Source organism: Aulostomus chinensis, chromosome 3 (assembly GCF_037954235.1).
Source record: "Aulostomus chinensis isolate RoL2024-O1b breed Wild chromosome 3, RoL_Achi_v1.0, whole genome shotgun sequence".
Classification (NCBI taxonomy): domain Eukaryota; kingdom Metazoa; phylum Chordata; class Actinopteri; order Syngnathiformes; family Aulostomidae; genus Aulostomus; species Aulostomus chinensis.
Genome location: NC_141322.1, coordinates 18,129,259 through 18,262,722, shown reverse-complemented (window position 1 = coordinate 18,262,722; position 133,464 = coordinate 18,129,259). Strand labels below are relative to the sequence as shown.

Here is a 133,464-nt window from a genome sequence, read left to right as displayed (position 1 = left end):
TATAATGATGGGGAGCATGTAAGGTAATTGTTAGAGACTGCCGATGAGAGGCAGTTATGACATCTTCAGGGATGCGCTGCTGCGCTGCAATGTGAAGCCAAAGAAAACAGAGAGCTTCGGCCTTATTTGCCACCGGCTGCCTGCAAGCTTCAGTGGGGATTACTGCGCTCATTTGGGTTTGATACGCAAGGCCTTTGACAATACTATGACACATCCAGTATAATCATAACTTCTCCTTGGAGAGTGTGGACAATATGCAATGTTTCATCATGGCTTTGTAGAGCGCAGAGAGAGTTAGTTATTCTAAGAGAGGTCTAAATGAGTCTGGCAGCCAACCATAATTCATGTTTGAGCACCTGCTGGGCGTGAGAGAAAGGGAGGAAAGATGAAAAGAGATGGCACAGCTCACATTAATACAGACCCCTCTCTCTCTCCCTCCTCACACTGGTGTGATAGACATGGGGATGTGAGCTGTACACTCAAATATAATAGATCCACCTGGCAGCATTTGTGGAAACGAGGCGAACCCTTTTATAAATCTGTGCATAGAAATGGTCTTTCCACGTACTAAGACTGTTCTGTGCACTCCGATATCTGCAGGATTTGATCAGTAAATTTTTTTTTTTTCCTCTGGGTAATTAACTTCACTAGAATAATTGTGATTACGTTGTGATGAGGTGGGTTTATCATCTCTTGTATGATACTGAAATGGTGCTCTCTAGATGAATCAGTCACATTATTGATTATGAGCTTAGAAATCTGATAATGTTGCTAATATTCTTTACCCAATCTGTAACATAATTTTACATTTTTATTTTCTTCTTATTTCAGTAATTTCATTCATTTTTCTCTTAAAATGTGACCAAAACTAATTAACTACACATGATGTGTCACAACAGAACAAAAGCTCAAACTGACTTCCTAATTAATGACCACAACTTCTGGTGATTAACCAGCTGAGGTAGATGGGAATACTTGCACTCGATGTCTCCCATTTATCAGGCAGGGTGCATTTTTTTGGTACCTATTTTATCTTATAGTGCAAGCCATCCAAATTAAATTAATCTTGAAGATTTATCAAACCAGCAGCCAAATCCAGTTTGTGATGTGTGGGTTGCTCAAGCAGCTCCGTGGAGAGTTGGCTTGAATTGTGGCACGTGGTGTGAAGTCGTGGTGCAAAGGCTCTAATTTTTTACAACTGTCTGGGGGCTTTGGCAAAATATATTAGTAGTAGGTGGTTTATACTAAATCACCGTTGATTCCTCACTATGCTTTACCTCTTGTACTTGTTTTTTATCATTTGTTTAATTTTTGGAGCTATTAGCATACTTTTACTGTCCTTGAAACTCCAGTGGTTTATAACTGAGGTTACTGAGGCAGTGTATGAGAGATATTTATATTTTATATCCCTTTATTTAATAGCTTTATTGGTTTGGCCTCTGTAACCCAAGTGAATATTTCGAGGGTCCTTGTGTGTGTATATTTCATGGCATTCAAGATGTCACACGACATTAAGCGTCAAAAGATTCCTCCTGGTTTTATACTTGGCATAGATAAAACACGTGCTTTTAATTAGAGTAGATAATTCATGTCTCGACTATTTTTAAGAGTATTTGAAAGAGGCTCTATTGGAACTACAAGGAAATGGTGGTGGCTGTAGATATTTCACACCCTAGTGTGAATTGCTCCAGTGGATTTCTTGTGTGCCAGCACGTCAACTCCTCTTGTAAACGACTGTTCATTTGACCTGGACTGTGTTGAGACAACACTGAGCTGCCAGTGCTGTTGGAAGGCCACTGCGAGGCACCCTCTGTATTTCTCACACTTGTGTGAGGGAACAGATGAGACTTTAGCCTGAAGGAACCTCTCCCCTGGCACCACAACACCGGTTTCTTTATCTGATATATTGAACCTGTTGTTGTCGTTGTCCTGTCTGCAGCTATCTAAACGACTTGGAGAGGATAGCCAAGCCAGACTACATCCCCACACAGCAAGATGTGCTGCGAACCCGAGTCAAGACCACCGGTATCGTGGAAACACATTTCACCTTCAAAGACCTGCATTTCAAGTAAGACTTACCCTTTGATAGATTTAACCGGGATCATTTGTTTAAAATTCTTAAAGTTGTATTCATGTCATATTCAGTTTCACCTTTTCAATATCAAAGAGAGTCATTAATTCACCCCACAGATGAACTTTTCCCTGTACCATTCTGGAACAGTGATTAAAAAATATATTTAACCACCTCAAATTGAATGTAGACCATTCCAAAGATCAAATGTTGACTGTCGCTAATATTCAGTATTCATGATTATATAATATATATATATATATATATATAATCAAAGTACTATTTAGCCCAAAAAGTATTTTTTTAATGATAGAATGATAGGTATCTAGAGTTAATAAACAGGTTTTTTTTCATTTCTCTGTGAAGCCAGGAAGAAGGAAGAACCAGCAACATATATATTAAAAAAAGATTGATTCATTTACAAACTCTAATTTTTCTCGTGGTTTCCTGGAGGACTTTTCTCATGTATACAGTATAACATGAATTTCAGAATAACTCATATCAAAAATGGATTTTGACATCAAAGCTTACTCAAAGAATTTCTGTGTTATTTAAAGATAATAACTCTGAAGATAAACTCCATATAGAAGCATTGGAAATACATCCATCCATCCATTCATCCATCCATCCATTTTCTTCCGCTTATCCTGTTTAGGGTCGGGGGAGGGGGGTGCTGGAGTCTATCCTGGTGGCTTTTTGGCTTTTGGGCGAGAGGCGGGGTTCACCCTGGACAGGTCACCAGTCCATCACAGGGCCAACACATAGAGACAGACAACCATTCACACTCACAGTCACACCTACGGTCAATTTAGAGTATCAATCAGCCTCGTCCTCTCTTGATGTCTTTGGACTGTGGGAGGAAGCTGGAGTACCAGAGAGAACCCACACAGGAACAGGGAGAACATGCAGACTCCACACAGGAAGATCCCGTGTTGGAGACGGGGCTTGAACCCGGAACCTTCTTGAGGTGACAGTGCCAGCCACTGCACCAATGTGCTTCCCACTGGAAATACATATCTTGTTAATTAATGAGCTGTTAAAAGCAACTGATGAGTCATATCATGTTTCCTCCGGTTGTAAGGAAAGTCTGTAATATTCACAGAAAGGAACAAATTTGTGTTACAGTTTGTGGAGCTGCTGACGCTAACTTTCTAGTTACGGCCTCTGCTCTGTAAACGTCTGTATTCCAAATAGTTCTTTCAACTCCCACTACTCTTATTCATGGGAACCCCGGACGTATTGCTCATACACACAAAACCAGCCGGGGAATCATCAGCATGTTTACCTCCTCCCCAGATAATCATACACACATCGTGTGGGATTTATTCTGAGCAGAATTTCACATATAACAACAATGATCAGGAAAGTGAGCCAGTTTCTCATAATAATGGTTTATTTCTTCAGATATATACAGATAGCAATCATCCTTTAACCCCCCCCACACACACACACACACACACTATGTGCGAGTGTTAGTCACTGTTAAAGGTTGTGAAACACCAGAATACATGTGTGTACTGGCCAACAAGGAGGTAGGAAAGCTTTGACCTCGGAAGCTGGTTGGAATATCCCAGAGTAGAATGTTTTACAGAGCTCTGAGAAGTAGATGTGACGTCACTTGGCATGGCAGCGCTGGTGCTAAGAAGATGAGACAAGGACAAAGTCTGAGCCTAAACCAGTCTGGGCCTAAACCAGTCCCTTGTCCATTTAGGATGTTTCAGTATATGTGATTATGATATCAGATGATATGCTCCACTTTTTCTTTTGATAAATGTGTCTCCATCTTTTGGGCTACGCAACAACAAAAAATCCCCCCAGCATGATACTGTATCAGTATTCCAGCCCCTAGTATGAACACGCAAACACAAATCAAAAATCCTCCTCTCCTCCAGATGTATCTACATGACTGGTTTCCCCCCCGCCTCCACACACCCACCACTTTTTCAGTAATAAGATCAACTGTTATGTTGGACAACAGCAGAGCAGAACCTGCAGCTTTGAGAGCCAAAAAGAAGAAAAAAAAGTTTTAGTGGACTCTGGTTTTAAAGACTAATCAGGGATAAGATAAACAAGTATGATGTACATGCTTCTAAACTAGCCAGCAAGTACACAGTGAGTTGTATTTTTAGTAAATAATGAGGAGTATCAAAATGTGTATTTCATCATATCTCATAGGATTGTAATATATTATCATAAAATCTTATTGTGATATGTTGTTGATAGTTTTTGTGTAGCTAATGTAATGTCAGCATTCTGGTTAGCTACTTAGCGTCACCTCCCCGTCACTGTAATACTGTACAAGGTTGTTTGTCACCGGGTTGCTCACTGACAGCAGAAGTAGAGCAGAAATCCTGGGGTCATCCATGCTGCTTCTTCCCCTCATGCTAACACTCTTTCGCTTGGATGTGGGATTTTCAGAAGAGAAATTTTACAATTCCCAGCTCCCAGAATGCACCATCAAATACCAGAGAAAGCTTTTAGTCAGGCTTCACTTCAGCTCTTGCATTTGTGTTTGTTATATTTATGTCTCACATCTCTGTCTTGATCTATTTTATTTGTTAATGAAAGACATAAACCAAATCCCACCAGTGAGCATTTCTCTGGAGCTGGTCTCTGCACAGCTATGATCTAAAGTATGGAGTTTATGTAAACTACACAGGAAATGAGCTCATTGGAAGGTAAACTGTCTCAAGTATGTCACTGTTACAATGAGCTTTGCTTACTCAGCCTAAACCTGCAGAACCAGTCAAATTTCTGTCCTAATAAACAAAGTAATGCAAGTAAAAGCTGTTCAGCTTTAATCATGAAAACCACTGAGATGTTACAGTTGGTCTTTTTCTCCACTGTACTTTAGCTGCTAGCTGAAAGTCGAGTCATGCACTCTGCAGATGAGCATCCTCTCTCCTCCATCTAGGAGCCCTCTACCTTCATGAATAAGTCAAGTAGAGGCTCAGTGAAAAACGTGCTGCCGCCATGCCACAACCTGTTTTTAAGGTTGGAGATGACAAGGCCTGTGCTGTGAACACACGGCCCTGAAGAAAGGACAAGATGAATTCAGTGCATGCAGATCGAGTGAGGGAGAGAGAAAGAGAGAGAGAGTGAAAGTATGCATGTCTCCAGGGGGAGACCTTGAAGCTGTTTTGCTTCCCTGTCAGTTTGAAAAAGTCTAGCTGCTCCTGTGCTGCTTATGCCATCCGCTCTTTGAATGAAACAGCAAGTCTACGCTGTGTGTCCACGCAGGATGTTTGATGTTGGAGGTCAGAGGTCAGAAAGGAAGAAGTGGATCCACTGTTTTGAGGGAGTTACAGCCATCATCTTCTGTGTGGCCATGAGCGCCTATGACCTGGTCCTGGCTGAGGATGAAGAGATGGTGAGTTCACATCAGTTTACACTTTTAGAAAGGACAAAAAAAAAAATCCCTCCGCATTCATTCCAGAGTAGAGCCCATTCCCAGGATTGACACAGGAGGGAGGTTGCTGTTTCAGTGAACTCATTTCCTTTATGTGCCCTAGTTGTGCTCTCTAATAATCTCTTTATCTGCACGTGTGCCTGTCCCACCCAGAACCGGATGCATGAGAGCATGAAGCTCTTCGATTCCATCTGCAACAACAAGTGGTTCACAGAGACGTCCATCATCCTGTTCCTCAACAAGAAGGACCTGTTTGAGGAGAAGATCGCTCACAGCCCTCTGACCATCTGTTTCCCTGAGTACACTGGTACCACTAGATTCTGAAATATTCTCACAAGTTTCAGTGAAATGCAATTTGTTCTCGTTTTCTGTTAAAAGAACACACCGACTTTTCCGAAATTCTGTTATTTGTGAAAGACGGGAAGTAGGAGACTAACTTAACACTGGTTAGCTTAGCACAGTGAATGGTAGTGGATAGCGTTAGCCAGCATCCCTCAAAAGTCATGGAATTCACTTCTCTCCCTCTCCCTCTCCCTCTCCCTCTCCCTCTCTCAGGCCCTAACAAGTACGAGGAGGCCCAGGCTTACATCCAGACCAAATTCGAGGATTTGAACAAGAAGAAGGACACCAAGGAAATCTACACCCACTTCACCTGCGCCACCGACACCAAGAACGTGCAGTTTGTGTTTGACGCTGTCACCGATGTCATCATCAAGAACAACCTGAAGGACTGCGGTCTCTTCTAAACAAGTGAGAACATGTTAAGGTGAACTGAGAGGACAAACAGCTTGTGACACAGCAATAAGTCTCTCTGCAATGTCTGATTCAGGTGTGTGTGTGTGTGTGTGTGTGTGTGTGTGTGTGTGTGTGTGTGTGTGTGTGTGTGTGTGTGTGTGTGTTTTTAGATTACTTGAACAGCTCTGACGACCATTTAGACGGGGAACATACACACATGAATGACTGCACTGGCCAACCACGATTCCTGCTTCAATCTGCTTTTTATAAAGACACCTAAGAGACTGAGAATCCGACGAGCCTTGCAGAATTTCAGCGATTGCAGATCGAGTTGCTTGTATTGTTTAAACGCTGGGCTATGACCACAAAAATCAACATTTATTATTGTGTTTTTGTTCTTTTTTTTTCTTCTTTTTTTTCAAGTACTAGAGGAGGCGAAGGAAAACTTTTTTATATAAATGCTTTCATTTCACTTTTAGAAAGTCTGATGTGCAAATTATTAAACTTTTAATCACATGAAGCTTATTTTTAAGAGATGAAGCACAGGCATGGAGTTAAAAACATGATTTCTTAAGTCCTTTTTTTGTTGGTTTGTTTGTTTTTTTTAAATAATGTTTACATAGGTTCATCATTCATAGCCAAACAGTTTATTGTTCTGCATGACTCAAACATGGCAATTATTAGCTCTGTAACCCTGCACAAATTATCTAACATTCCTACAAAAGAAAAAGAAAAAAAGAAAAAAAAAGAAATATATAAGAATAGCTTCACATGCAGGCGCAACAGCCGACAGAATTCTAACTGTTATTCAATGTGTACCTAACATCCTATCACTTTTTATAGTACCATTTCCCTGTCTGTTGCAGTGTGTGTGCCTTGACTTCTGTTTACAGCCTAGATAATGCTTTTCAGTACCCTTGACCTACTGTGCGCCTATATTTTCCGCCCCATTTTTTTCCTGCCTTTGCGTCTATGAATATATAGTGATTATTAATGAGAGACGAAAAATTTAATTCAGAAAAAAGGGTTAGTGTTTTTTTTTTTTGGTAAATATTAAAATGCTTTAAAAGTCATTTATGATTTAATTTAAATAAAAGTAGAGATCACTCGACTCTTGCACATTGTTTCGCCTCTCTGTTTTGTTTGTGTGTGTTTTTTTTATCTCCTTGTATTTCTTATGAAATTGCAGCTTCACCTGATTGCGAAAGGGGAGGACTCCAATGTGAGTAAGTCAAAGGGAGGATGATGCTGTTTATCTTTTGGCTGTGAGAACTTCACTGTCTCCATGTTTGCTCTCAGGTGTAACACAGAAAGCACCTCTGAAATAGATCGATCTATAGATAGATAGATTGATAGATGCAGAGAAATTTCCACATGTGCAGTATTTATGTTTCTGCTGACAGGACCAGTCCAATACCCACATTTTCTACCAGGAGATGGGCTTAAGAGCAGCTGAGGGCGCACCCTTGTGGACAGTTGATGATATGACAGGGTTTTTTTTCCCTTTCTTTTCCTTCATTTTATTCAGCTTAGTTTTGCTTGTTTCTTCTCAGTAAATCAATAGTCTTCGCATTGCACTCAAACACATTGCGCTCTACACACTAACAACTTTAACCCTGTGTACACCAGACTGACAACAAACTCAGGAACTGAGGAAACCCGATGTACAAAGTAGTAACTCTGGAGGCTGACAAGTCATGTGAGTGCAGTTTATTCATTTAAACACATCAAAGAGGAGTAATCAGATAAAATAATTGAGAAGATAAAGGCTAAGAGACTATAATCCAAAAAAAAAATAACATGAACAATGGTAAAAGATATCAGAGCGATTCAAGTCAGAAATTAAAGGGAGCGTGTTAAAAGGAGGGGAAATAGTTTACGAATATCTGCTAATTTTAATAACATTTGTGATTAAATTACTACCTGGTAAGTACGCAACCATGTACTGAGGAGAGAGAGCGAGGTGTTGGCTGGTTGTTCAGGTGCAAACTGCAGTTCGTCATAAGTCTGAGGATATTTGCGCAGAAGCGTTTGCGTGTGTCTTGACGGCATGAATGCAATACCACCTTTATTTACATACAATATGTAAGTTTGTTTAATTGTGACATCTGCTGAAATGTTTTGAATATATATGAAGGTGAAATCAAGGTTTATTTGCTTAGAAAATGTGCAGACTCAGATTATTCGACTGAATTTGCCGTCCTCTCTCTTTCTCTGTGCTTTCTCTAGGGGGCGCTGTGGTTCTACATCTTCAAGAGCAGATGTTCCACTCTGATTCAGCATCTTAGGCACAGAACACGTTCGCTTAAAAACCCCAAATGTATAACATTTCAGCTTTGAACGGCGAGGTATGGAAAGCTTCAATTTACTCTTTTAGCCAACTTTGGTGTGGACAAACTTTCACTTAAACGTTTTGGCAATGCACCGAAGCCACAACATGACCAGAATAAATATATATAAAACTGAACAATGTTCCCACAAAGCCAGAGGAAAGACTCCAGATGAGGACGGTGCACAAATCTGCTGTGGGGATGTAGGGGAGGGTTTGGTACTTCATCTTTTGACAGCTGTGATATGGAAATGATGCCTGGACATCAGCAGAGTTCTTAAATCCTCAGAATTTCTAAACAAATGCTAAACAACTCATCTGAATAAACTGTGTTCAAGTACCAATTCAATCCGTGTACGTTGACAAATCTACCACAGAGGTGAGGTCCAGATGTGATCAAGTTAAAAAGGTCAAAGGTTGTGTTGAAACATTTCACTCACCTCCCAGATGTGGATGCGGCTCAACTCAGCAGGTTTGTACAGGTCAGAAGTACCTGTATGCTAATGATAACAGGCCATGTAATCTGGATCACTTTAGTGATGCAGCTCCTCGGATTAGCATCAACATGTTTTCTCTGAATAGCGTGAACGTCGGGGGCCCAACGATCGTCAGGACCTCGGGCCCAGTCAGCAATTAAGGTGCAGATTGTTGCATTTGCATTCAGGCATTTGTTTACCGTCCTGGAGAAGTTACAATGAGCTGCTTTAAGTCCTGCAGCAGCGGCCAAAAGATGTTTAGGAGTTCTTGAAATAAATAATCATGCAAAGGGAAGAGAAAGAATTTCAAAACCTGTATTTAAATTAAATTCATATCTCCAACACTGACAGTGTTTGAAAAGAGCTTAAACCCATGGGCATGTAATCCAGGAACTGATGTTTTTTCTTTTTTTTTCCAATAAAACACAGACTCCTGCTTCTCTTTTTGGATTTCTTTTTGTTTTGAAGATCCCCGACCTCAATAGTTCAACCTGTAGTTTAGCTTGGACATCTGCTGAATGACCTAATTAAACTCACACTGAGAAATACTGGTAATACCTGCAGCCATTAGGGTTTCATTCTTCTTTTTTTTTTAAAACAGGAGGATTAAAGTGAACTATTCTGCCTTCGTTATAAACTGATTTTCTGCATGTGAGAAAGTTAATCAAATGAATTGTGATCTTTAAACCCAGTTCAACCAAACCCAGAAGTCACTTCTCCATCTCCTGTCTGCCGCTGAAGTGAAGAAATGCCACTTGCTGATGAACCGTTTTCCTCTTTTCCTTTTTTTTTTTTAAAAGCAAAGCAAAGCAAAGGCACGTTCATCTATTTGAACACTAAACTGTATCAGAGTTACAACTGTGTGTGTTGTGCTCTTGCAGCAGTCCTGTGAACACACGCACATACACGCTGATGTGGGTTTGAGCCTCCTGCTCTCTGATTGGCTCATTCAGACGCAGGCGGCTGTAAAAAGACGCGGAGGGCTTGAAGAGATTTCACTCAGCAGCACATCTGCCGTCACAAACGCAGCTGGAGCGCGACCACACACACGCACACGCACTCATACACCTCTGTACCGATCAGCCAAACCAGTCGAACCGTCTATGGCTCACGTAGTTTCAGTTTGGCGGTAGAAGTGAGTTTCTGACGTCCCGTCGTGTTGCTGCTTGCATGTTGCGCTCCCGCTCTCCAGCGGCCCCGTCATTTCTTGGAGGAGTTGGACTTTAACAGATGAGAGGAAACGACATGGTGAGTATTTAAGGTTTGTTATTGGCTCTGCGATGAAGGAAAGTAGCTTCAGTCAAATTAGAAAAGATCGTCCAACTTGTAAAGAAGACATCTGCAGTACAACAGAGGCGCTATTTTGTTGGACTGAACCATCTTTTATTGTCGTTTCAACAGCAAGTATTCGGTCACTGATAAAGAAGTATTTGTAGTCTGTCAGTCTTCTGCTGCATCGGTTGTTTTTCAAGCTCTTGCAACATCTAGCAGAGTTATGATGAGGACAGAAGGGTGTGCATAAGGTCCGGCACCCGGGGTCAGACTGCTAAATGGACAGTAGGTCCACAGAGGAGAGAGGTCACCCGGGCTCAGGGAGGTCACAGGGGTTCAGAGGGGTCAGCTTGCTTACATGAGGAGAGGAAGCGGATGGATGTGACCTCCAACAATCTCCATCCACTGCTTTTTTCTCTCACACAACGTTCAAGCTGCAGCCTGTTTGAGTTTGAGAGCGGCCCACTTCTGCTCACTGGCCGGTGCTGACCAATCAGCACCGCCGGCTGTACAGGAAACAGGAGTATTCTATGGTTAGCGTGCCACTGGTGAATTTCATAGGCAGCCTTAAAGAGACAGGACCCCTGTATCTGAATCCAGCTTCTCCTTTGATACCCTGCAGCTGTTTTTACTTTGGCCCTGGCGCCTGTCGGTAAATTGTCGAAGACAGAAATTAGTCCATATCTGGCTGTGATAACATCAGCCTGGCTTTTCACTTGAATCTCCCCCAAGTCACAGAAAACAGGGCGTTGACCCATTGTGTTGCAGCAGAATGTCGAAAAGTTCTGCTAAATTGTCCTTCAGAATGGCATCAGGAGAGAGGAAGTGCTTTCACCAGCTGAAACTCGACACCAAAACAGAACCAGCGAGCCCAAGCGTGCCCGTGAAGCCGCTGCACTTCGTCTCTGCAGTGGTTTATTAGGAAGCCGCTCTAACTCTCCTCTTTGTCTCCTCAGCTTTGTCTACGTGACTCGGGCGAATGCTTACGAGACCAGATGCAGTATATGATGAGGTCACTGCAAGACCTTAAACAGCTGCGGAAAGCCTGTCCTGCAGCCAGACGCCCCCTCACTCCCATCAACACTCAGCTCCCAGCATTAGTGCGCCACTCTGCAGTAGCACGTGCTTGTCAGCAGCGAGCGTTACAGCGAGAACAGCGCACACGCCTTCGGATGTCCAGTGCCAGCACGGCAAGTACCTACGACTCGGCCTGCTGCCTGGCGAGTCCTCTAGAGGAGGAGGAGGAGGATGACTCGAGCAGTCGACTGGGCCTGAGCCTCCGACTGGGCTCCCCCAGCAGTCTGGAGTTTGACTCAGGCTACTCAGAGGCGTCGTGGCAGGATGAAAGGGTGGTTCTGAGGAGGACCAGGAATGTGAGGGTGTCATCCTCAGCCTGCCTCCGTACAAACAGAGCAGCCAGCGGACGTGTTCGACCCAAATCTACCTCTGACGCCTGTCTAGAGAGATGGACATCATTCGAGGTCAGCGACCCGGAGGACTGGACAAACTCTTTACTGACTAGAGGACGCAACCGGCAACCTCTGGTTCTGGGTGACAACAGCTTTGCCGACCTGGTTCAGAACTGGATGGACTTGCCAGATTGCCCCGAGCCTCCTGAGCTGAAGCCAAGTTCAAGACGTAGACTGGGGAGAGGTTTCTTTGTCAACATGAGACGGAAACTCGCCGGCTTTTCAAAAAGCGTAGAGGAGCGAGTGAAGATGAGATCCACAGACTCCTCTCAGGTTAACAGAACCATCAATGCTCCCAAACGTCTGTCCTGTCCCGTCATCCCATCGCAGACCAAAGCCCCCTTTTTCCACCAGTCCCACTCCGGCATCAATGAGCTGGACTCAGACTTCTATCAGTTTGCAGCTCTCATGAAATCAGGCAGCCGGCAGCCGATCATCTGCAAAGATATCATCGGCTACATCTGACTCACCCCAGAGCAGATAACTCCTCAGAGTCACTTTATTTTTACATGACTGTTTTTTACTCACTGTTTCAATGCTGATAGAAATAAACGTGTCCTCATTATTTAAAATCTCGATTCCCGCATGATCTTTCATGGCCGTAAGAGCGAATTCCCAGAAATCATCCAAAGCAGCTCGTAACCATGAACATGTGAACTCGATTAGCGGCGGTTCCACTCAGGCAGGACTCGCTGAAGGAATCCCTGCAGTCACATTTGTTATGATTCGAGATGTTGTACTGTGACTTTGCTTGAGTGTAAATGTTTTATAATAATAAAAAGTATCACCTAAAGACTGCTGTTAGCTCAGATTTGGAAGCTTTTCCTGGACTTATAAGGGTCAATTATACATTTAGGAGCTGGGTAGAGGACCAAGTTCTTCTCAGGCTTTTTGACTGGATGACTAAACTGTTTACGAGCCAGAAAACCTGTATCAATATCGCGGTGAGGTCATTCCCCATGTGTGCGCCGCGCAGAGACGAGATAGAAAGCAGCTGGTTACAGATGGAACGAAGGTTAACTCACCTAATCAGCCTCGTTTAACCTTTTACAGATTGGAGCCGATCGTGCGCGCGCACAAGCCTGAACGACGCCGTGAAATGTGAGGAAAACATAACAGATTCACAGATAAGCTAATGGTCACTCAGCTTTCTTCATCAGTTCACTGGATAAATTGCAGCAGATAAAGATTAAGTTGTTGCTCCCATGCTCCCGCGCTGTTATTGAGGCCATGAGGGGTTCTTTCTCTCTTACCGGGTGCCGTTTGTCTTGTCGTGTTTGTTAAGGTGGAATGTCACTGTCGGACTCATAAGCTCTTATCAGGGGGAAAGTGTGTGACAATTAATGAGGGAGAGCAGAATAAATCACCCCCAAACACACACACACACACACAGCTGAGTGAGAATGATGGAATGGAGGAGATAAAGGAAGTCATGGATCAAATAAGTCATCTCCAACATCAGATCCTGGTCCACCACCAGAGGCTAAGCTATATTCAACACCAATAATCATGATACAAAAAACACAAATCAAATCAAAATAAAGAATAGTTTTAAAAAAAAAATAGACCTGTGAGGCGCAGATGTCATTGTGTTCAGGGACTTTTACTGCAAGGCCCAAAGTTTTTAATCTCATTATTTCCATAAGAAAATGGTGGAGTGGAATACTTTCATGACCAGTGTCGTATTTCTACCCAAGGAAACCCACTGTACACTAGTAAAAACATGAAGTTATCTGTTCTTTACTTGAGTCTTTGCTTCAAGTATTTTTTGGGGGTACATTTACTGCGCTCCATTTCAAAAGGATATACTTCTTAACTCCACTCCACTTATCTGAAGGGCGGCATCGTTGCTTTGAGGAGAAATATTTAGCATAGAAAACAGCAAAACCTCATGAAGATGGTGTACTTTTTCAGTTTGAAGCTCACAACTTCAGGACAAAGGGTTGGGTTTAGGGACTGCAGGGTTCATCATAACCACACAAAGACTGCATGTTTCTAAACATGGAAATACATTCTGAAAAATGGGTACTTTTACTTTTGATGCTTCTCTAAACTCAATAGCAAATGCGTCTCTCCTTTTATTAGGTAGAATGCTGAACTGGACAGGTTACTGAGTATTTCTACCAATGCTTAACTGAAGGAACTTGCGTACTTGTAGCCCCACTGACTCAAAGGTGTAATCAGAGTATCAAGACTTTATGTGAGTTGCAGCCCAGCCTGCCTGATCCAGAGTCAGTCCATGATAATGTCCTCCTGGCAGCAGTATCTTGATGATTTACCAATGGGTCACTACGCACTTGTTGAACTGTCAGTTGGCAGCAAAGTTCCCTTTTTTTCTTTATGGCTCCAACCGGCGTTTCTCAGTGGTTACGGTGGCGGCGGTCCACAGTTACGTTTGGATTCACTCTCCTCTCATGAGGTCCACAAGAATGTCTTTTTAAAATTTTTTTTTTTTTTTTAATGAGAGTCAAGCTTGTGTTCGACGCTACGCTTCCATCTAGGCAGCATCCGTGAATCTACTATTCTGTTTTGATGAAGCGAGCAGCTGCTGGAGGCTCAGAGGTGACGCTGCTCCACAAACACTGGCAGTAACGATGTGCGTGCGTGCGTGCGTGTGTGTGTGTGTGTGTGTGTGTGTGCGTGCATGTGTGTGTTTGTGAAATACTCCAACAATGGCTGATGACTTGATAGTTCAAGTCCAGGGTGGCCTCGTCTAACGTCACACGCAACAGAAAGGACTGGCTCGTTAAAAAGGTGCTGGGTACTTGTTGGGTCCTCTCTGATTGTTGTGAGCTTGAGCTCACCTCACTAATCCACCACCTCTTTTAAACAGCCCTTTTCAAGAGGGGGGGGGGTTAATATTTGGGGAAACAAAATCTCATTAGAACTGCTCCAAGTGCATTAATATTAGGATTTCAAGCTTTATTTTGACAGAGAAGAGCACAGACAGTTTTTTTTTCCACGCTCTCCCTGCCTGAATATGGAATATACTAAAAAAAAAATCAAAGTGATCAAATTTGCAGCATGAAATAAAAGACAACGTTGAAGGACGTTCATCATCTGCCTGTTCAACAGCACAGGGGCTAAACTGTTCTTCACCTGAGGGCCTTCACAATCTGACCTACATCTGAACCGTGACTGCGATAAGAAAGTCAAAGTTGGAATTATTTCCCTACAGCTAAAAAAGGTTTTGGTTGAAAAAAAACCTTTGAGAACATAATCAAATGTTTTCGGGGGAACATATTCTCATAATACTTTATAAAGACGGCAAAGATCTTTTTGTTCATTTTGAACTGAAGTTCGATGAAGATGGAGGAGACAGAGAAAGAGACATGAGGCGGTCGAGTTTTGATGCAGCGTTTTAATGAAAAGTAATGAAACCTGACTAGAATCGGGTGATGCGACATCGATTCTGTCTCAAAGGGCTGCTGCCATGTAGCTGGATTATTTCTCCGCTTCATTCAGTTCTATAAATCGGTTTGATTGAAACTGAACTCGGGCCAATAATCCACCTCACTGCACACGCGGATGAATTCGTGTTTATGTGAAACATGAAATGTGCGGAGGATAAAGAGCTTCCGCTCTCTCTCCCCATCTCAGTGTTTTTGGTTCAAATGAAGCTACGTGATACCTGCTGAGCGGTAGAAAACAGAGGCGTATCTGCAAGCCTCAGTGATGCGTTTAAATGTCTTGTGATGATCTTTTGGGCTTTGTGTAAAGAAGAAGGGAGCTTCTGTGTGTGTGACGTCCACGAGCACCACAGAGGCTGCTGACTCTGATTACGTAGCTACACCATTGATTCAATGGAACAAAACCGGGAAATTAGAGGTAAATGACATCATGCAGTTTAGCATCATGTGATTCCTCAGGTTTTCATTCAGGAGTGAAGAAGCTGGAGGTCAATGATGAGAGCCAGGACCAGAGGAACATCACGATAAATCAGTAAATATCAGGCTTGTGTTTCACTAAACGCTCTCTGTCACAGAAGCAGAGATTAAAAGTTGGACAAACAGTGTCAATTTAGCTCACACACACACACACACACACACACACACACACACACACACACACACACACACACACACACACACACACACTCCCCCCTGTTAACCGTATCGAGGGGCAGGAAGTGAAATGTGGGGGTTGTTTAGCCTGCAGTCTGACAAGAATGAATGTGATTAATGTTATTTAGATTTATTTTGTGAGCAGTGAAATGTCTGGCTAAACGAAGCCATTTAATCCCGCTTCTCGTGAGATTCTGCTCTCTGTCACCATGCTAACCCTGAACCCCCACGCCTCTTCTCATACGCCGTCCATGACCATTCTCACTGATGCTTGTATGGGCCTTATTTCTATTAATATTTTTTTCTGCAAGCACCTCCATCCAAAATCCATCCATATTTCAAGTGCATGACAACACTGGACGGGGGGTGGGGTGGGGGGTGTCAGTGAATCATCACACACCATCACACACCCAGCTGCTTTCTTCTTCCTCTGCTCACTGAAAACCAGCTCAAGAGGTTCATGGGAATCACAACAGAGGACATGACACGGCAAACCTCCCACGAGACCTTGGTTCTGGTTCTCATGGCCAAACAGGGCCTCTGAGGTCACAACTACCTTCCTCTAGTGATGACAACCCTCAGCTTTACTAGCACCCCCCTCCCCACCCCCAGCCCTGTAGCATAAACCCCTGATAATGATCTTTAGTAAGAGTTTAATGCTGTATCAGCACGTGAGATCTCACCATCGTCACTTTACTCATACCCCGCCTCACGCCCAAAAGCCGCTGGGATAGGCTCCAGCCCCCCCCCCCCCCCAACCCTTGACAGGATAAGCAGAAGAAAATGGATGGATGGATGGAAGATGGATGGATGGATGGATGGATGGACTTTGCTTATAATCACAGGGAAAAGGCAGCTTAGTATTGAGTGCATTTGTAACACTGCAGAAATTTGCTGATGGATAACATACTGTATGTGCAGCCGCCTTTTATCCTGAAGCTGATTTCTCTAACATTTAGACATCGGAAGATTTCAAAACATCCACCTTCTCTGGACTACAGCGCTATTATCATGCATTTATTCTATGTGGAAACGCGACCTGCCTGAGCTCGTGTCGCTCCATGTCTTATTTCAGTATTTGGCTCAGTGACTCGACCGCAGGCCAGCATGTTCACATAGCAGAGCAGAGCCAGCAGCCTGCCTCTGACGTGACATCTCCGTGGAAAAACTGAGAAAACACCACAGTCAAAAGAATGGAGGAAAAAAACAAACAATAGTTTCTCTGGAGGCATTTTTTTTTTCTTCGTCTGGTTTTGGAATTTCAGGACACCCATAAGAACAGCAATTTCCCTCTCTTTGTCTAAAAAAGATAGAGCCCATGGGGTCCGTTCAAAGCAGACAACTCGTATGTTTTGGTTTACAAGGATAAAGAAAACACATCTAATCATATTGTTCTCTCTGTTATGTCCATATTTAGAACTGGGAAGGATTTTTATAAAATGTTTACGTTAAAATACCACCAGACATCATTCCAAACAAAGCATTCGCAAGATGCCAAAACCACATATGGTGACAAACGCTGCGTTCCTTCATGCCTTGACTGTTAATGCAAGTGAGAGTCCATTCACAGCCACATACTCCAGTGTGTAGTTGCCAAGCAAGGCTTCACCTCCACTGAAGTCAAGCACACAAATATTACCTCTCTCACTCGCAAAAACATTGTCTCATGGTGTAAATGTGATACAACACAAGCACGCACGCGCACACACACACACACAAGCGCTCTGAAGAACTCAGGCAATGATAAGTTTCTTGAAAACATTAAAAAAACAAACTAACACACACACACACATAATGAATGCTCCAAACGTCCTCTAAAACGGCCTTTGGCCTCTAATAGTGAAGTAGCTCTCCTCTCTGCTCCATTATTCTCAGCTGAGCGTCGTTCATGTGACTGACCTTCCAATCACTGGAGAGCCACGTAACCTCTTAGTTGCCCAAATATCACAGACACAGGATGCATCATTGACTCCAGTAGTGTGTGTGTGTGTGTGTGTGTGTGTGTGTGTGTGTGTGTGTGTGTGTGTGTGTGTGTGTGTGTGTGTGTGTGTGTGTGTGTGTGTGTGTGTGTGTACGGGGAGGGTCTTAACCGACTCGTGGTTGGATCAACGTGAGGTGAACAGAGATAAGAGCCTGGAGACTGGACACATCACTCATGTAGTGGGAGGACGAAGGAGCAAAGTCCAAGTTTCAAGTCTTTTTTGGGGGGAAGTTCTGAGTTAAGTCTGAAGTCTTTGGCTCTCTGCACTCTTGGCTTTAAAATCCATCAATATCCTGATCACAAGTGGACAGCTCACACTTGGCTGTAAAATGCATCTCCACCCGTGTCTCCTTTCCTGCTCTGTATGCAAATCAGCACCTACTTCCCTTTCAGTGTTTAAAATCAAGGCTTCTACCTGCGACAGTTTGTATTTGTTACAACACACGTGAGTATGTTGCTCACTTCCAGATAGTTTTATTTGTTGCTGTGAATCAGTAATTAGAAGCAGAAGAGAGAAATCATCAGTCCAGACCAGGTCTGTTCCTCAGCATGTTCCTGACAAACCAAACCATCAAAGATGTTTGATTCAGCCCTCATAGTGATAATCATCATCGTCGTCATCATCATAATACATCTCTGTGGCCCTCTTGGCATCAGACGTTGTGATCGGATCGCTCACGATGGATCTCAGCGTTTGATCTGCACGGGGCCTCTGATCACAAGCTGATGTCAAGTCTCTCAATATTTTGAACCAACCTTCTCCCAGTGTAGTGGGAGCCCCGGTCCTGGTCACTGTGCGTCCCTCTTGCCTGTCAGGGAAAGGGTTACTGCCGCCTATCCCCTCATCACATCGACCACAGCTAGTTGAGCTCATGTTAATAGGTAGGAAACGTTAACGCTAACTAACATTCCCAAGAGACGCATCTTTTCAGATCAGTTCTCGGGTGCTGATCCAGTCTGAAGGGGTTCATCTAGTGTCCTTTATTTTGGCATCACTTATTGCTGCTATTTTGTCAGCGCCTCATGTGAAGTTTTTACCCAAAGAGGATAAAAAGAGACAAGTATGCTGATGAGGCTGATGCTCACCATGAGTTTGTTGCTCATTGATTGGCAGCGTTGTCAGAGGCTTGCTTGATCACGATTAGCCCCCAAAATAAATAATTGTGATAAAATAAACTAAAATTGCGTTGTGAATGATTACATACTCAGTAGATGAATTATACATGCCGGTGGGAATTCACGTTGGCCCTGTAGATCTGGTTTTCTGGCACTACAAGTCCAGAGCTCCTCTGGAGTGGCCTTGGCCACCCCCAAGCCTCCCCAAATATAAAAGTCCTCCTCTCTGCTTGAATCCGATTAGAGGTAATAAACCAGAGGATGGAAAAGACACAAATAGTGAAAAAGCAACATTTTCAGGAGGAAGTCTATTATGAGATTTCGAGCCTGAGAGCTGCCCAGTCACACAATCAGTCATTCTGGTGGGCAGGAAGCTGAGGTCAGAGGAGTGACCTTGATAAGTCGTCTTCCTGTGGAGCTCCACAGCATGGCTGAGCCAGTAGCTGTCCCTCCGCCGCCTCAGACACACAACCCTCACTAGATGCTCACACAATAGAGTCCTTCTCTGCTCAGAAATGAGCCACACTGACAGAAGGCAGACTTTGTGCGCTCTCAAAGATCTCTGTCTCCTGCTTCCTCCCACCCTCTTTCCTCTGACATTTCTACTTCCTGCTGACATCCCTTCATTTCATCTTCTCTACCATCTGATGTCTTCTCCTTCCACTGCCACAGAGACCATCTGCATCATCATTTGCATTTCAGTGCTGTCCACCCAGAATAGACCCCCACAGTTATTTGTCAGTAAGGATGTGTACTATTTGTTTGCGCAGACTTTGCTTTACTGCACCAAGCTGTGCTCCCTGGCTGTGTCTGGCTATGGATAATTTGTTATGATGGCTGAACTTCTTTAGCCACCTCTTGTCTTGATAAATGCCAGAGCTGGCTAAGTGTAAATAGAAATTCTGGGGCCATGCACACAGATTATAACCCCAATGATACCCCACTGGTTGTGTGTTTACCTTTGCAGAGATTTATTATTTCTAATACAGAAACTGCAGCATGGTTCTAGAAAATGAACCCCACTGTTCACCCCATTTTGAACCATCTTGGACCAACATGGCTTCAATTCAGAAATCTTTATTAAAAGCAGATGTTCGAAGAGGATGGTGTCTTATAGAGATGATAAAATATGAGGAAGCCTCATCGGAACAAGAAAAGAAAGTTGAAATCATGTGCCAGGGAGAATCAGATCGGGCGCACGGCCATGTGGTCCACAGAGGCTGAAGTTATATTTCATGAGACACACCAGATTCCTCTTTTCTCCAAATCATTTACGATGTAATTATTGCCAAAAGATTGGAAAATGTCAATTACTCTCATTCCAAGCAAGAAAATCCCACCATGTAACATCAAGCTCTCCCTGTGCTGCAGTATGCAGTCAGAGGTAAAGTAGAAGCTCCAGGCTGGCAGCGAGGCGCGTCCTCCTCGTGGCCCCTGTGTCAACACGGCCCAGTGGAGGTGGGCTACTGCAGGCTCCAGATGGCCGTCCGCAGCACCTGGACTCCTGTTGATTTTAAGCAAAGCTGTCAGTCCTAATGCAGTTCGCATGACTGAGCGACCGCCGCCACACCGCTGATGGAGTCAAATATTAAGCTTAGGAGTTGTCAACCCCCCCCCCCCAGCTGACTCGCACCATACACTGCTCACATTGTCCTGGTCAAATAGAGTTTTAGGCCTGTTAACGTGGGCTCAGTAAATCTAGTAAAATAAGCTGTGAGTGTACGTGTACGACTGCATAGCTCACTGGTCAAGAACGAGGAGTTTTTCATCAGAAAATATTCAAAGAAAAGCACTTCAGATGCACTTCAGATGCTCTGAAATATAAAACAAGTATTAACCCTAGAACACTGATGTCGGGTGCTTTTCACCCACACGATTCTTGTCATGTTTTATAAGGTTTTATTTTTTCATTTTATGTGACATTGCACTTTGGGAAATTAAAGAAGAGCACTTCAGTTTAGCATACGGTGTTGTACTTTAACATATTTTGATGAAAACTATATTTTACCAGGAATATTATATCAGGTAAAATATACCTGACGTTAGTGACGTGTTACTCATTTGAACTTTAGCGTTCTGGGGTCAATCTAAGGGTCTTCATGATCTTTCTGGGGATTTCACCCATAAAACAACGCCCTTATCAGCAAATGGAGACTGCACAAGGTGAAGGTTCCGCTGACATAAATTGAAAGGAAATATTTCGTTCTGAGTTACTTCAAAACCTGTAAACCTCTATATTACTTTTGAATTCATGAAGCATTTTCAGGACAGCTGGTTTATTTTGGCTGGATTGTTAAGAGTGAAAGTTTTTCATGATGTTCAGTTTTTTTTCCGGAGGATGAAATACTTGCTATAAGTTGCAAATGCAAGATATGGAAGCAATAATATGGGAAAGAAGGAAATCCGATGATGTCAATATATAAGAGAATATCTGAGCAAAGAGGTGAGTTGGGTCCCACATGGGAGTTTGGCATGGAGGGTTGGTGTTTGTGTGTGTGTGTGTGTGTGTGTGTGTGTGTGTGTGTGTGTGTGTGTGTGTGTGTGTGTGTGTGTGTGTGTGTGTGTGTGTGTGTGTGTAAAACTCTTTTGGTTGTGATTCAAAACAGCATTTCCAGATGTAACTGAACAAAAGTGCTTAATTGAGCACAAATATGTGTTTGGTTGGGTGGCATGCAGAGGTTTGAGCCAAAAGCTCAGTTACAGTTACTTGGCGAAAATAAGTATTCAAACAGAGGTAAAATCTTAAATTCAAATACTTGAGGTAGTTTGAAAAAGCCTTCATTGAAAAATTATTTAAACAGCAAGTAAGTCAAGATGTTATAATTAAAAAAAAAAAAAACAGAATAGACCAATGTTACCGGTGGTCATCGTCAGTAAAGTGAGCAAACATCAGATTTTTTTTCCTGAAGCTGTGTTTTTATACAGGCTGAATCCCTTCAGTGACATCATGAGCTAACACATCAATATCATAGTCTATGAAGAAAACCAAAATAGATTTCCATGATGTTTGCATGTTCTCCCCGTGCCTGCGTGGGTTCTCTCTGGTACTCCGGCTTCCTCCCACTGTCCAAAGACATGCAAGTTGGGGACGAGGCTGATTGATACTCTAAATTGACCGTAGGTGTGGCTGTGAGTGTGAATGGTTGTTCGTCTCTATGTGTTGGCCCTGCGATGGACTGGCGACCTGTCCAGGGTGAACCCCGCCTCTCGCCCGTTGACGCTGGGATAGGCTCCAGCCCCCCGGCGACCCTTAATGTGTAGGAATAAGCGGAAGATGACGATGGATGGATGGATGGATGGATGGATGGTTTCCATGATGGGGAAAACATTCAGTAACAATGACTAGTATTATAATAACAAACCAATGAAAGCTGATTGTTGCAGTGATCATGAGATATTTTATATTTCAAGGCTGCATGTGGTTATTATCATTAACCACAAGTGTGTAGAAGCAGATCCACACACACAAGCAGCACTAAATGTTGTCGGCGGTGACCAGTTTCACAGTTTGATGACAAGAATTTCGAGCTTTAACTCTGTTTTTTATGACCAGGTGGAATCAGATAACTGGAGTCAACCGTCCGTGACAGGGTTAAACAGGTTGGGTGACATTCGGTGGCAAATTTGTAGATCAGTCATGATGTGTCCTAACGATTACTCTGACTGAGTGGCTGCGCCGACGCCACACACCGCTGATATTCCCAAACAGCACAATCATTCCCTCCAGCTTGAGTCATGTGTTTGTGTAACGGGACAGACAACAGCTGTAAGGTACATTTATCCATTCCACCCCGCCCCCCCCCCCATCAATATCTGTCATTTATCAGTTGCACCCTGTTATTGGAACTCAAGCGATGAGGTGTTTGCTTGAAGACGAACAACCTTCTGAAAACCAGCCGTCCCTCATCTACCTGCCAGCACACCTCATGTCCCCAACAAGAATCTGAAAAGCAGGATAATAGAAGATTGGATTTGGATGATGAGTCAGGCAGCGCCAAGGCAGCGCAATCACGCCGTAGACCTGCAGAACCGGACCGGTGACGTGGGCAACCTGCAGACAGGATCCAGCGTGGGAAAAATATTACCGACTGTCACGTCAGTCCTTTATTCATCATATCAGTGAAATCCTTTTCAGGAGGGAAATGAATCAGACTGAAGCAGATGAGCGCCGCAATATCGTCTTTGATACAATCTGAAACTCGTCACCAATATTCCTCTTCAACATCATCATACTCCAATAACATGGAGCAACATAGGGAAAACATTTGTTGACCGGTTAAAGAAGAATGCAGACCATGTTTCAAAATCACTATGAGCTGAGTAGAGCTGCAAGACTACTGGATTATTAAATACATTCAAAGAAATGTACCACGAATCCCTTAATGCAGAGTTAATCGGGTAATCAGTTATTTTGATAATCAAAGTAATTGTTACAGTTTCATCTTCATCACCTTTTTTGAATTTTCTTTCAAATTTTCATGGATTCATGACAATCTCTTATGATCATCAACTAAATTCCTTTGTTGGACAGCTCTGAGACACTTCCACGCCCCCATTTTGTGAGTGAGTGAATGAGATGATATTGTTCAGCACTGTGAGTTAAGAAAAAAATGCTCCATATAAATGGAATCCATTTACTATTTACCAGTAATCTTCAGATCAATCCACAGATGCTGCTTTGTTTTCCTATTTTGACTTACAAAACCTAAATTCTCCCAAAAACGAACAAATATGCAGATTCTTAAACACAGAATTCAAAATTGAAAAATCCCAAACTAGTAGCATCATTTGGCCTAAACTAGCACGTGTAACCCTGATGTGAGCTCGTGTTCAACAGCCCTGCGATGTCGACCGGTTTATGATGCGCTGCCATGGTGACCCCTGGCACCGGCGCGGCTGTGTAGCTGCAGGGCCCAGCTCTGCCACCACTGCTACATCTGACAACACAGACTGACCACTGTGTTGCTAATGACTCCACTGTTGAGCTCTGTCACCTCTGCGGCCTCTTGTGACTCGTCACCACCCAGCCCAAGCCCATCAACACGCCCCCAACTCACTCACACACACACACACACACACACACACACACACACACACACACACACACACTCCTTCGTCATGCATGTCTTTGACTTGACAGGGAGCTGAAACTGCTGATCCATTGCAAAGATCCCTGGCTGACAGCAGATACGGGACACTTGATGGAGTCTTGAGGTCTATTCAGCACTATCAGCTTCAGTAGCAGCCCCCCCCCATCCCCCTTATCAGCTATTTTAATTACATAAATGCCTCACGATCTAATTAGGGAGTTCATTTCTATTCAGCTCCTGTTATCTGTGCTGCTTTCGCGGCTTCTGTGTATTCAGTAGTAACACATTCAACCATCATACTGGAGCAAATGAACCCTTGATAGAACTCCTGTTTGCACAGCGACCGGCGCTGCTCCTGGGCCACGTGTTTCACTACGAGGCTGAATTATGCCAGTTGTTTTAATATTTTCAGCCATTTAAACCTGCAAACCTACTAAGAGGGGAACCTTTCAGCATAATGCATTTGATGTTTAAACTGAAACTATGAACAAATTGTGAACCCTCAAACAAAACAGCACAACAACCCAAAATTTCAAGGGATACAGGAACATTTCAGGACAACGTACCGACATCTCACATTTAAAAATGTAGGGGCGGAAACTCTGGTTAGCTTGAATGAATCTGAAAGTGAGAAATTTATCAGAGAGAGAGACTACAATGACCTACCTCAAATTAGGAAAGTAAAAATGTTAACTCTAATTGTAAAATGTTAAATCTAAATGTTAAATGTTCAATCTAGTTAGCTCAAAACGAAATTATATATTCAGATTTAACATTTAGTGTTAGGGTTAACATTTAACATGGAGGTTTAACATTTCATACTCAGATGTCGTATCAAGATTTAGATTCAGCATTAGAGTTTAGATATATCTATATCTAGATTTCCATCCATCCATCCATCCATCCATCCATCCATCCATCCATCCATCTTTGGATTGCGGGGGGGCTGGAGCCTATCCCAGCAGCTTTCGGATGAGAGGTGGGGTTCACCCTGGACAGGTCACCAGTCCATCACAGGGCCAACACATAGAGACAGACAACCATTCACACTCACAGTCACACCTACAGTCAATTTAGATTTAACACTTAATTTTATTTCTAACATATCAAACAATATTGAAATATATGTCAGTTTGACAAGTATTATCAAGTTTTGTTTTTTTTTTAAAATATTTGACACCCCATACTGTTCATCTTCTAATGCACTGTAACCATAGCAACAGGGAAGCGGTCAACCCCATTTATAATTTACAGGACCCTTTAACACCTAACAATTCAGTAAATGATTGTTTGATGAAGCCTATTTTATATCCCATCATGGAAGTTTCCAGCATGTCGACCGAGGTGACAGGACGTGTTGTTTAGTCAGCAGCATGTGAGCGCTTCATCAGTCTCACCACAGCTGTGAGCCCACGGCTGTTAATTGACTTCAGTCCAATTATGAGAGCTGCAGCTGGGGAAAGATGTCCTCATCTGACGCAGACAACTTTATTAACACGAATGATTGAATTTATACAGAGTGTCACACACTCCAAGGCCAATTAAATGACAACGCATATACGTGAACAGTTATTAAAATTTAATGGAGTGGTAAGAAAAAAAACAAAACAAAACAGTAAAATGGTGTCGAATTAAGATGTATGAAAGAAAGGGTATAAGAATACGTCAAAACTTTTGGTATCCACGCAGAATAATATAAAAAATTCAACGTCTACTATCCATTCTTGAACTTTTAACATGGAAAACCCCAAAACAACAACTAAAAACATTTCCCACAACAGTTAACATCCCCTACGGAAAAAAATGAAAACCAGCCTTCTGTCATATTCCATCTCTCCGCATACATTTGATTCAGATAGTTTTGATTGCATGAAAAAACACTGTTTGGCTTGTGGGCAGGTGTGTGTGTGTGTGTGTGTGTGTGTGTGTGTGTGTGTGTGTGTGTGTGTGTGTGTGAGTGTGTGTCTGACAGTGTGTTATCAGTTTTGTGAGCTTTTTCTACATTAATAGAGGAAAATGAATGGACAGGTTCATTTATTTCTCCTCCCGTGTGCTCAGCTCATTTTGCTCTCTCTTCTATTTCTCTATTTCTTGTCTTCTCCCATCGTTTCATGGATCATCTACAACAGTCGAGATCAAGACGAACTCTTTGGAATGAACCAATTGCAGGTTCTCTGGTCTGGACCGTGATTTGAGGCACCATTTACACCTGCGACTATGGTTGAGTTGCTTTGATTAGCAGATTTGATGCTGCAACCACTTCCATTACTGCTCTGCTTCATCCCCTTCATTAACTTAAATCCAGCTGTAAGATGAAGCGCTCACATCACTTGCACTCAAAACCAACATGCCTTTGACAAGAAGCGATAATATCATCGTCACCCTGGTGAAAAAGTCTAAAAAGGTTGACGTGAACAACCTTTTGACAAAATCTGAAGCCAGAGCCAGCAACAAAGCTCTTTCAGGTCCCATCACGTGACTTCAACAGACTGTCCTTCTGGTTCGTTTGACCTCTGGGCTTCTCTTACTCGCCACAAACACAAAGCTGCACACACACACTCACACACACACACACACACACTCACACACACACACACACACACACACACACACACACACACACACACACACACACACACACACACACACACACACACACACTGAAATAACTCCAAATGGTCTGTAACAGCTAAATTACATGGCCGATGTATGGCTATCCTTAGACTGCTGGGAGTGGTGTGGGGACGCTCCATTCACAAAGCTGATGATGTATTTCAGTCCCAGTAACAAAGTACTGTAGCACTTCAACCAATTTTTGACAAAGATGTTGGCTCAGCTAAGATCTTGGATGTTGTAGCTTTTTCCTGGTATGAGTTCAGTTCATTCAGTCCTGCCAAATGTGAAATGTTGAGGCATCATATTACAGTCTTGTGGTGTTTCCCAGATCTCGTCATGACTCATCAGATTTAAAATGTCATAACTTCATTACTTTATCAGTATAAACGCTCACAAAAAACATATAAATGATCAGAGATGAAGAGATTTGGGAGTTTTACATTTACAGCCCTCACATGAGCTCTCCAGTTCTGATGTACAGTACCCAGAATTCCTCAGAAGGCAGATGTGGTCAAATTGAAGCCATTGTAGGAATGTTGTATATCTGGACAGATCCTTTCATTTTGGCGGAGTGCTTTATGGCGGGTGGTGACTTCTAAAACCTCATCCACGAGTTCATCACTCTGTCACGGAGTTGCTTCAGTGACAAACTGCACTTTGTTAGGTGAAACATCTGGTTTGGGGGTGATGGTCTTTGGTCTTTAACGGTCTCTGCGAGAGGCCACATCAGTGGCAGGGATGATAAATCTGACCTATGAGAAAGAGAGAGAGAGAGCCAATAAAGTTCTCAGCAGGGGCTTCACGTTGCAGGCTACAGGAAGTGTGGCTCCTCTCGACCCCTGACCCCTGAGGTGATGTGTGCCCTTCAGTCTGCTCTCTGTGGTGAGTCCTCTGTTGCCCATATTCTGTACAGTACTGTCAGCCGGCTGCACCGTCGCAGGGAGCTGATGGATTACTGGACTGACGGCCAGGACTTGATGAAATATCCAACACAACACTATTTGAGTTAAGTCATATCTTTGAAGTTTAGGTGTTGACTTTTATCAGCTAACAATATCCACTCCATATGATGAAATGTGCAAAAAAATAAACGCCGACATCATCAGAAACAAGTCAAATGGGTCGTGCAATTAAAAAAAAAAGGGTGACGACACAAATATTTGGAAATTAAGTAAAAATCAAACGAATCAGTTAAGCTAGATTCTAATGCAGACATTCTCTAAATGTCAAAACACAGTAAACAGCTCTTTTTCTGGGTCAGTTTTGACCCAGTCGACTTGCCGTATTTATGGGCCATCATTTCAGTTTAGTCATTTCACAACCACACTCTCACTTATAACTCCAAATAAAGAGCAGAAGTGAACAGGTTGGCGGTATCGAGTTGAAAAAGTCCAATTGCGTTGTCGTACTCCTCTTTCCCACCTCACATTACCAGCAAACATGAAAACAGGGAAAGTTTGTGCTTATTTGTGAGACCTGAAATGTCATTTTCTTGAAGTTAGTGTTGTAGTGACAGTTACTGCTTCAAATGTGAGCAGAGTCCAACCCTTGTCTGATGCAGCCATAGATAAAGCAAACTAAATCTACAATATGGTCAGTTTGTGACTTTTTGTGGTTGGATTTTCTTGGGAACAGAAAAAAACCCTGGTGCCTGCCAGTAAACAGGTCAGCCTTGGTCGCATCATTCTGAGAATTAGTTTTACAACATTGTGGCTCTAAACTAGCTGACAGTTGTACACAGGAAACGTGTCTCAATTAGAGCTGAGCAGATGTCCCGGTAGCTGCATAGCTGCAAGATCAATAGTCGGTCGTGTGGCCCGGCGCTTTACAACACAGCCTCTGCAGACGGTGGGGCTTTTAGCTGCTAATAAGTTCAGAGTGAGAAGTGTGGCAGCACTAAGAAGACAAGTACAAAGAGACTCTCACAAAGACAAAGGGATCCATTACTGCGACACGGCGCCTGCAGCCACTGACCTCCTGGACCTTGAGAGCCACCCATCCAGGGGTGGTGGTCGTGGGTTAGGGTGGGGGTGGGGAGTCACTGTCCACTCGTCTGAATGAGATTCTGCAACCAAACATCTCAGTCTATATAAGGACAGAGCTGTTGAGTTTTAACAACGCAGTTAATTTCTGCTGGTGTTCCCTATGAGCGGACGTTTACAGGAACTTGTCCAAACAAGAAAGAGAGAGAGAGAGAGAGAGAGAGAGAGAAAGAGAGAGAGAGAGAGAGAGAGAGAGAGAGGGAGAGAGAGAGAGAGAAGGAAGGTTTCAGCTCACTACTATCCACTACCATATTTGGACACAGGACAAGCTGATGTGTGTGTCTCCTGCTATTTATGACAATGTAAACTTGAGCATTGTGTCTGATTTATCTATCTTGAAGGGGGGGGGGGGGGTCAAATCAAGGTATGCACATATTACTTTTCAACATGCATACATTCACACACACACACACACGCACACACACACACACACACACACACTATTTTGCAGTATACTTTTGTTCTCTTCTATTCAGGGCTGTATTTTTTTCTGGTTGTGGACATTAAATAATGATAATTATTGTAAACAGCCTGTATTGTTACCATTGTTTCCCTCAAACTGTGCAAGTTTAGCATCTCATTACAGTTCAGTCAGATAGGATCATTTTCTAATTTCTCGTTAAAGCCCCTTTCACACTGCACCAAAAACGCGGGTCAACACAGGTTTTTGGGCACTCTGAAAGGGTTGACTCAGCATTTCAACCTGCGTCAACCATCTCCCCAAGCGACCCGGGTGTTTAGTGGCTCGGCTCGCCTGCAGTGTGAAAAAGGCAACCCGGGTTGTCTCAGAGGCGGCACAGTGGTGCAGTGGTCAGCACTGTCGCCTCACAGCAAGAAGGTTCCGGGTTCGAGTCCAGGCTCAAGCATGGGATCTTTCTGTGTGAGTCTGCATGTTCTCCCTGTACCTGTGTGGGTTCTCTCTGGTACTCTGGCTTCCTCCCACAGTCCAAAGACATGCAATTGGGGACGAGGCTGATTGATACTCTAAATTGGCCTAGCGATGGACTGGCAACCTGTCCAGGGTGTACCCTGTGCCCGTAGCCGCTGGGATAGACTCCAGCCCCCCCTTGACCCTTAACAGGAATAAGCAGAAGACAATGAATGGATGGATGGATGGATGGGTCATCTCAGGTTTCACGCAACCTTCCAGTCGCATCCTTATTTTGTCTGTGTGCTGCCTGTCAAGCTTTGCCTGTAGCTTCTTTAACTCCCATCCAAACTCACCAAAAACTCCATTCTCCTTCGCTGCATTAGCACTCGGACATTTTCCAATCTGCGCCGAGTTTGTATGCTTTGCAAAAGAGACAACATTGCAATGCACGTAACGACAACACTAACGTTCGACTCTGTGACGTCAGCGTCGTTTGTTTACCTCTCAGTGTTCCGGCGCACATTTATGTGTAATGATGATGTTGCCAGGCATGCATCCCTCACAGCGGAAGTTCAGACCCAGGTCTTCTAGAAACTTGAATGCGCCCTAATACCGAGCAAACGCGGGTCCAAAAAGCCGCATTGACACACGTTGTTCAGTGTGAAAAAGGTATTAGATGGTGAAGCTGACAATTCTCTCTGAATGTCTTCATGTCAGCTACAATATCGTACACACTAAGTATTTCAAGTGTATAAAGAAAACACTGTAGACCCAAAACTACTGCCAGAAGCTCTGAAAATAAAAGACACAGCCCTGCCACAGATTAGAGCTCACAGTTCACTATGATGAAGGATCGGTGATTCAGAAACTTAACTGGTCCTGAACCAGGTCTGCTACCGCAGGGTACAGAGGGGGTTCTCAGGTTAAGGGGTACAGTGGGGGGTTGGCCACTTCCCAGCAACATTGTTTGTTGAGAATCTGAAAGGTGCATGAAAAGCATCTTCCCTGAAACTGCTTAGTTTGCTTCTTTCTTTTTTTAAGGAGACTGTGAAGCGATTGTAAAGTAATCAGGAATCTCATCATCAATCATCAATGACTGAGCGGCTCAACAGGGGGAAGAAAGACATCCAACATATTTGTTTTTACAGAGAGGCTCCCTTTAAAACCTAGATTAGCACCATGACCGGGGGAGCGAGGCGGCTGTGCTGAAGTACTTTTTTTTAAATGCAATGAACCATTTGCGGAGGAATCAGATGTTGTCCGGCTGCGAAGAACCAAAGATTCTAATTTTGTTGAGTGTTTCACAGCGGGACTATGCCAATACACCCCCCTCCACTGACCCATCTCCTGTTTCAGGTTTTCATGTGGTCCCCACACCTCATGGTGCTGGATGTAATCACCCTCACACAGCAGGCTCTGGCCAATCTAGATAATTGGCACCAGACTACAAACTATTGAAGAGGAGTTGAGCAAAACGATTGCCCACTCTACCATTGGTATGTGTCAACAGTTGAGGCAGAGACAATGCAACTGCATCCATTAAATCAGAGCAGACACACATGTAGCTGTAATCTCTCATAGAGTGTGAGATGGTTGGTAGCTGTTGAGGAAGAACTGACATGATTCAGCAACAGCATCCCACTCCAGCGTGAAACGAGATCTTCAGTCCAGCATTTTATGGGGGTTTGCTTCTATGCTGAGACTCTGATTAGATCAGAGTCTCTGACAGTTTCAGGGGAGAAGATCATAAGTTTTCAAACGGAAATCACGGTTTGGTTTGAGATGTGGTTAAGGATACAGTAGTTTAAGATTTTTACAGTTTTTCCTACTTTTCCACGAGTCAGATACAGTTTTCATTTATTTAGGTACTCTGAGGGGATGTAAAAAATAACCAATTACTGGTGCCGCTGTTGCCACTGATGATTAGACAGAACAAAAACATTCCAACTCTCAATTCTAATTTTAAAACAGCAATATTTTGCCTGCTTGCCTTAATGACCTGGTCAAGAACGAATAATTCATGGAGAACACTGCCGTCTCCGAAATTGCAAATCCTAAAGTGAGACACTCTATCCCTTTATGTTATACATGCTGCCACAAGCAGACTTCAGGAGGTCACTGAGGTTGTCTTTGTACTTTTGTCTGGATTAAGAAAAATGAGATATAAAAGTTTCTGTCTAGAAGAACAAAGTGACGATCTATTTCAGCTTTGTAAGGCTTCCCTGGCAGGTTGTCTACTCATTTAAGCTTCATATCAAGAGTCATATGAGAGAAACATAAACCTCCTCATTTTATAAATGAGAATGGGTCATTGTAGTCATTGTAGTTGCATGAATTGGGTTGGAGAGCTGATCTTGTTTCAGCTGGCAAACGCTTCATTACAGCTGTCGGTAGGGGCGATGCAGTGCACTGTGCTGCGGCATCGCCTCCCTTGACGGCCAGGTGTAAAAAACTTTTAAATGCAGTGTGTGTGTGTGTGTGTGTGTGTGTGTGTGTGTGTGTGTGTGTGTGTGTGTGTGTGTGTGTCTCCAACTAGTCCATTAAAATCACAAGCTTATGCACTTTCAGGTTCACACAAGCCTAGACAAGATAATGGCGATGGCAAGATCGCACATCAAGACACAAAATATCTGGAACGAACTTTGGAGGTGAGGTATAGGAGCAGATGCAGGTTATTTACAGGGGCTTCCTTATCTCATCGTCAGTGTTCACCATACAGATGTTTTCATTCTTCGTCATGTTGAAACAAATTCAGCAAAAAACTTACTACAAAAAAATAAAATAAATAAAATACTTTGCATACTGCAGTAATGGTTCTCATCTAGCTGTGACCACACAGCAGTTTGGGTCAGTTTTAAGTCAGTTGGTGGTTAAAGATCCACTCTGCTCAGCTGCTCTTCTCTCTCCCAGTATTTTAATCACAAGGCCACGTCAAGAAAAATCTCCTCGTCTGAAACTAAAGGAAAGCATCTGGTTTACCACAGCGGAGGCTCTCATGCTCAAATATAGACAAGAGCTGAGGCACCCATGACACCGGGGGAGAGAGCAAGAGCGAGACAGAGCGAGAGAGAGAGAGAGAGAGAGAGAGAGAGAGAGAGACAGAGACAGAGACAGAGAGAGAGAGAGACAGAGAGAGAGAGAGCACATTCTTTCCCAGCAGAACGTCGCTGCACACACCCTGAAACTTTGTCCGAAAATCAACATGTTATTTTGGCAGTGGGGCATTCCTGACTAAAATATGATAGAAAGCAAAACTGTCTCTCACTAAGCCCTGTGTAGAGTTCCCTTACCGTATTGAGACACACTCCCTTTCCTCACATCTGCATACATTGCTGCCCATCTTATAAAACACAGTATCTAGGTTGTTTTGAACTGATTTGAACATCGGTGACGGGGGGTGTATTGTGCACCCACATCCTCTGCACCAATTGGTTGCTAGGATACCTCCGTTAAGCACACCTGGGATGTTAAATGAGGCCTGGCCCATCAACACGGCAGGACAAAGACCAGCGGGCTGAGCCAGCGCGCAGCAGGAGAGACGGGGAACTCAAAATGATCTCAAACTGAGATGAGGATTAGAAAGACAGAAAGACAAGAGAGAGAGGAAAAGGTGGGAAATCCTCACGGAGCGATCCCAGCAGTAATATCAGCAACCCTAACTGGAGTGGTGTGGAGAGACAACAAACCACCGCATCAACAGTTACAGGCTGGGATTTAATGCAGTCTAGTTTTTCTGTGATTGCTGGAATCAAACATGTTTGATTTAGCGGAGGGTTGGATGGTATTTGTTTTAAAATTGTAGGAAGAGGCGTAAATATGTTGAGATAAAAAAAACACTTCTTTTTTTACAGCAACCTAAATATTCCGTTTTTTTCAAGTGGTTTTTGTGAGTAAAGGAGAAAGTTTTGCTTTCTTCTTCATGTCTCCTAACATATTTCCCCTGACTATGCGTGCCGATAGGACACGTTACATTAGTCGGTTGTGATTTGACTGATGCAGGGAAGCAGGACACACGCCGTCTTACCATGTGGAGTCAGGGCTAGTTGGGACCACATTTCCCATAAACCCACTTCATGTTGTGATGAGCAAAGAAGAAACTATCTACCTGAGACTAGCTAATTTTAAATGAGTTTTTTTTTTAATACAAAGTTTATGGATGAAATTTTGGAGTAAACTCAGTCGTTTGCGGCAGAGACGTTGTCAGTCAAGAGAGCAAGTGTTCTCACAAGTTCAGTGGATCAAGGTAATATTACCTCGGATCGGACTACTTTTTCTTACCACTCCAACATGCTGTTGCTCCGGATTTGGGTATTAGCACAGGAATTTTACAAAAATGCAAATCCCTTCAAATTTCCCTGATTCTCCTGGAATTGTTGTGATTTCATCCATTTGAAGAACACAGTTTCTTAGAGGGAGCGATAAACTGAAATGCTTTGATCAATCGGTGAATATTTAAAAAGCAAAAGTCCAAGAGCTTACAGAATGATTTATTACAGACAGATCTTGTGGTCCATTTTCCCACTTACACCTAACATGATGTAAATAATAGTCTCCAGAGAAGTAACAGTGTGGCCCCTAAGGAGCTTGCCTGCGTTGTGGGGGGTCCTGCCTCCGGCACACTTCCCTTGACCTCCAGGTTATCGTCATGGTAATCCCAGCTACAGCACCCATGAGGAATGACGGTGGCTACTGCGTGATACCTGCGGACACTTAGGCAGCTGCTCTATTGTCGTGGTCACAGAGGAGTCGTCAATATAGATGTCTTACGTGTAACCTTTAACAACTGCAGTCATGTGATGTCACTTTTGACAGTAACCATATGGTGGCTATCATATGTTCCACTGGAAAGATTTTGCAGCATGTAAACCTTTCAGTTCATATAAATGCAAACCATAAACAGAATCATATGAAAAAAATACTCCTCAGAATCATATGTTCTTCTTCTGTGGTGTATATGAGTGTCTTCATGGTCTCGTATGCGTGTCACATGTGTGTCTGCACATGCAGCAGAAACACTGTTTGGGTTGAGTCCAGGGTCAGCGGGGTTCCTCTTGACAGTTTTATACACTCAGCAGATGACTGTCTGCTTAGGTGATAACTTCCTCTGTTTGAGGGTGCTTAAAAGCGTGCTGTGATGGTGTGTCGCACGTTGTATTTATATTTGGACTCTGGCTGTTCCGCCCGACCAGGATTGTGCTTGGACTGTACCACTGAAGCGAGGGGTAACTCCTCCACCCAGGCCTCCTTCAGTCTGTTGACATTCAAAAAAACCTGAGCAGCAGTGAAACATGAACTCTAGCACGAGGAGGAAAGGCTGCAGTTTGGTGAAGGGACGGAGAGAAAAGTATGTGGTTGTAAAAAAGAAAAAAATAATAATGAGGGAAATACCCCACACCCTGGAGGATGAGGGAGATGAGTTTCAAAGCTGCCGTCCTTGGTCTGTGTGCGAGCAGCCTCGAGTGGTTTCAGACGGACTTTGGCTCAAATGGACTGTCAGAGAAAATCTGTTTCCAATATGAGTGCTTCCTGTGAATGCAGGAAACAGCCCTGCACACAAAGCAGGCATGTGAGGAGTCATCATGAAGCTACTGCACCTCTCTCTCTCTCTCTCTCTCTCTCTCTCTCTCTCTCTCTCCCTCTCTCTCTCTCTCTCTCTCTCTCTTTCTGCTGCGGGGCCTGCTGCACCCCTCGATACCAACACCACAAGCCTGAACTGTCTTAATTGACACGCAGCCAATAAATGGTTAATGGAACATCGCTGTCATAGAAAATGGGAAACTCCTGCATGCAACAATTAATTAGATATAAACCATCTGTCCCCTTTGGACTCCAGTGTAACGATGCATGAGGGGTTTCAGTCCAAACATGAGCCTCTCAACCTTCATTACAAACAACACAAATCAGGCCGATTTTGATGTGTACGTACTTACATTGGAGAGTCTCTTTAACTCTGATCTACAGTCCTGTAATATAATCTACAAACACGGGTGCCCTTAAAGGCCAGGTGATCCAGATTTGTTGTCCAAATATGACATCAGGGACATTAAACTGCTGCCTGATCCACTGATCCAAAAAAAGACCCTTGAACCAGAGGATCTTGAATCCTATTTGTGATCTAAAAAGCAGCAGTGTAACACAATATTTCCCAGGGGGATATGCTTTCATCGCACCCACCACATACCACAGCAGGCTCGAAGGCTTTGGGTTCAGCCCAGAGGATGTGACAGGAATTAAAGAGGCTTTTCCTGCTGTTTGAATCAGCAGCTCCACTTCTTGCTTTCTCTCTCTTAAAACTGCTGCACTGGTCAGGATTTGCATCAGAAGTTAAGGACGAATGACTTGACTATTTTAACAGAAGAAATAGGAAAAAATGACAACAACAAGAGACACATTACAGCAGACAATGTGTTTGACAATTGTACACATTAAACAAACTAGAACTAGAGAGCCACATTACACCAGGCTGCAGCTATGACGGCTGGATTTACTGAGCCCCCCCCGTTCAAGGTATTAGACAATGTAACAGGGAAGGAGGGGTGTCTCTGGTCTCATCAGGACAGTCCAGTCCACCCCTCATTAATGATCCCTTTCTCTCACGTTTAGCTTTATGGCTTGCAGCACTTTGCTGAGCAGTTAACCCTGCAGTCAGACCCCTGTGAGGGCCCGTGGGACCCGGCTTCATCTGCTCACACATTCAGTCATGTTCATTGTGTCACTGTTTGAACAGAACGTTTGTGTTTGTCGCTCCTCTCCGAGGTGTTGTAGTCAATAAACACACACACACACGCGCACACACTCTCTGGCCTTTTGATTAGCAGCATGCAGCCACGTCACTGTTCTTCTGTAGCTGTACTACAGAACCTCAGCTTCTTCATCTTGTACTGCTAATACAGACCTCCACCTGTAGGCAATGTGGATATGGAATAGGAATGTCAGTGTCTGTTCATCAATTTTCTTTCCAACCATCAAACCTTTCAAGTAATCTGCCGCAATCAAAATTGAAAATTCTCCATCAGAACGACAAACTGTTGTTTTATGTGGGTTTTTCCCCCACCATCATCCGCCGAATCCACTCACCTACCAAGTGCAAGCCAATCAGCGGTTATTCACTTTGTGGGATGCAAACCCAGCTGCCATCGGGGAAGAGGGGGTAAGGAAGCAGGCAGGACTTTGTGAAGCACGAACCTCACACATGTCCAGAATAACACTACAAGTATCTATGACCTGAATGTGGTCTAGGAGAGTCCTCAGGAGGATCCAGGATTTACCTCGAGATACTTTGCTTAAAAACAAACACACCAGTGATCACATTTTAATCAATAAACCAATTAAATTTGATTTACAAGCCCAAATATCACAGATCAGAATCTGATCTAGGGGCTTCAAAATCTGCACGTGGTGTGACATCCTCAGTCAGACCTTCTCTGCGAGATTTAGCCTCCAAAAACCAGCTGACAAATTCTCTTTGACACTATGTGAGCTCTAAGTGACCCAAACAGTGGACCGGATCAGATTCTGAGAAGGGCCGTGTTGTGTTTACATATTACATCTGCTACATCACGTGTGTGCTCTGCAAGCGTACAGTACGTCTAGATATGTTGACTTCAGTTAAAGCAGGACATGGAGGGTTATGTTGACTGAACCTGGGATGAGTGATTTTTAAGGCAGCTCGTAAACCCAGCTGTAAACGGAGACTTCTGTTCGAGTGTAATGGTCCTGTGAAGACTGTTGCTTTTCTCATTAAGCTCATGGACATCAGCCAGCCTGGACTCTGGGGGGGGGGGGGGGGGGGGGGGGGTGTGTGTGTGTGTGTGTGTGCAATCACTGAGGTGAGATACTGTGTGGAATAACTTTACAAGGAGTAGAAAGTGAGATTTGACATGCCTGATTTCCATCCGGCTACTATCACATACACCCTCACTCCCATAAAAAACGTGCATGTTTTACAAACACTTTCCTATGTGGAAAAATGAGGGGACTTTTTTCCAGCGGCAGTGAGACGCTTATTTGAGCGCGCACACGTGTGTGTGTATGTGTGTGTGTGTGTGTGTGTGTGTGTGTGTGTGTGTGTGTGTGTGTGTGTGTGTGTGTGTGTGTGTGTAATAGGAATCCTCTTGACCATTCTTATTCATGCATCCATCTGGATTCTGCTCTCTGAACACATGTCAGGTAAGTCAGCACCGAGTAACAGAATACAGGCACAGATGAGGAGCTTTTACACGGAGCTAACCTGTCATTTATCTGATAGCAGAAGTTGAAACACATGTGGTGTCACACACACACCTCCTGATGGTGCGTGAGAATGAAATATATGAAGTTATATATGCTATACAGAAAGAGCTGAAAATACCTCATAATTTAACTTTGCATACAATATAACAAAGGCAGCTGATGTGAGAAGAGTGTTGATTGACAAGTAATGAAAACCAGGTGACTATCAGTCACGCTCTCTGATCCCAGTGCAAGGTCACCAAAGGCTGGAGAGAGAGGTCACCCTACCAGAGGTCTAACGGGGGCAGAATAGTCCGAAACTCCAGGAGTCGGTTTTCAATTAAGTCCGAAGGTGTCACATGGATATACGAACAGTCCACTTCTTTAAGATGAAACTCCCAATCCATCTTTCGATTTAACGTTCAAAGGAATCAAAGATCCTCTCAAACATGAATATCTCACCCTCACTTTTTCCCCATCGATCACTCTTTATCACTCCAGGACATGCGTGCACTTTCTTCTCTTTATCTGTGACTAAAGATGCAAGATGCAGCCTCCAGATTCTCCTCCAAAATCTTTTAGCTTGACGTATACATTTCCACACAGCATTCAAATTGTGCGAGGAATGTTGGTTCTCTTTATCGGCTCCAGGAAATGAACCGTTCACCTCTGTCTGTGAGCTCTACTTTCACGTGCCTGTGTACTGTAAGAATGACGGCGATAGAGTGGTGAAAGAAACCTGCAGAGATCCCAAAATACAGGAAAGAGAGAGAGAGCTGTATGTGACTGATGGATGGCTTCATCTGGGAAACACAGATCCATGAACCAGATGGTTCTCATGTATATCGGAGGGGCTCTCTCCACCGATTTGTCCATGTTTCAGTTGTAAAGATCTCGGTAGAACAAGAATTTTAGTCATGGATGCCAAAGAGAAACTTACATGTTCTGAAAACGACATTTATGGCACTTTTGGTCACATTTCTCTCTCACACAACACAATATCTTCAACATGCAAGTTTTTAAAGTTGTCCCACAGCAGGACTACATTCCTCTGAACACGGTCACGATGCAGAAAGAGTACATTTTCATATTCAGTTAAATGAAATTAACCAATTTGTTGTGCTTTCCTCTTTTCACGATATCTCAGGACATCACAGTCAGCCACTTCCTCGGCTAAAACCTGGAGTTTATATTCATGGCTGCAAGATTTAAATAGTTTTTAGTGAGTAAGGAAAATACATCATAAGAGTGTTTCCATGTGGACCTGCGGCTGTGTGATACCCAGAATAGAAAGCAGTAGCGTGATAAAGAGTCGTTCTATGTGCCATGGGGTTTGGGGACCAGAGTAGCTTGCTCCAAGCCAGCGCAGCTAGACATGACATTGATTCATCAAGAGTCAACCGAGACTTCACTTCTGAGTCTCTAAGGGTTCAGCTGAGTAGGTTTTCATTATCAATTAAAAATGGCAGTCTCAAGTGTGTCCCGGCCTCGGTTCTTTCAATTCAGTGGTCCTACAGTGCAACAGGACAGTCTGTGTTTCACATCAATTCCAAAATCTAATCAATTGTTCCTCAATCTTAATTATATCATTCCATTAAATCCACCCACAGCTCTCAGAATTAGGCTGCTGACGGAGTAATGCTGGTGATCACATGACTTCCATGGTGGAGGTAACGAAGTTCACGAGGAGGAGGGCCACTAAATGGGATTATCCTTATGAAGTTAAATGATTCATCTTTTTCAAATGCAACGTAACCGAGCGCATAGGAGTTCTGAGGCGGTAAGAAGAGCGTGTGGAAGTACATCTATCAGGCTTCAGGGTACTTCAACATTACTCATTAAACACCGTCACAATGAAGTGCTGAGTTGAGACAGCACTCGCTGCCCATCTGAGCACTGCATTCTGAACACGTGGTGGGTCTGAGTCTAGATTGGGTGGGGGTGGGGGGGTAGACAGCAGACTGTACACACTGCACTGAAATTGGACAGCTTGTCAGCTGAGTGTGCAGCAGGGTTTTGGCGGCCAGCCCTCCTCTGGGATCTGGAGGAGAGGAGTGCATGATGGAGGAGTGATCGGGACGTGCGCAAGGGGGGCGAGGTACGGTTTCCTGTGTGTATTTCCTGTGTGTTTAATGTGGAACTCAGGGCCAGGGCCTGTTTCCTGTGTGTGATGGGTGCCAGGCCCAGGACCCCCGACACTAAGGCAACATACACACACACACACACACACACACACACACACACACACTGGCCAGACAGACGGTACACACATCAGGACAGTTTCACAGGTTTCACAAAGCTTCAAAGTTTACTACACTTCACTTTAGAGAGGAAAATCTGTGATCAAGACCTCCTGCCTGGAGGGATCGAAACACGACACCTCAGATTACACTCTTGAGAATCTATTAGTTTCACCTCAATAGAATTAAAGCTGCCCTGCAAACCTATGAGGATTATCATGTTTATTTTTATTTTCGTGTTCAGTTTGGATGCCGTAATTTGTGTTGTTATGAGAGGTGTTTCTTTATTTACTCCATTTCTATGAATTAGAAACACCTATATAGCTTTTTTCTTTCAAGACAATCAAACCCTGAACCATTAGTTTAAAGAAATATATATATATAAAGATCTTGTTGCAGTCTCCATCAAGTCCTGAGAGAAATTCTCTATAAATGTTGGAACTAAGTTTTTTTGTTTGCTTGTTTTTTTTAAAAAAAAGGGAAAATTAGTTTAAAGAGATGTTTATAGTTTTTTTTTTTAATTTGAAATAGTGCTGAGGAAAGTGAATATTGAAGATGAAGCTCCATGTGAATGTGGGTTCACAACTGGAAGCACAGTCTTTCATATTCAAGTTGTCATTGTTATTATGAAAATATTGGTTATACTAACATACTTCTGATTGTCTGAACAAATCTTGAGTTTAACCTTGTTTGAGATGTGTGTTTGGACATGTGCTTGAGTGTGTGTGTGGTAGGAATGGTGGTAGGAATGGTGGTAGGGGGTGGGAGGGGGGGGGCACATTCGTTCTGACAAAGTGACAAAACCTCACTCAAGAAAACAGACCATGTTTGCGCAGTAATCAGAGCAGCTTTAGACACACAAACCCACGCAAACAAAGTCCTCCCCGAGCAGATGGACGGATGGTAGGAGAGAGAGAGAGAGAGAGAGAGAGAGAGAGAGAGGGAGAGAGAGAGAGAGAGAGAGGGAGAGGGAGAGGTAGAGGTGGAGACAGACTGAAGACGAGTGAGGCTGGTAATTCAGCTCACCTCAGACAAGCACGGACACACACACTGAAACTGTGACGCACCACATGGAATTCTCGACCTGGAAGTGTGTGGCGAGGATTTTCTGCGCATGCATGTCCAGGGTTGTGACGTGGGCTCGCTGTGACTGTACAATTACTGGACTCCTGAACGTATTTGTTGATTTCTTTACAGCAAAGCCAGGGGGTAAAGTTTCGTAATGCTAAACACAAACAAGAAAAAGAGAACACACACTCAGGTGCACACTCATTAATGGGTGTATAGCAGCCAGGAGGCAGGATTATACGAGTCTACCAGACACACTCAAGCAGGTTAAACTGCCTTCAAAAGAGGGATAGAATAGAACTAAAATAATGCACTTCTCCCCTGGTCAACATTGTCAGTAATTGTGTCGTTCTCATTCTCAATTCTTGTTATATCAAGTCATATTCATTCCAAGAGAAAGTGTCACAGAGTACTCACATCCCTTTTGATGTTTTTGATATTGACTTCTTAATTACATAAAGTAACATTATGAGGCCTTTTCAGCTTAAACTCACAGTTTCAACATGTGAATAACAACAACGTGCCTCTTTCATTCCTCCTCTGAGCTCCGTACACTCGAAATCCCTGCGGAAGCTGTTGCTATTTTCCAAACTGGAGAATATTTACGGAGGAACCTAGGAAGAGAAAAGGAAAATCCGTGCCTACAGTCATGTAACAATAGTTATCAATAAATGCATTTCAACAGACAAACAACTGCTGTGGGTAGAGAGACAGAAGAACACACAAGAAACAACTGGCACTGTTTTGTCAAAATCACTTGTTTTACTTTGTATTTTCCTTGAATGGAATGAATCAGTGGGGCTGCACGGTGGTGCAGTGGTTAGCACTGTGGCATCACAGCAAGAAGGTTCCGGGTTTGAGTCCCGGCTCGGGCGCGGGATCTTTCTGTGTGGAGTCTCCATGTTCTCCCTGTTCCTGCATGGGTTCTCTCTGGTACTCCGGCTTCCTCCCACAGTCCAAAGACATGCAATTGGGGACGAGGCTGATTGGATACTCTAAATTGACCGTAGGTATGAACGTGAGTGCGAATGGTTGTTCATCTCTGTATGCTGGCCCTGCGATGGATTGGCGACCTGTCCAGGGTGTACCCCGCCTCTCGCCCGTAGACGCTGGGATAGGCTCCAGCCCCCCCCCCCCCCGCGACCCGTACTAGTAAAAAATAAGCGGAAGACGATGATGGATGGATGGAATGAATCAGGATCCTGCATTCTACCTCTTATATCAGCAGAGGCCGCTGCTGTGCAGCAAACCTACATAATGCTGCTCTAAGTATGTACTACATGATGTAATCAACTTTGACGCTTTTAAAATCATAATTCACCAAACTGAGTAAGCTTATAATTTTAGCCTGACATTTCCAGACCAAATCGCATCTGCCAGAGCAAATAAAAGACTGGCCAGCAGATACATATGCTTCCCAGGCTACCTATAATCTGGCTTCTATCCAAGCCTCTCATCTGCGTGCGGTAGCCAAGAAGGCTCTCAACAGATTGCAAATGAAACACAATAAAATATAGGCGTATTTTGACGAGGTGACTGCAGACCAGAGGAGTGGAGGAAGTGATTGCAGAGATCAAATTCAGTCATAGGAAATCAAAAGTGACAGGAGTGAAAGTAAGAGAGTAAATCCTGAGGAGGGGTGCTCATAGCAGCGCCTGGAAGTGCATGCTAACTCCATCTTCTTCTGTTCTTTTCTCATCCTGGTTATGTTTGCATGTCAGCTCACTGCATGTGCCTGGAGGAGGTGAGGTTGGAGGCCTGGGAGACATTTTGTGACTTCCAATGATGCTCAATATCCTCTCATCATCACTCGTGTTGAGCTAGTCACGTAATGTGACCTATATATTTGGTGATCTGTACTTGTGACATCTGCTGCATCTGCCCGTCCTTCCTCTCTGACTCTCCTAGTGATTTCTGACTCTCTTTTCCTTTCCTGTTAAAACTGTTTATGAGGATCTTTATGACTGATTGATTAACGTTAACACATTGCATGTGATCTATGCAGCTTCAGCGATGTTTCAGCTCCCTAAAGAGACAAGACCAACACAGAAATTGTTTGAAGGACCAGTGAAAGGCAAAGTTAGTTTCACCTGTTGCGGGATAACAGCAAAGAGTTTCCAGATTAAATTAAAGTGGGGTCAAGTTTGATAGACTGTGTAGCCTACATCACACTCCTACTTGCTGTAAATGTTTCTGGTAGCAGGATTCCACGACAACTCTTCATCATCACATCTGTAAAATCTGCTCAGCTACCGGAGACTGTATTAACCTCATCGCAGACTCTCCTCAAAGCTGGATAATCCCATATTCACTAAACTCTCTGAAGTGTCTATTCTCCAGTTCACTAGAAGGAGAGAAGCTACCATTGAATGGAAGGTCCATTGCACCAGTGTGTGCATGTGTACAGGACTGAAAGGGTTGCAGGGGGGTCTGTGTGTGATTACGGCCATAAAAGACCAGGCTGGAGTCCATTCAAGGGCCCTCGAAGGCAGAATAGACCTTTCACCCGCCTTTATTTTCTAGCTCATGCATCGTTGTCAGCTATTTCACTGCAAAACCCATTTATCAGAGGGATGAATGAAACACGTCCTGATGGGTGTGTATTAAGTTTGTGTAGGAAAAATGACAATCTTTTCATCTCCCAATACTTTGTGACTGGTAAAAGCACAGCAGTGGCTTAGTTACCAGTTGTATGTCTGAGTACTGTAAACATGCAGTATAATGATGCATCAATAACTCATTAAAAGCCAGACGGGATTTCAAAAAAAAAAAAAATCATTTTGGGATGGGCAGGAAAGGGATCGCCCATTATTACTGAGCCGCCCATTATTACTGAGCTTCTTTTTTTTTTTCTTTTTTGCAGAGTCATACAGACATGTCTGAACAGGAAGGGGGTGTCAACTCTGGGCAGGTGAATGACATACACAACCTCTCCTGCTCGTGAAATTATTAATTGATTCTTTGTAATTAACTCGATTTCTGTGATAAAATTGTTGCTTTTCCACCAAAGGTCATGTGGGTTCAAATAAAGCATCATTCTCCCTCAAGTGTGTGAATCCCCTCTGAGTAAACTGACTTTTGCAACGTTTGGATCTGAAAGCAAGGGTTCATGATCTGCATGGAAAACATCTTTCCTTCTTTCTTTTCTGTATGACCTTTGTTGTTTCCTGTAACGTTTCAGATCATTTTTATTATCAGCTCCAAATTGTTTGAATATTTCATCTCTGTTAAGAAACCAATAAGCTGCAGTATTTCCTGAATCACTGCTGCTCTCTAGAGACCAGGTAAAGTCAACAAAATCCCTTCTTTTTTTGGGGGGAAATTATTTTTGGGAAAGCAGAGAAGACTTTGTGGATTTGATTTTCCTCCAACTGTCTAGTTAGGATTCCACTGGATTTCTCGGGGTTCCTCTCCCAGTTATGATAACACTTTTGTATGTCGTGGTTGCTATGAAAGGATTCTAAGAAAAGAAAAAGGAAAATTTCAAACACAAGGGGAGGAAATATTACAATCTAGAGAAGAAATGGTCATGTGCTTCCCTCTGCTGGTAATGAAGTATACTTGTAATACTTGTAATGAAGTTTTGAAGCCATGACAGCAAGTAGTCATTAGCCATTACAGCAGGTAGCACCGCTGGGCCCCTTCACCTTTACCTCTCTGCTGCATCCTGCAGTTAAACTATATCATAAAAAAGTCAATCTGTACTTAAGATGATTGACATGACATCACTGGCTGGATGAAGGGCATTTCAACTAAACAAGGTCCTCGGCTCTAATTAATAAAAAAAAAAATGCACCAACACCGCCCCCCCCCCCACACACACACACACGCACGCACGCAGGCACGCACACACAAGTACATCGTTAGGAGGTTTGCACTTGCTGTCAAAGTCATTAACTCGTTCGTCAAACACATTACAATTTCGACACGCTCGGTGTGTTTCTCTTAACAAACTCTAGGCATTAATCAAGACAAATCGCTGCAATACGTCACTCACAACCCATCCAAAAGTTGACTCAGAGGAGGTAAGCGGATATCACTCCGAGCAACCTGAGCGAGGGTGGCTGACGTAATGTAAAACAGAAAATGATGAAACTTAGTTTGTAATTCTTCTCCACAACACTAGAGGTCCTCAGAGAGTTGTTTTGTTTATCCACCGGCACTGATCCAGTCACAATAAAATGAGACAGATGTGTTTAAAAAACAAAATGTCTATCAGAGACGGTTAAGTGTGAGGATTTTCTTAGTCATCCGTCTGAAAATTAAATGGGAGATTAGTCAAGTCACCACACACACACACACCCAAAATTCCCTCCCTTCATCATCAGCATGTTTGCCCTTTCATGTTTCTGATGAATATAAAACAGAAAGAACCTTAGAGTGAGCCTTCAGAATGACTATGCAGGACCGAGTCTCTACAAGGAAGGCTGATGCATATCTGCACACATGCATAACCTTTAAAAAAAAGAAGGAAAAAAAACAGCGATGCAGCTCTGTCTGTCAATCATTGTGGTATTTGCAAGTCTACTCTCACTTTAAAGCCTCTAAACCCTGTTGTTAAGGAGAGTTATGAGATGAGTGGAAAAGTTAAGTGCTATTATTTTAAAAAGGCTAAATTCCAGTAAAAGTAGTAAAACTGCGACCACACCCAAATCACCGAAAGAATACAATTTTTCCTACGAATTACACACTGATGACGGCTAGCTGTGCAATTTCGTACCCTTTTTTATTTGATTAAGGACCAAAAAAAGACTCACATTTTTTTGATCCAGAGTTTTTGCTTTTAAATATTTTAAAAATGTCAGATCTTCCAGCCAAGGACTCAAGATGCCCAACAGTGCTATTACTGCGGAAGTGAAGGTCGAAGCCAAGCTGGTGATTCATCAAAGACAGGGCAATTGTCTGCACTAGTTTGTTCAGACATGTTACCAGTCTGTTATTACAAACTCGGTATCAACTTCAGCTGCGGCATCCAGTTGACCTCAGTGTTTCCACTGCAGGTCAACCAGGATATTTTGGGAAAACAGATGGTTGTAAAAGTCAAAGTATTACTGTAAATGAGCCGTAACCATGCAGCCCGAAAAAAAACCCTAAAAAAACTTGATCTATCGATTCATAACATTTGTCTTAACACCCGGTAACGTTTGTTTTGAGACGATTATGGTATGTCAAAGAACCATGAAACTCTTGAAGGCATGTTGGAATAACACATATATTATTACCCTTAACACCCTTGTTTGTGTAAAAGTGGGTTGTATTATCAATTCATGATTCTGATTAAATATGTTGGGTTGCGGTACTGTGTGTTTATATAGAAATGGATTGGCAACACACACAAAAAAAATCTGTACTGCCCTTTTATCTCCTCTCTGCCTGCCGTGTCAAGACAGTAATTTTTCGTGCAAGTCATCTTAGGTGGTTCTTCATAGATAATTACGTTTATGTTCTCTGTAACCAAGTTCCATTGCAACAACAATCAATTCTCCTTTGAAGACTTTGTCGAATGCCATAACTACTTTGATTCAAGCATTTTCCAGCAGCTTCATTTGGCTTTATTTTTTCAGTCATGACCAAAACAACTGTTTGTTTTTACACACAATATGTTAGATGTTCTGTGGAGGAAACTTCCGGAAAAAAAAGTTCAGCAACAGCGGGAGCACACGGATAACTGGCAAAGAACTTCATTAAGCACTAACGTTCTGACACCTCTGCGTTTTCATCAGTCAAAGTACAATCCTTCCTGTGTTTGATGTGCTGCTGTGTTTTTCCTGTTACTCCGTGTCTTGTCATCTTCAGTTTCAGACATCTGGGAAAAGGCCTTAGCTTTCAAAAACAATCAACATTTTCAGGAGTGAAGCGCATAATAAAAATCATATGTCGTGTAAGTTGTGATGTATTACTACAGACTGTATATCCATAACTCAACGTTTGCAGAGTATTTTTTTCATTTTCTTTCACTTTGTTGGACTTTTGAAGCGCATGTATTTCCCTGTCATACGTTTGCTTGAACCCTCTTTTTGTTCATTTCTATTTCATTTAAAATAATTTCCCTATTACATCTTGGTTTGCTTTACTTCCTGCCTGGTTTCTTTCCACCTGTGTTCCATCATAATATACCTTGAGAGCCCAGCCTGGCTACTACTGTTTTATTTTATTTCATTTTCTTTGTCACCTTTACCACATTTATGTTTTACAGAGTACTAGTTTTTTGGTTAGTTTATAATAAAGAGTCAAGTTCACAGCCTGACAGCAGCTGCCTCCACTAACTCCAACAATTACACCATTTAACATAATTGCAGATTGTGTCAAAGGTAGTAAACACAGTTTCTTCATCTGGATCCTATTTTAAATTGCAATAGGTAACAGTTGTTGATTTTTTATAAATTGAAGGGTAAGGAAGTGTTTCCTCCTCGACAGTGGTGCCAGGGATGAGAGGAGTTGCACCCAGGTGAGTCAATTTGGAGTCCATGTAGCTATGTAAAGGTGGCATTACCTGCAAGGGTGGAGGAGCAGACGTGGAGGAGCAGACATGGAGGAGCATTCAGTCAAACTGCCCTGTTGGTGAGCACAGTATCTTGGATTTGATATTAGTGGAGATTGAGTACCAGTGTGAAAAGACCAGGAAACAATAGTGACACAAGCATAGAAGTGTTCTGAATGTGCTGTAAAGACTTTCAATGGTAGAGGCAGTTATTCTTGCCAGAAAACATTAAGGAGTCCATGCAGAACTGACAAGTGCCTGGAGGAGCAGTTTCACAGCTTCCCTCATAAAGAACAGTGGCATTTTTGGATGCTACCAGGGAAGAACTTGCAATTGCTGATTGTTTTCTGCAATCTGACCAGAACAGGACTAGGACAGCTAGTTGTCCTGGATCACCCTGTGGTTCTTGGTGGTCTGTGAGCTGGGATTGGGCGAACCTTCCCTGAGAACAGGAGTAGTTTCATCCTTTCAAGACTGAGGTGGAAAACAGACACCTATGCAGATATATCGGTCAAATATGTGTCTGAGAGATGTAAAGAGATGTAGAAGCGAATGTTGGGAATAGCAGTGATTGAAGCCAAGACAGAAAATCACCAGGGACCTAGAGTATAGAGTAGCATGGACCCTAGTACTGAACCCTGAGGGACACCATTTACAAGAGTGTAATTTAAACAGAGAGCCCTTAGACATATCAATATGGTGTCAAATAGGGAGGATGATAACCAGGAGTGTGCAGATCAAGTTGTTCCCATTCATATAGGTTGACTTACAAGAGTGTTCCAGACAATCCTGAGACAGGGAGAATTGGTTAGAGACCATTTACTCGTGGGTTTTTGGATAGAAATATGAGATACAGATAGGTTCCCTTTAGTTTGGGTAGCAATCTGGTCAGCAGAAGGCTTTTTAAGCAGAAGTTTGACTCTGACAGACTTTCAAGCCATCAGAACCAGACCAGTAAGAGGAATTCAAGGATGAGATACTGGTGAACTAGGCTCCAGCCCCCCCCCCCCCCCCCCGCCCCATGACCCTTAACAGGAATAAGTGGAAGACAACGGATGGATGGATGGATACTGGTGAACATGGTTTCGAGAAGAACTGAGGGGATCATATCAAGATAGCAAGTGGTGGCTTGGTTAAACCTGTCAAGTGTAAGGACATCTTCTGTTGAATGGACTGACAAAGAAGCAGGCCAGTGATTGGAGAGAAGCCAGTTTCAAGCCAGAAATACTGCTGTTAATGTCTGGATAATGGATGGGTGTCAAGATGGTGTTCAAAGCAAAGTAATTGACAAAATAATCAGCTTAGAGAGAGGGGAGAGGGAGTGACTTTCTCTAAAGATGAGGAGAAGGTGCTCATGTGATGTTTTTTCTTAGCGCTACTATTTCAATCTCTCTAACACTTTTGATTACTTAGAATGCACGAATGGCAGGATCATAATCAAAAATCTCTTTTTTTCCACAAAAAATGTTGCCAAAAGTCACAGTCTTGTCCATGTTTTCAAGAAGAGAAAATCGGATTGTCTGTTTTTGTTTTGTTTTTTTTTTAAGATTTTTTAAAGGGATACGCAGATTTCAATATGCAAGGGACTTGAAATCCAGATAATATCATCAACTATTTCATTTTAGAGAAACAAATGTTTTTGGATATGGCACGTGTAGGCTACTAGAGGATTCTCCCACAACTCACTGTTGGGCCTAACCACATTTTCGAACCCTGCACTTTAAAAAAGAGATGGTGTGTGGTCCATTACCATTCAACTCGTATGCTTCACCTGCAGATAAACACTTACTCATGAAGACAAACAGAGCACTGACTCCATTCCAACTGTGTGATGCTTTCAGGCAACTTGGTGGGAACACTGTGTTGCCAGAAGTGTTGTGGTGTGGTTTTGGCTGCGTAAACTAATGCTGGTAGATCAAAGAGCAAACCTATCTTTGGTTTTTGGTTCCTGCAATTCAGTGTTACCATCCCGCCATAAGTGCTGACACTGATTAAATCTGTACTAAAAAGTAAGCACATGAAATAGACTTTTTTTAATTGTCTTTGTGCACCAACCTTTTCAACCTTAGCTTGAATGTCAAATATCAAGTTATGAAATATTAATCAAATCACAACATCTCTTTATTTGTCTTGCTTAAGCATATTTATGCTGGATTACAGGTTTCTTGTGTCTCTCTTTCTGCTATCCCCCTCTTATGGAGGCATGAAAGCGGGTCACTGTGCTATTTGTCACCTGGACAGGTGGTATTTGGAGTCAAAGCTGCAGGCGATTGAGGATTAAAATGAGAGAACCTGGCTGCTCATCCCACTCTCTCCAAGCCTGCCTGAGAGAACACGGTAAAAGCCGAAGAATTCCAGCTTTATGACAAGGAACACCTTCCCTCCTTCATGTCTTAGCAGAAAAACAGCCATGCAGGGTCAGGATCAACTTTTCATATAACACTATACAAACACACATTCTCAGGCGTGCCTCGGTCTCGAACCCAAATTTAAGAAGATTTGTCTCCGCTCACAACTATATACACACTCGCAGATAATCCACCCACACAATAGCATGTTTATAAAGGTGAAAGGAAAATGACTCCCTGCAGTAAAACCCACCACACTCTCCAATAATCTCTCCTGTCTCCCACGTTGCCACACGTCTTTACTGCAAGTTAAGTGGGAGCAAACATATGTTGCTGTCGCACATTCCTCTCCATCTGGAGAACTTCAAAGTCACACTTCATTAGCTGAACTTGTACATCGTAATCTGATCCGATACAACAGCTCAGCTAGAAATTCTGCCGTTACAAATATTATCAATTAAAAATTTTTGCATTTATATTTTAATCATGTGGATCAAATTCATAGCAGAAGCACCGTTCACACAGAGCGGGTATAAGCAAAGAAAGAAAGACAGGAAGAATTCCTTTTCAAAAGAAGGGATAATGAAATTATCATCATCATTATGGGTTGGGCTATAGCGGAGAGCAAAATCTGCCATTTATATATATTTTTAAGTATAATATTAGCATTGATTCATCTTTTTATGACTATTTATACTCTTGTTACAGTGAAACATTTTAAAGAAATTCGGTAAATTCCACCGGACATGAGTAATATTCCCAGAACAATCTCCCCATGTCACCCTGCACGTGAACCGATGCAATCAACAAATCTTGTTTTAATTTATTTTCCAAATCCCATCCCACAATTACCAGCAAGACTGAGACAGTTCCCACATGACAGGATATACATCAGACAATGTTTCAAAGCTCCTCCAGACAAAACAAAACAAAAACAAGATACCAAAATGGTAAATAGGTCATCATTTACTAAGATTAAAATGGGCAATGTGATTCATTTGCAAGACGCTGTTAGCTGGCTGACGGAATTTGGCAGTTGATCTCCTTTTTATACTGCTGTGGGAGAGCTGCTGCAGGCATTGTTAGATAACCCAGCTCTTATTTTATGACTACAGCTCTGATTAAAATAATAATAATGACAACAGCACACTCCAACCACCACTGGCACTTTTCTAGAACTGATTTCACACAACACAAGAGGCAGCAGCAAAGAAACAGTCAATATTAGTTCTTTGAACACAACTCCATGTTCCCCACACTGCCTGCACATTACACCCCTGTGTTCATCCCTCCATCAGAGTTCCAGAGACTTGTAGAGTCAAGCTAAGGAGTGGTGAAGCTGTTCAAACAGCTTGTGAGCCTGGTTATCATTAGGATAGAGGGTGGCATCCCTCTATCTTAATGATAACCAGGCTCACGATGAACAGCGGTTCAGATTTTTTAAGGAGGTATATTGTATGAAAAGTGCAAACTGAAGCACTTTAAACCACGATCCATCTTGTCTCTATTGTCTCTAATCAACACAGTCTAAGACAAGCAGTGTCACGAGAACATATATTCTAGTGCTGGAATGTGTTTTTATTAGTGCAGCATGGTTACGGTTTCAGATCCTGAGCTGCACAACACATCTGCCTCACACAGATTTCTTCAGGCCTCTGTCTGCCTGCCTGCTGATCTGTTTACACCAGCCTCTCCTCATGAGGATTATAACGTTCCGTTCTTATTGAACCTGTTTCAGAGAGGTGTTGATTTATTTTAATGAGCATCTGGGAGGCTGTAATTTGTGGTGCTGTTGAACTTTAGCGGTGGCTTATACTGAGAGGTGTTCCTCATATTTTGTCAACCCTATTTATATGAGTTAGTTTGAATTACCACACAGCATATGTCACTATAAATCCTCACCAGTGAGCATGTTTTACTTATCCTTTATTCAGCCTGGAAGGTCCCCAGTAAAGGATTTGTTCTTTGGAGGAGATATTACTTAAATGGAACGAGAGTCTCACAGATGGTACAAATGATAAACACAAAGAAAAACAAACAAATAAAAAAATAGTCAAATTATGGTATGGCTTTTAATATGGAAAATAGCCACAAAAATCCATGTGAAGGTCTTGCAAGGGAAAGTTGAAAATACTTTTGACACATGCTTGTAATTATCTTGAGAAACTGAATTAATTATCTCATTAGAACGAGCGAATGTATCTATCATGTTGAGATGACAAAAGAAAGCTGTTCCCCCCCCCCCCAAGGTAATTGGATAAACAATGAGAAAACAGCTCAATTATCAAGCAATATTTAACTCTTGATCTTGAGATAAACGTTTTTTAAAAGTCGTCGCAAGCCTGCTCGTTCTCAGCTACCATGTTACACGCACTGAGCTCTCTGCACTATCTCAGTATTTCTAGTAGAAATGTCCCGTTGCAGGCGGTGGTAAAACTGTGTGCTGCATCTTTTTTGTTGTTGTTGGTTTTTTTTGTTTTTTGTTCCAGTGACCCTGCATGAGTGTGCTGCATTACTAGATAAAGTTAAACTTTTTGTCTCTTGTTACATGAATCTCCTGCAGGGAGGAGCAGGGAGGGACAGGAGCCAAAGAGAATGAGTTAGAAAGAAAAAAGAGCTTAGGACTCTCCTTTAGGCATCCGAACAAGTCTGGACTGTTTTGCTGCTGCTTGTGTTTCTGCCTACACGAAACATTGAAGCTGCCTCGGGAACCGCAAATAGCGTTTAACAGGGATGCAGCAGCGACAGGAGTTCAGCCACTGAGTTAGAGTGGAGATGCATGGTGCTTTTTGATACTTTGCCACTGGACACGAGTGAGTAACACAGACACCGGCCGGAGAGTGAAGGCTGGATATGCCACAGGTGGAAAGGTGGGGAGCAGCAGGCTGTGGCCCGGTGCACGGAACAAAGATTCCCAGGTAAGTTGAAGAAGGCGCGGACAGATGAGGGGTTGCCTGGGGAAAAATGTTTTTTTAATGTTTCTGTGGGGATAGAGATTAAGTTGATCGCTGAATGTTGCATCTGCTCAGCATGCAGCTAAATAATAAGCCTGAAGTCCTTATTTATAGAGAAACTATCTGAATTGTAGCCAAGGACACACCACTCCTTAGATTATCTTTTCCCTGCAGCAAAAACTTCACTTTGAACAAGACAGAGCAGAACATGCATCATCCTTACTTAGATTTTTCTGAATAGAAATCTAATTGAATAATTTGCAGGAGCTTATTTCATTCATACAAATGACGATGTTACTATAAACTACATTATAAGCTTTGCTGCAACATTTTTTTTTGTTGGCATTATAAAGTGGACAAAATCTGCTGCTCTGCCAGGTATTTAGGATTCATCATTTGTCTGCTCAAGACAGCAGGGGATTCTGAAGTGATCCCTGCTGACCACAGCTGAAGTCATTACTGAGAGGACATTGTTGTCCTGGCATGATGCTGCACAGCCCTCACCCCTCTGTTTCCTGCTCTGCTTTTTTTGTCTTGATTGGTTTCAATTGTGTGTTCCACTTCTGAGAGCATCCGTGTCTTTGCTGTGGTTTGGCTCATGTGAACTTAAAGAAATCCCCTCTCTCTGCACGTCTGGATCTTTTAAAAATGTCTGCAAAATCTGCAGCCAGGGCTCTACCTCCGTACCTCACCTTAATCTCCCTCCCTCAAGTGCTCTCTCATCTTTTATTTCTCTGCTTTGTTTTGTTCGTGCTTACTTAAGTTTTTGGCATGCTACTCTGGTATAGTGGAGGGCTGGATAAATCCCAAGTGTGTCATCTATGGAGGACTGTTGCTGGTTTGTTAGGGGACTACTGTCCTCACTTGAGCCTTAGGAAGGGACTGTTGTACATCATTAGTCTTCAACAGCGAGGCATTTTTATAGAAAACGGATGCGAGAACGTTTATTTCCAATCGGATGTGTGTATTTTCATTGTTGCTTTGTTGTTTCATTGTTGGATCAAAGTAGCTGCAAGACAAATAGACTCTGACTTTTTCTTTCTGCTCATTCATGTTTTTGAATGAGGTGTATGACCCATTGATGAATGAATTTGCTACACTAATGTAGCCCATCTGGCTTTTATTCACAGTCCTAAGATTGTGCAATACTTACATTTGGAGGATAAAACCAGAACTTCTTTTGAAACTTGCTCCAACAAAGGGTCATGGATCAGAAAGTTCTTTTGTTCGGTTGGATATGCTACTAATCCATAAATGAGAGATGATGTATTCGACTGGAGGCTCGAGGTAAAAGATGTCTTTTGACTTGCAGATGAGGCTCGTTTGTTCTTGTTACCGCACAGCTTTAGTCACAAAATCCTCCTGTGAGCTTTTTTTTTGCAGGAGACCTGAGTAATTTACTGTGACACGCTGCCCTCTTTTTGTCCCCACACGTCCCCTCTATGCCCTTGTCCACTTGTGTCAATTTTTGTCCCTGGACTGATGTTTTTGCTGAGCGAGCCCTGCTCTCACACAACCCTGTCACATTGCAGTGGTCTCTGGCCCGTCGCCCCCCCTGGGAGAATGGCATGTCTCCTAAAGCACCATTCCTTCCTGAGCCAGGCTTTCAGAAATCACAACCCAGCCTTAGCTAAAGCCCTGGGATGTGTCCTAATCTTTTCCTTTTTTTTTTCCTGTCCCTGAAAAACCTTTCCTCTGTTGGTGCCTTCAGGTAGTTCCTGTTTATGATGGTTGCTACGGTTGCATCGGCCTTTCAAGCCTCGTGCTGGTGGTCTGAAATGGGTTTGGTCATGAAAAAGTTACTTCATCCCTTTAAAAAATTCCAGGTGGAGGCGTGGGCATTGTTTCAATATTTTATGAATCAGTTTTGATTCTGTGCTGGGGAAATGACTCTGGTGTCACTGCAGTGAACAGTCAACAAACACCAGAGTAGTTGGCAGCTGATGGCACCAGGGGAACAGTTGGGGGGGCTTAGGTGCTTTGCTCAAGGACACTTCAGTCGTGAACTTTATGGGAGTGGAAAGAGACGTGTCCACTACCACTTGCTGCTTTAGAGGATCAAATAGTTACCTTTCAGTTCCAAGACCTCTTCTCTCCTTCGACTACCGCTGCCATATTAGCATACTGAATCATATCAGTGAAACATTCAGCAAATCCACAGCTCAGTTCGTATTGAGGTTTTTGTGTCACAATTTGTTCATTTGTTTTTTTACATTAAAGAGAAGAAATACATCCACAGCCAATGGCGGCAACACACACAGATAACCGCACTGAGCTGACATGAATGAATAACAGATACCTAGAATGCCCTGTCAGAGCCTCTAAATGTAAAGAACCGTTTCAAGCTCCTGTTTCCACCAGGTGGCGCTATGTTGCTCACTCATTCTCACAATTGTGTAATTTACCAAGAGTTATCTTTAATCATCATTTCAATAAATTGATATTATGAGAGCTGTAAGAGCACAGATCCGGATGTGGCCTCTAAATAGAGGATCAGGGTCTTTGGGTGTGTGATGGAGTGGCAGGAAGAGGAAAAGGGGATTCTTTTTTTGGGTTATGCTTTCAACACTTGCTGCCACTTCTTTTAGCTTTCAGCTGTTGATTTTAATTGCCCTCAAATCATGAATGTCTCTCAGCTATGAAGTAGAACTACTACTTCGTAGTATATATACTTTCGGCTGAGGCTGCGGTCTCAACACCTGTCTTCTATAATGAAACCAGAAATTAACAACATATCATTAGATTCCATCCAGAAAAAGAAACATTGGAGGAGGTGAAAACCGGCTGATGTGGTTTGGACATATTTTTTTTTAATTTGTTTAAGTCTTAAAATAAATACTTGAAAAGGATTTGTTTGGGCCCATTACCCATTAAATGCTGAGTTTGTGGGCTCTCGCTTTTACTAAGGGAACAAACACTAATGTGTCATTCTGGCTTCAGGCAATGACTGCAGCCTTCATTCTTGAAAAGATTTAAAATAAAGACAACCCTAAGTAATTTATGCACTTATCAAACCTGTTGTACATTTGAATGTTCTGCGTACATTTCATTTATGAATGTATAAAGTAGTCTAGTATTGCTATAGAAAGACACGAGTCCTCTTTGAAAAAGAGTGAGATTGCAGGCTCATGAGTACTAAAAAAGGCACAACCTGGAGGTGGTGTGCTTTTATCAAAGTGTACTGTTTGAGGGAAGCCAAAAAGGAAATGGATCCAAGAGCACAACCTGCAGACACAGTAGTGAGTGCAAACAGACCAGTCCAAAGGCAGGAGTACAGACTATGCGGGGTGAGTCATAAATCGTGGTCAAAAATTTAGGCAAAAGTACAAAAAAACACCAAATAATCAAAAACAGAGGCGAAAAAAAAACCATCCATGGAAAAAACAATGCTGGAACACTCTTCAGAGACGTAGCATGTGAAATTGGCATAAAAGAGGGGAAACAGACCACAGACAGTCGGGCTAATTAGTTGAGGAGGGCTGGATAATTGGGCACAGGTGAAGTCACAGGAGGCACGCGAGGACAGGAAGTATTTTGAAACAAGAGGAGAGGTAAGCTAACCGCTAACAAAATAAAACAGGAAATTGTAACCGACAGAACAGACAAAAAAAAAACCAACAACAACATAAGTGGCAGCACAAGTTGTTACATAACTGGACCCAGCTTAGCTCTGGCCCAACCTCTGAAGCTCAACTTCCTGCCATATGCTAAGCTAACATACTGATGACTGTAGCCTCACAATGGTAGCACTCATCTTGTCCAACTCTGGTGTGGAAGCCTATGAATATATTTCCTAAGTTTTGTTCCTATTCCTCCAGAGAACAACAGACTTTAAAATGGCTAATGTTTGTGTGGAGGTTAGCATTTGCTATTGGAATAAACCAGTAGCATAGCTAACCTAACCAGAACTATCTGTCAGGCCTTTTAATGTAGTTTTCTGTCAGATGTGAATGTTCTCAAGCATGTAGGAATAGCTGCTTTCTTTCATTAGTTCTGACAGAGATGTTCTGACAGTCTGGATTGGGTCAAAGTTCTAACAAAATGCCAGGCAGTGAAAATGATCAAATTCCAGATGCTGTTGGTATTTTTTTCCATTCCTATAAAGGCATAGACCATTTACTGCTGTTGTCCTGCTGCTTTCCTTTGTACATTTGGCTTCATCAGTGTAATTGGTTTCTCATGGTTGTGGTCCTCACACTATTTACTATAGCTACTATTGGTCTACGGAGCAGATTAAAAGTTGTTTTCTTTGATTCAACATCTGTCTGCTATTTGCAGTAGCTGCTCTGTTTGGCATCCCCTCTATATAAAGGTGAATATGAGCAGAGCTTGTCATGAAAAAGTTCTCGACATGGGTCCTACAGCCCCTGTAGTGTCAGCAGAGAGGTCAAATATGGTTTACCAGGTTGTTTGCATGCTTTAATGAATTCATGGTCATGTTTTAATAAATCTTTGGCTGTGAAATATAACATGCTGTTCCCACACCTGGGTGAAGTAATGGCATCACTCCTGTGCCTACTAGGGGGCACACAGGGACGCACACCTCCTCCGAGGCATCTTGTGGACAGACTGGCACTTGGAAACTGAAAACTTCAGCAAAATGCTAATTTTTGCTTTCTTAAACAGACCTGCTTGAAAATGTAACAGGTTCTTCCTTAGCCCACGCTCCCTAAGTTTGGTGAAAATAGGCTGCTGAAATTTTGAATAATTCAATGAACAGACACAAAGACGTACAGCACCAATCATATTACCCTCCTTATGGACGTCACTTTTTTTTTTGTAGATAGAAACAACTTGGATTTACTTTCTGTTCATCATTTATTATGATTAGTAAATAGAAAAGAAGAAAATAGATGAAAGGCAAAAACTGGATATCGACTGGATCAGGATCAGGATACATGTTTCAGGTTGAACAAATACCTAGAGTTCCTCTTTGGCCTGTCACCAAGCTGAGTCAGGCCCAGTCAGGAAGAATGGCGTCCAACTCTTGAAGCTCCCGGGTGACAGACAGGTAGGCAGTGAAGCGAATACACATTTTGATTTTGTAGTGAACAGAGAAATGACTGGGATGATACGGACAGAGAAAATATTCTTTCTGGAACTGTTGTTATTTTTCCATCCAGTTCCACTCTGGGTCACATATGTTTGCCCCTCAGGCTGACATCTTTAGTTTTGAGTGGACTTGAGCCCATCCACTTCAGACAACGTAGGGTCTCTGGGTCATACATCCTCTTATTGCGTGGGAAGGCTTGAAAGACGGTTGAATCCAACTTGTTTTTTTCTGTGAGACACCCAGGGGTGGAGCTGTGAGGGGTGCTCTCTCAGCTGCTTGTCATCTGGAGATGCTTGACCCAAGAGTGAAAGTTAGGACTGGCACTGGCAATTCACTTTCTCTCACCCTCTCACCTTCTGCTGCAACTCAGAGTGACTGACACATTCACAGGCCTCACGCAAGCAAACACCACACACCCGATTTATTGATTCTCGCACTCGTAAAATAAACAGGTTGAGTCAGTCCTGCTTTTTTCTCCGTTAACCACAAAACCCAAAGTGACAAAGCGTGTCCTGTGTCCAAGCATCGCCACCTCCCCGTTTTTAGCAGCAGTCACCCGGGGAGTGTGGACAGGAGGTTGCCAGGCTTGATTTTACAAACACCTTCATGCGCAGTGACAGCCCAAAGGGGTCAATGCCTCTTCTCCACCCTCCACACGCCCTTGTGATACTGAGAAGGCACAGTAGGCAGCAGCTTCCACTTATTTGTTTCCCTGCGTCTTCTTATAAATAGATATTCGATCAAGGGTCTTTAAATGCTTGCCATCTCTGATTATGAAAAAGTGATGTAGAAAGAGGCTTATTCAAAATTCACATTATGAGAAAAGAAGACTACTGGACATCAGATTGATACAAATACATTAAAAATGATCAGATTCTGCTGATACTGATGACCTGCTGATATTACCGTCCATCCGTAGTGAACACAGCTGTTACACAGCATGGATGTATGAGGGTGACACTTGGGATGAAGTTTTAGAAAGTTCTGTAATACCAGCAAAATTCTGTTTAAAATGTCACTGATTATCCCCGCAGTTATGGATTTGTTTATTAGGCATGATTAACGACAGAGACAGAGAGGAAAAGCTGTAAAAATTTTATTTCAAGAACTGGAGTTCATCATTCTAAAGGCTGTGTGAAGTGTTTTCCTTTTTTTGGGATTACTTCAAAGAGTTTTTGTACAATTCAGAACTGCTGATAGTAGGACGGGAGATTGGTTGTAACCTGTTTGTGTTTTATAGAACCACAGCGACAGCTTCATCCAGAAATCACATGTTAGTAGGAGCTATTAAGACTTTTGGAAATGTACGCATTACAAGAAGTTTTGAGGGTGTGTAAGTCACGATAACTGCATCTGATTTCAACATATTTTTTATGGAGGCATCAGAACCAGCACTAAAAGCCATTATTCTTCCATCCACTGTAGTATCAGCGTGGTCGTGTTTTCACACACATGGTTTAAATGCTCTTTCATACCTCCACAAAAAAAAAAGAGAACTATCGTTTAGTTGATTTTAGAGTCAATTCTGGTTCTGTCAGATGTTTTGTGATAAGCAGAAATCAAGAAGCAGGATTCAGTGCACCCTAAGTTAGAAGCGTGTAGCAAGTCCTTTCAAGTGTTAAAAAAAAAAAAGAAATTCACCTTGATGGCGTCCTCATGTCAGACAACTATGTCTATATTTATTCATGATGGATGTGCAGTAATGATGTCATTGTACCTGAACTTAAATGCCTTGAAGTTGAAGAAAAATGTCTCCTACATCCTCCATTTAACCTGATATTCAGCTTAACTGACTGCTAGTTTGCAGTTATGTTCCTGGGAGCTTCTTATTTTAGCTAATCTTGTCTTAACTGTCAATGATGAGATAAATCAGAATTTTTTTTGTGGATAAGTCCTGTTTTGATACAAATTCAGGGATCAGCTTCAAGTCAACATGACAAAAGAAAGCACCATTTAGAAAATCGCGACTAAAATGAATCTCTTGATTAGTGGCGTAAAAGGAATGAGAGTTTTCTGAGATTTTTGAGATCATTTAGTTTCAAACTGATTGTTACTTTTGAGCAAGAGTGTTGGACTGGTGTGCTGTTGACTAACAGAGCCCAAATATTTGTTTAGATGGTGTAATTCTTTCTCAGGATTATCAGTATTTAGCTGCAACAATGGCCTCTTCCTGCCAGTGAGTCTCATGTTTGGTCAGAGTGAGCTTAGAGTGTTATTTCACTGTAACCGTAAGTGTTTCTGAATCTGTAACAGACTGTAACAGGCTGGTGAGGGTGAGCTGGCGTGGCAAAGCAGACACCAGCCAGGTGTTTGACAGGTATTTAGAGCAGGCAAACATGTTCAAAGAGGGGATGTTTGCAGCAGGCAGGATATCAATGATGTAAGCTAGATAAAGCAGGTACAGACGGGGACAATAGCTGCTACTTGAAGGCAGCACGGATCATCTGACAAGCACCTTTTAAATCGGATATAATAATATTGGCCTGAAAATGAGATGCAGTTATAGAGGACTGTGACAAGATTAGGTGATGACTAATGAGCTGGTGAGGTGTTGCAATTGATGGATTATTGTTGCAAAATCAAAATCAACTGGAACTGGAGACACAAAGTGAGGTGGAGGACATCAGCAAGGGTTGGAATGACAACAATTTTCACAGAAGCTTTGAAGCACAATTCAGTGGATGGATTTTCCAGGAGCATTTTAATTGATTTCTATAAAGTAAAATGCCTCAACTGCCTTGTGTGCTTTCAGGTTGTGAAAATGTGGAGCTGGGTTCTCACTGCGACCGTCCTGCTGGGTTTTATAAAACAGGCTGAGGCTCAGGGTAAGTGTTTCCTCCAGGAGTGTTCATCTCCTACTGTACATCTTTGTTTATGTGTTCACATGTACTCCCCTCTTTCCAGGCAGGTGTAATAATGTGCGAGCAGCCGATATTGTTTTCCTGGTTGATGGGTCTTCCAGTATTGGCAGAGCTAACTTCTTGCAGGTGAAGGGCTTCATGGCTGGGATCATCAAACCGTTTGCCAGCTCTGTCAGTGAGGCAGGGATTCGGTTTGGGGCTATACAGTACAGTGACACCTCCAGGTGAACGGCAAGATTACATGACTGTGTCTGTCAGTGAATAACATCTAGCTGCAGGAGCAGTATTATGTAACACAATATTTACACAATATTTTCTTCATCCAGGGTTGAATTCACCTTTAACACTTACTTGAATGGCACCGAGCTGGTCAACGCTGTCCAGAATCTGAACTATAAAGGTGGAAATACTCGCACCGGTGCTGGGCTCAAGTTTGTTGCTGATAACTTCTTTAACCCTACATCCAGTCGGGACGTGCCAAAGGTGTGAACACCAATCTGTCTCTTTTTAAATGTTTTAATTGTGTAAATGCCATTTATTAAGTCTCTTATTTCCCTTCCTTTCTTATCAGATCAATATCCTTATCACAGATGGGAAGTCACAGGACAGCGTGCAGGAACCAGCGCAGAAGCTGCGCAGTCAGGGAGTGCATGTTTTTGCAGTGGGTAGGTGTCTCAACAGTTTACCCGTGGATATTTTGGAATTAAAATAAGCTTAAGATTCCTGCAAGATCTGCTTATGGGATCGCTGCCAACTTTTTTGTGCTTGTCAGGTATAAAGAGCGCAGACAGGAATGAATTGGCTCAGATCTCCTCCCAGCCAAGCAGCGATTTCACCTCCTTTGTTGGGGACTTTAAGTTGCTGAACACACTTCTTCCTCTTGTGAGCCCCCAAGTGTGTTCTAAAGCAGGAGGTGTCTATGCTAGTGACGGTATGTACTGCAACGTACCTCAACTGAAGATCACTTAAGATAAGATGTGGTCTAGTATCTAGTCTGTGTGAGACAATAAAACCCTTGTTTCCTCTCTCCTCTCAGAGGCGTACACTGGCCCGTCCAACATTCAGTTCACAGGCCAGACGTCTGATACTCTCAGGTTCCGCTGGAGTGCCGCGGGGGGGCCTGTGAGTGGCTATGCGGTGCAGTATGTGCCGCTGTCTGGCTTGGGTCAACCTATAACAGCAGAACTACGTCAGGTGAGGAAAGGTGTTGAAGGATACTGTCTTTATTTTGGAAACGAGCAGCAGCATCGCTGTAACCTAGATTATAGCAGCTAATTGCAATTGTAGGAGCCAAAGTTGAGATCAACGCGTGCCTCCAGGCTGGGTAGTAACATGTCTGATGGGTGTGCCGTCCTCATGTAGATGCTGTAGATTTTAATTTTGGCAGTGAACAGAGTCAAATTCCCTTCTCTGTACACTGGCAGACGTAATGAGGATAGAAGAATATCATGGCTCATCCAACTATATCAGTCCTTCACTTTGTTGAAACTTGTTCCAGGCTAGACTGTTCACAAGGATGACCTCTGTCTCTCCCTGCAGGAGACTCTCGCTGCAAATCAAAGGACCTTTACTGCACGAGAGCTGAAGTCAGGAACAGATTACCTGGTGACTGTCATCGCTCAATACCCCAACAGTTTGGGGGACTCCGTTTCTGCCAAGCAACGTACCCGTAAGTGAAAAGTGGACGATGCAAATGTCAACTGAGACATCGCCAGATTGCTAGCGAAGTGTCTTTAACAAATGTCTTTTTCCCTCCTTTTATAGGGTCCTTGCCAGGGGTCTCCAGTCTACGTCTGGTTCAAGCAAGCTTCTTCTCTCTGTCTGTGGGATGGGATCAGCCTTCATCTCCTGTGCAGGGATACAGACTCACCTATGGACCACGAGGTCAGGCACTCGCCTGGTTCATTGTCTTTCTTACATCATCTCTTTTTTTGTCTTTTTCTCAGCCTTTTTTTCTAACTTGTGCATTTATGCATTTAAGACAGGGACCTAAGCAACATCAAAAAAGAAAAAGAAGTAACCGAAATTGCTGCTAAATACTTCTTGTAAGTGTTATGACATAATGGTGTTTTGACAAAACCTCGTCAAGGAGAAGGGAAAGAAGTTAACTCGCGGGGGTGTCAAGATAGAAACATGCTGAATGTTCAACAGTCACAGCTGAATACGGGTAAAACATGAGCTCCTCTTACTTCCTTCGGGCTTGAGCTGTCAGTAATCATCATCCAAACAATTAAGCACATTTTTATCATCACCAGTGCCGAGATTGAATCCAGAGGAAAGACTCACTTATGTCACAGGCTGTCTGTTATTTTTACCTTAGATTAAGGTAGAGAGGTTGTGGCTCAAGTCATAAATGTGAAAATGTCAGGGTGCTCCTGGTGTGATTGAAGAGAGAAAAGTGTCCCCCGAGGGCTGATATAAAATGTTTCTCTCGCTGAGCATGTGGCAGGAGTGCCAGTCTCACATGGAGCTTCTCTAAAGTATGCAGTGCTATCCTTATTGGGAATTGCATTCATTTTGGACAGCCTAACCCATATCCTAATCCTAGTCCTAATCCTGACCAGTTGATGCCTAGCCCTTAACCCTAACCCAAACTCAATTCAGTCCTTAACTGTAATTTAACCAGGAACTTATGAATAACATTCAGACAAGTCTTTGGTCCCAATGAGGAATGGGGGTCCCGGTAAGGTTAGTGTTGGTAGAGCACCAGAAAAGTTTCCCAAAAAGTAGCAAAAAAACAGGTACAAACAAACACATGCAGGCAATGCGCACGCTCAAACACACACGCATTCACGCATGCACATACGTTCACACACACATATAAATACACTTTGTGATATTTTACATAGACTTAAATCTGTCCCCTGAAGGTTTACTGACTTTACCCATTATCTTTCTAACTTGAACCCCGATCCTTTAAGGGACATGGCTTTGGTCCCCAATTAAATGATCTTAAGTCTAGATTGTGTCCTAATAGTGGCTCACATCATACTTTATGGAAAAATCAATTTATAGGAAAGAGAGTGTAAGCAGGTGCTCACCTGGGATGCTGTAACTTTCTGCCTGTCTCAGCCTATTTGACCGTATACAAACAGGTTACTAGAAAGTTGCAGTCATTTGAAGTATTCAAGTCAGGGCCATTGTCTCACAAGATATCACAGTTTCACATTATAAGTTATGTGGTATTAAATATCTACTACATTGGCTTAATGGAAGAAGTCTTTGTTAAACACAGTACTTCACACTCGCATATTAGACGTAACACTGTGTACAGAAAAGGGTATAAATACTTTTCGCTTAAGTTGCATGCGAGTGTGTATCCCTTAGTTGACTTCTGTCCCTTTCTTTGGGGTGCACTGACCTCTCAAAGACAAATATAATATTTTTGAGGCAACACACTCGTATTACATTTGGAAATAAGGGTTGAGGAGGAAGATGATTAGATTCCAGTGAAATTGTCTGACTGCATTTTTCTTTCCAATTCCTTCGATAAGGAAACACGCACAGTATGATAATTGTGTTGTCTCCTTGAAAATGGCGTATCATTGCAGCCTGAGATGTCTTGTGATTACGGTTAGCACATTAACTGGTCTTTCTGTCTATCTGTTTGCTTGTTTGCTTTTTGACTGGAAGAGTAGGTCAGCCAGCAGCTCAGCTGTTGGAGCAGTCTCTATCGGCAGACTCCACATCTGTCACCTTGGAGTCACTTCAGCCTGACACAGAGTATGTTATCAGCCTTTACCCTCTGTTCCCCCGAAACTCTGCATCCCCGTCCATCCTCAATGCCCGCACATGTGAGTTCACCGGATTATATCTTTTGTACGAGAATAGAATGCTGCAGTGATGATGTATTTTTATTGGTCAATCTTGGAAGTTAATATCACTGTAGGTTCCCTGCACCATATAGTTTTGGTTAAACCATAGACCTCATTTAACCAAAACCTAGCCTTTGATACAGAGTGGAGTGATTATACTAAGGTAATGATCCTGTCTGGTTGTGGGGGGAATTGATAATTATTGGTTATTCACAATGTCTGCGTTCATGTTCCTGCATGTGTCAGTGCGCCTGGAGGCCATTCAGCAGTTGTCAGTGGAGACCGTGTCCGAGGGTAGCGTTCGTGTGCGCTGGAGAGTCGTCAGTGGTGCGAGAGCCTACCGTCTGGTCTGGGGGCCGTTCACAGGTCAGAACACTGCAGAGAGGATCAAAATCATCAATGATTCTCTTCTTCTGAGAGTGTATTAAAGATATTTCTTGTATTATTCTGTTTACAAAGGCCGAAATGTCGAGACTGTTGAGGTTGCTGGTGACAGCGAGTTTCACACATTGTCTGGACTTCAGCCAGACACCGAATACATCCTCACTGTCATTCCGCTGTATGAGGGCAACGCCGAGGGCCCCGTGGCAACAGCCAGATTCAAGATAGGTAGGTGTAAATGCACCACTACACCAAATGCCACTCTCTACTCTTTGTCATCTTACTGCTGTCTGGAGCCAAGTGACAGGAAGCAGAGAGGGCCAGGAATCCTCACTGCTGTTTGTCCCTCCTCTGGAAAACTACACATGTTCCTCTTTATATCTGTTTTAGAAACATTTCTAGCACAACTACACACTCATCACACACACACACACACACACACACACACACACACACACACACACACACACGCACACTCCTAAAGACACATACACCATCTGTCTTGTGTGACTAATACCCATATGGCAACTCTTCAGTCAGATTTGTGTTATTTGAATGAGAGCTGAGTCACTGCTGGGTCATTGCGCTGAGCAGATTGCTGGCAGACACAGAGAACTGAAAGGCAACTTGCCCCAGTTCTTTTATCAAAGAAGACTTGTATACATTTCTCTATACACTGTTCACCTCATTAAATTCAACTTTAGCTGAGCGCTTATGTCTTTTGTTTGTTCCTGTGTACACACGAAGATTTACAACTTTTTGTGGTGTCTTTTCCCTCTCATTAGGAAAAAATGTTGACCATTTTTCTCTTCACAAACTCATTTAATGACTATTTCTTCAGAAACATTTGTTCAGTTTCACCCAGTAGCTAACAGGCTCGTTGCCATATGTCATCGACCTATTCATTAGTCATTTTCTGATTTCGACAAATTAAACAATAAGTTCTGAGCCACAGGTATGAACTGTGTATGAGCTGCTTGTCTGCTCTTATGTCTTGTGCCCATGTCTTATGTTGCTTCTTGTGTTTGGTGAACAAATTTGGACAATAAAATTCTATTCTGTTCAGTTCTAAATGATAGGCTTCTAATGTTTCATTCCACTCTGTGGCATAGAGACACCTTAACATTTTAAGTTAAGGGGACAATTCATAGGCACCTGAGCAACTTAGTGCTGGTCTGTCTTTTCTTGTAAAATCTTCCTCAAGAGGCAAGAGTAAGTCAGTGCAGCAGGAAGAAGCTGTGGCTCTGCCAGAGGGCTGTAATCTCTCCTTTCTCCCAGCAATGATGAACGAGCAACTTTCACACAGAAATTCCATCATACCAGGAAAATCACGCTGCCATTATGATATTCTGCTTGTTTGCAAAGAACCTGGTGATCCACAACAATGGTGTTTAGAATGAGCTTTTCCTTCTGTCCCTTTTATAAAGACATCGATTCAGCCCTGTGCCTCCTTTGCTGAAATGTTCCATTTCCCTGATCACATCTTGGTGCATTTTAAATGCAGACGGCGAAGCTTAACAGCAGCACAACATTCCCAACCTGAACAAACTGTGTGAAATAACTCACTGTACTGTGAGGGATCAGCCACCCAACAGACGAAACTCATTTCAGCTGCTTGTGTGATCTGGTTATTCCAAAGCTTGTGCCCATATGCCAGTTTCTGGTTGTAAATGGATTGATGATAAATTCAAAGCTTCATGCTAAAGAAGTTAGCATTCCCTTTTTCTTAAAATAGCTTTGACTTGCTGGTGATATGCCGCCCCCTATTGGGGTGGAGTGTTCAGTATGAAACCCAAGCTTTGTAAGATTCTACAAATTGAACTTCTTAATGTTCAGAATGTTTTTGGATCAAGTTACACATTCAGTCAAGCAAAATAATGCATCATGAAGTAAAGAATGTTCTGTTCTTACGGTCTGACTCTAACTGGCCTTGAAGGGTCATCACTGGGTGCTTATTACTCAGCACGGACAGCGGTGGACTTTGACCTACTGACACATGCTGCTTTTTTACTGATGTATGATCATTACATGCGCAAGAAAGAGAACAAATGTTGTTTTGGCTTTGTCCCAGAATGCATTTGAACTTCAAAAAGGAATTCCTTTGAACCAAGTCCCCTTCATCAGCAGCCTGAGGGCAACAATGTGCTATTTTGTCTGTAAAGATGCAACTCTATAATGTTAATTTATTCTGATGTCAGTGCTGGTCTATTGGCATCTCAAGTGCGTTGCATCATTTTACAATTAGTTTCTGAATACTAATGAAGTATCCACCCATGCTGTGGCATCAAGTTATGGATGGGAATAGGTGAAAATACTACACTTGGCTGATGAAAGAATAAATAATGTGTTAGGGGTTGTTTGGATGTGTTTGGGAATGTTATGTTTGGAAGGGGGTTTTGTCTCTTGTTTTGCAAGTGGACCACCAAGATTGTTTTATGTTGTCTTTTCTGTGAAATAAGGCTCTCTAATCTTTTTTTTTTTTTTTTTTGGAATGCAGACAATCGCACATGAATGCGTGTGATGTAAAATTATTTTGTTTTGCCGATGGCTTCTGTTTTGTTCACTCTCACTGGTCTCATCGACATATTTTCAGCTGCAGTGATGCTATCTGCCCTGCTCGAAACGAGAGATAGGAAAATGTTAGCAGTTTGCTTGCAAGCATAGCGGAGCACTTTGTTGCTAGAGAACCAAGAGTTGTGGAAAACAGAAAAAGAGCTAAACTGAATATCAGTATTTACATGACATCATATAGTAATGTTACTCCCTTTCTGTGTGAGAAACAGTCAACTTAAAATGATGATGATATTATATCTGTGGGTGTTTTTAATTTTTGCTTTTCTTGCCTCTGAAAAGCCGCCCAGTCATTTACTGCTAGTCTTAACTTTTAGTGAGGATCTCTACGTGCATCATACTCATCTCATATACACTGTAAGCCTCGGGTTTTTATGGTGTGTGCAAAGATTTTCTCATCAGGCTATAAATAGTCTGCCCTCAGCATGAGCCATGATGTTGTATGAAGTGTATCAGTGTGACATGTTTGTAAGCGCTCTCATAATTGTAGCTATAGCCCTTGTTTACAGTTACAATGTAACTCTTCAAATAACACACTTATGTTTATAATAAGGAGCAATGCAATGACATCAGGAATACAATTCTTTGACATGTACCTGTTAGCATTACATACATACATCGGTCATGTTTCCTTAGAGCGTCAGGAGCAGCAGGTGCTGAGAGCAGCGACCACTGGTCCCTCTTCCATCCGCCTCACCTGGAGAATCATTCAGGCCTCTCAAGGGTACCGCCTGGAGTGGAGAGAAGGGGAAGGTCAGATGAGGATGACACATGCATGCTCAGACAATTGTTCTTGTAATTACTAAGTTACTGTTTCAAGTAATGGCAACAAATGCAAACTTATATTATACAGTGAAAGCTAATAAAGAGCATGATATTTTGCCATTCCCTTGTTGAAGGTGTATGCATGTACATCTGTTACATCTTCACTGATTGCTGCTTTGTCTCCAGGAGGCCGTGTCCAGACGCTGTCCTTCCCCAGAAGTACGAACAGCTATGAGCTTACAGGGCTTCAGCCTAACACAGAATACATCATCACCCTCTACACCCTGTTTGAAGGTCGTGAGGAGGCCACACCTGTTTCCACCACATCCATAGGTCAGCAGCTCAGCCAGGGGGCACTTTAAACTCTGGACTGGTCTGATTTATGGCTTGTTAACCTGTTGGGATGAATTCCATGACGTTCTCAATATGCTTTCATGAGGACATCAATTTGTTTTAACATAACATAGAACACAAATGACTGTCCTGCTCATTGTCTGGTGTTACAGAAGAACAGCCAGTTGGGAGGGTGTCCAACCTGAGAGTGGTGGAGTCTTTGGGCAGTACAGTCAGACTTGGCTGGACCGGTGTTGCAGGGGCCACACAATATCGCATCATTATCCTGAACACTGAGGGTACATTCACTCACATATTCATTATTTGGGGTGTCATAATGTACTGTTATTGATTCATATCATGTTAATAAGGTATATATGATAGTCTTGTAAAATATATTCCAGCACAAGTAGATTGTCAGTCTGGTTTACACTCCAACATAGAAGTTGGCATTATTGCTCAATAACAGATGAATTTAAAGAATCAGTTTCGTGGTGGTATCATTATTATTATTATTTTCTTTCTTCACAACTTCAAAAGATATTGCAAAAATGATTAAAATGCATGATATTGCAAAAATGATTCGAAAACTTGTCAATTCGTGTCAGTCACTGTGTGTCTCATGTACTGTCAGTGGGGTCAGAGGAAATTCAGATTATCCCTGGAAACCAAACGACCCTTGACCTAAGAGACCTAACAGTGGGCGTGTCTTATGGTGTGAGAGTCACGGCACTGGTGGGAGACAATGAAGGAGACCCGGTCACAGTCTCCATCAAACCAGGTGAGTCAAGCAGTTTCATAATGTGATGTCCCTTCTTAAAAACATGGCCTTCAGAAATAATGTATCAAGTCTTTTCCTTAAGACAATGGTAAAGTAGTGTATTAGTTGGCGTGTTTCTTTGATAAATATTTTGAAAGCTTATAGCATTTTCTGTTGTCTGGTCTTGTAATGCCTTCTCTGCTTAATTTCAGAGCGAGGTGCTGGCAGAGTGACTAACCTGAGAGTGACTAATGCAAACAGCCGAAGACTTCGAATCGCTTGGACAGGTGTTAGTGGAGCAACAGGATACAGGATTACATGGAGACAAGGCAATAGTGAGTGTTATAATGGGTTTAGTTCTGGTCTCACAATGACTTAAAAAGAAGAAAACAGATTCAATGTCTGACTTGAAGCACCTTGACTAGAAGTGGAGGATTTTTTAGGTCTACTTGCTCTTCATTACAGATGCAGAGCAATCCCGTCTTGTGGGGGCTGATGCTTCAACGTTTACTATCGATGGCCTACAACCAGATGAGGCCCTAGTGATCGGTGTTGCAGCTGTAATCGATCAACGTGTTGGAGAGGTGGTCACACTGTCTTCCCGGACTAATCCTCACAGTGGATCCAATGGATCAGTGTCAGGGCTTCGTATAATTGATGTCACATCTCGGAGGATACGCATTGCATGGTCACCTTCCACCAGGGCAACCAGTTATAAGGTCACTTGGCGCCGTGATGATGGTAAGCAAAATTTGGCATGAAGTTCTCAGCCCACAGGATGATTAACGATTGCTGAGTATGTGTATTTTGGTGGTGGTCTTGCTTGGTGCAGGAGTGGAAACAAGTCGGAATGTACCCGCTGACGTGTCCTCCTACACCATTGATGGACTACAGTCGGATTCTACTTACAGTGTGTTAGTTTCCTCTCTGAGTGGTTCTCGAGAGGGAAGTCCAGCCTCCCTGAGCATCAGAACAGGTAGCATACTGAATTTAACAAATATGCTATTGTTGTTATCCTGAAGTAACATGAAATACGAACAAGAGGATTGCTGGGACGATGACAGTACTAAATACTTCAAACATGTTCTCTGTTCGGACTGGCAGAATCCGATCAGTCAGTGGTTGGGACTGTGACGTCTCTTCAGGTGCAGGAGACTCGAGGAGAGGTTGTCCGAGTGACATGGGTTGGGGTTCAGGGAGCAACGGCCTATCGTGTGTCCTGGAGAAGAACAGATGGTAGGGCCATTATTGTTCCATCTTGACAAAATCTTACATAGTTTCTCAGACCTTTAAGAAGGTCATGTTCTTTTATGGATTTCTTTGTTTGTCTGTCTGATGGTCAGGAGGATAACATGAAACTACAGGTCATGAAACTTGATGGTGTGAATGGATGGAGTGTGGGTCAAGGAACGACTCTTGGTTGCACTCACTGTTTTTTGCTCTGTGCTGCTGTAGGAGGCGATGAGAGCAGTCAGGTGGTGGGGGGAGATGTGACAGCTGTGGATTTGGACCGGCTGGACCCTGGAGCTCAGTATGAGGTGAAGGTCATGGCTTTGGTTCAGAACCGAGAAGGAACGCCAGTGTCTGTCAGAGTCACCACACGTGAGTCCTGTCATCCTTTATTCTTTGTTAGCTCAAGCCTAAAAATGAAAGATTTTCTGCAGATGGCAGAAAAAGACATGAGTTACAAAAAGACAGAGACATGATTTATAGATGCTGAACACAAACCTGTGTGTATTCTGATCCTCTTTATCTCTGTATATAGCTGGTGACTACACCCCATCTCCTTCACTACCGACCACAGTTTTAAGAGTGGCAGAGGTAACCCAGAATTCTGTGCGGCTGGGCTGGGCTCCGATACCAGGTGTTACTGGATATATTCTTCGGTGGAAAGAGGAGAGAGGTGAAGCACATTACAACTGTATTTCAATTTAACACACGAATGTACCTGTTGCGCAGCCTCATGAGTGTAACTTCACTTCTCATAGATACTGGCCGAGGCCTGTCCATCACACTCCCTGCTTCATCCAGCTCATACCAGGTGAATGGGCTTCGTTTAGGCCATCGGTACCGCTTCACCATACAGCCCACCTTTGGGAACAGACTTGGAACAGAGGGCTTTGTCGATGAACGCACTGGTAACAAACACGCACCCATTCTTATTTGATTTTTAAACATCTTTTGATATGTATCTCATACTTGCTCTACCCTGCTTCTCTGCCCAGTGTGTGTTGGTGGGCGTCTAGATGTGGTGTTTCTGGTGCCGGCTTCTCCTGACCGGATTAACCTTGCAAGACCTCTGCGTGAGCTGCTGACAAGTGCTGCAGGGTCATTCAGCACTATCGGACCCCGCGACTCACAGGTACAGAGAAGCAATAAGACAGTATGGTCAATATCGCTCCTACAATCTACTGACATTTGCTTTTTATGCTCTTTTTTCAGATGGGAGTTGTAGTATATGGTTACAGGCCCAAAATATGGTTCCTGCTTAATCGACATGGCAGATCTGACACACTGATGCAAGAGATCCAGTCAACACCATTTGATGAAAGTCCCGGCAATAACATTGGTCAGGTTTTTTTTTTTTTTTTACCGTCCCGTATTTCTCATTGGCACTCAAAACTGATTTTGGAACTTAATTGTGTCTGTTTCTGTCTTCAGGTCAGGCAGTGACTTTCACCAGACAATACCTGCTGACCCCCTCAGCTGGACGCAGGCCCAGGGTCCCCGGCGCTGTTGTCATCATTGCTGACAAAAAGTCTGCAGACAACCTTACACTTGCAGCTAATAGTCTCAAAGCAGCAGGTGTGTAAGGGTTGTTTTCATCTGACTGGATCTTACTACCTGCAGAATAAAAAAGTATTGGAGAATATAAATATGGTGAATGGAATTTTAAAAAAAAGTCACGACAGTTATGAGGCTCTCGCTTGCGTGCAAAATTTAAATTTTTTTCACTGGTACAATGGAATCTGGAAATTAAAGAGGCTGGAAAATCTAGATATTTTTGGACTCTTTTTCAACAGACATAAATTGCTACACAAATACAAGAAAATGTACGCTTGTTTGCCAGGTGTGACGGTGTTGGCTGTCGGTGTGGATCAGGCGGATACTGAGGAGCTGCGTCGGGTGGTGACGGACAGCAGCACCCAGAACATCCTGTTTGTGCGTGATGCAGCCCAGTTGGACTCAGTTCACACTGATCTGGCAGACTTGCTCTGTGGTATTGCCAGAATACCAGAGGTAAGATTATGATCATGAACCTGTTTCTTTACAAGTGACATACTATCATTGTGGTATAACTTTATCTATGATTCTCATGAATTAATTTGATCACAATTAAGTGTTAACATTAAACACAGAGTGAATCTGAATAAATTCAAAGAGAGTTGAAACTTACTGTACTCTATTTAGGTATCCCCTGGTCCAGAGCAGTGTACTGTTCAGTGTCCACGGGTGAGTCACTTTTTATTGTCACAAGCTCAGCTTAATGAAATGTAATGAACAAATGGGTTTTAAAACTACAGCATCCTCTACATTTTCAGCTTCTTATGGTTAACCTCTTTTTATTTTTGCTATTTATTATTTCTAGGGTGAGAGGGGAGAGCGAGGGGAGAAGGTACAGTGCTCTATTTCTTCCACCACCCTTATTGTAATCTGTATATTCAACTGTTTATATTCCATGTTATCTTTGGCTCCTCAGGGTGAGAGAGGCAGAGATGGCACAGATGGACGCAAGGGAGAGCCCGTGAGTCACTCGTCAACGTGAACCCTAAAGATCCTGTGATGTATTGATGCAAATTATGATTGATCGTTCATACTACTGTGTGTGCGCTGCAGGGTCGTGATGGTTTGCCTGGAAGGGATGGCCCCAGAGGTCCTGAAGGGCGCCCAGGTCCACCAGGCCAACTTGACCTCTCATCTGGGTCGAAAGGGGAAAAAGGAGAGAGAGTGAGTGCAACTAAAACGTCATGAATATTACACAAATTTCCCCGGTTTGGTCTTTCAAGAATCTTGTGCTCACTCTTTCTAGGGGTTTCCTGGTATTGATGGAAGTCCAGGTTTGCCTGGAAGACCAGGTGCTCCAGGAAATGCAGGAGTCCCCGTGAGTAGAGGAACCAAAACCCAGGGATATTTTTTGTGTTACTGTTGTTTCATTGAAATGATAATGAATTGTTTGGTTTCTGCACCCTGCAGGGTTCACAGGGCATACCCGGTGTCAGAGGGGTCCCAGTAAGTGCACAGTCATGTTGACTTGTTAAGCAGACATAAATGTCAAGTTCAGAGTTTCCTAAGTCTTCTTCTATTTTTCTAGGGTGAATCTGGCGTGGCAGGGCTACCAGGGCCAAAGGGTAACAAAGGTGAAAGGGTGAGCTGAGTGACTTTTCTCCTCGCACATTTCAAAAAGGATGTGCTTTGTTTATGCCAGTTTGAAAGTGACAGAGAGCAAAAAGTATTTGTCTGTGTGTTTCTGCTCATGGTGAAATATTGATGTTTCAGGGTGATCCAGGTCCAGGTATAACTGAAGGGGGTTTACCAGGGAGGAAAGGTGAACCAGGCATCCCAGGAGTACCGGTAATAAAGCAGAACATTTTAAACTAAACAAACAGAAGACAAGCACATCATCATTATCCGGATGACCAGAACTAGCCTCTTTTTATCCACATTAAGTCAGTGTTTGTTCTGCATATGAAGGGGAACCCTGGTCGGCCAGGCATTGATGGGACCAAAGGTGCTGCAGGAATTCCGGGTACACCAGGGCAGGATGGTCGCCCAGGATTACCAGGAACACCAGGATTGTCCATCAAGGTTAGCCTCCTTTCCTGTTTCTATCCACTTTACAAAATATCCTACATAAAGTAGTTATGGAAATCTGGCATTTTTCCTATTATGTTAATGTTCTCCTATAAAGGAAATACACCAAACTGTTGCCTCTGCCTTTCCTTTGGTATCTTGGGGTGCCCACATTCTGTGTTCTTCAGTCCCATTCTAATTCTCATGAACAGGATATAACAGGAACACTGGGAGGGAATAGATTCAATTTTGGTTGCCAAAGCTTCGCATCGCAATGACCTTACAAGTACAATTTGGTCAAAAAACAGGAATTCCTTGTCTGATTATGGCAAAAGTATGAAGTGATGATATTATTGTATCCAAGAGGTAAAGGATCAGCTTCACTGTGACATCATCATCCTCTGCTATCATTTTTTTCTTGCCATCATTCTACATCATAACACAAGAAGTCCATGTGCTACCTTTGGTTAAAATCATTTCATGTCTTGGATGCACAGTCGAGTGCAACTCAACTTGATGGTGGAGACAACCGACAGTGAGACTATGAAACTAGTTGACCGTGACCAGCTCAACCCCGACTGTTGTTGTAGGAACTACACACATGGTGGTAGCATTGAGCCACTCAGTAATTCAGTAGAAACCCTGAGATATAACATTAATGTACTTGTAGTTTTACATTTTTTACAAGTTTATGATACTTTTTTTTTTTTTACAAAACCTATTGTGATCCACATGTTCATTTCAGTAGAATTCAGAAACAACTTACAAGTCTTTTAATTCATACTTATTAGCATTTTACACCATACATCAGTGATAAACATCATTGTCAGTCTATGTATTGTATCTTCAGTGACGATACAATACATAGACTGACAATATCATAAAATACACTTGTCACCTTGTGTGTGAAAGTGAAAGTGAATGTCAGCACAAAATAAATTGTTGGAATTACAAATAAGATATATGAATGAACACTGAAAACGCACTCCTGTCTGCTATGCTATTGTTTAACAAATCACTGTTAATATGTTTATACATTATATTGCTGATAAAGCCTCCACAGGCACATAAAGGTTGGCGATTCCCAACCAGCTATCAAATAAATGAATAATAATTGGATTTAGAAAACATTTATTAAGACAGAATTTAGATTCAAAATCCATTTTTTACAAATGTGTGAAAAACTTTTCTTCACAGGAACCACAATTACTGTATGTGAAATGCTGTATGGAGTAGAAGACAGCTGGGCAAATTAAATTACAGGCACTTGGGAGCAATAGTTTTGCTCTTTATTGTGGCCAAAACCGTGGAATGTATTTGCTGTTCCATTTAATTCTATTTTTGCATTTTTTCTTGTTTCTGTTTAAGCCATCATCAGGGCTTAAAACTTGTTTTTTGTTCTCAATAACTAGAGAATTTATTAAAAGTGAGTGCTTGTGTATTGTTTGCTAGTCCGCACACTTGTCTTCACCTCACACCTCATATACCTCTCAGCTTTTTGGAGTTGTGCACTCATCTGCTTAAACTACTCTGTCTGTCCGGTAAGTTTGAGTAATGAAACTTCATCCTAACAACAGCATCATTTCTTATTTTTTGTCTCTCTTCTTCTGCAGGGAGACAAGGGCAGCACAGGAGAGAGGGTCAGTCACACTACCCTAAGATTGGAGAAATATCCGGAGGAACATGCCACCATAATGATTCTCAATCCTTATCTCTCTTCCTGACAGGGACCTCCAGGAGTAGGCAGTGGGGTGGCTGTAAAGGGTGACAGGGGCTCCCCAGTAAGCACAGTCAATCACTAACAATGTGCTGACTCGTTTGGTTTGCAGATGAACTATTTTGCATTTGGTAATTGCATTTTTATCATCAGGGTACTCCAGGACCTCCGGGTGCTCAGGGTCTTAGAGGGCTAGCAGGACCAGAGGGTGCCAAAGGAGACAAGGTAGACTGATTTGGTGGACGAGCACTGAGTGATTACCTGCTAAATTTAATTCAGTTGGACTTGACTCTGATCCTTACAACATATCAAAGAACATGCGCTCAATGAATTGGTATGTGTTTGTCGAAGTTTCCTAACGTTATATGTTCCTCATGGAGATGCTGTGGAAACACAATAGCTAGATAGATAGAAAGATAGATATAGATAGAAAGATAGATATACGTAGATAGATAGATAGACAGATAGATAGATAGATATATAGATAGATAGATAGACAGATAGATATATAGATAGATAGATAGACAGATAGAAAGATAGATATAGATAGATAGATTGATAGATAGATAGATAGATAGATGCTTTATTGATCCCAGAGGGAAATTCAGTAAAAAAAAAAAAAAGTCTACATCCTGTATTTATGTCTATTTTCAAGTCAGATGCTTCATATGTCAGGGCATGTTTCCACTGGCTCACTTTGGCTCGGGTCGGGACAGTTTGGCCCCAGTTCCACTGGTCCCAACATGGTACTAACCGTTATTATTTTGGTCCCTTCTCCACTGGGCTTCCAAGCGAGCCGAGCAGGGACTAAACACATGGCGGGGCACTTAGTGGGTAACTTACATTGTTTACATCGTCTACTTTGTATCATCTTGGCCTCGGTGGAATACTGGTTGATCGCTTGGTAAAGGGTTTTATACTTTTCTTTGGTGTTCCGTTTCACCGCTTGATGCCTTGCCAGTCTGTCGTCCCCTACTTTCAGTACAAGCAAAAACCACAGGCCGAGCAACAGGCATAACGCTGCCTCCATGTTGTTGTTGTGTCGCACACAAATTACGCCAGGCCAGTGAGTCCACATGCGCTGACGTGATACCCAGTGCGAGTGGAAACGTACCCGTACCGAGCCGTACCGACCCAAAGTGAGCCAGTGGAAAGGCGCCCTAAGTCAGTGAAAGCCAGGTCACACCACATGATTTTCAAAGCTTTTGAACCACGCGACTTGTCATCCTGAATCAGGAATTGCTGGGTCATCGTGGTTAAATGCAACATGACTGAGTGGTGACAGGGTTTCTCACATTACGAGGTCATTCACCAGCAGCAGTCCCAGATGAGTCTGTCTGGTCTTTAAACTATGCATTGTTACAAAGAGACAAAAAACATGTGTGAGACAGGATGTTTGGTTTAAAAATAGATGTTCCAGAGAAATAAGCAATCCAAAAGAAGAAGAGGGAAGATCACATTCACATGATCAGTTTCGGATGTTGTCATTTATGTTCTGAAATTATTCATACAATGTCAAGCCGAGTCAATGTGATGTATTTGGAAAAGTGTTCACTATTTATGGCTGATGTCCTTTCGGTACAACAGCAAAAATGTTGGTGTGTAATGTCTTGTAATGTCATTGGTTGTCATGGCTGAAGCTCGCTGTTTACAGATCCAGACATTTAGCTTGAATGCATCAGACATGACAAGTTTGAGATTCTTGGTCTTAAAGGATAAAATCAAAAAAGTAGCCATCAATCACTGAGTAATCAAGTACAGCATAAATACTAACTAATAACACTGGTTGTTTTTCAGGGTGACGGCGGTGATGGGTCACCTGGACCACCAGGCAGGCCAGGAGAGCCTGGAGACCGGGTGAGTCAGACACACAGCAGTTGTGTATCCATGGCTGAAATTATGTTGATTTTAATTTTTTTCCATCAGCATATTATCTCAACAAATTATATAAATATAATTGAGAGAGGCTACATAATCCCCTGAATCCATTATTATAAAATGTTTTTTTCTGCAAAGATCCAGATGTGCATCACATAAGAAAATCTTGCTAAATTTTGCAGAATAACAAATTATAAGGGAATTTTGAGACTCATGCTCATGTCTTTCAGGGTCCTCGTGGGCCTCCTGGAGAAATTGGCAGCAAGGTAAGATAAAGGTAAGAGCAATGACTTGTGTGTTGAGGTTTTAAAGAGAAGATTGAACTCTGTTACTGTCTCCGTCCTGATAGGGTGACCGAGGACAGCCAGGTGAGCCGGGCTCACAGGGAGACAGGGTGAGTCACAAGATATGAGAGGGGATCAGTCAAGTATGTACCTGTGTGTGTGTGTGTGTGTGTGTGTGTGTGTGGGTGTGGGTGTGGGTGTGTGTGTGTGTGTGTGTGTGTGTGTGGTGGGGTGGGGTGGGGGGTCGGGGGTGAATGTGATATCTATCCAGATACAGCAGCAGGTTTAGCAGGTAAACGTACCACCAGGAAGCTAAAAATTGCAATTTCACAAAAACGAAAAAGTTGTAACATGACGATGTCACTGTGCCAATCAGGCTCACATGGTCTGAAAAGTTCACCCTAGAAAAGCGGGCTGGTGAAGGGTGGAGATGCTGTTGGCTGTCATTTTATTTCAGAACTGTAGAAAGCATGTTTGCACAGGTTCAACTGAGAGGAAGATTTAATGTTGATTCAAAGGTCTTATTATTCTGAGCCTGCCTTTTTTTCCATTAAGTGTCTGAGAAATTATTTTCATAGTTGTGTTCATGACAGCTGCATCTTTCACATATAGAATAACATTTTTCCTATGAAAAAGTTATAGTTTTCTTGTTTGTGAGCCCAAACAACACGTTCACACTTTCTATTCCAAATAACTGGAGCCATCAAGTGAGACATCCTAAATGCAGGAATGAGGCCATTTAAAACAGGAGGTTGAACAATCAATCAAATGATGATAGGACTGACGACAAACACATCAAGTAAATCTGGACTTGTGTCTCTTCGTAGGGGGAGAGAGGAGTGGCTGGTGAAACAGGAGAGAGAGTGAGTACAGACGTCTTGGCTTACATGAATTCATCTGATTAGAGTTTTTACATTTGCTTTTGGTTTACAACTTGAGTCTTAATCTTTTCAGGGGGACCCAGGAAAGCCAGGCCTCCAAGGACAACAGGGGTTGAGGGTGCGTATTCAGCAGTTTTTTTTAAGGACCCCATATGTTTGTCTTCATGTTGCAAATCTGGTATAAAGAACAGATGATCATTTCTGTCTAGCTTTTGGAGTTGTCCTCAAAAGTGTGGAAAACCTTGCGTAGCACATTTAATCGTGAATAGAAACAGAGTTTTATAGACACTTGTGCCTGATTATCAGGGATACGGGCCAGTTTGATTAGTCATAAAACCTTGCCAGGATATTTTGGTTTTTGATCCAAATATTTCCACAGATGTGAATTAAACTGGACTTTCCTGAAGTTATACACTTGCTGTAAGTTGGAAAGCTCAGCTGAAACTAGCACTGTCAGTCACTTGTGTTTTGATGAGTTGTCCCTGTAAGTAGTTGAAAGGAAACCTTTATGCTGATTAACTTGACAATAGTGATCAGGGGCTTTCGGCTGTAACGCCAATGTTAATATAGTTATCTGCCAAAACATATTCATATCATGCATCCCGATTTGAGAAAATCATTTTCATCTTATTCTCGTTGTGATCTGACTGGAGTCTCATGAATAAGGCTCTTGGTTTCTCGTCAGGGTTTACCGGGGCCAAGTGGACCATCAGGACAAAAGGTGAGACAGATTCAATTAAGAGTAATCACATGAGAAGCAGCGGGTCATCAGCAACGTGACTCCATTGTGGAAAGTTTCATAACCTGCTGTGATTAATTTCCAAGCAAAGTTGAATGCGCACATGAACCTTTTCTATTTCCAGGGAAATGAGGGCGCCCAGGGGGAGCCAGGCACAAGTGTGAGTTATCAGATGTAATTAGGAGACGTAATTGTTCATTATTAGTTTTCAATTGTACTTCATATCTATAAAAGTCTATGGCTTTACGATATTATTACAATTATCCAGGTTCCGGGTTTTCCAGGGAAGAAAGGGGAACAGGTGAGTCATCAAGTTTTGCTGTTATACGTCCATGATAACTACAGCTCACTGTACACTGACACCTCCGTCCTTCACACAGGGGGACCGGGGTCAGCCTGGTTCTTACGGGTCTAAGGGAGACAAGGGAGAGGCAGGACAGAGAGGAGAGAAAGTGAGTAGCCACAAGTTTATCATGCTGTGGAAAATATGGTTGCATTGTTTGTCGTTTTGAGAACAGATACGTCAACACCAACCTATTTAGTATTTGATGTAATTTACATTTGCTGTAACTCTGACAGGGTTCTCCTGGAGGATTTGCCGGTGGGTTCGGAGCCAAAGGAGACAGAGGAGAGCCAGTAAGTAAAGGGCTAAAGTCATCATCACAACCCCCTCTTTATCCAGAGATGTCATAATGTCTACAGCTGCTGAGATATATTTCAGACAATGTCATCCAGTATGCATGAGGTGCTCCCTTGAGCCCCCTGTCAGTGTCGTGCCCCAAAACCACTCTGAAGACTGAAAATACATAAAACATGTGCTCTCTCCTCAGGGACTTCCTGGTGCCGGTGGAAGGCCAGGTACCAAGGTGAGGATGCTGCTGTGTTTTCTTCAGCTTTTCTAGTTATATGTATTGATTGGAGTGTTAAAATGGTCTCGGAATTGTTCTTTAGGGAGACTCAGGCGAGCCAGGAGAGAGGGGGGACGATGGACGACCAGGAATCCCAGGAAAGCCAGGTCTTCAGGGCAAAGCGGTCAGATTTATGTACTTACTTAATTTCTGAACTAGTGAAATGATTCACAGTTGTAGCACTTTAATCAAGAGCTTATGTCAGCAATTTTCAATTGATTCCCTAACCGGGGTATGTGTACTCTTTGTGGTACACCGGTAGACACACCAAAAAAATCTTGTGATAACTGGATATCATCTTGTTATCGTGACATATCAAGATTGGTTTTCTAGTGTTAATGAGATATTATCCTGTAGGAATGACACATAATCACACTCCTTTTCTTGTGATAACTATATCCCAAATGTTCCAGTTGTATTGCAAATGTTTTTGCCACATTAATTATCATATGAATTAAGATTTATATGTATACTGGAAACTATAAATTGCCGCAGCTTTATGAGTACTCTTTTTCAGCTCTTTGAATATCAAAAAGCTTTTTTTTTTTCTTTTTCTAACATGCTTCTTTTTCTAAGGATGCAGTGAGAGGTAAAAGAAACACTTTCTATACCGATGCAGTCTTCTAACATCTGACATGGTTACTAATATGATATTAATGATTAACATTAAAGTGTATGACTGTTTCTTATGTATGTTTTACAGGGGGAGAAAGGAGATAAGGGTGATGAAGGCACTCCTGTAAGTTTGATCTCATTCTCTTATTTTCTCCATCTTTTTTCAAACTAACCTCATTTCCTTTTGCAAGAGTATTCGTTGATCTTCTTTTATAGAGTTTTACTTTACTAAGGATTATTTCATAGATGTAATTTTTAGCAATACTAGTTGACATTGACCCGGGCTGAAATACCTCAGCAACTGCTGGTCAGACTGAGTTTTTCGTTGACATTCATGGTTTCCACGGGATAAATCCTGAGGACCCTGGTGATTCTCTTACTCTGCCTCCAATGTCACCAAAAGTCTGCCAATATTTAAACATGGACAAGATAAGAGTTTCTGGCACAACAAACATACTTACAGTTTCTCGAGGATAAGTGCTGATTATTCGAGCTTGGCTTCAGGCCATTTCCTGCCCCTGCTCTTCCGTTGGATCGGTCTGATGTTAGTTTATGAACAAACCTGATCACATCTCCATCATACTCAGACTGTACACTACTTAAGAAATACAAGATATTGAATGCCCTTTTTACAATCTTGTCTTTAAACAGGGGGAGTCTGGACTTCCAGGGAAGCCAGGGGAAAGAGGTGTGAGGGTAGGATAAATGCCCTTTTCTAAATGAAATGGTGAAACTGCCAAATTTAACATCAATGGAATTATGAGGGCGTTGTGTTGTTATTCTCCACAGGGACTCGCTGGTCAGCCAGGACGGCCAGGAGAGAAAGGAGACATAGGTGACCCGGGAGAACATGGGCGAAATGTACGGTACAAATTTATGCGTCATCACGCTGACAGCTTTTCAATAGTTTTTTTTTTTGTATTCCACTGAGGCCTTGAGTGAAGGAGCAGGAAGAAGGTCAACCACTAACCATCTTTATTGATCTGTGTTTGATCATAGGGTGGCCCTGGACCTCCAGGACAGAGAGGAGAGAAAGGAGAGCAGGTTTGTTATTTTATAAAAACAGTACATAACTTTGTGTGTTCACATGGGTGCACATGTATTCACGTCATTCATTCTGTTCCTCAAGGGACTTCAAGGGCCTCCAGGACCACCAGGAAAAGTGGTGATTAAGGCGTTCCAATCTCCAGCATATTCTTATCGAGTGGAATTCATTGAACCAAATTCTGAGAAGGGAAATGTAACAGGACTTCCTGTGTTGCTCTCCTCAACAGACTGATGTCCAGGGCCAGATAAAAGGAGAGAGAGGAGAGAAGGTATGTGTTCTACATGTAAAGACATTGTGTGCCCATGAGCTGTAGCGGAGGATATCCTCAAGATATAATGGAAAGATGTCTCGATTGGCTGAAACCTCAAATACAAGTATTGCTACAAGCCTCAGTGAACGGCTGAGGAGTTCAGCAGGGCAGAGTCACTGTAGCAACGTGATCATGTTAAGTCATTGTATGTATGTGAATTTCCCTGTCATGGGACTAATAAAGGAATATTTTATCTTAAACTGATCGCAGATTTTTTTCTTCTTGTAGCACCCACCAAAGTTGCTTGATCCCAATTGCAAACTTAAGTGTAATTAGATCAGTGTGTTGCTGAAATATGGCCTTATTGACAGTGAAGGAATGGCTGATAACTTTACAGCTGATAACTTTTGTTTGGCTTGGTCTGAAGACGGGCCAAATACAGTGCTCCAGAGATTACATGGTTTAAATGACAACTGCCATAGGTTTCCTCCACCGAATTTTTAGATTGGATTTTGATAATAAGCTCTGTGGCAAACAAGAGTTTATGAGCTTTACATTGTAACAGACACTTTAATAACTTTTAAAGCGTAAATACAATCGGTACAAGTACAATGCTAATTTTGTGCTGCGAAGCAGTAGCATTGCTTAAACACAGCAAAACCCCCTAAATCATTGGTGTTAATGACATCATTGTGATTCCCAGGGCGACGCCGGAGACCCAGGAGAACATGGGAGCAGAGGTCAGAAAGGCGAAGCAGGAACTCCTGGAGCCGTAGGCCTACGAGTGAGTTTGCCACTTGCAGTTTCCAGATGCTTCCATGAGCCACTGATAGTGCCATTGTATATGTATCAGTATGCACGCTGACCCTCTCCCTGTTGATTTGATGTGCATGACCAATAATCCTCTGTGACTCCTTGTTCTCCGGCTGCTGTCTTTACAGGGTCCTGAGGGACAACGTGGGTCTGCAGGTGCAAGAGTGAGTTTTCTGTCTGTCATTGCCCCTCTCCTTCAAACTAGATATCTGGAAATATCTTTCATTTTCTGTTGCCTTTCACATTTATTTTTATTTATTTTTGCTCTAACATTTGCAGGGTGACACAGGGGAAAGAGGCGCTCCGGGAGACAAGGTTTGAAATCAATCCACATGATTTACCTTCTCTATTCCTCCTACTAATATATGTCATTGTATCTGGGTTGGGCTGTTTGGCTCTCTGGTCCTATTGAAGTACATTTCTTGCTCCCAACTCCACCTTCACATACAGTATGTTTACAACACTGAAGCTAGTCTTCATGGCGACCACAACCACAGTTGCTTCTATGAATCAATGTTGTTGTTGTTTTTTTCTAATTCTCAGTAAATGGTTGTTGTGTTTTGAGAGACGTTGGGGACAGCAAATGTAACAAATCTAGGCTCATATGTGAACTTGCCCTCAGGCCACCATAGGTTCTTCTACATGCATGCAAAGGGAGGAGTGAGGTGGAGATTGTGAATTCACCACTAGATGTCACTAGATCATACATGCTGGTCCTTTAATGACATCACAGTCTATCCAGATGTGTTGACCTTTCGCTAAACTCAGGTCTCTGTGTGATCAGGGAGACAGGGGAGCATCTGGCTTAGATGGACGTCCTGGTCTGGATGGTAAACCTGGGGGTCCTGGACCAACTGGTCAGAGGGTACTTCAGCTTTTATTTCTCATCGTACACATGCCGGTTTAGAACGTATCTGGCTGGTCAATATGTGCACTACTGTATTTATCTTATCTTGTTTTACAGGGGGATCCTGGGAAGCAGGGAGATCCAGGAAGAGATGTAAGTTTCCTTGTGTCACTGTTTTTAAACTACACGTAATCTATAATAATTTAGAATCATTTTTGTTGAGTTAGCTGTGAGGTTTGTATTTTTCTTCAGTCATTTTGTCCAAAAAGTTTCTCCCTGTAAGTCAAAACAGACCTTTTTCATGCACTTCATGCTAACTTCGCTGCAGAGGGCACTGTGGAGATACTGATAACCAGTAACTGATAACTCCTGCTGCCACTGACTTAAAGTGACTGAGAGGAAGGACATCTCCTGCCTGACTTCATCGGAGACACATTACACCACTCTCAATAATGATTCTTAACTTTCATCTCTGCACAAGCTGAATTCAACTTTTAACTAACTACTGAAGGTCAAACACATGAAAGATCTGCATCACTTGAAGGCTGCTGTTTTCACTGCTACCCAATATATGAAGATGTGTAAAAACACAACAGTTAAGTGATGATAGATATTACATTAAGATTTTTTTTTATGAGTTTCTTTGCAGCATACTGCAAATCTGACTTTATCAAAATCAACATTTATCCCAATTTATCATGCTACACTTCTGTATAATTGCAGTAGGGATTCAGTATGTGGAGGCTGGTGTAAAGCAGGTAATCTAGAACACAACTGTAATGATATAACATGCACTAAACAAAATATAGATGCAACACTGAGCTCCAGATACATGAAATCAACAGCCTGAAGCAAAATATTAAGACCTTCACAAAAAAAACGGTAGTTCAATAGCAGACATCTCTGGTGAAGAGTGAGAAAGGAGATGAAAAGTGACATTATGTTGACGGACAAAGATGCAGAACCTCATGCTGTTATCTAGCTGTTTTTGTATTCCTTTGGATGACCTGCAGTTGCATCTGACGTCAGTGACATGAACTGACTGTGCAGGTATTCTGCTGTTGTTGGAACCACTCACTTCATCAGCTGGTTAAATCTATGACTGCTCTGTTGGCCGGGGCTGACAAACCGAGGGAGCCGACCTCTAAGGCACCTAATCGCCGGACAATTGACATTTAAAATGCAGTTTTTCGCTGAATTGACATACAATTTTACAGTTAATCTGCCACCTTCTTGCTGTTGACTTGTGATGTTTGAGGCTTTGTGACATGGCTAATCAGCAGGATTTGGGAGGGTTTTTTTTTTTTACCCCATCATAATAACAGCTATACATCATGATTTTTAATCTATATGTTGATGTGCCAGAAATTAAAAATCTCGCCAAAGAAGAAAAGCTTGTTAACAGCAAAGTTAAAATAAGATGAAAATAAGATATTTTAGCACATAGAACATATCTCTGACATATTTATTATAAAGATTTTAAATGGCTGCATATATACTGTTGGGCAGGATATATAGCCATAGTTGATATTGCAATGCTTGACAAACGTTAATCCATTTATTAGGTGCAAATAAACATTACACTGTCCTATCTACTGTTTATGTTTAAAATCAGTTCATAAAATAGTCTGTTTAAATCTGTTCTTAAAAAGTACACAGAAATGCTAAATATAGGGTCTTCCTTTTTTACTGAACCTAAGATAAAATATTTGACTCGTGTTTTAAAAGGGTCTACCGGGACTGAGAGGAGAGCAGGGTCCTACAGGGCCTGTTGGACCTCCAGGCACTCCAGGGACACCTGTGAGTTCACACACAATACACACATATACAGTAAATAAACACAAACATAAACCCATACTTTATAGTTGTCTCTGTCTGTCTGTACAAACCAGTATGCTGTCTGTGCTGTGTTGTCTCTTTTCAGGGCAAAGCTGGGGAAGATGGTAAACCTGGGCTTCCTGGAAAAATGGTAACTTTTTGCTTCAGTTCTTAGTAGCTATTGTATGGTAGCATCCACAGTCCCTGACAAACGGTAATTTGACACATGAAGCTGTGAAGAAATGTTACATCACAGCGTCCGCTGTAGCCTACTGCATTATTAATGTTTCGACTGTGAAACTGCGGACACATTGTTTTGAGCTTCACACAATCACCACAAAATGCCTAATTTCACGATCGCAACTGAATCAATTTGGCCTGCTAGTTTGGAAAGTCAAGTAGAGCGGCATGATTAAGTTATTTAACCACATTCAAGTTAGCAGAGGGCTAACTGGACATTCAGTAGATGGCTCTGGAACGTATGTTCTCCTCATTGAGCCTGCTCAATATGCATCCTGAAGGCAGCATGAGAATATCGCCAAATATTGAAACTCCACACTCTGTGAAATGCTTTACCTGGCGGCAAAGAGCTTAATGAGCATTCTGCAAGCTCATTTGTTGAGGGCTTGAATGTAAAGGACCTTCATTTATATGAAAATGTGATGCATTAAAGCTATAATTAGTGACTTGACTGGCATATTTTGGTATCGATTCTGCTCAGATCAGTAGACAGAGGATGACATTTTCCTATGATGTGCGTCTCTCTCATTCACTAATTGGTAATGTCCTTGATGTACTCTCTCCTCCTGTGAATGATGTTTACTGATCAAAATCAGTATTGACATTTTTTTTTTAGCTTCTACTGCATAATAGCTGCCTTAAGAGAGTCTCGAAAACAGACAGTGAATTATCTGAGTGCTCCGACAGTCATTATCCAGCTGGTTCCTGCAGTCAGTAATGCATTTTGTTTTGATTTAAAGGGTGAGGATGGTGTGCCAGGTGAAGATGGGAGAAAGGTTTGTGACTGTTTCTAAGATCATTCGAGATTCACAATGCATTTCTGTCATTCATTGTCCATAAAAAGTCTTTTTTGACACATTTGTTTGACAAGATAATGAAATTGAAATTCTCTTTTGAATGTTGTCATGAGGCAGTTACAATGTAGCATCTTAATTTCACAGTATGTGGCTGTCTACCCTCCCTCTGCAGGGCCTCCCTGTATTTACTCTGTTTTACACTGTTGTCTTTTTTGGCGTAACAGAATATAACCTGACTTTAAACTGACACTGCTCTCCTTAATCTGCAGGGTGATAAAGGAGATGCGGGAGCAGCAGGAAGAGATGTCAGTTTGTCCAACTCTCCCTTACACCATCGTTCTTCTGAAGTGTTTCTGTTGTCACTTTGTTTCTAGACTGTTTCCTCTGCTTCTCAGTCTGACCCCCCCTTCCTTCCTCCATCTTGTATTGATTTCGTCCTGTTTGACTTTATTGTATTGCACATCAGCGTTCTCCCTCTCCTCTCTCTTTATCGCTCCCTCCCCGCCATTCTCACAGCTGCATCAATAGACATCTCAGTTGCAGCGATATATCTCACTAGCCTCTAATGATCAAGCTTAGCCTTTAAGAGAGAGCCACTTCTGAGAGGAATCCAGAGGGGCGCCAAATGTCAGAGAGATGTTTTCATGTGCAAATTTCTATTAATTATCTCTAGAACATCAGTGGAGGGGTGGCAGTGGCCACCTGCTTTGATTTTATGGTTCAGTCTCGACTACAGCGTGGTTGGAAGTAACCCTGTGTCGGGACTTGAAGTTGTGTAATCATACATGTTTTTCAGGGACGTGACGGACAAAAAGGAGACCGGGGCCTTGTTGGACCTACTGGCTCCCCTGGCCCCACAGGGCCTCCTGGAGTACCTGGCACCATTGGTCCCCCTGGACAGGTGTGACTGACATAAAAAAACACATGTGAATAACAGTATAGATGGGAATATGTCATGAATAATCTGGGGACTGTCCATCTTTGCTAGGTTGTGTATGTCAAAGGAGTTCAACCGGCACAGATCCCAGGCCCACAGGGGCCCCCAGGAACCCCTGTGAGTTTGCATGATTTTGCAGTATTCTGACATTGTTGTTAATTACACTCTTAAAATGCATATTACAGTTTAACACACATCACTGCTTCTCCTGCCGTGTGGTGTGCTAGGAATAATTCGGACCTCCGAGGGCTAGTGCTCATTCATGGAAGACAAGATCATTACACACATTAGACTGTTGTTCTGCTTTTAATTATGTTGCCATAGAACTTTTCACACACCATCGTCTAAAACATATTTTGGGCTGAATGGGTATGAAAAAAAATTAGTAAGAATTCATAAAATAAATAAACAAAATGATGGTTAAAAACAAAAGCAGGGCTGTATTTATAAAAATAGGCATTAGGGAAACAAAGTATTGTCACAAAGATAAAAGATAAACAATATATATATATATATATATATAAAATATCATACTCATTTTAAAGAAATTCTGCAGTAAACACCTTTCTATTTAAAGTGTAACTGTACATTTTATGTATGAAAAAGATGTGGAGTGTTTTTAGGTTATTTTCCTCCTCTTTAGCCAGCAATGGTGTTACATCAGTCTCTGTGTGCGATTGCGTCCCTCCCACAGTTTTATCTGTGTTTATGCCTCCGCGTCAGCCAGAGGCATTATGTCATCTCCTTGTTTGGCCCATCATTTCACCAACATGATATCTTAGGAACCACTGCAGGGAGCTTCTTTAAATCTTAGTGTGAAAGATGATATGATTAGATTCTGTTGATCAAGGTCAAGGTCACTTTCACCTCTCATCCATCCCATTCATGTGATATCTGGGAAGAGCCTGGATGGGATATTATAACTGGGACTTGGGGTAGAATAAGTTAAAACTAATATGCTGATTATTACAGAAGAAAATTAAGACTCCAATGTCTGATGAGATAAACATGATGAAGGGATCATATTAAATCAGCAGTAAACGATCAAAACAAATGAAGATGCACCCAAGCATGTACCAGCCAATATTTATGTTGTTTACTACAACAGCAAATAACATGCATTCACAGATGGCAGTAGCTAGTGTGTGTGTGCTGATATGAAATAAATTAGTGGAGTATTTCTTTATGATGATTTCTTTTATTATTATTGTGATCAAGAAAAACATAAACTAACAAAAAAACAAAACAAAACAACAACTTGTCATTTTTGACAATGACTGTCAGCCAGTATAGACACTGGTTATAATTTGCCTATGAATTTCTCAGTCTGTGCTTGGTTATGAATTATGCCAATGTCCACTGTACAGGTGAGCACAATGTGGATCGCTCCACTCATGCTGTCTGTCTTAGCGAGTATTTTGTGCCTGGCTCTCTCTGTGCCACACATTTTGCCCATTTGGCTGCACGCCTCTGTTTGAGATGCTGGGATGAATCAGACGTGCTGCTGCTTTCGTTGCCACCGACTTGAGACAAACTCAGCAGAGGACAGTGGGTTGCTTCATACCTGACTTTGCAAAGCCAAATCGTTTTGACACCACTGAGGGTAGAACTATTATTGTAAATAAATTCCTCCTACATTTGGACTAACAAAACCAGCTCAAGTTCACAATATATCAACTTCACATCAACATCGTAATGTTCTGCAAATCACCTTCCTACGTTAAACCTTTTCAAGTTTGTCTTTCATGCGTTCTTCAGGGGGTTCCTGGGATTCCGGGAGTTGTGGGAGCCAGAGTAAGTCATCATCATCCTTATTGATCTCATTTTGCTTTCGATCAATAAACATTTGTTTGTCTGTTTTTTTGACCTTGTAACTTTCTTTGCCTCAGGGGGAGAGAGGTCCGCCAGGTGGTAAAGGCGATGCTGTAAGTTAAGCTTCAGTTCCTGGTTTAGTCAAAGTGTGACGTGATCAATGTGTCATGAGTTTTGTGTTTGTGACTCTTTGGTATCTTTTTCTGTAGGGAGACCCAGGAGAGGACGGAGCACCGGGTAAACCTGGAACACCAGTGGTAAGAAGTCAACATAAAACTTGACATATCCTGTTGCCACTGATAGACTCTTTAATTGTCAATAATCTGGATGGCTGCCTGAATTGTGTTTCTCCCATCAGGATGTGCAAAGGGCTCTGGCCAGCCTCGGTCTTCAGGTAACAGGAGCTCGTGTTGTTTTTTTTTTGTTTTGTTTTATTATTGAACAGCATTTCAGTGGAACAACCTTTAGATTAATGGTCCTCTTATTCATCAGGCACATTTATTAGTTCTACTATGAAAGTTGTTGTTTTTTACACAAATGTAAAATTTTTTCTAAATTTCTGAATAAGAAAAAAATATGTAATGAAAATGAATATCACCATTTAATCAGTGGCGAATCCAAATGTCAGACCACTTTTTTTGTGAATCCATTATGGATATAGGGATGAATATGGAACATAATTGCTTCGCTAAAAGATAATTTCATCTGACTTCATTTTGGTCCATTTTTCCTTTTTCAAATGTCATTTAACATTTACAGCTCCCACATACATTTATGACTCATGGTAAGCTCTTGTGTCAAACAGCCCAGCAAATACCAGAATAGAAATCTCTTCAATCCTGTAAAAGTGGATTAACAGAGTTGCTACGGTCAACTGGGATTGGCGCTTGGTTTATTCCAATTATTCAAATTGGAATGCAAATGGTTTAAAATCACAGGCACATATACTGTCGGGCTTGTTGTCACTGAAGACTAACCAACTGAAATGTTGCTCTTTTTTTTGGGGGGGGGGGGGGTTGAAATGAATATCTCTTTCTATACGAAAGGGCCTCTCTGCTTATGTTTAACAGTGGTAAGGAAAAACCCTTAACGAAACTATCATGTGTAACATTGTGCAGAAAACAATTCTAATTTTAATAAAAATCCTTAAAACGACTGGTAAACTCCACATGTAATGGAGAAACCATGTGGTTGTCAGACAACAGAGCGACTGGAGCAAAATAGATGTAAAACAAACAAAAACAACGACAGGAATTCTCAGTCTTTAACAATAAAATTACATGTTTTAGAAGCCATGTCTGACGGACCAACACCTGGAGCTTATGAGTCTTGTTGCGACCTTTAATGTTTTCTCTCAATACAGGTGTCGGATTTGAAGGCAGTTGTGTCTTTGAAAGACACTGTACTGGATAATGTAGTGCCGAAGACAGAGAGAGTCGAAAAGGGGGACAGAGGGGAACCTGGCCTTAGAGGAGCACCTGGTTTAGATGTAAGTAGGACTTGGGGTACTTGCTTAAGACCTCTGGTGAGATTCTGGTGAGATTCTCCAAGTTTGTGGAACTTCATTTAAATGTGTATCACAGTATCTAGTCACAGGATTAGAAAGTTTTCCATCCCTGCAGGGAGGTCATGTGATAATCAGCATTGGTTTTACTGTTAGCAGGATGAGTCAAAACATTGTGGATGGATGATTACATTTGGCATGGTGGTAGAACTGATGTTGAGGAACAATACAATTCAGTTTTTGAAGTGAACAAGGTCTGGATCTGACGACATCAAATAAGGGGTATGGTTTCACCCTCGACTTGATCATTACTTTCCATTTCCTGTTGTACCCAAGGGTGCACGTGGCATTCCAGGGGACAGAGGGGCAAAAGGGGAAGCCGGGGAACGGGGCTCTGCAGGAGCACCTGGCCCTCCGGGAAGAGCTATTGGGGAACGAGGACCAGAGGGTCCTCCAGGGCCAGCTGGAGAGCCAGGCAAGCCAGGAATACCAGGAGTTCCCGGGCGAACTGGAGAACTGGGGGAAGTTGGGCGGCCAGGTGATAAGGTGAAGAAGAATTTTTAGTCTTAACTAGATTAGAAGATTTTATTTAGTGGCCTGAACATTCTAATATGACATCTATTTTTGTTTCAGGGTGACAGAGGAGAGAAGGGAGACAAAGGAGACAGTGTAAGTTCTTGTGTTAAGTCCTCCACATCATAGCACAATGATTAAGTACACTACAATATATCCATGAGTGTCTTCTGTTTATCAGGGTAAAACTGGGCTCATAGGACCAGCTGGCCCACCAGGACAAAAGGTCAACTTCTTTGGGTTAAACCCTGAATTCAACACCGTGTGATTACATGCAGTATAGAGGAAAGACTGCAGTACATTTATTTATAGATATTTTGTATGCACTGTAGGGAGCTTCTGCTGACTCAGTACTGACCGGTACACCGGGAGTCAGAGGTATTCCTGGACTGCAGGGCCAGAAGGGAGAAACTGGTGCTGCGGGACCACCAGGACCTAAAGGAGACCAGGTAACATATTAAAGATGTTACAGATGATATATTTCATCCAAACATATTTTTCTAAATGTTCTTTTGTTGGGTCTAACAGGGATTTGCGGGTCCCCGTGGTGATAAAGGAGACAGAGGCGCATCTGGAGAAAAAGGACGCAATGGCTCGGAGGTGTAGGCCCAATCTTAATTAGAATATGATAATAATAAGTGGGAAGATCACTTTTGGTCTTTGTTCATGTTCGTTTCTCTCAAATGTGATAGACAATGACGTTTCAGAAGAAGCAACCTGTGGTTTGTTATTTCAGGGAATACCAGGAGAACCAGGTAAACCTGGTCAGGATGGGAAGCCGGTAAGTTAAGTACTGAATGCGAGTAAGTTGATTTGGGATGATGAAAGTGACATTGAAATGACTGCACTCTATTATTAAGTAGTATAATGTACTAATGATGTATTTCTTTAAGGAGATTGGTCTAGTAATATGTATTTGAATCCTATTATGACATTAAGATTGACAGTCTATCTGAAAATAATGCTGTTAAAATGTGACCACTTACATCACATCAGTTACTCTTGCACAATCCAAGTTTCGTTACAAAGGTAGACATGTTCATTTTTGAGTGATGTTACCAGAGAGGAATTAATTTAACCACATCTTTATTGTTAAGGTATTTTTTGAGATACTAAGCAGTGTCTATTATATTGGCCACCCCATTTTTTTTTAACATGAGAGGAGCAGAATCTTAGAAACATTTGATATAATTCAATCCCGTCCACCATGACCCACTTAATGATAAACACAGTAGAATGATGACTTTTCTGACATCGTCAACAAAGAAAATAGATGCTCTATATTCACCTAAAGGAGTGTTATGGATATCTTTTTTGTTTGTTTGCATTTATAGTGCCAATTTGGATGTCATACCAAAGACTTCAGGAGCTTTGAAATATGTATGATATTATGGTCCACTGCCGTGGTTCTCACCCAGATTGTCAGGGCCCACCCAGGGGTCACCAGTTAATTGCTGGAGGTTGCCAAATGTTTATATGAACAAATAAAACTTAATTGATGCTACGAGGGGTCCTGACTCAAAACTGTTGAGAACCACTGGTCTATTGGATATTGTTTGATGATCAATGTTTTGCTGTTGTAAAAATGTTGACACTTATGGGAGAAATGCTGTGACGTCCTCCCTGACAAACAAATGAAAGCAGCAGGACTCCAGGTTCCATCACAGGACAGGTTAAGGTTTCATCTTTTTCTTACTGAAGTATTCACTTATCTTAAAACTCAACTTGCCAAATTATGTAAATCATCTCTGACTCCTGTGGATACAGAGATAAATACAAGGAGAAGACTAATAGATATAGAGCACGTCTTCACAGTATTTGTTTTCTTTCCTTCCATATCGGAGCAGGGTCCGACAGGGCCTGCTGGTCCTCGAGGCCAACCAGTGAGTAGCCCCAGCAAAAGGGGCCTTCTCTAAGATCTGCAGCAGCAAACGGCTGGATTGGCTGCAAGCACGATGCCAGTAGAGCTGTCTTTTTCCTCCTTGGGCTAGAGCTGGATGGATTTGCAGCTATACGACTACCAGCTCACTCTCTAACTTTCTCTCCCTCCTCCTGTGTCCTATCTCTGTCCATCTCCGTTTCTGTGTGTTTCCCCTCGTCAAACACGGCTCTGCCACATCTCTCCCTCCCTCCTCCTTTCCTGTCATCCCCACTTCTTGTGTCTTTCATCCTCTCCAGGGCCTGCCTGGATTCCCAGGAGTTCTAGGCAGACCGGTAGGTTTTCTGCTGCTGCCTGGCATGCTTGAGCTGTGGAGGAGAGAGGGGATGCAAGACCTTGTTCCTGTGGTAGAAGATACAAGGGGGAGAAGGAAAGGGTGGATCAAACACGATGCGATGAGATGCCAGTTGGTTTAAGCTTCGATAGCAAATAGCTTGACACATTAAACAATACAAGACTAGAACAAGCATTCATCCGAATGCACACAATGTCATGTACCTCCCAGGCATATTTCAACACTTTAATCTTAATTCATTTGTATTGGCAGCACCCTTCTAGCTGCTGGGAGAAGACTCTGACCTGATAGCTTCTTCATGAAATATTAATCAACACCACTGTTCCCCAAAGCATCGGTGTCCAACTCAAGTATTTTGAAGTTGAATTTTCTTCAAACATGTAAATCACCGCGTATTTGTCGGAGGAGATGAAAGGACGTCAGCCAACATCCCGATCTGAACCCTCGCCAAGATTCATTGTCCATTTGTGTTGTGGGGGGAGGGGCGGGATATTGAATTGGGCGCATTCCAAAAAGTACTGTGTTGTCGCTCGAGACTGCTTATCTTGCATGCAGCTGTGCCTGTGGTCTGCTGTGTGCTTTCCCCTCTCTCAGCACTGATTTTTCAGAGCTTACCATGTGAGTGTCCTTTTGTTAACATTGTTCATGCTATGTGTTGGCTTTGTCTGACCTGTTGTCATGAGTCAGATGTTTGTGTATTTGTGTGTCCCTCGTCATTAGTCTGTGTATTTATATATGCTAGCTCCATGTTATCCAAAAATTTTTTTTTACTTTTTTTTTTTTTTTATAAAAATATCAGTACATAATTATCTCACTTTTTGGGACAATTTGTGAAATACACTGTCTCGCAAGAAGTAATTTCCCTTAATATGAGCCACAAAGATCAGCAAGGCAAGATTAGCAGCCAGGCAACAGCTCAGGGCTATAATTTGGGTTCATAATATTTGATAAATTATCTCCACCAAGATTGTAATGGAATCACCAGAGTGTGATTGTTTGTTTGTTAGCAGAATATCTTAAAAACAAACTGACAGATTTTTATGAAATTTGATTGAAAGAAAGATTAAATTATAAACCAAGAAACAAGTGACCTACTTTTATAGGAGGTCGTCTGGATTAAATCATATATTATGGATGCAGGAAACTGTTCTAAGCCATTTGAAGGATACAGATCTAGTCAAGTTATTGACCCATTGCTATCAATATCATCAATTGATGAATGTCATTAAGCCGGTGTGTTTTTGTTAGCATTATTATTAGAGTGTTAAGGTCTCAGAGATGGCATGGAGCTGGTTTTCTGGATTCTGGAGACAATTTATGAACAGTTAGTTTATATTTAGCATTTACATAGCCGCCTTAGCGAGGAATAAATTAAAATACAATTAAAACTTTATATTATATTAATTATAACAGGCTCACTAGCCTCCATTTTATTTAGCTTGTATGCTGTACACAGTTAATAACTTTTTTTGTGAATTGCATTAACTTGATTCATACCTTGTATTTCATTCATAGGGAAACCAGGGAGAGCCTGGCATAAGAGGGCCAACCGTAAGTACGCACACACATATCACACTCATGAGTATTCCTACACATTTACCAGGGTAGTTAACATGCTTATGATGTGCATTTTAAAAAGGGTCCCATGGGTCCAAATGGGCCTCCAGGTCCAGCAGGTGTGAAGGTGAGGTCACTGCTTGTGTAATAATTGCTCTACACATTCATGTATGTGCTCAGAAATTTAATTTTTTTTTTTTTTTTTACAATTGCTGAGGTCATGTTTCTTTCCCCCAGGGTAATCAAGGGGAGCCTGGGGTTGGCGTCCAGGTAAAGCTCCTACAGTTACATTTTTCAGCTTTTTAAAAAAAAAAACCCAAACCTATTCATCTTTCAATTTACGAGTTCACATAACAGTGTAACCAGTCAATGATGAACCTGCACTGGGTGAGTTCATTTATCCTAATTGCAGGGTCCTCCGGGTGCCCAAGGGAGTACAGGTCTGCCAGGTCCACCAGGTCCTCCAGGAGCTGTGGTAACTGTTCCCATAAATGACAGCTTGTCCTCGGCAGGAATAAAAAATACTTTCATGTTTTTTCATGAGATTCATTGAAAATCTTACTGTGTGCATTTGATTGTGCTTTGTCATACCACCATATTTATTTGTCCCTACAGGGTCCACAAGGACCTCCGGGACTCTCAGGGCAGGTGGTAAGTTATGCAAACCGATACAAAGAAAGGAAATAGAAATTTGTTTCTTTGCCTGTTTGTGTAATTTACTAAAGCATTTCAGTTGTAGGTCCAAATCAGAAGGTGATTTGATTAAAAAAAAGCAGGTTCCATGCATTCACAGATAAATGGGGGCTTGTTTGTTTTCATCATTGCAGCTTACAGCACATGTAGTTTGTCCATGTTCAGCAGAAAAACAAGCAAATCCCACTGCTGGTCTTACTTTTCATTCTTGCTTTTTTGATCACTTTTTTATAAAACATAGCATCACTGTTTTCTTGTGCTCATACTGATTCTTATCAACAGTCAGCTATCGCAAAATACTTTAAAATGTAAACCACCTGGCAAATGTATTTCTGTAAAGATTCACCGTTTGGAGAGTGTGCCTTCAAACTGATGAATAATATTGTCCTGTTTTTGCTCTTTGCGCTACATTTTGACATTTTAATTATTTTCACATTCAAACCAAGACTGACAAAATGTTAATGATTCATTTGCTGTGGTCATTTGCAGTCATTCAGATTTGGGGGGAAATGAAATGCAATCTATTTTGTATAATGGGATTCTTGAACGACGTGCCACTCCTCAGGGTGAATCAGGTAAACCTGGAGTCCCTGGTAGAGACGGGGTGCCTGGCAAAGAAGGAATACCAGGATTACCAGGAAAGCAGGTGTGTGTGTGTGTGTGTGTGTGTGTGTGTGTGTGTGTGTGTGTGTGTGTGTGTGTGTGTGTGTGCATGTGTGTGTGTGTGTGTGCATGTGTGTGTGTGTGTGTGTGTGTGTGTGTGTGTGTGTGTTTTAACTGTGTTTGTGCCATGTTGTTGTGCCCACATCATTCCCTTTGCTCTTTTCATAAAGTCCCCCTCAGTGTTATCATAATTTGTTATTTGGTCCTCAGGGCATTGCTGGATCTCCAGGCCTGGCGGGGTTAAAGGGAGAGCAGGGAGACAGCGGTCCGCCAGGGAAGGTGAGAACATGCTATATGCTAACAGGCAGCCTCAGGCTAAAGGGATAGTCAATAAAATTGGGTTTGTGGTTGCTTTTATTGGATGTGATCCCAGCTACAGAATGATTTACTGCCTGAAGTAATAAAAAATATGTCTGTAGTGCTATTATTAGCTTCCTCCTGTGACAGTTTTCATTTGATGCACAGCACATGGCGGTCTTCCTCCAAGGTCTGTGAGGCTGCTTTTGTTGGTCCACCTGGGGCTCAGGCTGCCTGTGTCCCATGTGATGCTCCAGATACATCCCAGATACATAATTTGAAAAACTCGTTCATATTAGCCCAGGGCACCACAGTCAGGGGTGATACAGGAAAAGAAGAAATGTGTCAGGCTCTTGTGAAAAAAAATAACTTGAAGATCTTCTCTGCTCATGTATTAAAGTTGTACTTCACCAAAAATTATTTTTGCTTTTCAAGTGTAGAAACAAATGAACGATATCCCTTCCAAATTCAGCACTACCTTAAGAGAGCTCCATTAGCTTCAAGCTAATTATATGTGTCTGGCTGTTTCCACATTAACAAAACAAAATCTCTAATTGCTCTCATAGTTGTAAGAGGTTATAAAAATAGGAGAGTATTTTCATATCTGAATTAAACTGCTGGAGACAAGATGTCTCCAACTCCTCCATAAAATCCATTCTCAGTATTTGTGCACTAGCAGGTTCAAATTCACACATCATTCTTGTCTTAACTGAATATTGGACCAGGTTTCAAAATATTTGTGATGTCACAAATCATGCTTGTATCAGCCCGCCTCTTTTCAGTTAGCACAGAGAAAACGTACACCTTCAGCAATGAACTTGAGAACGACCTTCCATTATCAACCTCTGTACATACATCATTCTATACAACAAAGCTCAAATATTAAGGCACAAGACGAAAAACTAAATTTTGACTAGAGGTGGACTTGGAAATGAGGACGCTTTCAAGAAAGATGCCACAGCTGCTTCATCCAACCAACAATCCCTTTAAAACTGCACCCATTTCTCGACCACCACCTGCAGAAAGACAGCAAGGAACCTTCACCATGGTTCAGCGTTACTTGCTGACACATCTTTCAAATGTTGTGAGATTATTTCTTGTGAAGCCAGTTCTTGTGTTGTCATGCATTGATGCATCACTTGACTTTCCATTTGAACTTGAACTGGCTGCAGCTCTTCGTTAAATGCCAGACCTCTCCGCGCTGCTTTCAAAGGGAAATCAGTTTGACAGGTCTTTCATTGGCTGCACTTCTGCTGATCAGAGGTTTTGGCCTGCTACTTCTCCTGGTTATTTGTACTTACACAGGAGAGCTGGAAGAGCACATCTGGAAACAGATGTAAAATGTTGCTGATGCAGGATGTCAACCTCAATTCTTGTTGCCATCTTCGGTTGAGACTTCCTCAGCAACCACACACTTTTTGTATGCCTGCCCCTCACCCATTTATGAAAAGCAGGGAGTGGCACCCTGAAAGCTGCTGGGAGACAAACATGCAGCTCACAAACAGAAAACAATGCTTCCAAATTTTTGGTGTGACTGAACAGGAAAAGTGTTTCACATAGCACATTAAAAACAGTTACTTGATTTGCAAATTGTGGTACTGGGGTACGTGTACACCCCCAGGGGTATTCCCAGTTACATCAGGGGTACCAAAAAATCTATATTATCCTCTGAAAAATCCTTTATCAAATATAAACCAATGTTTTCTGGGTTTTAAAGACCTGCTCATACGCTTCCTCTGATTGGATCTCACTACTAATGCCAAAACTAAGGACCAAGAACCGATATATTTAAATTGCTCAAATTTAGAAAAATGGTTAAGACAACCTCACCCTAACCCAGGTCAGCCATAGAAACTGACGCAATACATCAGATCAAAACCATCTGCAGAAGTAGTGTTAAGGTTAGCAGCACGAGCCCAGACATGGTGACAATACAACCCACATTTATAAAACGCTAACCTTGTTGTGCCTGAACTGATGTGCGTCTTGTCAGGTGTTTCTAATGAAATATGAAATGCTTCTAACACTGTTGTATTTCACATAATAGGACTACTTTAGTGTTGTTATACTCTCTTTTTTGCAGCAGGCTTACAAAAATGTCCAAATGTCACATCTTAGGGGGTTCACTGCTTAAAATGTTTATCATTGTTTAAGGATAGCAGCTTCTACATTGAGACTCTGTAGAAGCGTTTCGTACTTCCTGGCGAAAGGTAGCTACCATCGCTATGTGGCCTTTTGGGATTGTCTGATTTTGATCAATTTCTTTAATGGTTCATGCTGTCTAGAAACAGGGGACACATTACTTTAATGGTGCTAAATTAAATGTTTGAGTTGACATTAGGCAGTAATAGAAGACTCTTCCTGCGTTTGTCTCCTTGGGATTTCTCTGGCTCTTGCTGACCCAGTAAAATGTGTTTTCACATGTCTGAAATTAAACTACTGAATCACATTCATTCTCACAAGTCTATTATCTGGTGCAGTCAGCCCTGGAGTTTTTTTTTTTTTTTTTTTTTGCTGCATTATAGAGGTAAAACCCTGTGGAGGGTTATTGTGCCTCCAAAAATAACAGACGGGCCAACCATTAAAGTGCATTTCAGCTAAATTGTTCCATAAATTGAAGTATCAGTAACCACTCTTGTGCAACTTGCATGCACCTGGCTTGTAAAATCACACTTTATCCTTTCCTCACGTGTTATTCACCTCCGTATGAGCCACGAGCCATAAAGCATTTTAGCCCGGAGCACTGGATTTTGTATGGCTTAACTTGAGTGCGTCAGGTCCGCAGCCAGACTTTGTAATGTCATGTAGGAACACATAATAGCTGGTAACTCACCACCGCAGTGTTTTCTTTGCCTTTCAATAACAAATCAGTGGCTTGCTTGCACAGATGAGGAGCAGCTGTGTCAGAGATAAAAATGTTAGTTTGGCAGAGTGTAGGTGGGTGGGCTCGAGCTGTCCAGTTATGTAGTCAAAACTCATGATAATTCAACCCCAAACAGGGTTTGGTCATCCACAAAAACACACAAAAATACAATTATTTTCTCTAGTATTATCAGCTTTTCTTTGTCGCCAGCTGGCAGAAGTTTCTTGTTTAATATGTCTGCTGTTCCAACCTATTCTTCTTCTTTTACTTGTTGCTGACTTCTCTTGCTCTTATCATATGTCATGTGTCTTACATTGTTGGTCAGTTAATATTTCTTTTTATTAGACTGTAAAATGCTTCTCTGATATAGAGTGCTGCAGTTCTTTGGACCAAAAGCCAGCTGGAATTCAACATCTTATTTTTGATTATTGCTGAAAATAAGCTCGAGGGGCAAATAAGAGACTTACGCAATTATGAATTTTGAAGCGCAAGTACAATTCCTACAAATGAAGAACTAACATTATTTGTTTTCTTCTGATTACACCATCGACATGTGACTTCATCGTCCTCACAACTGGTAAAGTGAGGATGTTTAGTGTCCTCTGGAGTTTTGTTCAGCCACTTGTTAACGACCCCCATTTCTTTGAAAAGCTTCCAAATTCATGACTGGAATTTGCTGATATTTTATCTCATTGACCGAAACATTAAAAAATTGTGGTAACCACAGATATTATTACATGCATCTAAACAAATCTTTTTGACAAGGGAAGCAGACATTCAACCACTTATTTTGCAGTTTTTAAGACTCAATCCTACAACGCTCTATTTAAACCCTTTTTTAGGTAACAGTAACAGTACTAACCCTTAATAATGGATCATGTTCTTCCTACTTGAAACGTATCCAAACATTAAAACAATGAACTCATCATGCCCTGGATGTATTTGTACTCAGCTTTGCCAGGGGCTGTTTGCTGCCAGTGATGTAATTTTCCTCTGCTGGCACAAGAGGTGCATTGAGAAAAAGGCCAGCACTTTTTAGGCCCTGCTGCCCTGGTGTCTGTAATGCTGTAGCGTTGGCTCGTGACTGGTTTCCTGAACGACTCAGGAACGGTACCTTGGACAACACGCGCGATCCTCACTTCCCCTGGTGACCACGTTGAAGTATCTTTTAGCAAGATACTGAACCCCTAATTGCTCCTGATGACCCTGCGATGGACTAGTGACGCGTCCAGGGTGAACCCTGCCTCTCACCCAGTGTCAGCTGGGATAGGCACTTGCCCCACCCATGACCCTTAACGGATAAGTGGTATAGAAAATTGATGGACGGATGGATGGAAATGCAGGAGCAGCATTTATTTTGCATGATTTATTACTTTTTGACCCACAAAACTTCATTGGAAGTTGTAGCTGGATCTCAAAATACATACAAATTATTGTCCCTGAGTCAGGATATGGAGCTTCATCCAGATTGGTCCTTGAAGTGACTCTTACATGCTTACAAAAAATATAACACCGGAAAGGCATATAATTGAAGTTATATTTGTGTGATTGTACAAGTGGTTGTGATTTACCTGCTGTGAGTGGGGAGAAGAAAAAAGAAGTAGAAGAAAAGGTATGATTTTAGATGGCATTCATTCAGAAGAGAAATGGTTAAGCAGCTCAATTTGTTCATTCTTCTGATGTTCTTTTTGAAGACAATAATCCCATTAATCCTTGAGAGCAGAAAAGTAGATTCTCTGATACATTCCCCAGATGAATACCAAGGCGTTTGTCATTTTTGTAAAAGACAGCCCATTACTATGGCTCAAAGATAGTTATTAATTTCCTGCACACTTCTCCTCTCTTCCAGGCTGTGGCTGGACCTCCTGGAATCAAAGGAGAGAAGGTGAGTCACTGTAATCGTCAGTGACATGAAATTAGTTCACACTTTAGTTTCAAAGCTTCCGTCGCCTTGGTGTAGAATAGAAAGTAATTGATTGAAAGATAACTCGTATTTAGCTCAATCTGGAAATGAAAGGCCGATTATTGAATTGCATGAAGAGGAACAGACAAGCTAAAATGAAACTGTTACAGCAGAGTTGACAGAACTTTGTGGATTCATCCAGGGTCTTCCGGGTCACACGTTGCCAGGAGTTGCGGGGGAAAGAGGCCTTTCTGGAGAAAAGGTGAGTACCATCAAACCCTGCAAAGACAGTAGACATTGTGAAAATGTTCTTCTTTCTTTAACGTAACCCACTCCTGATAACTGCTGTCACACAGGGTGTCAGGGGAGACAAAGGTGTCGCCGGCAGCAAAGGAGAAAGAGTGAGTATCAGGCTGCAGAGAAACATGTAGGCCGGATGTCAATGATACACCATGTTCACTTGGCAGCCATCTTTGTATGTCATCATATTAGGGTGTGGCTGGAGAAGCAGGAGAGCCCGGAGAAGATGTGAGTATCATTAGTCCTCTTAGTCTACGTAGGTGTACGGTTTATGTTTCCTCATGCTATACAGTATTGGTTCAATGTTACATTACAATTACTACCATGTAATTAAAGATCGGAACTAGTGAGGATCTTATAGTTGATGTGGCACGGCAAGTTTTTGCAAAGTTGGGCTTCTCTTGTGGGGCCTTAAAAAGTATAGAGCTTGAAGTTATAATTATAATTGGTCCCCTTAAATTTGCCACATATTATATTACAATTTTTGATATTTTATGCATACTGTTTTGAAGCGAACTTGTCTGTTTTCCTAGTCATCTAGGATTAAACAGGATACAGGATGATGTTAAACCATGTGAAGCTGGTTAATCTTATTTACTCATTCCAATGATGTAATCTGACTGTAGTCAACCAAGAAGTTGCCTTTCAGATCTTCCATCTAAAAGCCTAATTAATCCAAACCACCTCTCATAATCCAGGTGTTGATTATTCATCATCCTTCAGGTTATTGAAATATGGTTATTATAATAGCAGTCCGCATGTTGGCAGCACACACTGATACTGAAGCAACACACTTCACTAGATTCCTGTTTTCTTCTCAAAAAGATAATATTGTTTTGGGTTTTTGAAAAATGATGTCATGTGTTTCTCACTCAGGGAGCACAAGGACCTCCAGGGCCTAAAGGAGATAAGGTGAGTTGGTTACTCATGTGTGTTATTAGTTTGTCTTTGACATAAATTCCAGTCCAGTATGTCTGAGAGTTGGATGGAACTCTGTGCTGCAGGGAGAGAAGGGCATAGGACTGGCAGGTCCTCCTGGTCGGGTTGGGCCTCAGGGTTTAAAGGTGAGTAAACACATGTGGCAGATCGATGACCCTGTAATACTCAGTGTGGTGCATCAGACATGACATGGATAAAATCAAACTGTGACTATTTAAGGGAGACCCAGGTCTTCCGGGTCCAGCTGGCCCTCCTGGGCCACAGGGGAAATCAGGTGACACGGGACCGCCTGGTCTGAGAGGAGAACTTGGACAACAAGGACCTCCTGGGCCACCAGGAGACAGGGTCAGTGGAGCCTTTCACTGTCGGGACTTATAGTCTTAATTTCTTATTTAATTAATGGGCTGTTCTTTCAGGGTCTCCAAGGCTTTCCAGGCCGGGCAGGGAATGTCGGAGCCCCTGGTGCTCCTGGACCTCCTGGGGAGGCTGTGAGTTTTGGTCCTATTTTGATTTATTCATTAATTAATTGATTAATATCTTAGTTCAGCCATCATATTAAAACTGGATATATTTGTGATGTGTAGCTAGAAAGAGGGAGACGGCCAGTGTATACTAGCAAGACCTTGATCAACATCTTGTTTTCCAGGGCACTCCTGGTACAAACGGGCTCAGAGGAGACAAGGTGATTATTCAGTCAAGCATTTGTCCATCCGCTGACAAGCTAATGAACTTTGTAATTATATGCATGTCATTTTTTTTGTTCAGGGGGAGGTTGGAGTCGGTCTCCCGGGTCCTAGAGGAGAGAGAGGAGAACCAGGAGCTAGAGTAAGACCTGTGCTACACCTATTAGCATGTACCCTGTACTTTAATTCTCTGGGTGGGTTTCACACGCATGTCAACACATGTTCAATGCTACTGTGCATCTAGATACATTAGCCAATAGTCAATGATTCAGTATAAAGCAACAACAACACAGAAACATTCATCCACCATTTGTTTCAAGATGAAATAGAGCAATTAAATCCAGTAATGACTGAGAGAAAACAGGAAATTACAGAGGGGTTACGGTTTATAATGCTTTATCAGTAAGATGATATGACTCTCTCTGTTTTTCATATAAAAAGTGTTGTGGTTTGGTGATTAAGACAAACAACCTTTTATGTTTGAATCTGCAGGTGTTTTTTTGTGCTCCCACAGTGACTCTATGATGTGTCTGGCTGCGGTTGGGAGATTTATAACTGTTTGTCCACTGCTGGTCGTCTGGTTTTTCAGCAACATTTTACAGCAAAGTCGTCTTCTTGAAATCCCCAACTTATTCCACATTCATGCTTTATGAACCTTTGGTAGCACCAAATCTCACACATCTCTTCCACTTTTCCTGAACTTCTGAGGAAATGAAGAGGAGAAAGAGAAGGGGACAAGGGCACACCTTTTTATTTCAGCAAAGACAATAAAAGAGAAAACAGGAGTAACATCCGCACTTTGTTGTCAAAAATCAAATGTACTGACGTCATGTGGAATGCAGGCGGGCAGAGTGGACGGAGAAGAGTGTCAGGAGCGATTTGCGACAGAGGAGTAGAGTGGCACTGACAGAAAAAAAGGAGACAGGTGAAGTTGGTGGTGTCAGAGGCCGAAGAGGAAGTTGATGGATGTGGTTAGGGTGGAGGAAATAGGTGATAGGGAGTAGCTGAAAAAAGTGGGATATGTGTCACAGAGATGAAGTTTCTGTATCGTACTGGTATTTTAATCATACCAGTTGTCTGAATCCACATCTCACACATGAATGCGTCAGTGAAACTTTGCAGCCACAGCTTCGAATGCAAATGGCTTGTCTTCTTTTATCTGTCACGTTTTAGGGTGAGGACGGACGCGTTGGCTTGGACGGGGAGAGAGGACCAACTGTAGGTGTTTTAAACCTTTCCAATCATCACTTTCTCTGCAATAAAGCTTTCATGATTTTCTTGATTGTCTATGAATAAAAAATAATAATTTTGTACGTACTTTTATTTGTATGAATATGTATTTCTTTGTTGTCATTAAAGAAGAGAAAATATGTCTTTCTGGGACTAATTTTCCTAAAGGTCTTGTTCCAAGTCAGCGATGATATCAGTTTTATTGAGGGTTATAAAGTATATTTTTGTTATTCATTTGTTTTTCATCCATTGTGGGGTATGATAATGAAGCACGGTGTGTATATATTTCTCTGTGTGTGTGTCTCCATCAGGGTTCCCCTGGGGGTCGTGGTGTTCGGGGGGAGAAGGTGACTATAGACGGACTTTTCCCCCACATTCTGTTCATCCAAGAGAACCAGACACTTGAATGAAATGTCACTCTGATATTTGTTCTTTTCCAGGGAGAAAGCGGCCCGCAAGGCGACAAAGGAGAGAAGGTGTTTAATATTTAATAAACTCCACTACTGCTAGCCGCACTACTACTCTCTCCTTCTCTCCTGTGTGCTTCAATATATTTGTTAGGACAACTGTGACACAAGCAGACACAACAGAGCAACAGCAGAATGAGACTCATTGTGACAGTAGAGGCGGTTTTGAAAGATTTAGAGAGCGTTTATGGCTACTCAGGACTTAAATGTCTCTGGCTCTTAGTGGCAGAGCTTCCTCCTACACTGTGATGCCTTGATGTTTTGGCTTTGGGGTTTAACCAGGTGATTACGACTGTTCTGTCACTCACAGGGGGACACGGTTCTGGTGGGAGGACCTCCTGGAGAAAAGGGCAACAAAGGAGAAACAGTCAGTGAATCTCTTGAGTGTGTCAAGCTGTTGATGATAGTGAAATATTCACATTTTTTCTACAAATACATGACCTTTTAGTTTACTTTCTCTAGAGTTCACTATTGTTCTATTTCAGGGTGACCGAGGACCCAAAGGCGTTCAAGGAGAAAAAGGGCTGAAGGGTCAAGATGGTCCACCAGGGGAGCAGGTACATTTGTTCATTTATGGTTTTAGGACAGCGGCTTTGTTATTAGTTTGAAGTAATGAAAACTTTTCAGATCAACCATCCAAAGCAAAACTGAAAGTTTTGTAGTTTTAAATTTGCTCTCAAAATGACTTATTGTTTCACAGGGAAGCCACGGACAAACATGCCTTTTATTTGTTTTTTAATGTGGTTATCTCAAGACCGTGAGGTAATTGCTGCATTGTCTTGAGATAACTGTGCTTATTTTCTTCTGATACTGATATCATTTATTTAATCACAATAAAAATAAGGCAGTCGATGACTCCTTACCTCAAAAAGTGTTCTGTTTTCCTGAAATAGTAAGATTATTCCTGAAAAAATTAGATTTTTTTATCTTGAATCAAGAAATATGCAAATAATTAACACAAGATCACACACTTGCACCAACACTGATTGGCTCTGTCTTTGTGTGTATTGGACATCAGGGTCTGAGGGGAGAACCGGGGGAGAGAGGCTCCACTGGCTTCCCTGGTGCCCGTGGGCCTGGTGGGCAGAAGGTACATCACATGAATGCATAGAAGATCATTATGATGAAATTAGCATTATAAGTAAATGAGTCCAGGTCATAATTGTATTGCTCTTATTACCCTCATTATGTCTGGTCTTTGCAGGGAGAGGCAGGCCAGCCTGGCGTACCTGGTGAATCGGTCTGTGTTTTCTTTTGTCCAGTACAGATTCTTCATTGTCTGTGTAGCTCACTGTTTTCACCAGACAGAATGAGGGACGGTTTCTGTTTTCTGTTTTTGTCCAGGGTTTGCAAGGAAAAGATGGGATGCCAGGGCGTAAGGGGGAGCTTGGAGAGACTGGTGTTATGGGACTGAGAGGAATCAAGGTATTGTGTGTGTGTGTGTGTGTGTGTGTGTGTGTGTGTGTGTGTGTGTGTGTGTGTGTGTGTGTGTGTGGTTGATACACCATTTGTTCATTTTGTGTGGTTTCCACCTCGTAGCGTCATTTAGGCGATCATGGTGACAACTCTATAATGCATGAAATTAACGCGATTGCAGATTAAGAAAACAAATTTCATAAAACTAAATATCTGCTTTCAGCCAAACATTATCCATGACAGACAAGTTTTCTCCTTCTTTCATATATTAATCTTCTGGAGAAAGTTTGGCCAGAGGCAAAGTTTAAACTTTAACTAAGGGAAATGTAATGTGTTCAACAGTAACAGAGATCTTGATGAAAATTGATAAGATACCAGCAGGTGGAACTTCCTCACCTGATTATTCTGTCCAAAGGGGAAAATTGCAACAATCACCATGAAAACCAAAGTGATAGAAACTACAAAACCAGACTGTAAACTTGCAAAGCAATGAATGTTTATTCAGAATTGAGCCTTGTGTGTTTCAGTCCCCCAGCAACCCAGACTTAGACCAAAATCAGTGATTTATGAAATGGATAATTGTTACAAAATTCACTCTCTGCATGCATTATCATCTCTTCATGTTACTTTGCTTAGCCTAATCAGAAATTGCCATTTTGTCACATTTTCATAAGAATCCCATTACTCAAAGTTGCGGTTGGCAGGGTAGAGAAGTGGATGCAGGTCGTGGGTAGCAGTAGTAGTAGTACTAGGAGTAATAGTATCTAGTATCTATATGGTAGTTTCATTGATGTGAGTATCTCCTTGGCCGATACGGTGGTGCAGTGGTCAGCACTGTTGCCTCACAGCAAGAAGGTTGAGTCCCGCCTCCAGCACGGGATCTTCCTGTGTGGAGTCTCCATGTTCTCCTGTTCCTGTGTGGGTTCTCTCTGGTACTCCAGCTTCCTCCCACAGTCCAAAGACATCAAGAGGGGACGAGGCTGATTGATACTCTAAATTGACTGTAGGTGTGGCTGTGAGTGTGAATGGTTGTCTGTCTCTATGTGTTGGTCCTGTGATGGACTGGCAACCTGTCCAGGGTGAACCCTATCTCTTGCCTGAAGACTGCTGGGATAGGCTCCAGCGGAAAAAAAATGGATGGATGGATGGAATATTTTTTATACAAAACCTGAACTGATAAGACAGAAACTAGGAACAAAAACCTTGAGAACCAGTAGCAGATATTTCAGTCATGACCAAAGTCAGACAAGAAAACCTGACCTTGTGCCAAAAAGTTTGTTTTTCTTTTCAGGTACTCAAATTGATGTCTTGAGCTCACAAAGACATTTTTTCACCACTGCATCATGTCATCATTGCAACTCCAGAGTGCAGAAAGAGACAGATGTGTGTATTTAGCTCAGAGCTAATGGTCATCAACTACAAACAACAGTCAAACTGTCCAAATAGTCAGTTTGCAAACTCTCGAGCGCGTTGAACAGTGTAATCCACATCTTCTTGATCCAGCTCAATTGTCCACCAACACTTAGTTCGGAGCTTTGAGCTTCTGGCTTGGCACTGTCATGCTGGTCGTGAGCACTGAACCAGAAAGCTCATAGTTGATTTGTTTTTAACTCAAATATAAGTGTTTATGGATTATAGAGAATATGTGGATGATACTGGATGAAGCACTTAAGAGTTTTTAGCTGAAACTTTTGGACATTGTTGCAAGTGTTTGTTGTTGATGGCAATGAGGCGCCATTAGCTTGAAGCTAAATATACGTAGTTGCCCCTTTCTGCATTCTTGAGTCACAAAAAAGTGATGCAGCAGTGAAGATAAAATCTTTGCAAGCTCAAAACACCTATTTGTAATGAGCTGGAATACATTTTTTTGGGTGTAGTATCAATTATGTGCCATGTGCAGTAAGTTTATCTGGAGTTATGTCTTGCTCTGGGACCTCCCTGCTCTTCCATGTGTGTTACATGGAGAACCGTAGGCAGGGAACGCTGCAGGTTACAGAAGAGAGTCAGAAATGATGACAACAGAAATGACAGCATTTCAGTGAGACGCAGCATGTGAAGGAGGATTTGGGATGGAGGTGGGTTGGAAGGTGTCGTTTGGAAGAAGTAAATAAGTGTAGTAGAGACAAACTGAAGCAGTTTAAAGAAGGAGCCTTGGATGACATTTATCAGTTGAATGCTGGGTAGAGAGTAACTGGGCCATCAGCTGAAGGGGGCTGCCTTTAGCTCATCAGCCACTATTGAAGGGTTGTGAGCTGAACTTTACTTTGTGGCCTGCCTGAACTAACACTGTGCTGCATTTCTGAGAAGGTCAGAAATCTGAAGTCATTCAGTTGGATGAGACATTCAAGTTTTAAAATGAATTTACTGCTCTTATTCAGAGAAGACCTGTCCCAAATCATGATCTGGAGAAGGGACGTTTAAATTAAAAAAATTTAACAAGAGGAGGGATATGCAGAAGCAGCGTTTGTTGGACACTTTGATAAAGAAACAACAATTGTGTGTAGCTTTGTTTGTTGCTTGTAAGGATCAAGATATGAGTTTAGTGTTTCTTTTCTGTAATGAAGCAGATTGCACTGAGGCAAACTGTAATTGGGTTTCTGATCAGTCCCATTGTCATTTACTCAATATCTCAGGGGGGATCTCTTCAATTTTGGCATGCATGTCCAGTGGGAAAGATCAACTGGGAAGATTTAATTGTTAAAGGTCAAGGTCACTGTGACCTCAAAAAAAAAGAAAGAAAAAAAAGACAGGGTTCTACAATAGGCAATATAGGAGAATAAACTTTACAGGTCTGCTCAAGTGATACTTACTCAAAAGTCCTCATCGGAGATCAAAACTAAAACTAACATTCCAAATACAACAGTCATAACTTGAGTTGCTTATTCATGAATTATTATTTTTTATTCCTTCAGCAGCTAAATTATAGTTTCCAGTTTTGCGTCACTTCCACCTGCTACGTGGAACGTGCTGCTGAACGTGGTTCATGGTCATTGAGTGCATTTTAGTGCATCATCTTGGGCACCGTCTGTGTACGTGCTCTCTGCCTGGCCGGTTAGGTGCATTTTTCTCTTTTTTAGTTACAAGCCTCTTCATGTGTCTCTCATAGTGATGAACTTGTGTGTTTCCAGGGTGACCGAGGACCCAAGGGGGCTTGTGGAAGCGATGGACCCAAAGGAGAGAAGGTGAGAGAGTAAGAGACAGAAACGAGGAGGAAGGAGAAGCTCTTATACAGTTTGATAAAGAGAAGGATGTCTGACATGACTGACATCTCTGGAACGGCTCCACATTTTTTCTACTAACACCCAAATAAGCAAGTTGGATAAGAAGTCATGTGATCACCAGCGTGTGTCTGTTTGTTTTTTGGTAGCAGGACATCCTAAAAAACAATGCACAGATTCTGATCAACTTGGACACAAAGATATTACAAAGAATAAATTAACTTTTCTTGGTAATAGCTTTTCACTTTATATACATTTTTTTGGAATTGTCAAACATTTTCATGAAATTCTCTGAGGCCATGTGAAATAGTTGGAATAAGAATGTCTCAGCCTCTGGAAATGATCTTGATTGTATTCTGAATTTACGACCTCGACAACCTATTTTTGATATAGTTTTTGAAGTGTTCAACATATGCGAGCATATTTTGTGTGATATATTTGAATCAAAGGGATCAGTATTTTTCTCAGAGGTGGACAGATGATGTTGTTAATAGATCATGAGTCAGACATGAGTCATGCCATTAATGTATTTGCTTGTGATCAGGGGGATGCTGGGATTCATGGACGATCGGGTCTACCGGGAAGAAAGGGGGAACAGGTATGACTGATATCCAATGCAGGCATCATGTGGATGGTTCTGTGTTTGTGTGGGTCACACCAGAAACACCTGTGTGTTTTTCAGGGGGATGTTGGACCTCCTGGAGCACCTGGGAGCTCAGGAAAAGAGGGACTGGTCGGCCCCAAGGTGGGTGTTGCAGTCTGATTACGCAAGCTGTATTTATACAGCGAGTCTTTGGAAATGTGATATGCAACTGCTTTGTATGTTTACGTAGGGAGATCGTGGTTTTGATGGGGTTGCAGGACCCAAAGGAGCCCAGGGAGAGAAAGGTGAAAGGGTGAGTTTTCTTTCCACACAGACCTCACACTCAGCTGTTCCGCATCCTCACATTCGGCTTGTAAATCCAACTACGAGAAACTATTAAATGATTAATCACATTTGTGTTTCACGTAGGGTCCACCTGGGGTACCTGGCCCTCCAGGTCCAAGAGGAGTGGATGGGGCCCCTGGACTGACAGGTCCCCAGGGACCAGCTGGTGGGAAAGGCCCTGAGGGGCTTCAGGGACAGAAGGTGATGATTCATACTTCAGCTGTTTGACAGCTAATTCTACACAGCCATCACATATCATAGCTATGAAAATAGTTCAAAAAATAAAATAGAAATAAGAAGTGGAATACAAAATAACCCAGAAGAGAGGAGAGAAATACAGTAATGGAAGTGAGTGTAGACAAAGTGTCGCCAACATCACTGCAGAAAATAGCAGCAAGTTTTGACAGCTCTGACATAAAAACGAATGATGTAAGAGCGATATAAAAATAACTGTCGCTCTGTTTGTTTGATGGCTGTGTATTTCTTCATGATGATTGACAGTTTGATGGGCTCGGACTCTGACTGGCTTGTGTGCTCCATCATCAAGCAAATACACAGACCCAGTGACAGGAGAGCAGAGCTATATCGGCGCTCTCTGATGGATGTTTCTATTTTTAAAATCTACTTGGTTGTATCCTTTGTGGAAAATAATACTTTCATTTGGTGCAACCTGAAAGGTTAGATCTGCTGATAGGATGGGAAAAACAACACGGCGTGAATAAGGGAGAACATTTCAAATCTACCAAGGAAAAACATAAAGGACTCCAAATGCATAGGAAGCCATACCTGAGGATTTTGATTTGATTGATTTGCAGATCAGTGACATTCAGCAAGAGAGGGCTCTAAGTAATATTTGAAATTTTACTTCTGGTGCTAGCGATTTTTGGATCTTTCACATGTCTTTAATCTAGAACACCACTTCACATGTTTTGTTGGATTTCAATGAGTCTGTATTGTGCTTCTGAGGGCTGGTGAGAGGCGGTTGAGTGATGGTATGAGGACAAGTGTGCTACATCCTGCAAGTACCTCTGACTTGCGTCTCACTTGGCCAGATGTTCCTCCATGGCACTGTGCCAGCACCAAAGAAACATCTGGGTCAACCAATTCTGCTACAGTAGAAATAATTCCCTGGCTTGTTAGTATCATCATGGGCGGCGCTAAGTCCAGGAAGCAGTGATGGTGCCCTTGCAAACCAGGGGCAACTGTCTTCCATTTGGGAAAAATGTTTAAAGTGATATTTTACCCAAAAGCTAGATTTTTGATTAATTCAAAGACTGCAAATACATTTCCTGAGCTCACAAAGACGTTTTGTTTTTTTCTCGCCACAATGTCATTTCTTTGTGACACCAGAATCCAGAAAGAGCCAGCTACTTATATTTAGCCTCAGGCCAGTAAGGCTGAACTAAAAGGGTTTTCAGTTCATTTTTAGCAAATCAAATCAAAGTGTGTGTTGATTACTGAACATGTGACTGAATAAAGAAGATGTGGGTTATATTCAATGATGTGCTTGTAAACTGAAATTTTGTATATTCTTTATTTATCTTTACAACTACTCATCTAACTTCGTCAAAACCTGCCATTTTTAGCAGGTAGGTTGCTACGAGTTTGCAGGCTTGGAGTTTTTAATAAAAGAGCAGTGTGAAAAGCGGAGGGGGCAGAGAATGCCGATTGGAAAACAAAACCGCGGATTTGTTTGTGTGGTAAACCAGACAATATCTCACACGAAGCAGTACTACTGATTTCAAGTTGTATTCTTATCTACCTTCTCCATTGTAGTTACACGATTTTTTCGTCTTTTGATGTATCTGTGGAAGGAGGCAACCAGAGACTGTTGCAGCGGCTTAACTAAGTTTATCATAACCTGTAACCTTCCGTATTTTTACCAGTAATGTAAGTGCATCTGTCTGCTGTTGATACAGTATGTTATATTTTGTGATTTTTGTGTGTGCCTGTGTATCAGGGAGAGAGAGGACCAATTGGTCCCGCCATGGTCGGTCCACGCGGGATCCCGGGCATCCCAGGGGAGCGAGGGGAGCAGGTTCGTGTCTCGTCTCCATCTTACTGGAAATTATTTTTCATAAGAAACTGCTTGCAGAGGTCAGAACAGTTCTGAGACCCCTCGTGAAATCCTCCTTTCACAAAGCCTTGAAGTACTTATCGGATCCATTTCACAGTGTGTCAAAAGGACAAAATGTTCCAAAGCAGTGAGAGCCCCGCTGTGACAGCCTTCGCCCCAGCTTCATATGGATGAGAAACTGCTTCATTCAAAATGACAAGATATATTATTTTAGCTTTATTTGAATTCTTGATGATACTCATTTAACCTTCACTTTGCATTTACTTCTCAGTCTAATAGATTACTTTGCTGCAAGCTTCTCTGTGGGTCGCGTGTCCTAATATCTGTCCATGTTTGCAGGGGGAGATGGGCCCAGATGGAGCCAAAGGAGACAGAGGAGAGCCAGGCATGACGGTCAGTGCTTGAAACTCGCTGGAAGGCTCAATCTGAAGACACCACAACAGAAACAGCATAAAAACATACACAGAGTTGATAGCGGGGTCTTGTTTGTAAGAGTGTTTTTCCTCCCTTGCCCTCCTTATTTGGAATTCAGGAGGACGAGATCAGAGATTACGTTCGCTCCGAGATGAGTCAGCACTGTGGTGAGTCTTTCATGCAGCTTGCATTGCTAATTCATAACTGTGGTGTCCCAAAGTTGAACTTCTGACGGCAATCACAGCAAATGAGTCACTGCCACAGTGAAACTTGATGAAAGTAGGGTGCGAAGAAAAATAAAGTTGCAGAGAAGTACAGCAGTGACATGACTCTGAAAACTGACCTTTATTTTTCTGTTCTCTTTTTTTGTTCTCTTCCTGTCCATCTGTCTGGTCCTCAGCATGTGGAGGTGAGTGATCCGTTCGACTGCAGCAGAGGAGAGGAGGGTGAACAGAAGGGCTGTGAATTAGCATGAGTCACAGCCGTATACTATACTGCATATGCTCTTGCAGACTATTAAGAGCGAGCAGTCTCATATAGCACTGCAAAGCTGAAGTGCATTTGCCCTCCATCAATATTAATGTGCAGCTTGAATGAAAGAAATCCTTCACGCACAAAAAACAAAATATAGCCTGAGCCTGTTTATCGGCACTGTTTCAAAAAAATGGTTTTATGTTCCTCTGAAGTCTCAGCTCCGCAAAGTATTCATGTGTTTAAATACATAACCTTATAATACAAATACAAGTACTGGACAAGGCTTGTGATACCAGACACTGGAGATTACTGCTTACTGAAATCTGACGATTTCTGAACCCTAGGGAGATGATTGGATGCTAACAAACCTTACTGGAAGTTCCTCTCAGTCCCAGCTACACTGCTGGGACTGAGAGGAACTTCCAGTAAGGTTTGTTAGCAGCTACCATCCATCTGGGACTAAACTGGAGACATAGCAATCGCTTTGTAACATGAACGTTTTTTTAAAAGTACAGTTAGTGACAAGTTTTGCTGCAAGCATGATGGAGTTTCCTTCAGTGACTCATCTCACAATGGCTGTGTTGCTGGCAGGACAGTGTTTACCGGCGCACGACTCCTGCACGTCACCCAAGTGCCACCCTAAAGGCTCTGGATTGGTTCTGCATTGCAGGATTGTTCAGACCACATCAGTGTTTTATCTACTCTGACCAACAAAACCTCTAACAAGTGAAGCATTACGAGACATCCTTAATTCAGTCATTACATAAACGTAAATGTGTATGCAGTTGAATATGTCAAGTAAATCGAAGGTAAAGAGAGAAAGCAAACCCTCCAATAGGTCCATCATGGAATATGTTGTCTATGCTGCTTCACCAGGCTTCATCAGTCTTGTGAAGCAGCATCAGTTCAGTGACGGCTTTTAGTAAACATGCTGCACTCCTGAGAACAAGACAATTTATTTCCTTTATGTCACAACAAACTTAAAGTTTAATTTGATTTAAAGAGACGCAACATGAGTAGGCACTTGGTTATGAAAGACTAAAAAGTAGAGCCAGATTCCCACATGGGCAGCCATCTTTCTCAACCAGTTGGATAGGCCAAAACAAACATTTTACTCACAATTCATAGATTACTTATCACACCCGTGGTGATAATCTGGTTAGTCATGTATGCATTGGTACTGGTTTAAGTCAAAATCTGCTCCCATTTGACTGCAGTCAGAGGACTTGAGCGACACAAGTCCCTCTAGCAGGGACTTGAGTCGTGAAAGGATTACAGCCATTTTTCTGCAGGATGGGTCAACTTGTAATAAGTGAAGTTTAACACATTTCAATTGGATCAATGTTTCAGGGACGTTTTGACATTGAAGTGCTGACCAGTCTTGCAAAATTTTGGTAAATCCTTTGAGTTGCTGTGTATGTTGGAGTGGTGGAGTGATGTTTGTGGTGATTGGGTTTGTTGGTTCATGTGTCTAAATGTTTTACTAGCACTTTTCTGTCCCTTTTTTTCCCATCATTTTACCCTTTCTGGCTCCATTTCTTCTTCCTGTGGAACTCTCACCTGGCCTCTCTCTCTCTCTCTCTCTCTCTCTCTCTCTCCCTCTCCTGTGATCCTGTCTCTGTTCTCTCGGTGTCCCTGTTTCCTCCTCCTTGTCCTATCTGGCTCTCTCAGGTACAGGCCCAGTCCCTCAGACCCGGCCCTCGGCAAGGGCTCGGCCTGCACCAGAGCAACAACTGGTCCTGAAGGGTGAGGAGGGTGAGTGTGTCCCCCAATAGCTCTGCTTTTCTGTCACGCCTGCGTGTTTGTCTGTGTGTGTGTGTGTGTGTCCAGTAAACAGGTTTAACTTGCTGGTGCTACACCTGGAGACCTCTGAATAATGGGTGGTTTTCTTGTGAAGAAAACAGAGGACTCCATTTGTCTTTTATCTGTCTTCAATATCTGATCGTATCAAGACAACTACACATGTGGCTATTCAAAATATTCTACAGTTTAATTTATAAATTTAATCTCTGAACAATGTGGTGGGGTTACTCTCCTCCCAGGCCGTGAGCTGCGTGTGGTGATGAACACCAACGACCCAGACTACGAACACATCTACTCCATCGAGGCCTACGACGACCCACTGGATGAGCTGCTATACTTTGCTCCCTCTGCCAACCAGAGTGATGGTACTGTGTTTCATGAGTCCAGCTTTAATGCTCACGCTGTCACACGCTGTCACACGCTGTCACATGCTGTCACACTCTCAGCACCTCCTAGTTAATCTGGGACTAGATGCAGAAGCACACAAAAATATGCACACACCTTTTGTTTGTCGCAGAAATAAGCATTTCCTAAGAAAAACGGAGTGGATACGAGTACCCTCACTGAAAGCATAGCATTATTTCAGACGCGTATTTTGTTGCGGTCTATTTATCTGTTTTGATACTTTGAATGGAAACAGCGATGTCACACACAATACAGATATGATTGTAGCTCGACCTATGTGATCATGTAATAGTCATTGTGAGCACGAGGAATACGGAGCACCGTGATTACGGTCGTGCTGAAACTTTAGCGCTTTCAGAAGATCATGCCAGTGCAAGAAGGGAAGTCGTACCTTCCCCCACTTGGGAGAGCAGTGGCAGCCTCTCTCTCTGTCTCTTACCCCCGGTGCAAAAACTTGAGCTAATTTGTCACTTTTAAGAGAGAACGCCTAATAAAACAGCTCTCCTCCTCTCACTTCTCCAGCCTTTGTTTCAATTTCACACATGAAAATTTTGTTTTTCTTACTTTGCTGTCTGTTTCATTACGAAGTCTAAATGAATGAACACCAACTTTACTATAATTTCCTGTCATTATGTAACCAACAGGCTAATTAGCATGTTGGAGGTTAAATGTCAACAGTCAATTGAAACAAGCCTCAAAAAATGAACTGAACAGAATTTTTTTTCCCACCGACTGTAGTCGGCAAAACTCGGGTTGCTGATAAAAGCAGGTCTTTTCATTTAACGCTTCATATTCTAACACAATCTGAATTAGCAGAGTTTGCAGAAACATTTCAAATCATTACAGTGATGATAGACGACAGAAGCGTTAAAATATTTTCCCCTCCGAGCAAAAGTGATACATGAAAGTGAATTGAAGACAAAAAAAATAAAGACAATGAACCCGCCACTAAACATTTTATTCATTCTATTTGGACATTATTGCCTTTGTGCTACAGAAGAGTGTCACATTTAACATCATCATCATTTCACTTTGTGCTCATTTCTGGACATTGTCCCTGTAGTGTGTTTCTCACACAGCCTGTTAATCACTCGGAGTGTTGATCTTTGCCTGTTATCACCATCTCTTTGTCTTTGTGTCTCACACCACTGAATGTCTATGCGATGTTTGGTGTGTGTGTGTGTGTGTGTGTGTGTGTGTCTGTGTGTGTGTGTGTGTGTTGACAGGTGAAACTGTCAAAGCTGAATCAGAAAAAACACTCAAAGTTGAACCCAAAAAGTCAGCCAGTGCTGCGGTTCAGAAAGCAGCAACAGTTGGAGGTCAGAAAGCAGCCAAAGTTACACCTGTGAAAGCAGTCAAGTCCAGATCAGTCAGGTCCAAGAGGAGAGTCACAGGGGAAGGTAATGATGATCCTGTCCTGGAGTGGGTTTGTTCTGCTAGCTGGGCCTCCTCTGTCCCCCTCTGCATGGCTCCGGCTGTCTTGGCTGTGTTAACTTGGATGTATAAATGCATCCAGTAAACTACCATGTGAGAGAAAATGTGCCGTGACAATCCAACAATGTTGGAATAAACAGGCTGGATTGATGGACCTCTGATTTCACAAGTTTTGTTTTTGGTCCTCTTGAGCTCCTGCCTTCTCCTTGTTGCACTGCTTCCCCTTTTTTTTCATTATTAGTCTGATAGCTGTGTGCACACTTTTCACGTGTGTGTGCATGTGCGTGTGTGTGCGTGTGTGTGTTCGTTCTGCAGCACCAGCAGAAATCTGCCTGCTGCCAATGGAGGAGGGCAACTGTGGACGATACACACTGCGCTGGTACTTTAACAGCCGGGTGCATGCGTGCAGGCCTTTCATCTACAGTGGCTGTGAAGGAAACGACAACCGCTTCCTCCACCTGGAAGAGTGTGAGGACGCCTGCCTTGGCAAGGCTGAAGGTAAACACACACACACACACACACAGATATTTGTCAGTATGTGTTGCAACTGCTACAACCAACACTTCTTGTGTTTTCCAGGTGCTGACTCCTTGAAGACTGCGCGGTGATGGTAGCCGACTCCCTCTCTGCCACAGGAATGTTAGACTTTATAGAACATTGTTTTGTCGCATATCAGTGGTAAAGTTTGTTGTGTTTGTTTATTTATTATTTCTTTAAACCCAACCACACACATCTTCCTAGATTTACGGAGCTACCAACATATTATTGCTTTATGATTCTTCAAACCATGAAAACAAAAACAAGAGCAAAATGTTTAATGGTGTAAAAATATTGAGGCAAATGTGCTTTTGCTTTTATGCAGAGGTCAAGCAAAAATTACATGTTTTAAAGTAGGAGCATCATGCGTTTCCAGTCTTGTTTAAAAATCATTTTTTTCATCAGTTTGCACACAGGAAATAATATTTTTCTGGTACAGTCAAGAGACACCTTTAGAATAATACGTAATGTTCAGCAGGAGGTGGCGGTTTTACAAAGCTCATGATCGACTTGAAAAAGTTGTCATGACGATATCAGATCGACTGCCTTGAGAGGTGGTTAGATATTTAACCAAAGATGTGGAGGGATGCGCTACTCTGCACCCCCCCCCCCCCTGAAAAAAATAGCATTTTCTGTATAAAAAAAAAATTCATCAATGAATCGCATGACCTTGGTCAGGAGTTCCTGAATGAATTACAGCATGCAGAAACAAACCCTCGTCGCTGTGTCTGGTATTACATTTCTTTGCCTCCTTCATTACAGCTGGAGAGTCACTGGTTCATGAAGTGGTCATGAATTTCACAACTCTGTCATTCGTCTTGTGTTATAAGGTGTTAGTTATTTCTCACTCACTTGTATGTATCAGCCAGTTTTAATAACTAGCAAGTGGGTGGAGTTGGAGGTTCTTTAAGTACTTTGTTGGGTATAGATTAGCATTAGATATTTAGGTTTAGCAGTAACCGCACAGTCCCTCAACATAGAAATGGACCAGTTCAATAACACAGAGATACTGGAACTGTATTTTAGTGCTCATCAACTTTACTTTGTTCAGTATTTTTCCTGAGAAATCATCTGTATTCTCCCACTTAGTACCCAGAATTGACTTAAGTTCCTTAAAGCTGCACGCACTTTCTTAAAGAACAAAAACATTACAAGATAAAAAAAAAGGATGTGACTAACAAGCAGAAAAAAATATTCAGCGAGCGTCAGCCCTTACCGAGGGTTTTTCACTTGAAGCCCCTCAAAGTTTTTATGTACAGTCTTGTGCTTTGTACTTTTTGTATAAAAAGCAGATTTGCAGCATAGTTAAAACATTTTAATTAAACTGGGAGATTTCCATCCCTGTCTAAGCCTGGAAGGTTCTCTCTCCTGAATGCTGTCAGTGCAGAAAATCAAAGGTGTTCTTCCAGAGCCGAGGATGCCCCCAAAAATAACTCCTCCCACTTCTCTGCACAATAACAACTATGCAAGCGCAACTATATTGTTGTTTTATAGATATACTTTTCGCATTTGTATGAAATATGAAGAATCAAGCACAATATTCTGCAAATATTTTGTACATAATGTTTCCATTCTTTTGGGGGGAAATTGTGTTTCTGATCATGAATGCATGTTTACCTGTCGAGAAAAAAGGTGCTATTTTAAAAGGTATTTTTATACTGTTTTTTGAAGATGGAAGCTTGTGTGTTTGTGTGGTACAAATCATTGTCTCTAGTACTATGGAATAATAATGAATAAGCAATTCTAATAAATCAAATGTTTAAGTAACAACAATTTTGGGGTTGTTGCCTTCTGGCTATTAATAAAAAGTGGGGCGATAGGTTGACAAAGACACTCACTCAGAAGAACACTTGAAAAATAAGTACATTTGAACCTGTTCAAGAGCTAAAATGAAATGATAAGATCTTAGTTGATTCATATAAGTGTGTGTGTGCGTGCACGTGTGTGCGCAACTGAATATTTCTAATCCTGGAAAATCATTACACATAATTTTCCAAAGGAGGAGTTCATGTAGAAGATAGATAAGAAATCTCCAAGTGTGTGTGTCTATGTCTGTGTGCGTGTGTGTGTGACCAATCTAGATGTTCCAATTTCATCAGCATATTTTATTAATGAGAGGATTTTCTGCTTGTTGGCCATGACTCCTCCTCCCTCGGTTCCTTCCATGCTCTCTGCCCTCACTTTGATTTCCCCTGGTGGCAGATTTCACGTCCACATCATCAGCAGGCCTCATACAAGCGCACATCATCATCCTCATCACGCTCTTCTTTGACCTGACTTAATATCAAGGTATTACAGAGCACTATCATGCTTTAACCCATGCATGTGGCGGTGGAGACAACTGTGCGCGCTGTGGCGAGGGCAAGATTGTGGCGTGTTGACAGCCATTACAGAAATATAAAGATTAAAAGCTGCAAACCGGTGGTGTAACAGACAGAGACGGCTGCTGTGCACAGTTCTGTACTGTCAGACCACTTTCATCTGCAATGTATACACACCAGGAGGGGAAAAAAATGCCCACCGACTAGAAATGATATTTTTGAATTTAGAAGCAATTGTCACAAGAGAATGTTGACATATTTAACTATCATTGGCATGTTAAGTTTTTCCATTTGGAAACGAGCCAAAGAATCATCTCATGGATGCTCTGAATATGCAAAACTTGCTTGTGGATTTTTATTTGTGGAAGGAGAGAAATGGACACATAAATTGCAAAAGATGTTCGGTGTGCTGAAGGTTGTTCTTCAACGAAACTGCAGAATAAAAAGCAGAGTTTAAATGACTCTAGAATTCACATGCAAAAATACAACAAAAGCCAACACAAATATCCAAAACCCGTGAAACCCACGAAATCATGACGTGATCAGCTTTTCTCCTTTCCAAATGATAAAGCCAACTTTAAAGTGATGACGCAACGTCCTGCAAAAACACGTGTGGCCGTTATTCAATCCCATCCCAGTATCACTTAGAGGGAATAATAAGTTCTTTTTGGCCAAAAAACCGTCATCTACATGACCACACAGTCACTGTACCAGCATGACTCGATCACACTGGCGTGATCAGGGACTCCTTGAAGGCCACAACACTGGGACATAAAGTCTGCACACATTTAGTATTATGAGTCTGCATGAATATGAATGTAAACTGTTGGAGAAGGTGAACAATCACAAGAGAGTTATTGGGTTTGACCGCACCGACGCCTACAGCTGTTGAAAGGCTCATCAACAGCCTGTCCTGGAGAGGGAACACCATAATGGCCGGAAAAAAAAAAAAAAAAGAAGAAAGATGAGATTCACTTTGGTGAGATCAGCCGTTCATGTTAGCCCATCAGTCCCAGACCAGCTCAGAAGCATGAAATCACACACGGACAGAGATATTGTATACTTTCAGTTATAATCAGTATCTGATTTGCCTTGCCTACTTCTTAAACCACGAAGGCTCTTTTGTTTAGATTATACAACAGACTTTGTGAGGTGAAACATAAAAACTGCATTTTGGGATCGGATGTGTTTAAAGTGAGAATTTCAAAGGAGCGGCAACCTGTAATAGTTACCTGAGCTTGACCCGCAGCACACTGACTTATGTAACAAGCTGCTTTTATAACTGGATCATCTCATAAGCCTGCTATCTCAGCTCCGCTCTGCAGTATTGCTGCCTTTGCATGATGGAATGTGTCTTTCTCATTGACTAAACGTGGGGGGTTGGGGTGGGAGCAGGGGTGTGAACTGGTGCATATATATTTCATCGTCATTCAGAGTGTCAGAAATGCATTTCACATATCCTAAAAATAGCAGCTGTCACTGATTTTAGCAGCCATAACTGGACAGTTTACACCAGCCGCTGCAGCCTCGAGAGAAGCAGCAGCAGCAGCAGCAGCAGCAGCAGCAGTCTCTCAAGACTTTTCAAAGGACATGTGAGGATACTTGGCTCTGTATGTGTGTGTGTGTGTGTGTGTGTTTGCGCGCAGAAGGGTTGTATAATGGAGACTGACTGTGAACTTATAGGTTTCTATGAAAAAAGGCATGTAATAACCTTAACTAATTCAATATTCACTCTGCTACCTTTGAGGCTTCTCGCTCTCTCTCGCCCTCTCTCTCTCACTACACACGCACACTGACGCACACTGACACACACACTGAAGTCAGCTATATGTACGTGAGAATGCTGGCTACAGCTGAAGTGTAATTTAATATAAACTAAGTGTCTGCCTCTCTACATTTCAGTGTCTATTGATGTCATTGTAATTCCCAACATCACAGCGCTGCTGCGGGCTTGAATGTGGTTGAGACTGCTGATCCTTCTGTGCATACATGCTGGTTGCACCTGCAGCTACATGTAGCAGCGTGATGCAGCTGTTCCCACAGCACATACACTCCTGTATGTATGTAGCTAGCGTCCTTGCTAGCATCAGTATTGAGGTGCTGCTTCACTGAGTCCTGCAGGCTTTTCTGGGGCCCGGGACGTGATATCTTAGATGACCCCCCCCCCCCCCCCCCGCCATTCCCCCAGACCTGTCCTCTCCTCTCCTGTTCCTGTTCCTCTCCTCTCCTCTACATACAATATTCCCTTTATCAGTGTAAGTCACTTTATTTGACCAGAATGCAGGATCGCTTTAATCTGTGTCTGATCAGTCTCTGATCCAGAGCAGCGGGCCCCTCCTGCCTCACTGTGACTCTAGCTCTCGTCCCTTTCACCCGCAACCTGACTCTGTCCCTCTGTTGCGGGGCAGCGGGCCCCTCCTGCATCACTCTCTCTGTTGGGTTCAACCTTGGACAGAAACAGATTCCGTTATGGTGGCCAGCCTAAGACAGAAACAGTGTCCGCTACCCAACTTTCCAGGTTTGTTCACCATTCAACAGACACAATGAACAGAGTGAGACCCAGACACCCATATCCATTTTTTACTTGAGGCAAGGGGAGTCAGGACTGGTTCTCAAAGCTTGTCTCCTCGATCTCTGAAGTCCTGCCTCCCTGTTGCCTTTTTTATTAGGTAGGTTTGCATAAACATGAGCATCACAGTGTCATAAACGATAGGCGTGTCTGAGGCACTGAAATGTGAGTGTGTACATGTGAGTGACTAAGTGTGTGTGTGTGTGTGTGTTTGTGTGTGTATGTGGGAGTTAGTACTTTGTGAGAAAGTTGAACTGGCCTTGACTTCCTGAGTGAAACGAACAGTGTTGAACAAAAACGAACAGCAAATACTTCATACAATGATGATAAGATTGGATCCTACACTCTCTGTCACCTGTCTGCAGCTGGATCTCTCTCCTCCCTGTCTCACCCTGTCTGACGGAGCTCTCAAACTCAGCTGTTTCTGAGAGAAAGTCTTGTGTCAGGCTTTTATACAAGCTAATGGGCGTTAACACCCCCCCCCCCCCCCACACACACACACACACACACACCCTAGGCCCGGGACAACAGACACATTTGCCCCCCTCAGCAGGCGTGTCCTCAGGTGTCATCCTCTTGTCAACAATCATGATCATGTAAACATGACTTGAATCACAATTTCAGAAGCTGATTTTTAATGAAGCAGTCTTAATTACCTCACCCACGGCGCTGATGCCATCACTGCCGTTTGTCTGTCTGTCTCTCAGCAGGATGACACAAAAGCCATGAGGCTGATTTTCCCCAAACTTACTGGTGAGGTTGGAGCGATGACGAACCAGGACGAGTTTGGATCTGATGAATGCAGGAAAAAACTGTCTTAACAATTTTTGAAGTTTACTACAAATGCAATGACCAGTGCTGGTGTGTCTGACTGGTTTTTCTGACAGTTAACAGGGTAACTCCAGGAGCTGTGGGTGGATTTTGATGAAATTTGATAAAATGAGAGAAATCAGGTTTGTGAAGAATCACTTTAATTTTGGAATTGGATCTAATGACATCTTATTAACACATATATACGTCAAGCTTCCCAAACACCTTTGTTTGTTGGAGCAGTTGATTTTTTTTTTTTAATTACTGTTTCTACATACAAATATGGAGAAATATCTTTTGGGTGGCATTGTTTTACACTTGTTTTTTTATTCTGGAAAACAACACTTCCTGTAAGACAGAGCCGTCCACATTAGCAGCAAAGAAGATAAGTGTGATAGTTGAAGGATATTTCAGAGCCACCAGGATCCGTCTGTCGACTTGTTTCGTGTCTTTTAGAGGACAGCCATGATACATGCTGTGAGCACAATGGTGGCTCCCTCTGTCTGTGTGAACTAGAACTACCTCTCTCTAATATGGAGTATGCAAATTTTAAAAAAAAGATGTTTGGGAGCTGTTCATTTTTCCTCTTCAGTGACCTTGACTGTTTAAAGCCTGAGGGTCTTCAGTTGGCAGGAGCTGGTTTGGTGGAAGCTCACCAGGAGCGAGGAGCAAGTCAAAGTCTCTCTCTCTCCCTGTCACTCCTCTCACTCGCACTCTGTTTTATTTTTTTCCCCTGCCACCCACTTCCCTCCACAAGTACAAAGGCTGTTGCTATAGCGATGAAACATGCTCGAAATCTCACTTTTACCCTCTCAGCCATATTAGCATATGATTCGTATCACTTCTATCTTTACTCCTATCATACGTGTTCACACGTATTTCTCCTCAAGCAAAAAAAAAAAAAAAGAAAGAAAAGAAATTGTTGTTAGTATTTGTAAGGGCGTCCTGTTGAAGTCTTTCTAAACTTGCTGCGTTTATTTTTGTACGTGTGTGTTTTAGGAGAAATAAAGTAGGAAAACACAGCGGGATAATTGTAAAGCTTGTGAATGTGGTTAACAGCAGATTCCCACCGCGCGCGCGTGTGTGTGTGTGTGTGTGCGCGTGCGCTTTTACTTCAGCACTCAGAGTTGTGATGACCTCTCTGTGCTCCTGACTGTACAGTGAAACATTTTCAATTCGTTAACTGATCCTGCACTCAGTCATATCTCTGCTCACCTCATATTCCACTGAATTACAGCCCAGATTTGTATCCATAAGTTCGTTGTTTTTTTTTTAATTAATTGTACATTCAAATGCATAAGGAGGCCCATAATGAGATTTTTAGGTTGCAGCCCTCTGGCTCCATCCCACCCATCTCTCACTAATAGAGAGCAGGGCATGTGTTGTTTACTTTGTTTAATTCTTCCTCCAGCCGATGAGTCAGCCATTAGCATATTCTCTTCATTATGGTGGTGATGAGCACGGGCCACCTGAGTGTCACAATGCCTCAGCATTATTAAAAAGCCCCCTTGGGAGATCTTGGGTGCATAAACCCAAATTAGCACATGCCATTTTTCATCTCTGCTTGCTGTCATTCAGCAATTTATGCTCTATTTCCGTTGATGCTCCAACTAGGGATGGCCTGAGAGTTTTGGTTTCTCAACTCTCCTTCTTACCATGACTGTCTCCCTCCCATCTTTTGCTTCTCCCCTCCAATCTTTCCCCCCTCTAGCAATTTACTTTTCCTCTCTTGACTGTAAGCAAATCTGTAATCTGTAATTTTGCAGCTGACTAGGAAGCAGAGAGTGCTGGAAATTGTTAGTTACTTGACGAGAGGGGAGATGGCTGTAAGATACGATCCTGTGACTTCCTGCTCCTCGGAGCTGGCGTGACACTCAGACCTATTCTGGATGAACCCGGGTGTCCACAGCATGGCCTCCTGGGCCTGATATGACTATCAGAGCCACTTACAGCAAAAGTCTAAACACTGAAGTAAATGCTCAGGGTACAATAGAATATTCTGACCTCTAGATGATACAAGAATGTTGAATTTAAAACAAAATCTGCCTAAAAAGAGAACAGCGGCACAGAAGCTCGCCAGGAGTGGAATGCTTAACGGCTGCGCTTTATGCCCGAATCAGATGGGATGCAACTAAGAATAAAGTCACTGCTGCCAATCAGCTAATGCAAGTGCAACGCTGGCGCTCTGCCTGAAGAAACAGCTCTATGGACATCAGTTCTCGCCGCTGTCTGGTTTGGATGGGCAACCAAAAAGGACAAGAAGAGACTACAACTGACAGAACGGTACAAAAACCCACTGGTGCTGCTCAGTACCACTGAAATAATCCACGTGTCAGAAACAAGCCTGATACGGTCATTATTTAACATCCAAACAATTATTCTGCATTCAATAACTACATATTTCTTGTTATAAATTCTGTTTTTACTCCAGTAACTTTGACCTTGGCTGTGGCACTGTGGTTTACCGCTTCAAGTATGAATAATTAACGATTGCAATATCATCACTCCTGTCACCATCTTTGCACGTGGCTCTGTTGTAATATGTCTGTTTGTGGCAGTTTTAATGTTGGCATAACTTTTTTCTGTGTCACTGTACTATCGTGCGTAAGTTCACCAAAGACACTGGAGAAACTGGAGTGAAAGTCTCCATTGTCCTCGATGCGAGAGCAGCATCTTAGGAATGCTGGTCCTGACTGAAATATCTGATCAGCTCAGCTGCATTGCTTTGACTTGAATTAAGAAAAATTCATTCTTCCTGGTCTTGACTGTGATGACACAACAATTTTTTTTGGTCCCTGCTATGAATTTAACATTAAACACGCAAAACTAGAAAACACTCTGAGAGTAAATACCTCTAAACTTTGTGTTTAATCAAAACCCAATGAAAAACTGACTTCCCAATTGGAAGACAGGTCAGACGTCTAGATCACCGATTCAGAGCACGCGCCTGGGAGCCGACTACTGATCAACTACAATGCACTGATGAATTCATCAAAACATGCTCAGCGAGTTCTTCCATGATATTGAAAATAGGTCACCTGCTGATGGCCTACGACATTCTTTATGATCCAGGATCTAAAAAATCGTCAGGAGCACTTCCAAAAACAAATCACTTACCTCTCTTTACACCAAATTTCATTTGAATCCATCCATTAATCATTGAGGTGTACAGCCAACAAGAAACAGCAAAAGACAGGCTGGCGATCACATGACCTCTTTGGCAGAGGTAACAAATGACCTTCTCACCAGGCTCAGCAGCTGCACTCTGGTTAGAGCAAATTGATGAATGTTTGCATGATGACACGCTAACCAACAATGAACACTGGAAACCACATACCTTCCATATGTCATTGACCTCTGACCCCACTTTACCGCTGGCCTGTGGAGCTAAACATCAATCCTGCTCTCAGCTTCCGGCCTCTCTTGTTTAGCGTCAATGTTAGACCCACTTCTTCGCTGCTTTTTATTTCTACCTCAAATTTCTAATTAACCTACTCATCCCCTTAATGACTCAAATTGTTCTGTTGCTCCCGATCATCACCTGACTCTTCCGGGCTACGCTCCCTAACCGACCTGGTTTAACCACTACAGCTTCCTTAAGTAAGTGTCTATTGATTCATTAAAATGTGTCTCATCTGAGGCTCCCCAGCTAAAAAATTCCACATGACACAGAGACAAGGAGTTGTCTTTCCGTAGAAGAGGCAACGACTTTCATTCCTCCGTGTTAACAGCAGAGCTCCCGCCGCTCTCCTGAAGTAGGCCTCCAATGATCCCGTTCACCTGGGTTGTGTATGATCAGTGTCGATCTAGTATCTAGTCTTGGGTCATTGATTATGGCTGTTCCCACTGCAGGAAAAAAAACTTTGGTATGAGCTTTTTTGGCCGGTGAGGATGTGGTTGTAGTCTGTTGCTGAGCTACTGGCATCCCCACAGGCTCATCGTCTGCTTCTGAACATTCTCTCCTCAACTGAATTCCGGCCTGTCGTCATTCCTGCTGTCCAGCTGTCAGCTGCCAGACCAGCAACGGCTGCTGCAGTACGAGGGTTTGTGTGTGAAAAAAAAAGAAAGAAAGAAAGAAAAAAGTGCTTGTTTTAAAACTGATGGGGCTCTGGTTTTATTATACACACAAAAAGAATCCCTTCAGAGACAAACTGTGTCCATACAGATGTTTTGCCCGATTCTCTGAAATGTCGACAGACTGTAGGGTGAAGACAAAAGATCTACGTCTGGAGGGAGCCTCCTCGTCATGTCGTCACAACTGGTGGCAGAAACAAGCAGTTTAGTGTCCATGCTTTGCAGAGGAGAGATGCAGTCTTGACTAATTCTAATAATTTGTGTCCCTATTACTCATTTAAACCCCAAAACAGGGCACAGAGTTAAAAATGCCACCATTAGCATATCCTTTATGAGTTTCCCTCTTGTTCAAAAGAGGATCTCTGACTACAAAGACTACCTCCTCCTCTTTTTGCTGACTCGGTAAGAGATGCTGCCCTTTATTTTCCAGTTAAAAACATATAAAATATAGTTTATATTGTGTCAGGTTTACAATTTGTAATAAAATGTCAAGGATCTTCATCAAATCCCTGTGAACTGTTTCAGGAACAGTTTCAGAGTGATGAGGAATACCAATTAGACACGGATGCACCCTGTCACCTCTCCGTCTCTCTCACCAGGACAGCAGGGTGGAGACCAGTGACGTGAGACAGAAGGTTATCTCCACTTTGTCTCTGTAGATGAATGTATGGAAGCTGCCTGAGAGGATTTCTGAGCTCCAGGGCTCTGTCTTTCTCATTCAGTATATCATCTCTGACAGGCTTCAAGTAATATCTTCATTTGGAATCAAATCGCACCCTAAGGCTCCGGCTTAAAAAGGAAAATACCACTTTGTAGTTGTGGACGCTTGTTCAAAATGGTTTTGGGGATGAAGACCACAAGATAATAAGGTTTATGTATGCAGGTGGCATCCATGAGAACCTGCTGTTGCTATGCTGGGAAGGTAAAAAAAACATTTGAAAAAAAGGAACCAGGAGCGGGATGGTGGATGTCAGACGGTGCCCGGAGAGAGCAGACTGCAAGGGTCAAAAAGAACCAGGTGAAGGAATGGCAGCAGGGGAGGGTAGGCGGGTGGGTGGGTGGGGGTGAAGTGACAGGTCAGTGAACGTCTCATCTTCCATCCATCACGCAGTCCCTCAGTGGTTCAATCAGACCAGAAATGTCCTGACTGAATACAACTGCAAGAACACGCAGGTGAAATAGAAAGTCATGCAGACACTTGTGCCTGTGTGTGCATCCCAGATTTAAGATGTCACTCAATCAACTGAAAAGAAAGGCATTCTTTATTTATGCTTTATTTAAAAAACAACAGCACCCCAAAAACATGTATGCTTCTAAAATTTACAATTGATGACACATAGAATGTTTGCAATTTATTTTGTCAGATCAAATCAAAGACACAAAAAAGGGAAACAACAAAATCAAATGGGGGTTAGATAGGTTACAACACACACACACACACACACACACACACACACACACACACAAACATACGTGCTGCACAGACGTTCTTATTTCTTTGATGTTTAGAACAATTACATTTATAGAAGTTAAAAGAATACATATATATATATATATATATATATATATATATATATATGTATATATGTATGTGTGTACAGACAGAAAAGAACAGAGAAAAAATTATTTATTTATAATACAGTATATTCAGGATACTGGGAATCACAGCACTGAGCCAAATAAAAGAGTGGAGGAAAAAACCCCACGTAGAATAATAAACTACTATGTAGTTGTATTATAAATTAAATTGAAAAGTATGATTAAAAACTGCAACTGACTCATGAAACAAAGAACATGGAGGCTTTGTTCCAGAAAAGGTGAACATTTGATGAAATTAAAGAATGACCACATCATGAAAAGGACAAAATTATCCTTTGTAAACACACACACGCACACACACACGCACACACACACACACACACACACACACACACACACACACACACACACACACACACACATCAAGTAACTGTTACGGAATATAACCTCTTCTTGTAATCAACATCGAAACGTATTCCTCTTTCTCTTTTGCTTTGTTTTGGATGGTTTCACTAAATGTCATTTAGAGTACATTGCATTTTCCCATCGCAGCATCTAGGGGGACCGGTCCACCTTCAGTAGTCATACTGAGAGTAAAGATAAAACTAATTTCACAGCCTATTACACAAATTTGAAAAGCAGTGGTCGCTAGACTCTCAGTGGGCATCATCAGCATGAAGAAAACTATGGTTTACAGTTCCTAGCTAAAGGTGAGAGGCTGGCTGCAGCGGGTCACACAGTCATGGTGACATAGTCAATATTAGACCCACTGTGCAGGTCCAGGGCTCCTTCCAGGGTGCACTAATGAGAGGCTAAATCAAGCTGTCACTCCACCCCCTCTGCTCAGGACAAAATACACTCTTACAAACACACTCCAGAGGTGACATTTAGTCAAATGGCTCCGTGCGCCTTCTTCCCCTTCTTTGTGCTGGAAAAAGGTACATTTGTGTCTCCTCAATGCAGGATCGTAATTGGCTCAATTTAAACAGCTCCTGCAAATCTTTTTGTCTTTTGTCTCTCCTCTCATTCTCTCCCTCGCTCTCTCTTTATCTACCCCACCCCTCCCACATACTAACCCATAATCCTCTCTGTCTGCGGGTGCCCCTGGCTCAGCATTTGCCTCCCTCAAAGCGCAGCTCAAGGTCATTTTGTAAAAAAAAAAAGGCTCCTTTTTCTTTCAGTAAGATGTCTTTCTTTTCATTAGCATCCTCGACTTTCTCATAGCACCTCCTGCATACGGCGATCAAGTCACATTCTTTGATGGATCGTTTTCTCCTCTCTCGTGTCAGTATTATGTCAACTCTAAGCTCTTTTGTACTTTCGCTTCTGCATCAAAGCATTTCACTCCTACTCCGCTGTATCAGTTGGAATGCACGTTTGGGTTCATTGAATTCTCACATTACTGTACATCCTCCACTCCTCTCCTCTCAGGTCTGACTGATGAATCATTCCCATGCATATTTTCACTTCGATAAATGATTCATCTCCACATTGATTCGTGAACGTGGTCACAGTTACTGTACACAATCACCACGGGGTGATTTGACGCTTTGATGCCTGTTGGGAAATTCTCTCTCCAGGGATGAAACAGGAAGTTTGGAAGATTCCATTTCTGATATTTTTTCCTCCTCTTCCTGGAGCTAATTAAAAATGTAGACATCTTGAGATGTTTCCAGTGTTGTTACACGGAAGCCTGACACAAACCCTCTTACTGCGCCAAAATATCTGAGAAAAATGTAATTTTCTGGTATTTCCCCCGGGATGGAGCCATAGCAGCGGGGGTGAAGTGGGTGCTAACATTTTCCTGATGCACTTGTAAATTCTCACCCTGCCAGGAGGTTTTTGTGTCACCCGACATCAGAGTGGCTCTGGAGGCCACAGTACATTCAAATAATTTACTTTCATGACTGTGAAACTTAGACAATATCACAGTAGCAAGACCGGCCTCCGAGAGGGAGAAAACAGTTGATGCAGTAATGTAATTATATTGCAGTTTCTAGAAAGGAAACCCTTTATCTAATAGAAAAGAATTAATTCATCAGTGGCTGTAAATTCTTCGAGTTTCGAACCACTACTCTTCGGTGTAAGAAAGGGACACGCATAAATTTAGGCGTGTGTTTATTTTTTTGGTTTGATTGTAGAATTTCAACTTCAGCTTCTATAGTAAATCTACAATAAACTGTGTAAAACAATAGTTAAAATGCTTAAGGGGATGGAGTCTGTTTTACAGAGTGATGTAGGAATAACGTGTTTTGTAGGGCCACTTGGATATTCGTTGCATTTTAGAAGTAAAATCTATGACAAAATAAAGTATATAAGACTTACATGTTGTTGTTTTTTTCGTCACAAAATCATCATCAGAAGTGAACATGATTTTTATGATTTTTGAAACCTCAATGTGATGGCTACGAGTAAAAAGCTAACATTATGCTATGAAGGCACTCCACTTCAGTGTAAACAGCATCTGCTGTATTTAGGACATAAGAAAACCACTGAAATTGACATGTGTGGTATTTACCGATGTGTTTCAATCCTTAGAGCAATACTTGGACGTGTCTCAAACTTACGCTAACTACACATCTTCAGGCACTTCATTTTAAACCTATTTGATAACCTCCACTGACTTAAAACCTCGTTCCTGTGCCACTTTATTTGGTTTTCATTCTGGACTCCTAACTTCAAAATCTGAAACGATTCCAAAATGTATTCCGTTGCTCCTTAATTATATCATGCGAACGCATTTAATAAAAAACACAACATTTTTGCGTACCCTGCTAACAGTCAAACAAACCAGCCTTGGTGATCCTCTCAAGTATTACCTCCTTGGTGGAGGAGGTAATACTTCCATTCTGACTACTAGCTTAAAATCATAGTTTTTAGAGTTTTCCACCAGCTAAAATAATTTATGATGACGAAAGAGAATAAGAATTTCTCCTGTTTGGCCAATGGAACAAATACATACTACTTTTTCCTGTTCTTCTTCCTCTTTATTTTCTGTTTGTGTTACATCATTGACTACTGCGAGACATTTGAATAAGTATATGTAATCAAAATGGTAGGAGTGTGGGTAGGAGTGTGGTATATATCGACGCACCAGCCTTATTATAGCGACATACATGTGTTTCTATATGTGATGCGCCATGCAGCTGCAATGTCTGCGGAAAACAACATGCATTTGCACTACAGGGAGAAAATGGATCAATTGAGTGGAAAGTACCAAAAACTATAACTTTGAAGGCAGTTAACCAGAATAAAAGCCTTGGATGAGAGGGTATGATTTTATCTCGTACGGCACTGGGGGGCGGCACGGTGATTAGCACTGTCGCCTCACAGCAAGGAGGTTCCAGGTCTGAGCTTCCCCTGTATTTTTTTTTTTAATTTATATGTAGTCGTGATGATCAAGACTGATTCAGAGATCAACTTGAGTCAGGTTCACAAAAGAAATGGTATCTTTTCAGCAATGGACTATTTTTGCCCAACCCCTCCCCATCTAATACTCATGTTGTTTAAAAAAAGGAAAAAAAAAACCATCAGGGCTTTTTTATTTTAGCATTAGCATTGTTCTCTGACATTAACAGGGAAGAAATCGTCTCTGGATGTATATAAGATTCTCACTTACATTTCATTTTAAGTTTCTGGAGAAGAATCTTAAGCTCCTTTGTTGCTTCTGGTATTTTCCTGCCTCTTGTCCTGTTTCTGTACGCTGGAAACTCAGTTAAAAAAAAAAATGAAGACAATGGCGAACACGAGGCTGATGCAATGCATGAAATGCTGATGTATGT

General features: G+C 42.2%; 4 protein-coding genes across 5 annotated transcripts in view; all 4 read left to right on the top strand.

The window, feature by feature from the left end:
• The window catches only part of LOC147268018 (guanine nucleotide-binding protein G(i) subunit alpha-2-like), a 55,918-nt gene extending 48,592 nt beyond the window's left edge, over positions 1-7,326 (top strand). The window contains exons 5-9 of one of the 2 annotated variants that reach the window (XM_086199239.1): positions 1,940-2,068; positions 5,312-5,441; positions 5,634-5,787; positions 6,036-6,230; positions 6,386-7,326. In XM_086199239.1, the coding sequence (XP_086055365.1) occupies positions 1,940-2,068; positions 5,312-5,441; positions 5,634-5,787; positions 6,036-6,226 (604 nt within the window). In that variant the 3' untranslated portion in view covers positions 6,227-6,230; positions 6,386-7,326. Of the gene's footprint in view, positions 1-1,939; positions 2,069-5,311; positions 5,442-5,633; positions 5,788-6,035; positions 6,247-6,385 lie in introns of both variants that reach the window. The other variant, XM_086199240.1, reaches the window with a different exon arrangement.
• A 2,703-nt stretch (positions 7,327-10,029) lies between these two features.
• Positions 10,030-12,545, top strand: LOC147268017 (PAK4-inhibitor inka1-like). The gene is made up of 2 exons (XM_086200746.1): positions 10,030-10,268; positions 11,249-12,545. The coding sequence occupies exons 1-2, from the start codon at positions 10,251-10,253 to the stop codon at positions 12,224-12,226; spliced, it is 996 nt and encodes a 331-aa protein (XP_086056872.1). The 5' UTR covers positions 10,030-10,250; the 3' UTR covers positions 12,227-12,545.
• A 39,812-nt stretch (positions 12,546-52,357) lies between these two features.
• Positions 52,358-114,236, top strand: col7a1 (collagen, type VII, alpha 1). The gene is made up of 115 exons (XM_086196898.1): positions 52,358-52,807; positions 60,649-60,721; positions 60,801-60,981; positions 61,084-61,240; positions 61,329-61,422; positions 61,530-61,688; positions 61,794-61,951; positions 62,297-62,426; positions 62,522-62,641; positions 64,396-64,551; positions 64,819-64,938; positions 65,032-65,181; positions 68,161-68,277; positions 68,476-68,622; positions 68,796-68,921; positions 69,257-69,403; positions 69,595-69,717; positions 69,848-70,123; positions 70,215-70,358; positions 70,487-70,618; positions 70,838-70,984; positions 71,148-71,285; positions 71,371-71,520; positions 71,608-71,744; positions 71,825-71,956; positions 72,049-72,187; positions 72,453-72,622; positions 72,794-72,835; positions 72,972-72,998; positions 73,083-73,127; positions 73,220-73,330; positions 73,413-73,484; positions 73,577-73,612; positions 73,695-73,748; positions 73,880-73,954; positions 74,075-74,188; positions 75,787-75,813; positions 75,901-75,954; positions 76,044-76,115; positions 77,688-77,747; positions 77,999-78,034; positions 78,118-78,162; positions 78,880-78,915; positions 79,007-79,051; positions 79,619-79,654; positions 79,797-79,832; positions 79,941-79,973; positions 80,053-80,124; positions 80,252-80,308; positions 80,503-80,538; positions 80,624-80,704; positions 81,284-81,319; positions 81,847-81,891; positions 81,985-82,056; positions 82,195-82,239; positions 82,325-82,360; positions 82,470-82,511; positions 83,197-83,277; positions 83,435-83,470; positions 83,586-83,621; positions 84,091-84,171; positions 84,271-84,306; positions 85,882-85,953; positions 86,078-86,122; positions 86,952-86,987; positions 87,278-87,313; positions 87,805-87,909; positions 87,997-88,062; positions 89,704-89,739; positions 89,835-89,870; positions 89,967-90,014; positions 90,116-90,151; positions 91,121-91,246; positions 91,598-91,807; positions 91,895-91,930; positions 92,016-92,060; positions 92,167-92,283; positions 92,363-92,434; positions 92,571-92,615; positions 94,013-94,048; positions 95,584-95,619; positions 95,708-95,752; positions 95,863-95,895; positions 96,038-96,100; positions 96,241-96,276; positions 96,884-96,964; positions 97,192-97,260; positions 101,991-102,026; positions 102,247-102,306; positions 102,401-102,445; positions 102,537-102,572; positions 103,221-103,256; positions 103,349-103,408; positions 103,503-103,628; positions 103,700-103,771; positions 103,930-103,965; positions 104,049-104,108; positions 105,140-105,184; positions 105,508-105,543; positions 105,637-105,672; positions 105,974-106,030; positions 106,149-106,220; positions 106,682-106,753; positions 106,868-106,903; positions 107,008-107,088; positions 110,208-110,261; positions 110,842-110,895; positions 110,980-111,042; positions 111,131-111,193; positions 111,310-111,426; positions 113,186-113,263; positions 113,642-113,695; positions 113,835-113,883; positions 114,117-114,125; positions 114,229-114,236. The coding sequence occupies exons 2-115, from the start codon at positions 60,658-60,660 to the stop codon at positions 114,234-114,236; spliced, it is 8,679 nt and encodes a 2,892-aa protein (XP_086053024.1). The 5' UTR covers positions 52,358-52,807; positions 60,649-60,657.
• A 1,579-nt stretch (positions 114,237-115,815) lies between these two features.
• LOC147268015 (uncharacterized) lies at positions 115,816-120,124 on the top strand (the record flags this gene model as incomplete). The annotated part of the gene is made up of 5 exons (XM_086196884.1): positions 115,816-115,945; positions 116,233-116,358; positions 117,625-117,798; positions 118,148-118,330; positions 118,412-120,124. Coding segments are annotated over 5 exons (642 nt in total), but the record flags the coding sequence as incomplete, so codon positions are not given.
• Positions 120,125-133,464: the final 13,340 nt, after the last annotated feature.

Coding starts and splice junctions, on each gene's coding strand:
- col7a1 (XM_086196898.1), top strand. CDS start 60,658: ATGTGGAGCTGGGTTCTCACTGCGACCGTCCTGCTGGGTTTTATAAAA. Junction 86,988..87,277: donor CAGGTGAAGATGGGAGAAAG/GTTTGTGACTGT, acceptor CTTAATCTGCAG/GGTGATAAAGGAGATGCGGG. Junction 105,544..105,636: donor GTGGTGTTCGGGGGGAGAAG/GTGACTATAGAC, acceptor GTTCTTTTCCAG/GGAGAAAGCGGCCCGCAAGG.